Source organism: Mercenaria mercenaria, chromosome 13, assembly GCF_021730395.1.
Source record: "Mercenaria mercenaria strain notata chromosome 13, MADL_Memer_1, whole genome shotgun sequence".
Taxonomy (NCBI): Eukaryota; Metazoa; Mollusca; class Bivalvia; order Venerida; family Veneridae; genus Mercenaria; species Mercenaria mercenaria.
In genome coordinates, this window is record NC_069373.1 from 9,042,561 (window position 1) to 9,186,739 (window position 144,179).

At 34.5% G+C, this 144,179-nt stretch overlaps 2 protein-coding genes and 1 long non-coding RNA gene across 4 annotated transcripts; 2 read left to right on the forward strand and 1 right to left on the reverse strand.

Annotated features, from left to right (window-relative positions):
* The first annotated feature begins 46,740 nt into the window (after nt 1-46,740).
* Nucleotides 46,741-67,860, forward strand: LOC123529926 (calcium-activated chloride channel regulator 1-like). The gene is made up of 13 exons (XM_045310523.2): nt 46,741-47,030; nt 54,020-54,311; nt 54,977-55,159; nt 55,707-55,846; nt 56,294-56,548; nt 57,261-57,461; nt 57,907-58,063; nt 58,495-58,592; nt 59,780-60,004; nt 65,090-65,354; nt 65,576-65,722; nt 66,530-66,760; nt 67,143-67,860. Exons 1-13 carry the CDS (start codon nt 46,845-46,847, stop codon nt 67,400-67,402), a joined length of 2,640 nt encoding a protein of 879 aa, XP_045166458.1. The 5' UTR covers nt 46,741-46,844; the 3' UTR covers nt 67,403-67,860.
* A 570-nt stretch (nt 67,861-68,430) lies between these two features.
* LOC123530536 (calcium-activated chloride channel regulator 1-like) lies at nt 68,431-78,594 on the forward strand. Its single transcript, XM_053521145.1, has 13 exons — nt 68,431-68,725; nt 69,014-69,305; nt 69,918-70,100; nt 70,289-70,431; nt 71,885-72,139; nt 72,607-72,813; nt 73,290-73,446; nt 73,900-73,997; nt 74,216-74,440; nt 74,803-75,070; nt 76,311-76,457; nt 77,074-77,304; nt 77,867-78,594. Exons 1-13 carry the CDS (start codon nt 68,555-68,557, stop codon nt 78,139-78,141), a joined length of 2,652 nt encoding a protein of 883 aa, XP_053377120.1. The 5' UTR covers nt 68,431-68,554; the 3' UTR covers nt 78,142-78,594.
* A 24,502-nt stretch (nt 78,595-103,096) lies between these two features.
* On the reverse strand, nt 103,097-105,517 carry LOC128547820 (uncharacterized). Of its 2 annotated transcripts, none has more exons than XR_008366666.1 (3): nt 105,075-105,517; nt 104,867-104,977; nt 103,097-103,196 (listed from the first exon to the last, which is right to left on the reverse strand). It is a non-coding gene; the product is annotated as an uncharacterized LOC128547820 (long non-coding RNA). The 2 variants fall into 2 exon arrangements; XR_008366665.1 differs by having other exon boundaries at nt 105,251-105,514.
* Between the last annotated feature and the right edge of the window lie 38,662 nt (nt 105,518-144,179).

Sequence of the window (144,179 nt, forward strand, 5' to 3'; positions counted from 1 at the left end):
TACTCTGCAAAGGCTCGTTAATTACAATTTAAAACGTGTTCATAGCAATTTAACCCATTTTATATGGACGGATATTTCTACACAATTTATTCTGTACGCATAGTTCGTGAAGCACTAGAAAATCAAGATAATTATATAGTTGAATAAGAAAATATCGTGCGGGAAAAAAGTTCCGCCGACCGGATTCGAACTTGGTACTTTTCGGTTACTACGACAGCGCCGTTATCCTCTGGGCCACGTATCTATGCAGGCTATAGGTAAAGAAACATAATGATAATCCAGTACAATATAAGGTAAACACTGGAAAGTAAACAATATGACGTCACTGTCAGGTATCCCTGGTCGGATAGTACTTATAATGCCATGAATTCCCAGTCCAATATTACCAATTTATATTTTCGCAGTAGCAAACTGTGGCAGGTCTATATTTGCATGTAGTTCTCGTGTGGCTATCAGTGTATGCTACAGTAATAAGGCGCTTTACAGCCCGGACAAGAATTTACAAAGAAACTGTCGGACGGACGGAAAATGCGATTTTAATATGCCCACCTTCGGTTTCCTTGTATAAATGAAGAATGTCTAGCTGAATGCTGAATGTCTAGCTGGCTAAACATTCCAGCTTGACATTCTTTTTTTCTATATAAATAGCAAATGTCGAGCTGGATGTCTAGATTGCTTGACGCTCGATATAAGTTTTTTCTATATAAAAACGGATGTCAAGCTGAATGTCAAGCAAGTTATACATTCCACTTAGATCTTCGATTCCCTTATATAAAGGGTGGATGTCGAGCTGAATGTCTGGTGGGATAAGCATTCTAGCTCAACATTGGTTTTCGCTTTAATAATATGAAAACGAATGCCTCGCTGAATGCCGAGCTAGCTAAACATTACAGCTCGACATTCCATTTCCCTATATAAAACGAATTTCGACCTTAATGTCAAGCTTGCTATTCATTCCAGCCCAACATTCCATTTCCTTATATAAATGACAAATGTCGAGGTGACTGTCGAGCTAGCTAAACATTCCAGCGCGACATTCGATTTCCTTATATAAATGAAGAGTGTCTAGCTGGCTAAACATTCCAACACGACATTCTTTTTTTTCTATATAAACTAAATAAATGGCAAATGTTGAGCCGAATGTCTAGGTTGCTGGACATTCCAGCTCGACATTGGTTTTTCCTATATAAAAACTGATGTCGAGCTGAATGTCAAGCAATCTAAACATTCCACCTCGACATTCGATTCCCTTATGTAAATGGCGGATGTCGAGCTTAATGGCTAGATGGCTAAACATTCCAGCTCGACATTGGTTTTCGCTGAATGTCGAGCTGTTGATTTCCCTGTATAAAAACGAATGTCGAGCTGAATGTCTAGCTGGCTGAACATTCCAGCTCGACTATGGTTTTGCCTATGTAAAAGGGAATGTCGAGCTGAATGTCGATTGTCTAGTCAACTTCTAGTGCTTCTACGAGTACTACTACTTCTACTTAATTAATTGCTTTCAAATACTTAGCGATACTTACGCTTATATAATTCCCGATCTGACAATCTTATGCTAATTAAATGTATGACTTTCACAAGTAATTGGCACCACCACTGTTTGTACGGACAATCACCACGAATGCACTTACTGTGTGCTTGAGTATTGAAACACTTATACCCCTCAAAATGATTCTGAAATGCCTGAGACTACAATTACAAATAACCCTATTTCCGAAACAAGCATTGAAAAGACCAAAGCTACCAATAAAAGGAAAAACAAAACAAATCAGCAAGAAAATCTACAACCGAAGAAAGTGGTGGACATGGTAATGATAAAGACATTCATACAACAGCTGAACAAACATCTATACAAAATGAAAGAAAACTTTTTGGAAGTAAGTTTCGCTCCAATAACAATAGTGAGAAATTTGAAGAATCGAAGACATTTTCAGGAACAAATACTGACATGTCCAAGATTACAGAAAAACAATTGTTCAACAAAAACCAAAACAAAGCATATAGAAAAAAACTACAGTCGAATATAGACATGTACAAGATACAGAAATGGATATGACAGCAGAGCAGATATCTCCTACGTTCAATGAAAGGAAACCTTTAGGAAGCAATTTTGGCTCTAATAACGACAAAAATAGTTACAAAATCAATGAAAATATCACTTTTGCAGAAACAGATACTGAAATGTCTAAGACTAAAACTAAAAATTGTTCAAAGAAAAACAAAACAAAACATAAAGAAAATTCTAACGTTGAAGAAATAGATGAACATTGTAAAGATACAGATAGGGATAATATAGCAGAACAGACATCCACGCATTATGACTGCAACCAAAATAATAAAATACACGAAATTGATGAGAATAAAAATTTGCAGAAACATGTACTGAAATGCCTAAGACTAAAGAAAACAAGTTTTCAAAGAAGACCAAAGAAAAACACAGAGAAAAACCAACAGTCAAAGAAAGTGATGGAAAAATTACAGTCGAAAATGGACATGTCCAAGATACAGGAATGGATATGACAGCAGAGCAGATATCTCTTACGTTTAATGAAAGGAAACCTTTTGGAAGCCATTTTCGTTCTAATAACGAGAAAAATAGTTACAAAATCGATGAAAATATCACTTTCGCAGAAACAGATACTGAAATGTCTAAGACTAAAACTAAAAATCGTTCAAAGAAAAACAAAATAAAACATAAAGAAAACCCTAACGTTGAAGAAACAGATGAACATTGTAAAGATACAGATAGGGATAAGATAGAAGAACAGACATGCATTATGACAGCAACCAAAATAATAAAATACACGAAATTGATGAGAATAACAAATTTGCAGAAACATGTACTGAAATGCCTAAGAATAAAGAAATCAAGCGTTCAAAGAATACCAAAGCAAAAACACAGAGAAAAACCAACTGTCGAAGTAAGTGAGGGATATGGTAAGGATTCAGAATTGAAATGACAACAGAACAGACATATCCTTAAAAAAATGAAAAGAAACCCTTTGGTAGTAAATTTTGCTTCGATAACAAGACGAAACATAGTGAACACTTTGAAGAAGATAAATCATTTGCAGAAACATTTTTTGAAATGCCCGATACTTCTGATTACATACGTACAAATAAACCCAAACCAAAACATAAAGAAAAACGTACACTCGAAGAAAATGATGGACATATTAAAGACACAGAGATAGAAACAACAGCAAATCAGACATCTCCAGTGCAAAATGAAAGCCAACATTCTGGGAGTAAATTTCGCTCGAAAAAGAAAAGAAAAAAAAAATAAGAAATTTAACGAGGAGAACACATTTTTACAAGCACAAACTGAAATGGTTACGTTCACTGAAAGCACTCCTCCTTTTGGAAGTACATTCTTTCCCAATAGCAAAAAAGAACGTGACGAAATTGATGAAAGTAACACCTTTGAAGAAACACATACAGAAATGCCTAACACTATAAATAACAAGCCTTCAAAGAAAAACATAACAAAGCACAAAGAAAAACCTAACGTAGAAGAAAAAGATAAACATTATGAAGATACAGAAGTTGATGCGACCACAGATAAGACATCTGCTAAGCAAAATGAAAGTCAACCTTCTGTAAGTAAATTTCGCCCGAAAAAGAAGAAAAAACGAATGAGAAATTTGACGAAGAGAACTCATCTGTAGAAACAAGTACTGAAATACCCAAAACTAGAAATGATAAGCGTCCAAAAAAAATCAAAAGAAAACATAAAGAAAAATCTACAGTTGTAGAAAGAGATAATCATGGTGAAGATAAATTTCAATCGAAAAAGAAGAGAAACATCGTAAGAAATTTGATGAAGAGAATGCATTTACAAGAACACATAATGTTGATGACAGAGATTCCATGGCAGGCCATAGTGAAGAAAACTATTATCAAATGAGAAACGTTGATACGGAGAACACAGGTAACGGAATGTTCAAATTTCATCTTGACGAGAATGAGTGGAATTTGATTAAACCAAATACTTAAGAGCATATAGGGATAAGAAAACGGACCGTCAGACGGTTACAGAACAACTGGACCGACATTTTTGCACAGAATGCTACTGAGACACATCCTGGATGTGTTACTGCGTTTAAATCGCACCACTGCAAAACTCCTAAAACCCGGAGATTATCGGGCGCATACGTCACAGCAACATCATTTTGATGTTCACTATTCTGTTACAGGACATATTGAACATGACTTTGAGGAAGTGAACAGAAGGAATTTAAGTGGCCTAAGGAGAAACCAAATTGGACGGAAAATCCAAACAACAGCTTCAACGAAGACGTATTACGATCAGTTATTACAGGGTAATCAGGAACAAATGAGCCAAGGGAATTACACCTCTGTACCAAATCCTACGGTTTTAAGAAAGGTTGTTTCTGAAATTATACACAAAGAATATCTCCATCAAAATATCATTGCAGAACTTCAGATGTTGAAAGACAACTATGAAAAGGGAAATGATCCTTACATCAGAGATATTGGCATTGATCCATTTACGTTAATTTTATTTTCTGAAAGTCAGATATGAACAATTAAAACTTATCAGCTCAAAAAAAGTTGAACGTCTACACTGGGTCAGTTATATCCAACATAACAGGTAAAAACAACCGGACCTCTACTCAGTAGTTGTTAAACCAGATTCAAGCTTATCTGGAGTCTCTGTGGCAGGTATGATAACCACGCAGCATTCTATTCCAAGAATTGAACTGTTTTTAAACACTGTCAAACGAGCGGCGAGTTAAGGTGGGGCGTCAAATAAAATACAGAAAGTTGAAACTGATTACCTGTTTTGCCTTGATTCAAGCATGTCTGAAGACGTTTAATAACCTCATTATAAAATCATATCTTGTGAAATGTTCCGAAATAATTAATACTGACGAAATGGATGAAAATTTTACAGTTCATCATCTTTGTTCACCGCACATACTTCAGGATTTTATAAGACAATTGAAACGAATTAAATCAACTATGAAAAAACAAGTCAGGAAATTGTTATTGAAATCCTTTACATTGCTACAGAATGCTTCACCATTGCAAGAGGCAGTAAATATATATACAGACATATGTCAAGTATTTCTGTCAGAAAATGTCAATTCAAACATGAAACGTTCATTGGCAAGTATCAACAAGCCATCCAAATCAGAAAAAAAGAAGAAGATGAAGAAGATATATTAGACGAAAGAGAAGAACTTTTTACAGAAGATGGCAATGTTCAGCGTCAAACTACCAGAGCAGCCTCTCCCTTCACAAAAATCTTCCAGCAAATTACAAGAAGGGTTGAGTCAGAACAGGCTTCAGTGTCAAGTAATGATGCGAATGTGTTTCATTTTCCTGAAGCAGTGCATTGCCTTCTGGAAAAGTTTATGCATATGTTGCCATTGTGGACAGGTATTATTCTGAGCAAAGTAGTCCAGAATGAACAGTCGATGACCAGAGATATCAATTCTCCAGTTGAAGACTGGTTCAAGGTTGTTAAACATGATATTGGCCTTAAGTCAAGATCGAGGCCATCAAAGCTGGTAATAAATTTGAAACAGCTTGTATGTGGCAGGCTTCTGGAATCGCAGTTCCCTAATGCACGAAAGAGAAAAACGTCCAGAAAGAGAAAGACTGACGTAGAAAATATTGAAATAACGGAGGAAATATGGTCCAAACGTTCAGGAAAAAAGAAACCGAAATATATGCCAAAGGCAAAGATAAGACAACAAACGACCAGAGATAAACAACTACCAAGCGTTATGGCCTGGGGAGGAGAGCATAAAGGTATTCACTTGGATAATACATGTACAATAGATAACGGTCTAACAATCCTACATTTGTTCTACATTCAAAATCCATCGTTTGCAGAGTATCTACATGAGAGGACAGAAAACATATAGAGAACATTACTGACAGTTTTTGAATTAATGAACGCCTGTGAATTCATTGAAGCCAAGTTGGTGTGGGTAAATTACACAAGAAAAAACGTCCCGTTAGCAGCTTAGCAGCAGTTACGAATCTATATGGTGATGAAGCTGATATGTTCTTCTCTTATATAGACAGCAAATGGGTATCGGTAACCGAATCATTCTGTATACCGTCTTGTCCTAAACCATTCAAGGGGACAAGAGAGACTCACTGCGTTACCACCAAGTAAGATACATGTTTTAACATATTACCGGTATGGTAATTTTAAAACAAGATGTAACACAGATTTTCTTCAGAGTTGTGCGGGACTGTTGGTTACTATATCTGATTGTAAGGGTTACAAGGCGGTTCAGTTGATTCTGATGTTTATAATATATGTTGTGGTTTTGCATACAATTGTGTCGAATTTAAGGAAACTATATAATACCTCAGTAGATTATGTATTTTTTCCATTAGACTGTTGAAGGCAACATGTTTACTTTCAAGCTTTTCCAGGATTTCGTATTTGCGGACACCTTAGAATAACTACCGACCTTCCGACAATTAGCTGAAGGGCTTCATTACAATATAACATCATATTTCACAACCGTTTGAAGTTAAATTCCATACTTTGTCTCTTATCATTCATAGAAATGAAATATGATATTCATTAATATTAAACTTGGAACTTGCATGTCGTCGTAATCTTGCTGACTTATTGAAGTAAATATGTTGTTAGTTTCTTTAACGTTTTTATGTTTTTATTCAGTGCATCGGAAGCGTTCGGTAGTCTCCAAGAGCTTGTTGATATTTGGATGGCCAATACTGAAAGCTGCAACAGAACTAACTCTTGTAAAGACGACGAGTATGTCAATATACACAAATTATAAATGCTTGCATTAAATTTTTGTCATCATTTATTATTGCTAAGATGAGAACTGTTAATTGCTGTTTAATTATTACAGATACATCTGTAGAACAGGGTTATACCATTCATACATCTAAAGTATAAATCAAATATGTATCCTAATATGCATGTGCCTTATATATTAGTATACCTTTCTTGAATTACTTGCCAGTCAATAGTCAAGATAACGAGGTCAGATTGACCGAATGCTAATTCTTCTGGTTACTGAACGGCAAGCCATTGAATCAGAACATTATTATATTTCATCAGGCATTAGTTTTAACTTCAAAACACTTATTGACCGGTCACAAAGTACTATGTACAAACATGGGCCCGATAAACTACATAAGGAGTCATAAAAATTTACATCATATGATATACCTTTAAATTGGTGCTTTACGTTATTTTTTTATCCAGTGCATTCTCAATTTGAAAACTGTCGTAACAATGCCCTATTCATGCTTCAGAATTCGAGTATTTACCGGCACGAGACGAACTACACGCAAGATTCTGCACTACTCGCCGGTTCTGGTATTCCGTTTGTATGAGCATTGCTTGCATAATCGTTGCAACGAATCAAGTATTAGAATCCAAACAAATTCATCTAGAAAATAGGTGTTACGTACTTGCTGGCATTACCTTGCATCGTGATTTACATTACTGTGCTATGCTGTTCTATACGGGCGACTTATATTGGTACTATGGGTCGAGAGGCCGACTTGAAGATTTACCAGATGATTTTGACGATTGGTTTCCATGCCATGCCGTTTTTTGTCAGCAATAGACAGACATGGATTATTCAGAACATGAAAGATGAAATACTTGCTTTTATTTACCATGTTAAAGCTGTCGGCATGACATTGTGTTGACTTATAACCCTTTCCCAGTTGAACAGTTGCAGACTATTATGTTACATTTACTACATTTTAAGGTGCTTCTGATGCATGCAATAGAACACACACTGAATTTTGTAATTGGGTTGATAATCCCATGAATATGTGTGATTTTGTTTAGTCTCTTGGTGTTTAAAGTTTGATGAGACTACACTGTGTGTAAAGCTGAATGACTCACAGTGTATAAAATACATTGGTTTTTTTATGCAGTTCGTTATAGTTATATTAAAACCTGTAACGCATAATGGTGTAATTATTGACTGAATATAACGATGTTGATACATATATCTCCACTAGCCTTGAGGCCTGAGACATAAAAACGAGCAGAGATAAAACAAAGATTATATGTTAAACTTTTATTATTATATGCTCAAAAATAGATAAGACAGTTAGGAAAAGATGTATCAAAAATTTACTTTTTAAATTGGAAAAATAAATTCATTAAATCATTAGTTTATGAAATTTGTATTACAAACTCAGATGATTGATCTACAAACTACGAGCAAGGTCAACAATCCGGGACGCATTTCAGATGGTAGATAAATGATTTACATCCCAGATCAACAAATAATGAATGTAATTTAGAAGGTTGGTCCACCATACAGGACCCAAAGCAGCCAATTCTGAACGAATTTCTGATGTTTGAACTAAGCTTTCAACCAATGTTAACCATTCCGAACACTATGCAGATGCTTGATCTACGACCAAGGTCAAGCAATTCTAAACGCATTTCAGATAGTTATGTCTCCCACAACACAGTGGTGTGGGAAAGATATTGATTTACTCCAGTCTGTGTGTCTACCTGTCGGTCAGTCAGTCAGTCTGTCTGTCACAAATCTTGTCCACAATCTAATTCGAACATTTCTCATCCGATCTTCACCAAACTTGAACAAAATATGTTTGACCATAATACCTCAGCCAAGTTCGATAACTAGCCAAATCGGTCCAGGCATATTGGAGATATGGCCCTTTATTCACCGAAAATTGGCCTTTTTACTCTTGTCCGCACTCTAAGTCAAACATTTCTCATCCGCTCTTCACCAAACTTGAAAAAAATGTGTTAAACCATAATACCTCAGCCAAGTTCGATAACTAGCCAAATCGGTTCAGGCATTTTGGAGTTACGGCCCTTAAATTACCACAAAAATCGGCATTTTTACTCTTGTCCGCACTCTAAGTCGAACAATTCTCATCCTATCTTCACCAAACTTGAACAAAGTGTGTTAAACCATAATATCTCAGCCAGATTTGGTAACTAGCCAATTCGGTCCAAGCATTTTGGAGCTACGGCCCTAGAATTACCGAAAAATCAGCCTTTCAACACTTGTCCGCACTCTAAGTCGAACATTTCTCATCCTATCTTCACCAAACTTGAACAAAGTGTGTTTGACCTTAAGACCTCGGCCAAGTTCGATAACGAATCAAATCCATCCAGGCATTTTGGAGTTACGGCCCTTGAATTACCGAAAAATCGGCCTTTTTACTCTTGTCCACACTTTAAGTCGAACATTTCTCATCCGATCTTCACCAATCTTGAAAAAATGTGTTTGACCATAAGACCTTGGCCAACTTCGATAACGAACCAAATTGGTCTAGGCATTTTGGAGTTTGAATTACAGAAAAATAGGCCTTTTTAGTGAGTAAAAAGTAAATAGAGACTGACTTTCTGTTTAGATGATAAGGCAGTTGTGGGAGACATGCGCTTTTCTCAAAAGCAGTTCTAGTCGATCTATAATATACGACCAAGATCATCAATATGGAACGCATCTCCGATGGTTGATCTACGTGTCCCGAACCAAGTAAACCAATTTTGAACACATTTTTGATGATTGATCTACGATCTACGACCCAGGGCAACCAACTACAAACACATTACAAATGGTAGATCTACGATCTACGACCCATGTCAACCAATTCTATACACATTTCTGATGGTTGATCTATGACCTACGACCCAGACCAACCAATTTTAAACGCGTTTTTGAATTGTTGATCTACGATCTACGACCCAGGTCAACCAATTCTGAACGCATTTTTGATGGTTGATCTATGATCTACGACCCAGGTCAACAAATTCTGAACACATTTTTGATGGTTGACCTACGATCTACGACCCAGGTCAACCAACAATAAACACATTGCTAATGATTGATCTACGATCTACGACCCAGGTCAACCAATTTTAAACGCGTTTCTTATGGTTGATCTACGTTCTACGACCCAGGCCAGGCCAACAACCTATAAACACATTTCTAATGGTTGATCTACGATCTACGACCCAGATAAACAAATTATGAAAGAATTTCGGATGGTTGATCTATGATCTACGACGCAGGTCAACCATTTCTGAACGTATTTCTAATGGTTGATCTACGATCTACGACCCACCCAGGCCAACCAATTTTAAACGCGTTTTTGATGGTTGATCTACAATCTACGACCCAGACCAACCATCTATAAACACATTTGTAATGGTTGATCTACGATCTACGACCCATGTCAACCAATTTCAAACGCGTTTTTTAATGGTTGAACTACGATCTACGACCCAGGTCAACCAAATATAAACACATTTCTAACGGTTGATCTACCTTCTACGACCCAGGTCAACCAATTTTAATCGCGGTTTTGATGGTTGATCTGCCATCTACGACCAAGGTCAACCAACTATAAACACATTTCTAACTATAAACACATTTCTAATGGTTGATCTACGATCTACGACCCAGGTCAACAAACTATAAACACATTTCTAATGGTTGATCTACGATCTACGACCCAGGTCAAACAATTCTGAAATCATTTCTAATGGTTGATCTACGATCTACGAACCAGGTCAACCTACTATAAACACATTTCGAATGGTTGATCTACGATCTACGACCAAGATCAAACAATATTAAACACTTTTCTCATGGTTGATCTACGATCTACGACCAAGGTCAACCAATTCTGAACGCATTTCTGATGGTTGATATACGATCTACGACCAGGGCAACCAATTCTGAACGCGTTTTTTGATGGTTGATCTATGATCTACGACCCAGGTCAACCAACTATAAACACAGTTGTAATGCTTGATCGACGATCTACGGCCCAGGTCAACCAATTCTGAACGCATTTCCGATGTTTTATCTACGATCTACGACCCATGTCAAACAATTCTGAACGGATTTCCGATGTTTTCTCTACGATCTACGACAGAGATCAAACAATTTTAAACGCGTTTTTGATGGTTGATCTACAATCTACGACCCAGGTCAACCAATTTTGAACGCATTTCTCATGGTTGTTCTACAATCAACGACCCAGGTCAACCAATTCTGAATGCATTTCTAATGGTTAATCTACGATCTACGGCCGAGGTCAACCAATTTTAAACGCGTTTTTGATTGTTGATCTATGATCAACGACTCGGGTCCACCAACTCTGAACTCATTTCTGATGTTTGATCTACGATGTATGACCCAGGTGAAGAAAGCAGACATTTTTCATTGCCGACCTACCATTTACGAGCTACTATACCAAGGGCAGCCAATTTTAAACGCGTTTTTGATTGTTGATCTAGGATCTACGACCCAGGTTAACCAACTATAAACACATTTCTAATGGTTGATTAACGATCTACGACCCAGGTCAACCAATTCTGAACACATTACTGATGGTTTATCTACGATCTACGACCCAGGTCAGCCAACTATAAACACAATTCTAATGATTGACTTACGATCTACGACCCAGGTCAAGGAATTCTAAACGCTTTTTTTGATGGTTAATCTAATATCTACGACCCAGGTCAACGAACTATAAACACATTTGTAATGGTTGATCTACGATCTACGACCAATGTCAACCAATTCTGAACGCATTTTTGATGGTTGATCTACGAACTACGACCGAGGTCAACCAATTCTGAACGCATTTCTAATGGTTGGTCTACGATCTACGACCCAGGTCAATCAACTATTAACACATTTCTAATGGTTGATCTACGATCTACGATCCAGGTCAACCAACTATAAACACATTTCTAATGGTTGTTCTACGATCAACGACCCTGGTTAACTATTTCTGTACACATTTCTGATGGTTGATCTACGATCTACGACCAAGGTCATCCAATTCTGAACGCATTTCTGATGGCTGATCTACGATCTACGATACGGGCCAACCAATTCTGGACATATTTCTGACTGTTAATCAAAAATCTACGACCCAGGTCAACCAACTATAAAGACATATCTAATGGTTGATCTACGACCAATTTCAAACGCGTTTTTGATGGTAGATCTACCATCTACGACCAAGGCCAATGAACTATAAACACATTTCTAATGGTTGATCTACCATCTACGACCCAGGTTAACCAACCATAAACACATTTCTAATGGTGGATTTATGATCTTCGACCAAGGTCAACAAATTGTAAGCACGTTTTTGATGGTTGATCTACGATCTACGACCCAGGTCAACCAATGTCAAACGCGTTTTGAATTGTTGATCTACGATCTACGACCCAGGTAAACAAAATCTGAAAGCATTCCTGAGGGTTGATCTACGATCTACGACCCAGGTCAACCAATTTGAAGCGCGTTTCTGATGGTTGATCTACGATCTACGACCCAGGTCAACCAATTTTAAACGCATTTTGATTGTTGATCTACAATCTACGACCCAGGTAAACAAACTCTGAACGCATTTCTGATGGCTGTTCTACGATCTACGACCCAGGACAACCAACTCAGAACGCATTTTTGATGGTTGGTCTAGGATCTACGATCCAGGTCAAGCAATTCTGAACGCATTTCTGATGGTTGTTCTACGATCTACGACCCAGGACAACCAACTCAGAACGCATTTCTGATGGTTGGTCTAGGATCTACGACCCAGGTCAACGTATTTTAAACGCGTTTTTTAATGATTGATCTACGATCTACGACCAAGGTCAGCCAACTATAAACACATTTGTCATGGTTGATCTACGGTCTATGACCCAGGTCAACCAATTCTGGACGCAATCCCGATGGTTTATCTACGATTTACGACCCAGGTCAACCAATTCTGAACGCTTTACCAATGGTTGATCTACGGTCTACGACCAAGGTCAACCAATTTTAAACGCGTTTTAATGGTTGATCTACAATCTACGACCCAGGTCAACCAACTATAAACACATTTCGTATGGTTGATCTACGATCTACGACCCAGGTCAAACTATTCTCTGAACGCATTTCTTATGGTTGATCTACAACCTACGACCAAGGTCAACCAATTTTGAACATATTTCTGATGGTTGATCTACGATCTACGACCCAGGTCAACAAACTATAAACACATTTCTAATGATTGATCTACAATCTACGACCCAGATCGAACATTTCTAATGGTTGATCTACGATCTACTACCCATGTCAGGCAAGTATAAACACGTTTCTAATGATTGATGATCTACGATCTACGACCAATATCAAAGAATTTAAACGCGTTTTTGGAGGTTGATCTACGATCTCAGACCCAGGTCAACCAACTATAAACACATTTGTAATGGTTGATCTACGATCTACGACCCAGGTCAGCCAATTCTGAACGCATTTCTAATGGTTGATCTACGACCGAGGTCAACCAATTTAAATGTGTTTTTGATGGTTGATCTGCGATCTACGACCCAGGTCAACGAACTATAAACACATTTGTAGTGGTTGATCTACGATCTACGACCCAGGTCAACCAATTTTGTACATATTTCTGATGGTTGCTCTACGATCTACGACCCAGATCAACCAATTTTAAACGCCTTTCTGATGGTTGATCTACGATCTACGACCCATTTCAACCAATTCTGAATGCATTTCTGATGGTTGAGCTACGATCTGCGACCGGGGGCAACCAATTCTGAACACATTTCACGATCTGCGACCAAGGTCAACCAACTATAAACACATTTCTAATGATTGATATACGATCTACGACCCAGGTGAACCAATTTTAAACGCGTTTTTTGATGACTGATCTACGATCTACGACCCAGGTCAACCATCTATAAACACATTTCTAATGGTTCATCTACGATCTACGACCCAGATCAACCAATTCTAAACGCATTTCTAATGGTTGATCTACGATCTGCGGCCAAGTTCATCCAATTCTGAACGTATTTCTGATGGTTGATCTACGATCTACGACCCAGGTCAACCAATTCTGAACGCATTTCATATGGTTGATGTATGATCTACGACCCAGGTCAACAAAGTAGATTTTTTTTTGTTGTCGACCTACGATCTACGAACTACGTGCCAACTTCACATACCTCTAAAATTTGGGTAAAATGTTTAGGATGACCGACACCACTGGTTTAATTATTTGAAGGAAAAGCCAGGATTCTTTATAAAAGCATTTTCTGGGTTATTACAAAATTATTATAATGCCAATTGCTGTAATAATAAGTTAAATTATTATCACACCACTTAGATTATAAATAGGCAAAGTCAACACATTTGAAAATTAAATGAAGACACAAGAATAAGTCCAGTTTTATAAATCTATTAAAGCTTAACTCCATTCAAAACTACACATTCAAGCTACAAAGATCTAAGTTATGTCTACAAATAAACTTCTACATTTATATATACACCAATTCTGAAATTTTCTTCTTTTAAAAATATATGTCAGTATTATCAGAAAATTCCACAAATATTTTAAATAAAGTGCACATAAATTTCAGTAATCTTTAAGCATATAGATTGAACCAAAATTCTAATTTATTCCCCAATAAAAATAAAATCCAAAGTTCCTATGATTAGCTCTAAATTTCCAATAACTTCCAATTTAAGAGGAAGTGTTAAATCCAAAAGTGCAAACTAGAAGATCCAAGAAATAACTGATAAGCCATATTTATAGAGAAGCACCAAAAATGCTGCAATCTGATTATTCAATGATACTTTCCCAAATATGCAAAACGTTTCTCAAAAAATGCAAGAAAAATAATGAATGTCATCAAAAACCAATTACAGAAACATAAACTAGAGGAAAAACTACACCTTAGCAGTATATGTCAAATGATTTAAAAGTACTTAAATTTAGTGTCAAAAAATTGACACACAAATTCTCCCACAAATATCCAATATGGCTGCCAAAATAAGGTCTTAACATCTAAGGGCCATTTCTAAGGATTACAAGAGAACAAGGCTTTTAAAAAATCTACAAAATTCAATATAACTAAAACATAACATCCTCGACATAACAGTAAAATTTCAGACCTGATAATGTCTCTAAATGTTTTTAATAAATCATTTTCATTGGTTAGCTCCAGCCACACAAGAAATTGACTAGCAAAAAATGTAAACATTCTTAAGATTTCTCTAGCACTACCAAATGTCGTGTCCAAAAACTTTAAGTAAATGTTAAAACATATTTACAACATATTGGAGATAAAATTATTTTGGTACATTAAAAATATGCATTTAGGAGCATGTATTTGTTTACACAATATCTGTGATCCGAGTCCGAGGAAAATATGCAATATGTTTCTGCATATAACTTTATCAAAATCCGTCCGATAAACTTGAAACTTACACAATAGTTATGTAATAAGATTCTCTAAGAGTCACTGCCCTAAAAACAGTGTAAAACAGTAAAATCATAAAGATATTCACAAAAAGCAAACTATTTCTTTTGCCAAAACCCAGGTTTACCACACAATATTAAAGGCTAATATACAGTGCTTTCAAGATAAGTAAAAACGATTCTTAACAAAATTCGTTGGTTGACCAGTCGGACCCTAAATGTTACACTATAGACAAATCTTTATATAGGTACTCTCAACAAATATTACAATAACAACGCACTTTACAAAAGTAATTTCTAGTATGAAAGACTCGGATAGAAAATCACAATTTTAAAACTTTTTTTTTTCAATAATCGTAATAAAGAAATACACTAAAATGCATGTTTTGAATACGTTTTTTTTTGTGTAATCAAATAACAGTGGTTGCACATTTACCCTTGTTTTCTAAACCGTTAGCCGCAACACTGTCATTGAAGATCGAAATTCATTGTTTTAATAAGCTTTGTATCTCATACCTGCCATCAGATCGAAATTAGTCACATGACGAATTTTTATTCCAAGTTACCTAAAGAGCGAATGCTATCAAGTTTCGTGGTCCTAGGCCCAAGCGTACTCAATGTATTACCGGAAACTGTTTAAATGTTCCGGGTCACTGTGACCTTAACCTTTTACCTGCTGACTTCAAAATTAAATGGGGTCATCTGCTGGTCATGACCAACCTCCCTATCAACTTCCATGATCCTAGACCTAAGCGTTCTTAAGTAATCATATTGAAACCCTTTAACAGTTCCGGGTCACCATCCTTGACCTTTTAATTACTGATCTCGAAGCCAATATGGTCATCTCTGGTCATGATTAACCTCCCTAGCAACGTTCATGATCCTAGGCCTAAGCGTTCTTGAGTTATCATCCAAAAACCGTTTAACTGTTCCGGATCACTGTGACCTTTGACCTACTAACCTCAAAATCAAAAGGAATCATTTGCTGCTCATGAACAACCTCCCTATTAAGTTTCGTGATCCTAGGCCAAAGCATTCTCAAATCATTTACAAATGTAACTGTTCCGGGTCACTGTGTCCTTTACCTTAAGCCTACCGACCTCAAAATCAATAGGGGTCATCTGCTGGTCAAGTCCAACCTCCCTATCAACTTTCATAATCTTAGGCCAAAGTGTTCTTGAGTTATCGTCCTGAAACCGTTTAACTTCTCTGGGTCACTGTGACTTTGACCTACTGACCTCAAAATCAATAGGGTCATCTGCTCCCTGTCAACTTTCATGATCCTAGGCTCAAGTGTTCTTGAATTATCATCCGCAAACAGTTTAAATGTTCTGGATCACTGTGTTCTTGATCTTTGACCTAGTGACCTCAAGATCATTAGGGGTCATCTGCTGATCATGATCAAGTTCCCTATCATGTTTCGTGGTCCTAGGTCCAAGCGTTCTCAAGATATTGTACGGAAACTGTTGAACTGGGTCACTGTGACCTTGACCTTTGACCTACTGACCTCAAAAACAATTAGGATCACCTGCTGGTCATGACCAACCTCTCTATCAATTTTCATGATCCTAGGCCTAAGCGTTCTTGAGTAATCATCCTGAAACCTTTTAACAGTTCCGGGGCACTTTGACCTTGACCTTTGACCTACTGATCTCAAAATCAATAGGAATCATCTGCTGCTCATGGCCAACCTCCCTATCAACTTTCATGATCCTAGGCCTAAGCGTTCTTGGGTTATCATCCGGAAACCGTTTAACTATTCCGGGTCACTGTGACCTTGACCTTTGACCTATTAACCTTAAAATCAATAAGAATCATCTGCTGCTCATAACCAACCCCCTGTTAAGTTTCGTGGTCCTAAGCCCGTGTTCTCAAGATATCGTTCGGAAACGGTTTAATTGTTCCGGGTCACTGTGACCTAGACCTTTGGCCAACTAACCTCAAAATCTATAGGGGTCATTTGCTGCTCATGTCCAACCTCCCTATTAACTTTCATGATCCTAAGCCATAGCGTTCTCGAGATATTCTGAAACCCTTTAACCGTTCCGGGTCACTGAGACCTTTGACCTACTGATCTCAAAATCAATAGGGATCATCTGCTGCTCATGACCAGCCTCCCTATTAACTTTCATGATCCTAGGCCCAAGTGTTCTTGAGTTATCATCCGGAAACCGTTCAACTGTTCCGGGCCACTATGACCTTGACCTTTGACCTACTGACCTCAAAATCAATATTGTCATTTGCTAGTCATGACCAATCTCCCTATCAACTTTCATGATCCTATGCCCCAGTGTTCATGAGTTATCACCCTGAAACAGATTGGTCTACATACCAACCGACCGACCGACATTTGCAAAACAATATACCCCTCCTTCTTCGAAAGGGGCATACAAATGTGATATGGGAAAGATATGGTCCTACAATGCTACCGTTACATTAACTTGCAAAAATTGACAAAAGCATTTACGACGAGAAAGTTATAATAATAAATACAATCATCTGATTATTTACATGGGTGGATGCTAGATCTTTCTTTTTAAAATAATAATTTGTAAAAACAAATGGTGATAGTTAAAAATGTGTTCTCCAAATGTATTTATTATATGGATTTTAGATTTTATTCTTGATTATAGTCTCATCCACATACATACACATAATAAAAATCATCAAATATACATAAGCATAAAATGCACAGGGTCATTCTACGATAAGAGTTACAAGATTAGTATCACAGGTAACACTAAAATATCACATTCATAAATAACATTTATATCACAGGGTATTTCTTATGTCACTGTACATATTACATTCAGGCGGTACATGATCTCATTCTCAATGTTACTGTCATTATTGGCAATACATAATTGGCAGAATCGCCTATCAGCAGGCAAACCTTCATACCGCTCAGTTACTGGCAATACAAAATGGACAAAATCGCCTATCAACATGCAAACTTTCATACCACTCAGTTTCAGTGGGCAGTGGAGCAACTCCAGCTCTAGATTAACACATAGTTGATCTATAACATTTTGATATTATCATATTAGTATACTTTTCGACAAATAGTCCTGTTTTAAAGTACAATAAGTTCTAAACTGTAATGACGTCTTGTAGCAAAACATTATAAAAAATGTATGACTAACAAATTAGCGAAAGATAACAATTCAGACAAATGCTATCTTTTGAAAAGTTAAATTATAGTTTCCCTTATGTCGGTGATTTTTTGTATCTTTTAGAAGAAATAAATAAAACAACACACACACACACACACACACACACACACACACACACACAAAAAAAAAACGGTTATTAAACATTTTTGTACAATAAAAAATGCGTCACGGCTGTTTTTCTGTGTAACATTTTTTACACGTTTTTGTACATAAATTCTATAAGTGTTTTCACAATTTAAGCTCCAAAGTCACGCTAAATTATTGTTCAAATTTTCTTTTTATCGTGTGTATTAAAGTTAACACATGCATTATGTTCTCATACTTGTGTGTATTTCAAAATCGCATGCATATATTACAAATAGCGTCATGATTACAATGGCGCGGAAACAAAGCTCAGCTTTTTTTTTTAAATAATTTTTTATGTCGAATTATGGTTTATACAGATAGCATGACACACTTGAAATACCTATATGATTTTTTATAATATCTTTGATATTGAAAGAGCATATATATTGTTAATAATACTATCAAATACAACTTGACTGTCAAAAAATAAAGGAATCGGATTTTTAATAGAAAAAAAGAAAGAAATCGGATTTTTGATAGAAAACTCTTCATTCATATATTTTTTTCAGATCGCACAATACACCCCTACACCCTTTCAACGTAAAATTTGTATAATTCTGTTTGTCAACTAATACTAAATGACATATTTTACTAGCAAACTTAAACTAAATATCTAACTAATCAAAGTATACTAGCAGGTGTAAGGAAAGTTTTTTCCTGTCCGGAAAGTCACCCGGCGTTGCAAAGACAAGGAAACTAATAGGTTTTTTTTCCATTCTGATATATCTCAGGTTCTTCATGGCTTTAAGTCGAACAACCCGGGTAGACCGAGATTTTCAGATTTTCAGTCACGTAGAATGCTGATATGCTAAAATAATGCTGATATCGAAATCTGGTACAATTTAATGTCAGATATTTGTACTAAAACTACTTAACAATACTATAGAACAAAAGAATTGATATCTTCCCCACCCCCGAATAAGTGTGTGTGTGTGTGTGCGCGTGTGTACGTGTGTGTGTGTGTTCGGGTTTAACGTCTTTTCAACAATTTTTCAATCATATAAATGACGGTGTCTACTTGTAGCAGTGAGCAAAATGCCCAGCTTTATAGTGCTGCCTCACTGGAATGCAACGCCGTAGACACGTGGCATGATACCCCACCCAGTCACATTATACTGACACCGGGCTGACCAGTCCTAGCAGTATCCTCTTAATGCTGAGCGACAAGCAAGAAAGCTACTAGTACCATTTCTTTTTCGTCTTTGGTATGACGCGGCCGGGGATCAAACCCACGACCTCCCGCACTCGAAGTGGACGCTCTACGGTAGTTTTGTGAATGATGGGAGTATATTTTAAAAGCTAATACACAAGTTATGTATAAAAATACCCTGCAATGGTTTGAAGTTCCCATCTTTTACAAAAATTAGGTGGAAAACTCTGCTCTGTAGTGATCTATAAGTTTCACGAAGATTCATCAATGGATTACTTTGTTTTTGTTTAGGAATCTATGACTTTAAAAACTGTTACAATTTTTTTGCAATTACTGAAGAAATTCAGATGAAAAAATATGCATGCATCACCGCCCTATAGTGATCTATATTTATATTAAATTTCATTAAGATGTGTCAATGAATTACTTTGTTACGTGAAAATTTATGGATTGTAAAGTCATTAAAGAACAATTACTTAATTAAGACATCCTGACAAAATAGCTCGTGCAATACTGTCCAGGAGTGACATATATTTGTGTTAGGTTACATATAGATCCATCAAAAGGTGTATACGTAGTAAAATCCCTATTTTTTTTCACCAAATAAACGGGCAAAAACTCTGCTTTTACTGAGTAAAGGGGGATAATAATAAATGTGAGCAAAGATTATGTGCTAATTAATCATTATGTAAGGTTTGGTGATTCTAATCAAAATACTTTTTGAATCATAAGCATTTTCATTTTTAACCAAATCAAGGGGGATAATATTAAGTGAGAGCAAAGGTCACGTGCCAATTAATAATTTTGTAAAGTTTGGTGTTTCTAGCTGAAATACGTTCTAAAATTATGAGCATTTTTGCTTTTTCCAAATCAAGGGGAATAACTCTGCTTTAACCGGGTCAAGGGAAATAACACTATGTGTGAGCAAAAATCATTTGCTAGTTAATGTTAGGTTTGGTTTTTCCAGCTGAAATACTTTTTGAAATATAAGATTTTTTCTCAAACAATTCAAGGGACAAACCTCTGCTTTTATTGGGTCAGTTGGGGGTAATACTTACGATTTTAGTCTACAAACTTTTTAAATTATGAGTATTTTCAATTTCGGACGAATGCACGCGCTTACGCACGGACTGATATCCGGACGGATAACGCCAAAACAATATCACTCCGCCTTCGACGTGGGATAACAAGTTACCTTTAGGTATTTCATAACACAAGCATGTTGTTGAATATGTGTAAGCGGGATACCCCATCGAATTTAACTATAATTGCCACTTGTTGCAAGCTCAAGTATAGAAGAATAAAAAAATTGAATTAATGTCGCTCAGTAACATATACATTTGTATATTGTTGTTTGTTTATTTGCCAATAGATTTAAAATAAATTATGTATTATATTGTAAAGATGCTAACACAGATTCGTCAGATCTTGTCCAGTAATAAAACCTTTAACAAGATCGTAGGTTGTCTTCCGGTAAATATAATGTAACATTTTTACGTCTGAGTAAAATAGTATAACTGTTTGCTTTTCCTGGAACTTACTCTTTACGCCCTCTACGAACATACTAACTATCTGGCATTTTTTCTAAATAGTGAGCTCATACAGATGTAAAAGACTGGGGTGGTGATACTATTGATCATAAATGAAGTGTTAGCTAACTGGATTATTATTCTTCCGCTGGCTGTGTCAGGTGCTGAAAAACTACAGGCTAGCCAGTATGTTAGCCATGATAGCATATAAACCGCTGTTATAAGGAACATGATCAAAGTAATTCTGTTTAGCTTTTGTTTTTCTTTAAATAACCTGTGATGACTTATCTGTTCAACATCATTCATTTCGTTATTTGTAACATCTTGTATTCTCTCTATGTTTATACAGGAAGAGGGTCCAGCTTGTTCTATGTTGTCATACATATTTGCGTCTTTGATCCTTTCACTGTGTCTCACTTCACTTGTGTGTATGTGTGTTTGTGTGGTTTTATCACTTCTAGATGTTTCGCAATCGCCAATATTTTCGGTCTGAATACCCTTCAAATCTGGGATAAAAGAACGTTGTGGGGAGCTTTTATCTTTAGCATTGTTATCAATTTCACTTTCATGTTTTACACAAACTGACATATTTGGAATTGCCCGTATGTCGCAATTTATAGGAAGAGTCAAGGCAGAATTAACATTGCTTTTTGTTGTATTACTTTGTGTCGATTTTCCATGCAGCAATTTAACTGTTATTTCTGGTTCAACTGTGTTGCTTCTTTGCATGCCTGGGGATCCTCTTATGTGTGTAAAAGTCACCGACCCGTCGGTCCTGCTGGTACGAAAGAACCTGGCTACCACCCTTTCCTTATATCTGCTACGAAGGGCAGTCGTTATTTTAGTATAACTAACAACGACAACTACAAACAGTATGGCAAAAACAGTAGCTTGCAAAATATGTAAAGCAATACCTGGAAAAACTATTTGTGAGCATGTAGCCAGTTTTACGTCATAGGCAGATATACCAATTACAGGTACTGAGCAAATAAAACTGATGCTTGCTATGAAAATACATATCCGTTTTGTGTGTGACTTGCTAAACAATACACTGAAAGGTCGACAGGTTTTAAAGTATCTGTCTAAAGCAATCGCTGTCAGTAGCAATATACACGCTATGTTTGTTACTGTTATTGTGAAATGGTGTGTTCTACAAAAACCCTCTGATGCAATGTGTTTCCGTACGAAATTCAAATTTCTCAGAACATAGAAAGTTGTGTTTACACTAGAACATATCAGGTCAAATATAGCCATTGTAAGTACGAGATAATCCGTGCTGGACTTGGCTACATTTTTGAATTGCACAACCACAAGTAAAATGTTACAAGGAATACCAATTGTCGCTATGGTGACCATAAATACAATCTGAAATGTATACGTCCACTCTGGTAAGCTATTCTCTGAACCAGTTCCCAGATCATTCAAGGCCGTGTCATTGGATCCATTCAACATGTTTTCCATTGTGTTCTGTCGTCCTTTGTATTCTGAAAAGATAGAAGAAACTAGGATACAGTACACTTATGTGCAAGGCTAAGTTTCCATTTCAGTTACAGGTGGTCCGTTTTATAATTTAACTACATGGGTTAATTGCTTATCTCGGCTAAATTATAACCACATCGAAGGGCATGTAATAAAATATTATATTTGCAAAAGAAAAGTTTTCTTTTTGGTGTAGGAGCCATATTGTCAATATGTCAGGTATTACAAAACTTCATTAAAAGTTTCTGACGATGAAAATCTAGACCAGAACGACAATGCCACAATATATCTTATACCAAGCAGTTCGGCAAATTGGTATAAAACAGTTACAGAGGGTGCATGTGTATATACGAGAGATTCAGAGAAAGTTTCTCTTGAAATGTTAGGTGCATAAATTCGGATGCTTTTGTGATAATGTAAGATTCATACGTTAGAACAGGAAAGAAATCCTATCCATGCCATATTTACATGCATTAAGAAGTCTCTAAATTTCGTGACTAAAGATGCTTCCATTTTGAAAGAAAATGCACACCAAAGGTCTTGGTCTTCGTGTATCATTTTAGAACTGAACCAAATAAAAGGTTTTCCATGGCATGGAGAAAGGCTGATATATTGGCATAAAAAGTAGTCCGTCTCTCGCGTACCAAATGAACTAAAAGTTACAATCTACCTGCAAGACTGATTATGTAAAATACTAACACGTTCTGTGACTTACTTAAAAGCGTCATAACCCTTAAAATGTAAAGAAAATAACTTTCTCGAAAATTAAAAGAATGTTCTTTAAGGATACTTTTTATATATATTTTCACTCAGATTACATTACTTCATCACATCGGTCAATATGAATATTACGCCATATTCAATGGCTCCATTTTAGGCTAAATGGTAGGAATCAAAATTTGACAGGTAAAAAGCTTAATTTAAAAACAATCATAAGTAGATCTAGTGATACAGTCGACAAATAAAACATTTAACAGTAACGAAATGAAATGAAATTTCAGAGAATCATTTGCTTCTTCAAAATGGTTTCATTAGTTGTGACCTTCTGTGTCAAATACAGTCGCAGCACTCTCACAGCATGTGAAGTTGCTTTTCTCATATTGGAAGCTCTCATTTCATTTATTATTTTACTCATCTCTACCTTTAATAAAGAGGTAAATTTCATTTTTGTTTGTTATCTTACTTGAGCCAAAGGCTCACAGTCAGCTTTTGCGACCTCTCAATGTCTGTCGTCCGTCCGTCAACAATGTCTAAAAAAATCTTCTTCTTCAAAACACTTGGTAGATTTGCACAAAACTTCACAGGAATGATCCTTGGGTGGGCTCCTTTCAAAAATGTTCAAAGAAGAACTCTAGTTGCCATGTCAACGGAAAGGAAAAACTTAAAAATCTTCTTGTCCAAAACTGCAAGATGTAGAGTCTCGATATTTGGCATGTGACATCATCTATTGGTCTTTTTTTTTTAAAGATTGTTCAAATTATGCCCCTGGGATGAAAAGAGGCCCCATCCCTGGGGTCCTAAGTATTACGTAGACTTTCATAGGAAAAACTCTTTAAAAAAAATCTTGTCTGAAATCAGAAGACCTAGTCCTTTGATATTTGGTATGTAGGATTGTCTTGTGGTCCTCTACCAAGATTGCTCAAATTATTACCCTTGGGTGAAAAGAGGCCCCGCTTCGGGGTCCCAAGTTTTACATAGACTTATGTAGGGAAAAACTTTAAAAATCTTCTTGTCTGAAACTGCAAGGCCTAGGCTTTAGATAGTTGGTATTTTGCATTGCCTAATGGTCCTTTATAAAAATTATTCAAATAATGCGCTTGAAGTGAAAACAGGCCCCACCCAGGGGTCCGAATTATACAGGAAAAACATTTAAAATTTTCTTGTCTGAAAGTTCAAGGCCTAGGCATTTGATATTTGTATATAGCATTTCATAGTGGTTTTCTAACAAGATTGTTCAAATTATGCCTCTGGGGTGAAAAGAGGCCCTACCCTTGGGGTCACTTGTATATGAGTTATACAGGGGAAAATACTTCAAAATTATCTGATCAAATTTCATAGACTTTGATTAAAATTACCTGGTGACTCCAAGTAATCAGGGGTCACTTGACTATGACCTACTGACCTACTTTCTTGTTTTATAAGAAACAGCCTTGAAAATTGGATAACATACAGTGAAACACCGCTCGCTCGAGCATCGATGACTCGAGCACCCGGGCTCGCTCGAGCAATTCGTGTGGTCCCGGCCGATTTCCTACTATTTTCTATGTGAAGTTATCATGGCTGGGTCGAGCATCGATAACTCGATCGCTCGAGCATGACACCTGGTCCCTGTGTATTAATTTTCTCTTTGTTACTTATGGCAAACTCGAGCAGAGTTGTCAAAATTTTTCACACCTTCGGCGGTCAGAATGTATCGGTTAATTTAAAATTTTCGCACGCCGTGAGAATTGCATGCTCTATTCCCCGACTATCTTAAATGTATGTTTGTCGGTATATTTGACCTGATAATGAGATTAATTATTGATGAAAGATGGAAGAAAAATTTTACTGATCAAAATTGTTATTAATTATTACTTTTTTTTGCGGGATCAAGGAGATACTTATGAGGTCTTAATATTTAATGTCTTATGGGGACAAGGTATAATGACACCAATATTTAAAAAGGGCGACGTTAACATGGCAAGAAATTACCGAGGTATCACCTTGATAAATATATTAGCAAAGATATATTCTCAAATTCTGTTAAACAGGCTAAATAAATGGAGCAAGAAACAGGGGTTCCACTAGACCCGAAAACCCAAGAGTCCCAGGACCCTTGGGCCCAAATTTTGAAGGGTCCTTTTCCAAAATACAGGAGTCCTGTCCCAACACGTCAATATAATTTACTATAACATTTCATGTTATTTTAATTAGGTTTATCTTCCTTTTTTTCTTTTTAATAACAGAACAGTGCTATAACACTCTAGAAAAATGTATCCAAAATGTACTATCCGAATACTGTTACACTTTCAGAATGTCATCGGAAAGTAGTTTTTGCTCAGTTTATTTGGCAAACTAAGCTAAATCAGCGATAGTTCCTCAAATAATGATGCTACTTATCATAAAAAACTGCATTGAAAGTCAGTTTTTTTTAGGAATTTTGGAAATATGCATTTGACATCGGGTGTAATTAGACCCGTGAACGGACATTCTAAACTTATTTTTGCTTTCGAAATTCATCAAAATTTGTGAAGTTTCTTGTTGAATTTACGATATGATCACTAAACAATGATCTAATTTAAAGTTGGCATGAAAAAATCTTGCAGGGCACTTTTCACATGCTCGGTAATTAGCTGCTTACGATAATTTAATAATTGGCGCCTTTTTTGACAGTACACAGGATTCGCTTTATCAATTAATTTCAACACTTCGTTGATTTCTTGTTACCTATGTGCACTCGCCGTGACGTAACTTGCTGATAAAAAATCAGCGAGGCATGTCTACAGGAGAAAGGGCGGGATTTCGCCGAGATCAAAGGCAGGAGAGCATGACCACGAGTGTTTATTTTGAATACACGTGTCTATCGTGGAAATAGTTTTACTGAAGGAAATTAATGATAAGAGAAAGGATTATCAAAGGAAAATGCCCCCGGGTCCCGAAGGACGCACAGGCAAGTATTCTGCCGGGTCCTTTGAGCGTCTTTTGAAAATCTCCCGGGTCCGGACCCGGGGTCCCGGGTCAAATGGAACCCCTGAAGAAATATGACAAACTGTCAAAGAATCAGTTCGGTTTTCAAAAAGGAAAATCCATTACTGACTGCATATTTATTCTCCAAGCAATTATAGCCAGAGCACTTAGTGTAAAACAAAAGGTTTATTGTATATTTCTTGACTGTCAACAATGTTTTGATAAAATCGACAGACAGCATCTATGGCAAAAATTATTAAATGAAAATGTCAGTGGAAAGTTTGTACAAGAATTACGCGCGATGTATTCTACAGTTAAGTCGTGTGTGCGATTTAAGTCGGATACTTCTAACTTCTTCAACTCAGATGTCGGTTTAAAACAGGGAGACCCGAGCTCGCCATTACTTTTCATGTTTTTCGTGAATGATATAATACAAAATATTAATACAAATATTGATGATCTTATATGTATTGATGACTTGAAATTATTCTTAATACTTTATGCCGACGATATGGTCTTATTTGCATTGTCACCGGAATCTTTGCAGTCAATGCTTAAGGATGTTGAAAATTACTGCAACGTTTGGGGTTTGAAAATTAATGTAGAAAAAACTAAAGCTATGATTTTCGAACTAGGTCGTCCCACAACAGCTGATTTTTACATATACGGAGCTAAGTTAGAGAACGTTAATTCATTTAAATACTTAGGCGTTAATCTGTTCAAAAATGGAAACTGGGCTCGAACCCAAAAAACTGATCGCTCAGCATGCCTCATTTTCATTACATAATTTGCTCTCAATATTTCAACAAATTGAACTTCCAATATCTGAACGAATTCATTTATTTGATACGTTAGTAGGGTTCATCTTAAATTTTTGCTCAGAAATTTGGGGGTCACATCATGCAACTGATATAGAATTGATACACCTAAAATTTCTAAGACGTTTGCTAGGCGTAAAGAAATCAACTAATACCTCCGCCCTATATGGAGAATTCGGCCGAGTACCGTTGTACGTATTCCGAAAAATTATTATTTTGAAATACTGGAGTAAACTGATATCTGTTGAAAATTCATCGCTGATTTTCAAAGTGTATACGATGCTGAAAAACGACGCGGATAACAACATATCATATAAAAACAAAAACTGGGCCACTTATGTGAAAAACATACTAGAAGAACACCATGAACACGGCTTCGGTTATATATGGCAGACCCAGAATATAAATAGAAGTACATTTTTATCCATTAAACAACGAATTTTTTTCTTGATAACTATTATCAATTATGGTATGCTGAAGTAAATAACTCGCCGCGTCTCCAGGCTTATTGCAGTTTTAAGCATAAGTTTGAACGCGAACCGTTATATTGATTGTATACAAGACAGGAAGTATTTACTGTCACTTTCTAAATTCCGTGTATCTGCGCATAATTTGTTTATAGAAACTGGAAGATATAATAACACACCCAGGGCTCAAAGAATCTGTAAATCTTGTAATATGAATCAAATTGAATCAGAGTTCCATTTCCTATTAGTTTGTCCGGAATATAGAGATTTAAGAAAGAAGTTCTTCAAACCATATTTTTGTCATTGGCCTACCTTGTCAAAATTTGATTTACTGTTATGTTCTACCTCTAAAACGGTTCTTAATAACCTCTCAAAATATATTTACTTTGCAAACAAATCTAGAATAGCCATTTAAATAGATATTTAGACCATTTTTGTCATGTGTTCGTATCACCTCGCTTTTTCACTGTTGCAGATGTTAATCACTTTACCTTCCAGAAAATGTATTTTTGCAACTGTTAACTAAAAAACTATCTCACTCTTCAGAAAATGTATTTTTCATGTTTTCTCTCTTTGAGTAGTATTTGTATTGCTATTAACATTGTATAATGTTTTATGCGAATAAAATCTTTGGTATTGGTATTGGTACTGGTATTTTAATCAACAATTGTTTGCATGCAAATAAAGGAAATAAGATAGCCTTTTCATAAAATTGAGACAATAATTATGAGATTTTAATTTGGAGAATTCGATTACAGTATTAAAACAACCCCCCAAAAAACATGAAAATAAAATGTTTTAGCTGTTTCTTCACATGTGCCATTTACGATCTATCATAAATAACGTTTGCAATATGTTTTTGTGAAAATGTCACGAGTGTGTTATTATTACGCATCACCGTTTCCTCTGCAAATGGTCTCGATGACAATTGGTAAAACAAACTTCAATTTTCTTCGTATGTTGGTCAATGTTTGGGTCGCTCGAAACCATGGATAACTCGAACATTTTGCTCATCCCCTTGCGACCTCGAGCGCTTGAAGTTAAAGATCTTAACACTGACTTTCAGTGACCATGGATGTGACCTACTGATCTACTTTCTAAATATTTTAGCATCGGTTTGACATTTGAAACATGTAGCTCATACTACTCAGGTGAGCGGTCGACACTCTTGTCCTTTAACTGTCTTCTGTTTTAATAGTCATTCACCGAACGCTAACAGGAAGCACTAAACTTTATTACAGAGAGCATTGAACGTCAACTGGAAATTAGCTGCGTAACAGTAAAAAAGCGATGGTAAACAGGAAGTCGATGTTGTTTAGTATGACGCACAATTATTTTGGTACCCAAGCAGCGTAACCTACTGTCCTATTTTTGGCTTGGAGCTACGGCTCCAAGCCTATGTATTGTTTTCGGTTTTTTTTTGGTACCCAAATATGTGTTAGTATGATACGAAAAGCCGGGAAGCTGCCGAAAACCGAGATCAATATGTGACGAGTTCAGTAATTGGTTGCAGCAACAAGTGACCCGTGACGTAAGCTGCGTAATGCGGAAATATTGGAAGTTTTCCGATTGCAGTTGCTCTTTTGTTTGTCTATTATTAAAATGGGGGTGTGCAGCAATATGAATAGAACTATAAAACGTAAGTCTGTACGATAAACTGACAACTTCCCAATTTTGACGTTTACATTAGGCCTCACCAAATTAAAAAGTTGTTCATCGGATTTGCCGCTCGTATATTTTCAGAAACACAAAAAAATATTTTTTTTTTGTTTTTGGCTTGCGCTCGCCCCATTGAAAAAAATCAATCCAAAATTTTTTGGTGCGCTACTTTTTACGGACATAAAAGTGTATAAATGCTTATAATTCCAGTCCTAGATTGTTCTCAAATGGATTTTAATCAAAATAAATACATACTACGCACACATCGTCTGTAATAAATCATAACACTTATATTTAGTTGCATTAAAGTTGTTTCCCCTTTATGCAGTACGCCATTTTCTTCAAATGTTTACCAAATTACATGCTAAAAAATCGGTTTATTTCATTTAAAACTGGATGAAGAAAAGCTTACTACTTTATTTGATAACATCAATCTACATTATTTTGTTAAGGGTAAATACTTATTGATGCATGTCACTTATCTGTTTTCTGTTTTTCCTGTCCAAATGATCAACATTTGGCAAATGATTTGCATACGAAAGTTGGTGTGGTAAGGAATTTACATTATGAGTTGTTTTCAGAACCGTTTCGATTTTCAAATTTTCCAATCATTTAGTTGACTAATGTTAATGCTAATGCACGTTAATCTCCATTTCAGACTTTAATTGAGACTTTGTTTCAACAAATTTAATATGTTATGAAAGTTTAAAGTTAGAAAAAGAGCTGTAGGCTACAAGAAGACATCATGCTCGACTTTTCTGAATTAGAGCTTTGCCAGTAAAAGGGGCATGATAGTCAGAAGCTTTGAAAGTACAAAGCTATTGGTCATTATATAAAACTTAATATTTGATGTATCAAAAACTTTGTAAAGTCAGCTAAGAATGCTACATATTCATCTATAGCAGTAAATATTCAGGTCACATATGTATGCGATAAGTATGGTGTAAGGTTATATATGCATTGTTGTTTATTACATATTTTCTAACAGAATTTTCAAAAGCATGCATAATTTGATTACAGTGTACTGTATGACACTGTTAATACATTTTTTTCAGATTTTCTCAATCCCTGGGGACTTACTTTTTAATTTAAAAGGACTATGCATTCTATTTTAAGGTTTTTATTAGTCAGCCGAGAGCCAAATGAAGATAAATATATTTCTTCGCTCTTCGCTCTTCGCTCGCTCCTGATTTTCTCAAAAACCTAAACAAATATTTAAATTATTTTTTCGCTCGCCGCCTCAATTTTTTCAGAAAAAAATCCGATGAACAACTTATCAATTTGGTGTGGCCTTATTCATGATTGAGTTTACATTTATCCATTGTAGTAACTGTTAAAAAGATTTAACGGGCAGTTGTGAAATTTGTTAGAGAACACCCCCGCCGCCCCGCCCCCCCCCCTCCCGAAAGGATGTAACCTGCCAAAAGGTGTCTCAAAAGATATTCTGCCAACAATTTTTGACAGGACTATTATGGTTGGTTCGATTATTGTTGTAGGGGTGTTATTAAAACAAGTTAAGGAAGTAGCTCTGCAAGGTATATTAAACCAATTTTTTTCACAATACCACCGTATTTTGTACATCAGTGTTTATATTTCTGTGTTCGTATTGTAATTACTGGTGAATGCCCAATATCTAGAACGCTTTGGGCTAAAGTCTAAAAATTTTATATGGAGGTTGGACACCAGTAGTTCAAAACCCAAAACGCCATGAATTGTTCAATACCCTTGCCTCTAAAGTTAAGACTGGCGTTCCCATGGGAACAGCAGTAGAAAATCGCAATCATGTTTTGCATAGAATCTTATGTAATGACCCTACCCCTACTTGCCCTGTTATGTAGACTATGCCAAAACCAGCCAAGCTTCTCCTTTTTAAAAGGAAACCTTATTAGACTTTATATTTCACAGGAAAAATACAACGCCTGGATGAAAAGGCCTGAATTTCCATCCTTGTTATACAAAACTGCATTAAAGGATGCAAAATGAAGAAAACCAATTTAATTGTAGCCCTAAGCCAATAAGGCATGAAATGGTCTTAAATTTTAAAAATGTAATTCTTTATTGAAAATTATGGGAACAGAGGCATTCCATACGCTAAAACTACTTTTACTTAAAAAATATACAAGGATAACTTTGTAAATCGAAATCTAAATTTGAATACGTTTTATAGTGTTGGTAATTCTTTGCTTGTTTTATAAAATTGTAGTTTTCACGTTTTAAATAATAACAAGCAAATTCGATGAATTGGTATCCCCCGTCGAAAGGGTTTGTGGTGAGGAATGGCAAAAAATATATCCGGCAAAAAGTTAAGGATGTTACTAAGAAGCAAATAATTTCATTAGTCAAAATCAATTTAACAGAAAACAAATCTTTAATTAAAGACTACATAATAATTGTATGATACTTTGATCCTGACTAAAGAATTCATTTTGAATGGGTTATGCTTACTGTAATAAGCTTAGCTTTTAAAATTAAATGCAGTTAATTGAAATGTGAGTTTGAAGTTTAACTGGAACGAAATATTGTCTTTGAGTGGTTTGGCACCAAGTGTTGCTGTTTAACATGTACATTTGAACTTAAAAGAACAGATGTCCTTAAGAGAACACAATCAAGTTAGATATCTTGAACATGGCTGGGGGCAAGGTTGGGGCAGTTACAACTTAACATGTTGTGAACATTAAAAAAAGAAAAAAGGAATGGAAATACATATATATGTATATATATAAAATATGTGTTTATATTTGTTAAGGGGGACGGGGAGGGGGGGGGGGGTGGTGAACAGGTGAGGAAACAAAAATTCACATGTTGATTATAAATATTGATGCAAAAAAAAATGAAAAAAACAACAAACCCACACACAAAAAATGGGGGAAGGAAGGTGGGGGAGGGGGAGGGGATGCATGATCGGTGGTGGGCATGACTGGGTGGAGGAGCGAGGTGGGGGAATGGTACAACTTGCATGTTGATAAACATTCATGGTATGTTTGAAAAATATCTAAAATAAGGAATGATTTTTTTTTTGGGGGGGGGGGGGGGGGGGGGGCGGGGGTGACCAAGGCAAGGAGGTGACCAGGTGTGGGTGCACAACTTCACATGTTTATAATAAATGTTCATGGAAAAGAATGAAAGAAATTTAATGAAACCCTACATAATGGTATTTTTGTTATGTACAATTATGTGGATTTTTATACAGTTAAAGGGCAATAACTCTGAAGTTACAAAAGAAATATGAACGAAATTGTGTGTGCACAACCATATTATAGTGATCTAAATTCTGTTTAAGTTTCATAGTTCAAGGTCAATTATATCAAAAGTTATGATGCAGAAATTGCCATATTTATAGTACCCTATATAGTTAACACTAGAAACTTCGAAGGGCCATACCTCTGATGTTACTTGGGCAATCTGACTGAAACTTGACGGGCCCCATAACCTCATAGTGGTGGACATGCGTGAAGTTTGTTTGAAAAAAATCTAAAATAAGAAATGATTTTTTTTGGGGGGGGGGGGGGGGGGGGGGGGGGGATGTGACCAAGGTAAGGGGGTGACCAGGTGTGGGTACACAATTTCACATGTTTACAATAAATCTTCATGGAAAAGAATGAAAGACATTTAATGAAATTCTACCAAATGGTAAGTTTGTTATGTACAAATATGTGGATTTTTATACAATTAAAGGGCAATAACTCTGAAGTTACAAAAGAAATATAAACGAAATTGTGTTTGCACAACCACATTTTGGTGACCTAAATTCTGTTTAAGTTTCATAGTTCTAGGACAAATATATCAAAAGTTATGATGCAGAAATTGCCATATTTAGAGTACCTTATATAGTTAAAACTAGAAACTTCTAAGGCCCATAACTCTGGTGATACTTGGGCAATCTGACTGAAACTTGACGGGCCGCATAAACTCATAGTGGTGAACACGTATATGAAGTTTTATAAAAATATTCTCAACCACTTCCTAGATATGGCTCCGGACGGACGGACGGAAAGACGGACGGAAGGACGCACGGACGGACGGACGGACAACGCCAAAACTATATCCCTCCGACTTTCGTCGGGGGATAACAATGCAAAAGGAGAATTCAGAAAATATGGAGTCAAGCGCGCTTCCGTCGAAACCAGCGCAATTATTATGAGTTAAAATTGTTTTAACTCTGCACACTTTAATACACTGGATTTGATTTATTTTTATCCTAAGCATAGAGGCTCCAGATAGGAATGAAGTTCGATCATACATACAAAATGCGCTCTTCTCTGAATATACCAGTCAAGCAAATGCTGAAAGAATTAATAAAAAAGTCATGGTATTTCTTTCCCATCAAAAGTCACTGTTTAAATGTGGGTAAGGTTATACAGTTTAAATGTGGGTAAGAGTATTTCATAAGGGAGAATCTAGAGTCCAGGATCTGTCTGATGTAGGGCGTCATAAAACGTCAGTATCCTCTCATAACATTGCTGTTGTAGCTACCACTGTCAGCATAAGAATTGAGTTATGGTAATAAGGTACAGTTACCTGTCCTTCGTTACCCAACTAAATATCTGAGAGAAAAGAGGTCCTTCATTTCTTGATGGATTTGATTGAAAAAAGATATCCTGAGCGTCTGTTTAAATGCAATACACTATTTATTCTGACAAGTAGTTGGTCAACAGGTCACGTAAAGGGAGATTTTGTACTTCTCTCAGACAGAGTTCTTAATACATGTAGAAGGTATTTGCTTTTGTCTTTAGAACATTGTGTAAGAGCCTTGCATTGATATATTTATATGTAACTCTGTAGGAAAATGTTTGTACTTTTTGGTCATATACAGTTTCCAAAAAAGCTGTCAGAGGGCATTTTATCGGCAAATTCTGACAACACTTGAATTAATCAAAGGTAATCAAGGTGGGAACCGCATCTTTTCACCAAATAGCAAAAAGACTAAAGGATGAAATGTTGTAAAAAACTTCTAAATATCTATAAAACTACAGACGAAAGGAGGTTAAATGAACTTCTCACAGTGGATGAGACATGGCTCTATTACTAAATGCCTATGCAGAAGACAGACCACCAAGACAAACATCATTAAGGGCAAGATGAAACAGACAGAATACAATTTTCAAAAACAGCTCATTCCAGTGGAATTTAAGAACTTTTCTAACTTTACCAAGTACAGTTGGAAAAACACCATCCCGAAACAAATCAGATTCTGATATATCATTTTGCCTATGTGTCTTCTAATTACAGATAAATGTTAGAAAACCAATCTGAATTACGATACTAAAATTTAGCAAAATCTTTAGGCAGTTATGATAACGGTAGTGCTGCTGAACAAGTTTATTTTTAATCTGTTGGTTACGTTTATCGAAATCCTCATCATGGCTACACCGGCCCACCATTAAGAGTTGGTTAGACCTTTTAAGGCAAAACTTAATGGAAGTTTGGTGGTTAAGATATTTGCAATATAAAATGAGCCGCGCTATGAGAAAACCAACATAGTGGCTTTGCGACTAGCATGGATCCAGACCAGCCTGCGCATTCGCACAGTCTGGTCAGGATCCGTGCTATTCGCTAATGGTTTCTCTAATGCAATAGGGTTTGAAAGCGAACAGCATGGATCCTGACCAGACTGCGCAGATGGTCTGGATCCATGCCGGTCGCAAAGCCACTATGTTGAATTTCTCATGGCGCGGCTCAAATGTATTTTCATATTTTTGTACGTTGTTGAAATACACTTGAATATTATGTTCTACAATCTGTATTTATAAAAATGAGATAAATAAACAAGATGAAAAAAAGGGGGTCTCCGGATGGTTAAAGTCGCTGACTTCAAATCACTTGCCTCTCACCGATGTTGGTTCGTGCCTCACTCGGGGCGTTGAATTATTCATGTGTAGAAGCCATCCAGCTGGCTTACGGAAGGTCGGTGATTCTTTCCATGCGCCCGTCCGTGATGAAATAATGCACGGAGGTACACCTGGAATCTTCGTCCACCATCAAAAGCTGGAATGTCGTCTAATGATATATAATTGTGTTGGTGCGACGTTAAACCCAACAAAAAAGGAAGATATAATTGAAAAATCAGGTGATTATTATCAGAATCTGGTAATTCTTATTTTTACTTTACAGGTCTATATCAGACTGAAATTTGATATCTTACTTTGATGATGCTTGGTCTTGCCAACCTGCTCGGCGAAGTACATGTTAGACTACTAGTATTACATAAGTTTTTGTTTACTCATCAATGTCTTTTTACAAGCCAGATAAACAAAAGGTATTCCATGGCCTTTTGGTCTATTTGACTATGTATCACCTGATTTCTCTTTCTCGTACATTAAATCTTAAACTATTCGTTTCTTTTGACTGCAGTAATAGGAAGGCTTAAAATGTGTCTGTTTTGTTTACGATAAAAGTATATTATATTTTAAAATATTGAAAGTTGATATCAAAGCAGCATAAAGGTCATTTAGATTACAAAAAACACATGAGGCTTTCCGCTAGTCATCTTGGTGTATTGACAAGGAGACTGGAAACCCCACTAAACATCAGGCAAGATTAGGATTTTTGATAATTTGATATTGATTCCCGGCGTAGCATACTTTTGATTGGCTGAAGTTAATATACTGTTTCACAAAAAGTTTTGTTACATTTCAACATACAGAAGGTACTGTCTCTAATGCGTTTATCGGAGAAACACACAATATAACCTTAGACCGGTCGTATTTATACATGTAATATTGGAGTTTTACCTAAATTATCACAAATGTTTGGAATCCAATTTGTGTAACTATTAAAGCGACTAACCCACACATCGTGGTGTGAGAATTTATAAAATCAAACGTTTACCTATAATATATTCACCTTTACGTTGCATACTTATTGTTCTTACTATGTATTTTTCATCGAATTCTGTCCAAAATCGTTGTTTTCCTAATAAATCAAAAAATGAAAATATAGGTTTATTATATCTGATACGGGTTTTCCAGTTTATAAAAAAAGGAAGTCCTCCGGCTTCAGGTGACAGTGAAAACCTGATAATAAAGCGCACAAGTATAGGTATCGCGTAGTGTTTTGGCGTTTTGAAAATGTAACCAAATAAAACACTAGTATGAACAGAAGTCAGTACTACACTTGTACTAGTACTACTACTATTGTCCGTAAGTATTGACCGTGCAGTAAATGAATATTCCGTATCTTTGCGTAAATTATTTCTCGGTGTCCGAAGCTTAATAGCGATATAACTATTACATAAATATTATATATTTCTTTATAACCAGTGTCGCATGAGAACGTGGCTGCGCGGACAAAACGTTTACCTGCCAATCTCGGGGTTGTTGGTTTGAGTCCTACATCTTACCATCTTTTCTTTCAAAGTTTATCTGCAAATTTACCAAGTAGAAAAATTGACACACTTAGGCGTAAAAAAAAATTTGTCTGTTTCCGGTATCCCGACCTATCCTAAATTTTTGGCCCGACCCTAAATGGCCTTGGAGAATATTTTTTTCAATTTTTTTAAACAAAACATGATCAGTGATGTTAGAAATCAACATACTGATGTTCTAAAGGCATAACCCCCTTATCTGTATACATTTTGTCATTTTTGTCACAAAAATAATTTCCGAAAAAAAATCCCACTTAATAAAAAAATCCGACCTACCTACCCTATTTTTTTAGCATATTACCGGAAACAAAGAATTTTTTCAGGCCTTATCTGGTTAAACTTTATGGTCCATTTCTTGAAAGAAATTCACTTGTAGTCTAGTTAACCGTTGTGGAACAAAATGAATAAAAAATATTTAAAAGTTTCTCAGATAAAAAGACAGTACTTGTCACCAGCGTTTCACGAAAATCAATACTACAAGACATAACAGTAAGAATTTGTGAAATATGTAACAAAAATATTGTAAGAATAAAAGCAATATCGATAACATAAAATTACACTGACATTTTTAAAGAAAGTGGCGGTCTGTGACGTTTTTGAACTCGTGGTAACGTGCATGCAACCAAGGCACCTTACCACAACGCCATCGTGTCATTGGTTATTTATATAGGCTATTTAAGTAATATAGATATTTTGCGTAAACTAACGAAAATCCCCGAAAATATTGGCGAAGATTAACGAGTGCCAGGTCAATATTGCAGACAATACGTTTACGATGTAATCAGTGATTTCTCGTTGGCCGAGCGGTTACGATATTCGAAGTACAATTTTTCGTTGGGAGTTCGATTCCTAGACCCGTTAAAATTTTGTTTTTAAAACTATTCATTTTTTTCTTCAAAACGATTCAACAAAAAACAAAACGAGTTAGTTAATCTACACGTAATTATGTTTATCCGCCTTTAATATGGTCCTATTATGTTTTTCAAGCTTTCCTGTTATATTTTTAACCTGTACGGGTTAGTTTTATAAATTCTATAACAATCTTACACTTCACTTTAATAAAAACATTGCCCGGTCGTAATTTCAGTACCGACTAAATTAAAGATACTACCGACTTTATACAGGGTAGAAAAAAACAAACTTACACAAAGTAAGTAATGCAAATAAAAAAAGAAGATATTGGTCGAATGCAAATATTACAAGGAAGATTTATGCAGGATTATTATCGCCTGCCTACCAAAAACAGTACTTAGATATCGGTAGACAATATGAAACCTCAGAAAAGTAAAAATTACTTTTTTTTTTTTTTTGCAGAGCAAATTATGCAAATTTGGTCACAAAACACCAAACGACATTACCAAAACTGTTTTACAAAAGTTACCATAGCCCAGTCGCTGTCATCAAAAGAAAAGACTTTTAACACTTTCACACTCTGAAATTCATTTTCATTTTAGGTAAGTTCTCGGCGCAATATATTTGTTTAATTCTGTTACTCCTTGTACGCGGGAAAATGGATTTCAAGATGTCTCTTTTCATACACTAATTTTCATAAAAATTGTGTGCAGTATAAGAGATGCTCATTGAATTATAAAACACACTTCGGACAAGTGCAAAGGCACAAACTGCAACTTCATCCATTGTCAATATCATTAAAAGCTGTCTTTTTTCCCTTTTTTGAAAATAATGTTTTGAGTGGAATATGCTGGAAAATGGTGAATTGTAAACATTTTTGTCTGCCACAGTGGTAGAGCGGTATTTCTTTATTTTTGCTTATTATTTTTCTCTCATATTTTACGGCTTTATGTGGAAACTAGGATTTTGTTTCTAATTTTAATCATGCATACATGTAAGGTGCATTTAATAACAAGAAACGTTAACAAAATTACGCACGTTTTTCTTGAAAATCAGTTTAATAACCACTGATTATTTCATTAGGTAATCATAATCAATCATGAAAAAATCATTGTAAAAAGTATTTTGTTAAAACGTATTTATGTGTTTAATACATGCTTTCATCACTTTTTTCACGTGCTCAATTCTGGGCCAGAAAAGCTAGACCTCTGCACGAGAATTCTTTTGTTCAAAGAGGTCTTTCAGAAAAATATAGACCTCTGTCTAACAAAAGAAGAGGTATGTAAAGCGTTGTAACGGTTTATAAAAATGCGTGAGAAAAACTGCGAAAACTCGAATGCTCCTGTAAATCTGGAAACTAGAAACTTATCAACAATCAAATGTCGTGTAGATATATGAAATGGTGGCGGCATTTTGCCTTTCGGTGATAAATTATTTTAAAAATCACAATTCACAATGTGTGGGTTAGTCGCTTTAATGTGTAGTGTAGTTGACGGTCGTCGTGAGCTCGGCTATTTCCGTAAATTTTGTAATATACGTGCGCTTAATCAAATAAATAGTAATATATGTAAAGGTCTGGTATGACTTCTAATCATAAAATGTTGACTATTTGCTGGTATATCTACTAACTGAAAAGGGTCAGAAATGCAGTACTGATTTAAAATTGTACAGGAATATTCGAACTCTTTTGTACAATTCTACAATTAAATATATTAAATCCCACCAGCGCCGTATATCTTTTTTTTTTACAAATATTTCTTGTTAATGTTAGGTTGCGTTCTATGCTTCCGTTGATTATGAAGATTTTGTTACTGTCTCATTACAGTTTGAAGTTTAATACAATAGTAAAGTGTTTAAAAATCACAAGTAAGAGTTCATGTTGTTGATGTTTAAATTACCCAAATTTATTACATTTTTATCTTGATGATCATAACGAACGTGTGGTTTTTGGTTGAAAAAGAAAAAAAAAAACTACGGGCTCCTTAGCGCAAATTCGGTTTTTGAGATTTTTAAAGAATATATTTAAATAAGTTTTATTTTTTCATGTCGACTTCATTTAATCTGCCTTAAATGCGACCAAAAGTTTAATGTAGCTTAGGGTAATTTGTTGTTTTTATTTCAAGTACATATTATATTAGTAGTCACTATAAAATAAGAAATAAAACAGCCTACCTTTGTGTAATGAATGACTTTGCAATTCATCAAGAGAGACATGAACAATCCACGCAGCAAAATGAAACAGCAGTAGCAGCCAATACACCATACAGCTTTTATATCTAGCAAACCAGGCCGAATTACGTACGCGTGGACTTGGAAGCTATAAATATCTATATTAAATTTAAACAAGAAATATATATTTACTGCAAATATAAAGCATTGGTTATTCAGGTTATTTCGTCCGAAAAGGAACTAGCAATAATCGACAACGCTATCTGCAATATCTGGTCTTTGAATGGCTTAAACTGTGTTCATAATAATAATATACATGTAACATAAAAATGTGTCCTCCCCACATTGCTGCCTCCCTTAGTGGTGCTGAAAGATGACAAAACAAATGCTGTTTTTGCAAATCCCTGTTTTGCATAGAGACAATGATATATCATTTGTGGGTGCAGTTGATCCTGGTGATTTTTAACATTCATTATGTAACAAAATAAAAAGGCAAAAACGCAAATTAAAGAATCAAAGCTCTGCTGAAACCGTTTAGATCCATCAGCACACTTTTATATTGTGTACTAATATTTGCATCAAGTATAATATCTTTAGAGGGTGTACTTTTTTGATTATACGCAACATAAATCTAATCCAAGTCAACGGCTGGGGAATCCACTTCGTCGACCCAATAAATTGTCTTTGTTCATAACTGAAATTGCTTTGCCTTAAAAATCCATGCGCCCATACCTTACCATATAAAACCATGAATCTAGATCTAACAAAGAAATTGTGACAAATGGAAGTACAAAGAAAAGCAGATGGGAATACTGTCTCAGAAGACGAAAGCCATGTATGACAAAAATCTCTTACTCTCAGATACGTTATTCTGAACATCAGTGAATAATATATAGGAAAGTGATCGGTTTCCAGGGAGCACTGTGTTGCGGTCAATCTCAATAACTTTGTAGATTAAGTAGAAGACGTTGCGAAAGACATTGTATAATCTAAAGTCGAAAAAGAAATGAAAAATTGATTCTTTTTGTTTTCATATCTACATACGGAAGAGGGTTAAATATTTTTTTTCTCATAAAATTGTGTTGGTTGAGAAAAACATTTAGTGCGAAGCCACAGGTGAAGAATGTCAAGGTTTTTGCTATTAACGTAATAATACATTGGTGTTTTCGGTTTACATTTGTTTATTTGACTTCTGCTGGTAGTTGGTTTCAGTCATGCATGACTGAAGGTAAAATGGAGTTGTAATATAAAGTAGGTTTAGCATGCATACTTTGTTTGTCTTCCGAGTTGATTAGTGAGTATCATGAGTTGCAAGCTTCAGGAATCAAAGATGAGAGATAGGCTGGTGTTTGATGTGTCTGCATTTTATAAATTAAAACGAATTTGAATGTATACCTTCTGTCCAACAGTGGTTCCCAATTGATTTTCTATTCGTAGATTGTCCGCTGAAATGAGCTTCGATGATCCAGCGGTAATACGTAATAATATTGTCTGTTCTATGATGTAGTCGATATGTTTGTGCCATGTACACCCACTAGATAGAAAACCACCGAGGCGTTTATGCTCAAGTACCCCTGAACATTTTTAGAGATGAAAGTTGCAGACGGTTTCGTTTTCTGGTTATAAGAGATTCAGATTTCGATAAATTGGATGACACTAGTGATGGGCAAACCGGTAAGATTTGCCAACCGATTAATCAGCATAATCGGACAAGCCAACCGATTCGATTAATCGGATATAATCGGGTAATCGGTTACTCTAGTTATTTATCTATAAGTTCACCTCACAGTGTATGTTTTATGTCATTACTTAAGAAATGAACCACACAGACATTAAATATCCTATTTCTATCGTATCCCTTCATAAACACGAGTAAGTTAACTGCATAAAAGTAAAATATTTGTGAAGATAGTAAACTTCAAATCAGGTACTCTTAATTTCGCCAGGAAGTTATCCAGTGATATTGTGTTATTTAATTTAGTTTATTTGGAGCAAAAAAAAAGTATTAACGATTTATTAATTCTTAACAACTGAAATGATTTCAATTCCACAAAAGCAAAAAATGAAAATACCTTTGCTAATATGCTTTCGTAAGTCTTACGGCATGCAATGCATACTACTGCCATACTTACGTCAAGAGTTTAGGTTGATGGTTTTCCCGGCTTAATTTTGTAAAAGTCACATATCTTCCAAAATCTGGGTGATCACAGATGCATCAATTACTTTCGAGACTTTGGAGGAAGCCATTTTTACGTAGAATAGTTTCCCTTGGCGTAACAGCCCCAAAGAACCGCAAATACCAGAAAGAAAAAGGTCAGAAACAACTAAATTATCCCTTAAGGGTGCAAAGTAATTAATCGGTCAGGGAAAAGTGAAGTCGGCGGTCGCGCTCATGAATGCAACGCCGACGATTATTCGATTGTCGCCGATTGTCGGCCCATCACTAGATGACACTAAGCATTTATGAGATTGTCTGGATATCTGACCGGAGAAGGTGTGGCTGAATCAGGTTGTTCTACTGTTGCATAAAGGTTAGTGTCATTTTCAAAGAGTTTTATACGGTAACACCTGATTTAATATGAGCCCATGGTGACTGGGTGCCCGAAGTATAGTATGAGAGATAACTTGGAAGCCAAGAGAGCAAAGATCCAGGAAGAAGAAGACGACACAAACTTCAAGCCCATCGCCAACAGCTTTTCAAACACACCAACACGCAAGAACCAAATGACAGAAATCACCAAAATACTTAACCCTAAACACATTTCAGTTTGATAAAGTTACTTCGATTTTGCATTGGAAGAATTCTTATCTGTCTTTCGTTCTGGATTTCGCGGATTTTGTCATTTAACATACAGCCCTTCAGCGCAGTTTTAACCTCACAATAAGCGTCATTACCGTAAATCGCCGTTACCGACAGAACACGAAGGTGCGTGTTACCTGTTTTAGGACAATTAAAATAGTCTGGACGTATTCGCATTTTACTAGATAACCGGCAAAACGAATCTTATCTAAAATCTTATCTAGCAAAACAATCATGTTACTGTAGGGTTAACGCACGTTTTTTTGGTGCAACTACATCTGCAGAATCCCAAGGGATTGGTTGGTGCACGAGCCCGTAGGGCGAGTGCACCAACATAGCCCGAGGGATTCTGCAGATGTTGTTTCACGAAACAAACGTGTGTTATCGCTATTATTGCATAAAACACAACTAAAGTGCGGGAAATATCGAAAAAAAAAAAAAAAAAAAAAAAACAAAACAAAAAAAAAACTATTCAGCTGACATTTGCCGATCGAAGTCGGCTGTTTCGGGTTGTTATGGACACATGTTTTATTTATGCATTTCCAGGGCCTACAGAAACAGTGCATACTTTATACATGTCGAACGGACATTCTTGATGTGTTAATTTCTTTAATATTAAATATATGTAAAATAAGTATGATTCCCCCTTTTTCCGATATATCAGTAGGAACTTTAGCTTTTGAGCCTCGGAATTATGAGAAAAGGGCATACACGGCATCCTGTTTTTACACAATTTGCAGGTGAGGCGCTGACAGAACACAATTCTGCTTGGTTTGAATTAATAGTCTGTCCCTTACGCTTTTTAAATGTAAACATTATCGTTTAATAGAAATTGGTATCGATACCTATGTTCTTTATATCGTTAAAAATGAAATCTCTATGCCTATAACGTAGAAAATTTTGCTTTGCAACCCACCCTATCACGATCAAAGTTTTATAAACACAAACATTTGAATTTTTCCAACATCGATATAATCGACTTAGATTGGATTTATAAACTCAAACATGGTTGGTGAGATCTACAAATAAATTGAAAAAATATATTATAAATACTTTCTGTTCATCAAATGTTCATTAACTATGGAAAAATCCTTCAAACTTAACGCTTCGTCATTTTTATGCTTTACATTACACACCATCACTACATCAGTAGACTGCATATAGATGTGTAAAGTAGACACAAACATTTTTTAAAAGTTTTAGTGTAAGATTTAAAGTTAGCATGTCAACTTTCTCGACTCAAATTAATTTGGAAAACGAAACGGTATTTTTTGTAAATGTTGTTTGCCTATCATTTTCCGGGATTAAATCGCGGCGTGTAAACTTACTTTGAGTCAAATACGCGTAATAATACAATAATACGGAACGTCAATGCAGTCGCGTATCAAGAGAGGTAGCACTTATTACAAGTTAAAAGTAAAATTAGGTTGAAAAATGATATTTTTTAATTAAAATGCAGATGAAAAGATTTCATAAATCTCGGACCTTTCGACTTCGGCCAAAATTGATTTGGGATCCATAATTTGCTTACGTTGGACCCGCAACAGCATATTAAAAACGTTCACCAACAGCTCGTGCTCACGAGAATCTCCTTGTTTGTACACGTTTTCTCCCTGTTTGTGCATGCCCGAAATCGGCAAAAAAATGGTTTTATGCAAGAATAGTTATCTAAAAACGAATGTCTAGAAGATTCCGAATGTCCAAGAGCTTTCCGTGTTAGACAGTTGTGTGAAAACACGAATCTTTACTAGATATCCAGTTAACGTTTGAAGGAAAACAGCTTACCTGATGGCATTTCTTGGCACTAATGTGACTATCTATTATTCGTTTTAAGACATTTGTCTAACTGGTTAAATGTCGTAAACATAAAGTAGATAACCATCAAATTTTCGCGATATTTATCTTGCTAACCCGAATCTTTTTACGAACCATAACAAGTTATCACTGCACAGAAATATGCCAGCATAATCGGAATATTCTGTACATATTTACTTTCTAAATAGCTAGCAATAATAATTTTAACTTTATATAGTTAAAGCTGGAAAATCATGACGACCTTTTGTATTCCAATATCTTACAAACGAATTATGTTTTGCATAATATTTGAACATATTTTTGATGAAATTTTAGTCTACAATTTGCTCGCAGGAGAATTTCAAATCAACTCACTATTCTAAACGTGTAAAAATTTCATAGATGTATTATAAGTACACAAACCCAGCACAACCGTCCGGTGTTCTGAAACTAATCAGGTTTTGCGTCATGAAATCTTTTTATCTCATATTTTCTAGTCCTTTAGGATCAAAATCTGTTCCAAACCAAGTCCGCTATTATTTTGCTTGGAATTCTTTGCTTCCAAAGGATCTTCTTACATATTTTCTTATATTTAAGAAATGCTCTGTAAATCTAAAAACTTTCTATTCTGGAAACCAACAAAAAACTCAGACCCAATTTCATTTAATGAAACAAAGGAATAAATGTCAGGATTAGGCAATTCTCAGTTTAGTCACAAGTCGAGGATTACAGACCACAGAGACCACAGACAGGAGTCAAATGACTGACTTTACGCACATTATCTTTGGAAAACATCAGCATGTGATTAGGCTTCTGGACTGAACGGAAAGATGGACGCGCGTGGATTTGTCAGTCGAGCCAAGAATCTAAAAGCCATTATTATGGCAGGTACTTTTTATCAGATAGAGAAAATCCAGAACGTTCATTTGCAGTTTTGGTAAAAGAGAGAGCAAAATGGTAAAGGCTTTCTTTTAAGAATGACTGGTGTACCTTCCCAGTCCTTTCCTTTTGACCAAATACATGCATTTAAAGTTTTCTTGTATCAAGTATTTTTCCAGTGTGTATGGGGACATTTAAAATTCATTAAATTATTGAACTATTTCTTTTATTAACTGTGGATGAAAGTTAAAAAAAAATTATGTTCAATACTACCACAATAACGCATCGTATTCAAAGCTTTATCCAACTTGCGATTTCAAAGGATGCAACTTCATCAAATTCAATACGTTAACTCGTGCAAAGGCGTCTATATGGTAGAAATAGCTTCCCATTATATAAACCTAAAATTCCACGGATTCTCTGTATGTATCAGATATGATAACATCGCTAAGTGAAACCTTTCAGATGGATTTTAGGACAAAACATGTATTTACTGCATTGTATGTTTAAACTAAAGTATAACAAAGGAAAAAGGTTAAATTGAAATAGTGCCATTCAATGTGTATGCGTAGCAGAGTTTCACTTAAGCCCCTGCTAGGTTGTACATATTTATTTGCCTCTCATAAGCCGAGTCTATTAAATTATTGTACTTGATAGTGTTCCATGCTTCAAATGAAATCTTCATAAAATTTCCTTTAGAAATTAAACATTTTTATCTTACCATAATCGCAATTTCTTGCTGAAAACACATGATAGATTTACATTTACGATGTTTTTTTGTATCATATGAAATTTATACTAATTGTATGGCTTGTTGGTTATTAGTAAAAACTATTACTAGAGGCCCAGAGAACCGAAGACCAATAATTTTTACTATCGGCCTGCAAGTATTCACTAAGTGTTTTATTACATGACACTAGAAACTAATTTTCAGTCATATTTCAATATTTTGGCTTAGTAATTAAAACCAATTAAAATGTGTGGAATAAAGACCGTTTATAAAACACAAAATGGATCGGTGATTTATATAAAGAGTCATATAATAAATGTCATTATTTACTGCAATAATTGCACTTAAAAAAAACATTTAATCATCAATCTGTAATGTAGATAAAAGACAGTTGAAAGGATGCTGATATGAATGAAGTCCAAAAAACAGTCATAACTGTTTATTGATTAAAACTTTGTGTTTGTGTCTCCCTATATATTCTTCTACGTAATAAGGTTTGACTTATCAGTCAGTAATTTGAAAGAAGATAAATATTTTTTATGTAAGTACCGTAATACTTTGACCACTGTTACAATACGGGCAATGCTGTATATATAGTTGAATATGAATTATCTGTGTTTACTACATAAGGTTCACGCGAGTACCTGGCAACGTTGTCACGCGCGAGTATGTTGCATTATGGCGACCTTGGCACTTGAACCCCGATAATCAGCCACTGTATGTCCACCATGTCCCCGGATGTAGCTACGATGATATTAATATAACAGCAACATAAACATTTCATAAATTTATGTAAACATTGCGCCATAACTGTCGTAATGCGGCAAAGAAAACAGTGTAAAGTTTATTAACCCTAGATATTGTGCTTTTTTTCCTTTGCGTGGATTGTTTTATTTAGAAAATACTGCGTATACATTAAAATGATTACGTTTTTCTATAAAATACTTTTGTGTATAGTATTTATTCACGTACTAGGATATGTGAGACCGTCGGTTGGCTTGAGTCGCCCGTCAACGATGCTGTTAGACAACAATGAGTACAAGAACGTTGTTATAGCAATACATGACAGCGTGCCGGAAGACAAGTCGCTAATTAATGCCCTCAAGGTTTGTTAATTATACACGAATCATTGACTCATCCCCTTCCATTTTATACACCATCTATATGAATGAAGACGTTGTATTGTAAATATATGCTTTAATATTTAAGGACTGTTTTCTTAACGGACCCTTAGCTGAATTAAGATAACTGTTTAACCTATGAAAGCTTCCTCATTTGAAAAATTCAAATACCCAGAAGATCATCAATGGATGTAATGTGAAACCTATACAAGTTTGAAAATTATCAAAGTTATTCATCAAGCAGCTTAGTTTATTTTTCTGCACGTGATTTTGATATTACTGATAAAAGGTAAAAAGGAAAATAAGGACGAATGTAAGGAAACATTTGGCAATGTAAATTGTCTTTGAATATTTAAATTATTTGTAAGTATCAATGGTGTGTGGCAGATATAGTTTCGTTAATCTACAAATTTTGTAAGATTTAATGTAAAGAAAAAATCTACGCCTGTTAACAAATTTATTCTACATGCCATGGCATTAACGACTATGTTTTCTACAGAGAAATCTAATGGTACATCTGAAAATTATAATAACGTATTCTCGCAGTCTTGCATTACTTTTTACTGTAAAAACTTGTAGAACGCATTCGTATGGAGTTTACATTAACACGTTGATGTTTTGCTTAAGATCAGGGTCTAGTTGTTCAAAACTTTAACAGACTGTTAAACTAATCGCCTGTTAAATTTTGATTCAAAATACTAGTCTTGGTGGGAAACACTAGTACGATGTTTTAATTTTCTGTAAAGACGATTTAGTGTTCATAATCCTTAAGTCATACATTTGTTTTTCTAACTTTTCGAAAATGTTGAAATATTATTTTAAAAGTTAACCGCTGTTAGCTTAATCAACTGTTAAAGTTTCGAACAACTGGGCCCTGGTATCATTTACAGTCTAAACAAAATCATACCTATAAGTCCTTTCTACTTTTGCGAGAAACTAAAGGAAATATGAAAGTGTTCTAGAATAACTAAGGTGACACAAGAAAAATAGTAATCACACCGTATTGCCGGCGCCAGTGATGACAGATCACTGCCTGGATGACAGACCCCAAATATTGCAGACAATTAATACATAGGTTAGTTATATGGTTGTGAAAATGGTATAATTAAAGCAAGAGCATTTTCTTATTCAAGAACCCGTTGTACATTGACTGGAGATGTCATTAGGTAGTTTTGGACTCGATTTTGCAATTATTGAAATAGTTATGACGAGTGAAATATCACAGTTTTGACCCAGAAGGTGAACATTTTTGTTTTCGGTCCAAAATATCCTTTGAGTGGATGAATTGGAGTGATTTTAGATTATACACGAACACATTCGTCCCTCAGGTGCATGTACACCAAATATAAACACTACACGCCTATTCTGGAAAAAAGATACAGGCTTCCAAATTAGTCCGGGCAAAGATAAAATGCTGCCTTGATTGGCAGAAACGTTTTTTAAGGCTGTCCTATATGACAGAAACGCTCAGAGAACAGGCTAACAATTTGACAGAAATATAATATCGCTCTTCCATTGATTTCTCTGTTTCTTACATTCTTTTTATATGGATTTGAAGAGTCAGACTATCATTTTATACATTTTCTCTGGATATAAAGTATATTACTGCATGATTTACATGGAAAATGTGTTTCTTTAATAATTTGTTCATACAACAAAATATTTAAGGTATTTGATGTAAATTCTAATTCATAGACTTTAAAGACGTTTCTGTTTGGAAGGATCTCTTTTAAATTCCCAAGTTGTTGATCCAAATATGGAAAGCTCTATATCTGAACATACGTATTTTTATTATTGTGAGTCTGCCTGCGACATGCATGAAGATGCTATAGACCACTTTGTAGATTGCCATAATACATTCAAACTTAAATGTAGGAAATTGGGACTGAAAGAGGAAATAGGGCAACACTGATATCGTAAAAAGGCATGCAAAATTGTTCCTGTGAACGATGAGGTGTTTGGTACTGCTAATGATCAAATAGGCATTATACCGTGATGACCGGGCAAACAACAAGAACAACAAACAAAAATATGACACACCATTGAAAGAAGGACATGTAACCGAAAATGCTTATAAATTAGACACAGATGAATGCACAATCTAAAGTAATGACCTCCCTACATTGTTACTGGATATGAATATTGGACCCATTACCTTCTCTGTTTCTAGATACAGTTGGATGATTTTCAAATTCAAAAATTTCAGAAATGCGTTATGTAACACCTGAAACGAAACAATTCTGTGAGGTTCGTTATCGTTTGCTCAAAGGCAAGTTTCTTGTTTTATGTTTGGACCTCGCAATGCAGGTCAAGTTGTTGCAAAGAAAAGGAGCATGTTTAGCATCTGCTTCTAAATAAGTTTTCTGTTCCGATATTGAAAACTTTGTGGAAATATAAGTTAGATCCAATAATACCAAGTGTAAGCGTCAATCAGTTGAAACTATATAAAAGTCTATGTTGTCAAAGTTCATTAACATTGGAGTTTATGGAAAGACAATAACTAGATGAAGGGCAACATGGGGTAAGTTAATGTGAGAAATAGACCTCCCTTTCGTCCTGATTCCTCATTCAGTTTCAAAAAATCCCTATATTTAAGTTGAAGTGTATTATTGCAATCTATAAGGGTGTCTAAATCATAATTATGACTCGTAAAAATAGCACTAATAATTCTCCATAGTTATCTGTAATAAAATGATATAGAGCTTTCAATATTTGGTGTAGAATATACAAACATGACTCGGGAGTTGAAAACTATTAGAATCTACTTATAAACAGGAACTCCTGAGCTTTAAAGTTTATGAATTAGAATTTACAACATATATATCTTAACAATTTAATTGTATGAACAACTTGATTGTCAAAGAAACACATCTGTGATAAAAATCATGCAGTAATGCACTTTCTATCCAGAGAATATGTAACAAATGATAGCCTGACTCTTCAAATCCATATAAAAAGAATGTAAAAACAGAGAAATCCATGAAAGATCGATTTTGTATATCTGTCAAATTGTTAGCCTGTTCTCTGAGCGTTTCTGTCATATTAGGCAGCCTTTAAAAAACGTTTCTGCCAATCAAGGCAGCAATTTGTCTTAAACCGGATTAGTTTAGAAGCATGTATCTTTTTTCCAGAAAAGACGTGTATATTTTTTATTTGGTGTTCATGCTCATACAATCTTCTATGAATGAAACTGACTTCAAATTCGATGGTATTAAAGAAAATTCAATTCCAGATACACCACCATGGACCCTTCATACCCCTACAGTTCTTTTCGATTTGAAAACTGCCTTTAGAAAGTCTGAAACAAGCCCTGAAATATTCAAGTCCAAATATCATGAAATCAAATCAACTTACAATGACTATTTTGCAATTTACACAGACGGTTCAAAAGATGAATCAAAGGTTGGCTGTGCTGCTGTCAGCCTCCTTCATCAATCAAAATTACGTTTGCCAAATAATGCAACAATATTTTCAGCCGAGGTCAAAGCTATTGATTTAGCTCTAAATTTTATATCATGGGGTAAGTTAATGTGAGAAAAAAATTTATTATCTTTTCCGACTCGCTTTCTGTTTTACAGTCAATTCATAACCGAAATATGGAAAGTCCATTCATTCAAAATATTCTTCTCAGGCTTCATGAACTATCTTTGAAAAAGTTTATCATATTTTGTTGGATTCCTAGTCATGTTGGTATTTATGGAAACGAGGATGCTGATATTGCAGCAAAGAAATCCCTTTTATTATCACAATCTAATTTGAAATTACCACATACCGATTTTAAGCCCAATATAAACAAATACATTTTATCTAAATGGCAGTCGTCATGGAACCGTGCTTCATTCAATAAACTTCATGATATCAAACCTACTCTAGGGGAATGGCACCAAGGGAACAGATCTGTTCGCAGGGAGGAAGTTGTTCTTTCTCGCTGTCGAATAGGTCATACCCGTTTGACTCACTCATACCTTTTGAATAAAGAAGATCAACCCGAATGTGTACCATGTCAAACACCGCTAACTATTAAACACATTTTAATCGACTGTGTGGACTTTGCTACACAACGCAGTACATATTATGATGTTCCATCTTTGAGAGAATTATTTGACAACGTTTCAGTTGGAAATATGTTATCGTTTTTAAAGCAGATAGGAATATATCAAAAGATTTAACACTTCTTATTTTTATTTACGTCTTGCAATATTATTATGTTTGCAGCTGATATTTTAACACACACGTACATACATTTTTACATTACTGTTTTTAGATATGCTTTACATTTTTACATGGATGCTTTTAGATATGTTTTACATTATTCATAGTGTTCTTTACATTTTTACATGGATGTTTCTAGGTATGCTTTACATTTTTACATCAATGTTTAGGCTTTACAGTTGGCGTTTGCAATATGACTTCTTCTCGGCGATATATGACCATTTTGTGTCGATTCGCCGTAAAACTCAACTCACTCACTCACTCACTCATGCTCCTGAGGTACGTGTATAATCTAAAATTACTCCAGACTCATAATCTCAAAAGATATTTTGAAGCGAAAATAAAAAAAAATCACCTTCTTGATCAAAACTGTGATATTTAACTCGTCATAATTATTTCAATAATCGGAAAATCGAGTCTAAACCTTCCTAATGATATCTCCAGGTAATGTAAAACAGGTTCATGCATAGGAAAATGCCCTTGCTTTAATATTACTATTATCACAAGCAAATAACTAACTTACGTATTAACGATCTGCAATATTTGTTGTCTGTCATCCAGGCAGTGATCATGTCATCACTGGCGCCAGTATTACGGTGTGGTAATAGAAACGAGACCATGTTTTAACGAGTATTGTCCCTTGATTATTAAGCCAAATAGCTTAAATTTGATTGTTTCCCTTTATACCATCTTAAGACTGATGATTCACTTACTCCGACTGTTCTTTATTTCATATAAAATCCACTTACTTTATAACGGTTTTTCGACATTTTCTAGCATATCAGATTTTCAGAGACTTATATTCCTATAAAGAACTATATCGCTACTTAAGAAAAAGAAAAGGGGTCTTAACTTTTATATAAGAAAACTACAATTCGTTAAATACAACCCGCTAAGTTTACTCCTTTTCGTCTCTTTCAGTTTCTTTTTTCGATACATTAAATTCTTACGCCGCCATTTTTACTTAGCATGCGATATTAAGGCCAGACACTGCTATAGTTTCTTTCCATAGACTTCCATTATAAGACATGACTCTGTCACATACCCCAAAATTTAGAGATGTCAATTGAAATGTGCTTCTTTTAATAGTAATAGTAATTTTATATAGGCTTCATCTATCCAATTTTTTACAATTTCACTTCAAATACAACCATCCCCTCTGTTGAATGGCATATAGAAGCCAAATGCCCACTGACACCTACTATTCTTAAGTGACAATTGAAAAGTCAAGCATTCAGTCAGACACTTGTAAAATATTCCACATTTTACAGAAAACATTGTATTGCCTGATTTTGACACAGATTTTATGATTGTAAACATAACCATTTTATCCAATCAGCTTACATCTCATTAACTCTTACGTTTCCTTCACTTTCTTTAACCAATACAAAGCCGCGTTTCAGTAACAACATCTGACCGAAAGGAACATGCCGATTTCGAAAGACTGCAAAGTGATACGTACTGAAACGCGGTAGAGTAAAAGTAAACACGTTGCTATTGAGAAAAGGCAATAGGAAAGGAAAAAGGATTAGCACTAGGATTAGCAGTAAATTTTGAATGATAATCGGGTATTTGCAACGGTTTCAAAATTAAGAGTCGGGAAGCATGTTATTCCCTTTACTCAGTGTAATTTTTAAATATGTATTTAACTTTTGAATATATGTTTTGAGGGCAAAAATATATGTGTATTTCGAGTCTCCTAAAAAAAAAATTTTTTTTTCGATTTAAAAAATTCGCTGCCGAAAATCGAAATGCACATTTTTAAATACTATGGATCCGTGGCCTATAATCTAAATTTGGATTTTGAAAGGTTATATAAATTATCAAAATTTCTAACTTTTATCCATAATTTAGATTTTAACTTAAAAGTTGTTACTGTTTATTAGACAAGAACACAGGTAGCAGTATCATTGATTGGTCACCCCCTCCCCACTCCCAACCCCCTAGGACCCCTGATACAACCCCTAAAAATCTGACGTTCTCAGGCGTTCCTTAATATCCCCATCATACAAGACACCTGATACAACCCTGAAAAAAAATCCCAACTATCAAAACAGTACTTATTAGAAGGTATCAAGTCTGCTATATATCCATTTGCCAAACAATGTGGAACATAGGATATCGTCGATGCATTCTGACCTATCATTCACTTAAATAAAAAGGTATGCAATTCCGCAGTTTACCTAATTCAGATTCAACGAATGACTATATTCTAGCAAAATATTTCTCTTTCATGGTATTTTGAGTTGTTGGAAGCCATCTTGAAACAGAAACGCTCGTCCAATCAGATCGCATGTTACAATGTAGGTACTGCCAACTCCAAGATGGCTTCCAACAACTCAAAATACCATGAAAGAGAAAAATTGTGCTAGAATATAGTCATTTGTTGGATCAGACGCCTGAGAACGTCAGAATGTTTAGGGGTTGTATCAGGGGTCCTAGGGGGTTTGGAGTTGGGAGAGAGGAAGGGCGTAAAATCGGGGAGGGAAGCAACACGACCAATTTGTATGACACTGATATAAAACGGTATGCACAAAAAGGAAGTTGAAAAAAATGGCGTCACCTTGGTTCGATAAGGGAACTGGGTGTACAAATGAGTTTTGGTACACAACCTATTTTAACTTGTTGTGGCGAGACAGTGTAAATAAGATATTTCTCTTTGAGATAAATTCTAACAAGTAAAAATTACCCAAAAATATAAAGTGCTCCGATAAGTGTTATATTCACATATGTGTTGTTTAAATGCTTTTTTGTCATTCTAGGATACTATGACGAAAGCATCAAAATATCTCTATACAGCTACAAGACAGCGAGCCTTTTTCAAGGAGATTAAAATTCTGCTTCCCTCATCTTGGTCAAATGACGCTTCGTACACCGTTCCTAAAACAGAAAATTTAGCGTTTGCCGACGTCATTATTACAGATCCAATTAGAGGCAAGAGAAGTTTACCACTAGCAAGATCGTATGAAGGTTGCGGTAAACAAGGAGTCCATGTGTTGTTGACCAAAGAATTTCTAACAAAACCCCGTGTAGAGCCTTACTTTGGTGATCCAGGTAGAGTGACTTTAATGTATTTATTTACACATTCACAGTATAGGTATGCACACATTGTAAATGTTGGGTTACAGAATAATCTAAACCTTCATTTTCGACAATGATCATATATTCATATTTACGAAGATACTATCACCCGTGTGTACACTTCCGTTCATATGCATGAGCACGTGAGTATTTTGTCTAATGTACATAACCTTTGAATTACTTTGGCCCAGTCAGACCAACTATCATTGTAACTAATGCATCGAACTACCACTATTAAGCGGAAACGACGTGTTTTAACTATAGTTTAACTATTTTAACCTTAGATATTATGAATATATTTCAGCCAAGCTAACCTGTGTTTAACTATTAACCGATTGAAAGCACAATTAAGCTAGGTGCCGGCAATTTGCATAAAGAGTCGTATAATAAATGTATAATATTCCATCCTAACAATATTTATGAATATTTGCGTTTTCTGATCAGAAAGATTAAAGATAGTTAAAATATGTTGAATAAAACAACATAAATATATCATAAGACTTACATCTATATTTTGAGAAGTGATTTTTTTTATTATTTCATGGATTTTTAATGATAAATTTTAACTGTGTCTTTAGATATTTCGTTTTAATCATTCACAGTGACATCAAGTCTTTCTTTCTCTTTTATTTATTTAGCAAAGTATTTTATCCACGCGTTTGCTCAGTTTCGTTGGGGCGTTTTCCAAGAGTACGCAGAGGAAGGTGAGCACGAGTTTTACATATCTCCGACAACAGGCCGTCCGGAGCCGATCAAGTGTACCATTATGCTGAGAGGCCTTGTACAGAAAAACGATTCAGCTCATACTATCTGTTATTTACGTAAGTTTGTTTCTGAATTATCAATTTCACTTGATATTGTATTTTTAACTTATATTAAGATAGACTTGTTCCGGAGTATGAAAATCTTAGAAACGTTGAGTTGCAGAGGCTGATATCTAACACTATCGTGATTTTTGTAAAGAGAACACACGTGATTACCCTCTCCACAATCCACAAAATAGCTGTGTAAATGTTATTCAGACGCAGACGCTAGTGGTCAGTTCCTCCTCTGCCGCCCCTGTAAGCTGTCAGCCTTTTAAAAGAAATATCTTATTACAATTCCAGCATGTTCTAAAATTTTCCCGCTTCCTTTTTATTGCGGTGATAATAACTCTTAAATTTTCAAAATAGGTTGCAGTGTTTTATGATCGAAACCTTTGATCAATTTGTTTTAAAAGGTCTAAAGATATAGGCTGCCAGCTGACAGTGAGGAGGAGTGGAGGCTGCTGATCCGAAAGTGTCGGTGTATTTAAAAACAAAAACGCACAGGTTTCAAGGTAGACTAAGCTTGCTAAGTTAAGCGCGGATGTTAACTGTCTATTTTCAGCGTCCCAAGCACAAAGCGCGCACGTGGTTGCAGCAGTTGATAATAAGACAGGTCTTTACGAGAATGACTGCCAATGGAGACCTTATCCAACCAGACAGAGAACTAAGGCATCGTTAATGGACCACCAGTATATTGTAAACGTAATCATTTTGATGGTTGAAATAAATAATGTAGTACTTTAAACCGATTTGCATTTGGGAACATGGGAATCTTACAATATACTTAAAAGATGTTTTGATATAAACAAATATGACATCATAATAAGTATTAATATGAAAACGGGTGATTTTGGAATATATTCAGAAATTGTAGTAGTGAAAATCTTTCTTATTATTAGTGCTTTATATTGAGACTCAGATTATTTGTTAGTTTGTAAAAATCATGTGAATTTATTTTCATTCGAAATTTTGTTGTTACTTATAAAAATATAAAAAGAACAGTTTTCAGCTTAATATCTGATGTATAGAGTTAAAATTCATTGATGCATAATCATGTTATTAACAGACAGCTGTATTTACTATACATCTGCTTAACGTACTGATTAAATTATCTTTCCTGTGATATATACCGTTTTCAATTAATTCCAGTTAGAAACATTTTGTGACGACAATCACACAAATTACATGACAGAGCACAACTACGAAGCACCTAGTAAGCACAACAGACTATGTGGACACAGAAGCACTTGGGATATCATTACAAGAACAGATGATTTTGGGAATGGCAGAAATCCTCCACGTGGTCTTCTTGATGCTCAACTTGAACCAACTTTTATACTGATGAGAGCAACGTCTAGGAAACGAAGGGCAGCAATTCTTGTAGATCCAGCTTTAACAAAAAAGGTCTGTAGAATACTGTTTGAGACACGGTTGTCTGATTTCTATACTAATGACGGATGACGGAAACGAACAAACTCTTATGCGTATAGCATAAGGTTGTAAGTTATTCTGTATAAAATTAAAACCGTACTTGCAATGACTTTTCTCTCTAGAGAAAACATCTTTTGTTGAAGAATAGCTGTCTGTGGCAAACTGAAAGGTAAAATGAATATAAACAAAGCCTGATACCGCAAGATGAGTTACAAACGTACTGCATACATTTTACCGTCGATGTAACATTTAAAGTCAAAACAGAAAAAAACTAAATGTAATCAAATTTTGCTGATATGGTGATGATAAACAGTATTACGTTCTTGTCAGTATCATAAAAAGATGAGTATAGAATTGACCTCCGTCCAATCATTCTAGCATTATCTGGGACGGTTTTAGAACCAAGCAGTTTAAATTCACTTTATAAATAAACACTTAAAGATTGACCTAAACTCTATTTTAATAAATGACTATTCTACATGACATTAAACTATAACTGTAGCTCTACAAATACAAATAGTTTATATATTTAGTCAAATTAAATCGTTTTTATGAGGATGTTAGTATCTAAATCTTTTACTGAAAGATGCGCATTTGATATTATTATTAGTATAAGGACTGAATGGAGTGACGGATATATAGATCTTGCAATGTATTTGAATGTATGCTTCAAACTTTATTTTAGGCCGCTATTCAACAAGCACTTGGTCATTTAAAACATGAAGCACACACACACGATATAGAACTGCTGGTATTGAGGTTTGAAAACGAAAATATTTCTCACCACGCATTACACTCTGTTGAGAGTATCAGATCGTTTTTTAGACACCCATCTCACGGAGGAGATTCACATAAACTAAAACATCATATTGAGAAGACTAAACAGGTAGTATATTTTTTGTATGTATAGATATATGAAAATACAGCACGGCTTTACCATGCTTAATAATCGTTTCCTAAATTTGTGAAAATATACAATATAGAAATAGTTGGTCTATTGTTTATTCATTTCTAAATACTGATCTTCATATGAGCCGCACCATGAGAAAACCAACATATTGCATTTGCGACCAGCATGGATCCAGACCAGTATTCGCATCTGCGCAGTCTGGTCAGGATCCATGCTGTTAGCTGATGGTTTCTCTAATTCCAATATGCTTTGAAAGTGAACAGCATGGATCCTGACTAGACTGCGCGGATGCGAAGGCTGGTCTGGATCCATGCTGGTCGCAAATGCAATATGTTGGTTTTCTCATGGTGCGACTCATTTATCCTTCTTTAACCGTCATTGAAAAAAAACTTCATCACATGCGTTTTATTTATATTTGCAGACGTTAAAAGAAGAAGGAAAACTCAACGATACACATCTTATTATCATGACACATCAGAAACTACATCATGTGAAGAAGATACTGGCTGATTCAAAACAGAATGGATTAAAACTTTCAGCAATATCCATTGATACATCTAATGGAGTCAGCAATCAAGGTGATATATTAAACAAACGACTTGGTTTCGTAATATTTCGATGACATTTACTAGATTGTGGACCCAGAAATAATAAATTGTCAATGTCATATAATGACTATGAAGCTTCTTCAAATTTGAACATAAATAAACATAAATAGATATTGCTGATGTTTTAATCATACATGTACTTGTTTTTCAACTGCACACAATTTATTAGTACGATGATAACATTATATTGATATTTGTTTTGTAATCATTACATACGTGATTGTTCGTTTTCGTTATTTAAAAATCCTCGAAAATTCTTTGATCGAATATCACTTTTTTGGAAAAAAAGCAACAGATGCTTAAAAGATACATTTATGCCAAACAAACTGTCCTGCTGTCCAGTACTGTCAATGAATGTTTTTCATGTTATAGGATACGTTCATAACCTTGTTTCATTTCAGAGGCATTAGGTTTGCATAGTGCAGGAAAAGCTGCTGGGCATACACTTTTAGACAGGCTAAGAAAAGTCATTCTAGAAGAAACGCCTAACACTGTTATTGTAAGTTTTGGAAAAAGCGTTTAATCAATTTAGTAAAAATAAAACATTGCTAAAACTAACGTTGATACACACTCAAAACAGTTTCTAACCGACCACCAGGATTTTCAAACACATGTATAAGGAACAGACAAATTAATCCACTATTCCAGAATTCACACGTATTTTAATTTTTCGTCAGATTTATACAGAAAATTTCACTGAAAATATACACATAGCTAAATGTGAACGCTTGCTAAATAATATCACAATTACAATACTAAGTGTCGTAGTTCCTTTACGCTCTTCCGAAACAAAATCGGCCAGAAACATCGCTTACATTAACTGGACACAATTGATTCTGCCAGATCGGGTTAAGATACTACACACTTGTGAAGGTAGCTAATCAAGGTAACCGTCTGTCCATGCTCTATTTCGACTCTTCCAAAAGTCTCAAATGTGCCAACATCGGGAAATACAAGGCCTTATAGCAACCACGTATAAGCTTTCCACTTGCAGACTGCCATCAAAATACGCTTAAAATGTATTTTGTAGTGTTCAAAGGAAACTTGAGTTTGTGTTGCATCGCTGAGACGTGTGCGTGATTTTCGGTAACTAGAGGGGATTTAACTTATTATATAGTGTTTGTTTTATGAAATTATCCATTAACACCAGTCCATGAAGGAAAAATTTAAATATCGAGTATAATGAGTAAAATAGCAGTGAAACAAGCAATAAATATCATTATTATATAATTGTATGATATTATATAATATTATATAATATTGTTATATGATATTATATGAACCTTTTTGAAAGTATGTAAGGCTATCTGATATTTGAATAATGACCAGCATTGTTTTGTATAATTGATGCTAAAATCATAATATGCTTTATTTCCTATATACGTTTCATGCCCAGCCGAGACCATAATAACTGTAATAATTATAAAACAGTCTGAGGAGACAAAATCACTAGTTAATGTAACGGTAGAAAATAAAATTTGGAATAGCAAACGAAATTGTTTATTGGTAGGTCGTTTGATATAGAATAATCGTAAGAGGCCACTTGTTTTACCTGCCTGTATATGATGCGAGACTTGGATTTAGATAATCTATTGTTACTCCAAAGTATTAGACATAGCATGTGTTTATGATATTTGATTTGTCTATAGTGTACACATATTTTTATATAGTTATTTTTATATCCAGATAACTACGGATGAACTGAATTTAAAAGGACAGAAACCAGTATCAAGTAATGTTGACATCGATCAGACATTAGTCAATCGTATAACGTTCGTTTTCCATTATGAAAACGACCAGCCGTTTATCGACCTAAGGTCACCATCAGGTGTCATTTATGGTGAAGAAGACGACACATGTACAGTGGACAATGATGTTAGAGTGATAATATTCCATTTTGAGTTTACAGAGGTAAATATGTTCTTCTTATATATATATATATATAGTATTTTATACTCTCAGATATCAAGTTACATGGCCTGTCCGTAAGTTGGACCGTCCGTCTGACCGACGTCCATAGTGTCCGCTCCAAGTATTCCAAGCAAAATGATAGCAGACTCGGTCGGACTAAGTCAGGTCATATAAGGTAATGATATAAGGTAACGATCCCTAGTTAATTATATAAATAGCTGCTTTAAAATGTAAATTAAGGTAAAGCTGTTCTGCTTAATCCTGGTGGAAATAGAGCTTAGCAAGACATAAAACTATCTTTTAAAACATACTATTGCAAACCTTCTTAAAACTCGATCATAAAATAATATCGAACAAATGCTCCTTTACTTTATCTTCAAAAGATGAAGTTTATGTAGAATGTCTAATATATCGCGAAGAATTATTTTACAAGATACACCCAATATAAGAAAAGAAGGTTAAAAAGACAACAATATTTAACCTGTAACACCAAAAATGTTTACTATCCAGTAGAACTTACCTTAGTGTGGCATGGTGCTTATGATAAAATATTCCTTCATATAAGCAAGAGCTATGTAAGTCATTGCAAATTATTTTACTGGACTTTTTACTTACGACCAGCTAAATCCTAAATTATTCCTTTTCATTTTGTGACCAAACGTTTGAATACAAATAAATATGAATAATGAAATTAAAGTGGCATTATGCGCATCTTACTGCACAAAGTGTATTTTTGGAAGCAATTTTCGGTCGCTGTGCATTTGAATGTGTTAATTAACGATAATGTCGCATAAGTAAAGAAACCGGACTAATAAAATAACAGTTATTTTCTTCAATCTTCTACGCAGTGATCTCCCTTATCTATAAGTAGAGATTTCTGAAGTTGAAGGGAAGCAACTCCTGCGTGCTGTTTGACCTCTCTTAAAAAGACTGCCCCAATCAAAATAAGAAAAATTATATTTGGAAAGTTATTATTTCGTATTGGTATCAGGAAGAGTTTGGTATACTGGGTTAAAAGCTATAATTTCCTCCACCCTTTTTACACACACATCTATATTAGCTGGATTTTTACTTGAAAAATGCCCATAATTCCACTTTAAAGTTATCTTTAAATATTTACATTGTACCAATGTATTTAACAATTGTTATAGATACAATAACCTGATGTGTGCAATTTATATTAAGCTGACACTGGGATTGTAAACTTTGTTTAGATCAGACTGCAGTCTGCCAATATCTTGGGAAAATGTGACTTCTGATGGCATTTTTTGTTAATGCTCGGATATTAGTATTAAAGTGTTCCTTAGAATCGAACATGAAATTTAGATGGGGCTGTCGCCTTCTAGTGTTCCTCATTACAGTACAATGGGGTCAAAGGTCAAATAAGTGCATTTACAAATAAACTATGCCGCTGTGCACTCGTTTTATTTTCATATACCATCTAAATTGGTTTAAATATTGTGTCTCAATGCCCTTTACTATTTTGTAAATAAAACTGATGATAATATATAAAATATGTATCTAATATATATAATATTATATATAATTTTATATAGAATAATACATATCTGGGGAAAGTGGCATATGATGGCAAAGTATGTTTTACTTGATATGTTTGCAAATCTTTAAATGTTAATGAACTAGTGAAATATTTTTGAAAATGTTGTATCATATGGTTATTTCAATGTAATTTCAAGGTCACAGACATTTTAAGGTCAAAACTAAACTTTTAAAAATGACTTCTAAGTTATTAACAGTAGCAAAATGGTGCGTATATTAACAATATATGAAATCCATCTCCAGCCCCTAAAGAGATAATTTCAAATCTGGCGATGATTCATTATATGATATATATTTATGTTAATTTGTCCACGTGACGATGGTTAAATAGGGCATTTAGAAGAATAACTGAAATATTGGTTAGAGTATAGGTTTACACAGTACTTGTACGGTAATAAACTAATCAGAACAGATCTGTAGGATTTCAACTAGTTAATCTATACACTATTCCCTTGATTTATTGTGATATAGTTCTTTTATACTAAAAGTCAGGCTTTTATCATCATATTTTAGGTATTTCCAATTAAGTAGCACATTTCAAGAACTAGATTTTCTATCACCGAAGCTCTTAATGCGATATTTGCATCATTTTTAATCTAACAATTCACGACGCTATTTTTGGTTCGATCTTTTTTTTATCTTCAGCTTTGCTTCTACACTCTCACTTCCTATTCAGAACAAAGTTGAAAAACGAATCAGATCGTTACAATTTTCAGATCTGACATATGGTTTCAGACAGGATGTCCTTGATAACATTGTGAAAACAAAGCTTGTGTCTCGACATTGAAACATTAGTCATTCAAATGTTTTACGAATAAAAATGAAAAATTAAAGATATAAAAACATCAGAATGTTGCTTTAGAATTGTTTATAATAGTAACATTCAGGCTCGTTCAGTGATACATTGAAGTTATACCTTCCGATATTTTCATGATTACTGACATATGATGGTTCAGCTAATAAAAATGATGAAATATGGTGGTTCGATAGTTGCCAAGAGGTATAAAAAGCGTAAAAATAGCTTCCTTTAGGATATGAAGAGCATGAAGTAGAGATTTGAAATTCAAAATGATGGATTTATAATAAACAAATAATGCCGATTGATAAATTATGTCAGGCAAACCCGTCTAAAGCTTGTGAAGTGTTATGGAGTTTATTCATTTTTTATAAAAGGGTAGAAGTTATTTCTATATAAAGGAAGTACATTCCAACATTCCGCACTGAATTTAATTGACAATATATTTTTACACGTTTAAGGCTACAATAACATTAGCGCACAATTATTTATATTATAACATCAGTAGATTCCTTCATGATACATTGGTAAGTTTGCTCCACATGGTTCTATCACCAACCAATCACTTGGAAATCTAAAGGTGTTGTAAGAGGAAAACAGACATTCTTTACCCCTATATTCACGGTCATAAAGATCATACTGATAACATTCGATATACTATCACTGACAATTATCTAGCCTTTTTGAAGTTATGACAACTAAAAAACCAACATTAACAAATATTTACAAAATTGTAGATACTGAAACACTTGAAAAGCTCTTACAAGTTCTTAATAATATAATAGCCTAATGTCAGTGTGCAAGGAATAATTTCTTAGCTGATTCAAAAATATGAAAAGTACCATTTTTCATGCTATGCACATGCGTAAACCAATGGAATAGAGTTTTGAGAATTTTCACATTTCATTTTATCTCACAAACAGACTTAATCACACCGAGTTTGCTATTTTTACGTTCTGGAGTGCTATGCCTCCGAAGGAATCTTTAGATCTGTCAACATTTAGTACAGTCAAACTGTTTTCGCTAGAGTTTGATAGGACAAGCGACATGTGTTCGAGATATCAGTAGTACAAGCTAACGTGAAGTATACATTATATAGACCTTACATCGAGTTCGAGCGAGCAAAAGTAGTAATTGGATAATCAGAATTTGAGCAAACGAAGTTTGACTATACTAGTCTTTATAAAATACAGTCAAACCTGTCTATAAAGACCACCCTTGGGAGAAACAAAAGGTGGTCTTAATTGACAGGTGGTCTTTGTTCACAGGTAAAATATAGTGTAAATGTTAAAATAGGAAAATAAAACCAGTAGTCTTTAGAGCCAGGTAGTCTCTGTTCAGAGGTGGTCTTTAGCACAGGTTTGACTGTACGCGCCATAGAATTTTTCTATCTGTACTGTTCATACAGACAACCATACAGGTAACCAACCAGCCATTATGGAAACTGTTAGCCAGAAAACGGAAATTTTAGAAGCATGAGAAAAATAACTTCAGTAAATGAACAAAATAATAGAGCGTACGAAAATTTAAGCTCATTCTATAGAAACACCTTTAGTCGTTTTGAATTCTGCCAGTTTCAAAGGCAATAAGTTTGTTTGAAATAATTTATTTTACTTCTGAGAGTCATAATTATCACCAAAAATTACAAGTTTATATCAAGATGTAGCAAAAATTGCAGATATCTGAAGTTTATAACAAAAATGCACTTACTGACCTTTGACCTTGTGCTGTGACCTTACTATGACCCTTAGAAGGCGACAGCCTCCCTGAAATGTTTCCAATTTTTTTAAAGTTAACAATGAACATGGCTGTCGGGCATTAACAAAAAATGCCATCAAAGCCAATTTCTAGGCCTCTTTTTGGGATATATAGGCAGACTAAGTGAATTCGAGTTTGTTTTCAGGGTGCAGAGAATGTTGCTATTTAGCCACTCACTAGAGTAATTAAGTCGTATGCAGAGACTTGTAAAAGTTTATTTCTGAAAACATTAAAGTATCCAGATGTATATATGTCCACGAAAATATTTCTTAGGAAGACGATATGCTTTCTATTTGGTGAACGCTAAATGCATACTGTGCTGTCATTGAAACTTATATTAGTTTGTGTTTTATTTTGTGGCTAAATGATTCAATTTTAATTCTTTCAGCGGTGTATTTTTTTGAAAGAAGAGAAATACTCTGAACAAATAGTGACTTTTTCATAAAATGAGTCCAATTTCGATAAGTTTTGTGTTCATGGTTTAAATGTTTAACAACATCCAAATACAAACTTTATGATTCTACTGAAGCGAAGACTTTCCTGAAAATGTTGACCAATGTCTTTATCATATCGTCCTGGACATTAAATCTGTTCTGCTGCATCGTGTTTTTCTCTTAATTTCGTATCATTTATATAGTTAAAGATTACAAGTGGGCAATATCCATTTAACAAAGATTTTTTCATACTGATTTTTAATAAAACCAATAGCTTTGTTTACTTTCTACTGTGTTGAGAGATGTCAGATGCCTAACACTTAGAACACCACGAATTTCGTGTTATCAATATACCGAGAAAAGTTCTTGATAATTTTCTTTGCTAGTTTGCCATATATACAGTTGAACGAAACAAAACTTTAAACCGTCCAAAACCGAAGCAAGATGAAAACCAATGATTATATCAATTAAAGATGACAATGTTAGAAACAGAAAGAAAACTTATACAGCTAAATAACAATATTACCTTTATTACAGGTAGGCACATGGACATACAAAGTAAGACAGTCGTCGGAAAGTTTTCAGAATGTTAGTTTAACCGTTATATCTGAAGAAAACAACATGAAATCAGACCCAGTTGTGTTACGGCAATCAGTGAAACGTGCCGACGACAGAAACGTATTGCTACTTAATCTTGATGTAACTCAAGGATCTCATCCATTGTTAGACTTGAGAGTTAACGCTAAAATAGAGTCACCAACAGAGGAAGAATCGTATGTACAGTTGTTGGATAATGGTGCAGGTATACTCAAGTAAGATAATTAATTTTGTAAATAGGAAGTTATTGCAACGTTTTCATAGGAACTTTATACATTTCAAGGTAAACTGATTTTTAGAAATCTTTACATATTTATGCATAAATACGCATTGTCTTGACACAAAAATATTACACGTAATTTTGTGAAACGAAAATGAGTATTCAAGACAGGTAAAGACTGGTTCAAGTTTGACTATTTATTTCAGGAGCCGATATTTCAAAGAACGATGGTATCTATTCGCGTATGTACCTTGCTCCAAGATTAAATGGATCTTATCACGTGACTTTTATAGTTTCTGGTAAATCTGGAGAGGTTCAACGGAAAGAGGAAACATTTCATGTACTAAATGATGGTAGGTATATTGCAGTGTTTTCTAACATAATGTTTTTAATATATTTTAAAAGCAAATGTATCTGTTTTTATGATTAAAGTGATAAAGTTATTGAACCCACTAAAGCATAGAACTGAGGTTTTAAATCATTTTCGGCGGAACAGTTGATTAACCGTGTACAGTAAACCCGCCGTGTATAATTTTATTGACATGCGCATTATTGGTTTGCTAATGTCTTTATGTTTCACTTTCTCTATGTACTTTGTTTAAATGTTTACTATGGGTCTCTGTTCTTGTTGTTTGAATTTAATGCGCGGAGTAAATACAGACTTTATTTTCACGATGTGTTCTTACGGCACCACGACGATTTGTCAAATTAATATCACCTATGAATTGTTAATCAGTTCCATGCATGTAAGGTATCTATATTCCATGTATTTTATTTCATAGAGACATTTGGCCTCGTACCTGATCTAATGAAATTAACCGTTTAATAAAAGTTTTAAATTACTGGAAAGTTTCTTTTATTTTATTTAATGAATCTTACCGTGTTTACCAGACGCTTGAACCAATCTTTCCTAGCTATGTCAACCATACATAAAATACACGGCTTAAACTTTTGACATCACTTTCCTGTAATCAAATGATGTCGCAGAAAAGTTTAAAAGGAAAATGCCGTTGGAAAATTTATTATTACACATGTGGTTCGAAAAGAAAACAAATCTGCTTTTAAATTGCATAAAACATAGGGCACCGTTACTTCATACAGTTACAGAGCACATGTAACGAAAGATGTGAATATTGCAGCGTAATCAATTGAACTTACAGAAAATGCCCATGTGAAGAAAGAAGTCACTATTCATTTAGTGGATGGTAATATCCAGCGGCAAATATCGGGTGGAACAGTATATCTCGATCGTGCGTGGTCAAACATTACATACAATGATGCCATACCACCATCATGCGTTACTGACCTAGTAGCTGTGAAATATATTTCATACAGGAACACAATTGTACTGAAATGGACAGCCCCTGGTGATGACCTCGATCACGGAAAACGTAAGTGTTGTAAAAACAGTTATATTTCTTCTGAATCGTTTTCCCTCAAATATACGCGTTAGATCGAATTTTTACCGCTTAAAGCAGTCGACCAAGAGAGGTAATCTCAGTATATGGTTTAAACTTTGGCTCATGATGATTTTGGTGAAAATTCTTTCAGTTGATGCCCCTGGCTGTTATATCTTGGGTTAACAAAATTAAGTCTTGAGTGACAATAATACTTGCGTATAATGATATTTGTTGTTTGTAATACGTGTGCTCTATTTCGTACATTGTTATGCTCGTTCTATTTCGTACATTGTAATGCTCGTCTTTGGAACACACTTTCATCATTGGTTGTCTTTTTGTCTTAATGTAATCACTACCTTTTGATAAATTACAGCGTCTGGTTATCAAGTATTCATAGGTTATGATGTTAGGAACGTTCGAATGTTCTTAAACTTCATTTCTACTGGAAGATACTATGGAAATGGTCATGTTGCTCGCGAAACGATTGCCGCAAAGTCCAGTGCTACTGAAAATGAGATTGTTTTGTGGAATGTGAAAGTTGTTGCAAAGACATATGTTTTCGCAGTTCGTGCATTTGACGTTAATGGTAATCTCGGTGATATTTCAAATGTGGCCACTACGGGTATATTTTAGAGACACATGTGACTATTAAGATGTTAAACTAATTATATGATACAGTTAAACATTGAACAAGTAGTTAAATCTTTTAATGATGATGAATATAAATGCTGCTGTTTGAAAGTCTCAGATGTATATATTTCTCAGGTTAGCGGCTTTGTTTTGATCTTTTTTTCTACCATTATTAATGATATCATTGCTCAGGAACCTTATTTCAGGAAAGGTAGATAAAAATCTACAGACGTCCAAAAATGTATATCAGCCATGTCTTTATTTTTTTCTATAAAAGAAAACTGAGTCTTCTTATTTTTTGTTTTTGTCTTATAGCTGATGCCAGTGTAAATAATACACAGTTTGCTTTTATATTGAATGAACAGTGATATTTAGATAAATTGTTTTTAAAACGTAATTTTCTTTTCTTTTTTAAAATTCAACAGTGTAAACATGCAGTAAATACATTTGAAACACGTACTATCGAAAATACACAATTCAAAACAAGAAATACAACGTATAACTATACCCAAAGTGAGATTTGACTCTTTTTCTGCTTTGGATTACAGTCTTCATTGCTTCGGCGACTTACTTGTTTTATCACATGTTTTACGTCGAAAGAGTGAAATAAAGTATAATTACATAATTTTAGTATTAAACTCGTAGAAGACAGAGTCTCGGTTGAGTCCCACATTTTATTATTTTATTCAACTCGTTTAGTAAATTTAATACGAAAAGAAATTCGTGTAATATCCACTATTTGTCATACAATAATAAATTTATGTAAAAAAATAACTTTTTAATACTGAAAATTTAATAATCAAGGTAAATTGGTCTGCTGATTAGTTGTCTACACGGCTATAACAGTGTAAACAGTATATAGCTTGCACTATTTCAGTAGTTGATTGTTAAGTTCAACCAGGTATAACTTGAGTCGACATAACAGGACAACACAGGCGCGTGTAACTCCGATCTTGGTGATTATGGGACGTGAACCAGATAACCCGCAGTCTATCTACCATTCCTTTTTTTTAGATTGCAACGATAAGAAGGTTTTGATCGGACATAATAAGCACGAAATAAACAAAAAAAATTACATTAGATAATGTATCAAAACGTTTGAGTTTATCTTATGGAGCTACATTATTTGAAAGTTAAAATAGTATATTAGCTTCCATGAATTCGATTTTCTGTTTTGTGTGTTTCTATGCGATCGCGCATGTACATCTAGTATCTGGGCTCAGTCGGCCCTCCACGATTGTATTTGAAAATAATGGCTTCACGAACGTCGTCATTGCAATTCACGAGAGCGTTGGTGAGGACAAGGCGCTGCTTGATACTCTTAAGGTAAGCTTATTCGTTTCATCTTTTTAATGTATGACAAGTATAAGCAGGAAAATAAAACGTGAAATGTTTGAAATCATTTTTCGTGCATATCCTAGTAATTGTGATAGTTGCCATTTATGTATCTTACTTTATTGAATATTTCATTTGTATACACGTAGTCGGTCTATTAATTTTCTTTGTTTTACATGATAAATACGCGAGATATATAATGATCCAACAAGAAATAGTTAGTAGAAATAGAAAAAAAAATACTATTTACGTCTGAGTTAACTTTAAATTCTTTTATAGAACGAAATGACAAAGGCATCCAAAATTCTGCATGTTGCCACAGAACAAAGAGCATATTTCAAAGAAATAAAAATTTTACTGCCATCTACCTGGTCAAACGACGCTTCTTACCAAACACCAACGACTGAAAATTTAGCGTTTGCTGACGTCATCGTCACAGATCCCATCAAAGGCAAGAGGAGTTTACCGCAAACAAGGTCATATGATGGGTGTGGTAAACAGGGCATTCATGTTTTGTTGACAAAGGAATTTTTGACTGTACCACGAAAAGATCCATATTTTGGTAATCCAGGTTAGTAAATGGTCTCAGCGAACATCAATTCTTATGAAACAATATTTGGATCAACATAGAAATGGAACAGAATAATAGATTTTAATTATCTTATGTTATTCGTTGAGATACTGTGTTTCATCAATGAGATATAATCCATGTCAGTCAGTGCATACAACTCGCTGCAAGTGACATAACTTTGCCGATCTACTTGGGCATTGTGTATCAATTTCTAATGTTTCGCGTAAAATAAAGTGAAACAATGTCCGTATTTTCACTCGTGCAACGTGCAAAGATGTCTCAGTTCTGGGTATGATATATTCAATATTTACTGGAAACAAACAAATATCATTTACTAATATATATCTGGTTATGGGCTATTTCAAATTTACAGGTAGAAATTGAATGATTTGGTAAGTGTTATCAAAACATGGTTATTAAATAAGAGACACTGCAGCATTATTACATTATGTATCGAAAGAATTTAGCTTTAATAGAACTAACCTTTCCCGCCATATTACTATATTTGCTTTGAAACTCTCTTAGATGTTTTCTTTAGATGTAATTTACATTTGTTTCTTGTTTCAAGTTCACGCCATGTACTTAAGTATCTATTCTTTCTTGATATTTAAGCAAAGTTTTTCATTCATGCATTTGCACAATTCCGATGGGGAGTATTTCAAGAGTACGCAGAGGAAGGTGAAAATGTATTTTACATGTCTCCGTCTACTGGACAACCAGAAGCTATAAGATGCACATTCGGGATTCGTGGACTTATACAGAAAACTGATGCAGCACACACAATCTGCTATTCGCGTAAGTAAACCTTGAAACTTCATAGCTAAAAACAAAAGAAACGTTTAAACACTAAATTGACCAGTTTACTTTATAATCAAGGCATATTTATTTTCAAAACTTTTATAAGATTCTGGGTCACAAGATGTTTTAAAATAAAATGTTTCTGTATAAGTAGTATATATATGTTGACACATTGTTTATTCAAGACCTGCTTGCTGATAGAAATCCACAAATCCATGCATCAATTGATGAGAAGACAGGTCTGTATGAATCCGACTGTCAGTGGAGACCTTACCCCAATCATCAGAGAACAAAAGCGTCTATAATGGACCATCAGTTTATAGCAGAGGTAATACTAGTCAAAATTCATATTTAGTCAGTGCTATTTTTTAAACTCTCGCCAGGTGCCAAAAATTGCTTTCAGGAGTTGAACAGGTAGGAAAAAAACCTGCAATTTCAATGTTGAAAAAAATCTTCCCGCTGGCATATCAAAGTTGATAAAATGTTTACCGTTACAGTCATTTCCAGAAGGCAGAAAAACTTCCTCCCGACAGCCCCCATTGTGCGACAGAGCGACAGAAATGACTGTGAAATACAATATCAGATTAAATATCATTATATCATTACTGATAACTTACTGTTTATTTTAGACTTAAACACCAAAATCACCAAGGCGTTCAAAGTGATAAAATATTAATAACTTTAGTTGTTTACATGTTATTGATAATACATTCTCTCAAGGACCGTCCACATATGCCAAAAAATCTACCAAAGAATATTTTCGCATAAACCAAACAATGTTTATTGCAATACAAAAAATAAATATTTAAAGAGAGAAAACATGAAAAATACGTTTTCTGGGGAGAATTTATTTGAAACCCCAGGTACCCCTCCTTGCATTATTTCGTTACGGGCGGGCACCTGGATAGAACCTTCCGTAACTTCACATGAAGAATTCAATGCTCCGAGTGAGGCTCGAACCAACACCGATGAGGGGCAAGTGATTTGAAGTCAGCGGCTTCAAAGTCAGCGTCTTTAACCGATCGGCCACGGAGGCCGACGTAGCTGTCTTTTAGCTTAACAGCGACAAAGAAATGTAATTAAAATGTATTCTGTTAAAAGTGAATATTGAAGAGGAAAGTAGTTGCACATGTTCACGCTACTTTTAATAACAATAATTACAGTAAAAGAGCTTAATTATGACCACTCCATTAATTTTATTCAGTGTATTTTGACTATTATGGCATTTGTAGCTAGGAAATTTTGTGTTTCTAATAAGAAACCCACTTCCAGTCCTTTCTAATCTTTACCAGACGGCTCTGTTAACTTTTCTAAAAATAAGGTTTCAGAACAAACCGTTCTATATTGACGCAGTTTCTCAGCAAAAAAGTCAAAGTTACAAGTAGTTTTAAGCAAAACTAAAATTGAATCTTCAGAACCACAGACAAGATATTACTCCAAATACATTATGAAAAATATGTGCTTATTTGATGACGGTACACATTTCAACGACTGATAAAACTTAAATACATCCTGATACTGATGCTTTAAAAGGTTAACTTTCCACATGCTGTGAACTGTGAACTTTCACATGATTTACAATATATATTTTATCTTAAGGTACTCCCATGATTAGTCCTGAAATACTATCAGCTATTTTCTAATTTCATGTTATGTATATGACATTCGTGTCCAGCATATTAGCATTAAAATTAACTACGAACATATTTAGAGTAAATATGTTTAAAGTTATATGGCATAAGGGTTACAATATGTTATAAGTTTCATTTAATTTTTTGCAGCTTGAAACATTCTGTAAGGACGACCCATCAGACTATAGTACCCTCCACAACTACGAAGCACCAAGCAAACACAACAGGCTTTGCGGACACAAGAGTACATGGGCAGTTATCACGGAAACTGATGATTTTAGGGCTGGAATTAATCCTGCAAAAACTCTGTCAGACGCTCAACTTACACCAACTTTTATCGTGATGAGAGCAACATCTAGAAAACGTCGTGCCGTTGTACTAACAGATCCGTCATTTGTTAATGAGGTATTTTAACAGTAACATATTTATGACGTACGTAGGCCTATACAGAAGGTAATGTAAAGTGACTAACATGAATCCATATATCCATTCATCCGTCGTAAAATTCCGTTTTACAACGACAATTACATTTTTCACACGTCTCTTCAATTGTGTGGTCATTCTTGTCTGTTAGAGTGACTAAGCTGTTACAGCTACAAGTAACAATAATATATGTCCACTTGGTGTATTGCTGTTGCTTTTGTTTTGTCATATTTCCGTCACAGAGGGCTTGTATGTTAATGTTTGTCTTTTTAAGCAATTGATCTTGGGAGATCTTGATCGCAAGGCAGAAGAATATTTACTAGTATGGGATTGTGAAAAATACAAACTCGTTTACAGATAGTACTGCAATGGTTCCGACAACCACTTAAGTAATTGTGAGTAATAACGTCATTGTCGAATACAATTCTAACATTTTTCCTTCCTGATAGATTCCTCAGTCTAGGAAAATTCAACAAGTATTAAGGCAGTTACAGCACGAGCTATCTACGACTGATACAGAACTACATTTTGAAACTGGAGTGGGGAAACAGTTGCAACAAACTCCGCATAGCATAGGCAATGGTGCTATGTTAGGCGAAAGGAACTTGTCTCAATACAACGACGTATTTGGGAACCGTATAAGTGAAGTCTTAGAGGTACTATTATTGTCTTTATAACCTTTCGTATTACCAGTTATTTGCTATAACTAAAGACTCTGCCTTCAATTGGAATTATTTCATTTCGGGGACTAATTGATGTTGTTTGCACACACATACAGGTGCGTGCAATTAGTTTTGCATTTGTTGTTTAAGAAAACATTTCGCATCTTCAAAATAGCTAATATATATATAAATATAAATATATATAATTTATATTTTGTATTTTATCAATTTATCATCGTTTGTGAGTTCAATATCAAAGCGTTGATAATAAATAGATAGTATGTATCACAATAATATATATATATAAAGGGGATATGTCTTTATTTTAAATAAACATATTGGTACTTTACATTTGTCATTTAAGACAGTTATTATCTTTCATTTGAAAAGCAATTTTGTGTTTTAAATATTTTCGCCTAAATACACCAGGGTCTAGTTTTATTCATAAAATTTTCACTCTACTCTTCTAGAAATACAGAACTGTAGACGATAACGATATTCATCTAGTAGTTATAACGGAAAATGTTACTGGAAACTTTGCGCATGATTTGACTGACAGAAAACAGAATCGATTGAAAGTGTCATTTCTGTCAAACAGTGTTACAAATATTATAAATGATCACCATGGTAAATATCTAAGCAGTTTATCAGTTAGATTTAAAACAATCTGTAATTAAGGAAAATACATAATTCCAAATTATGTTCATTTACAATTGATAAGTAGGAAAACATAAAGCGTAAATGAATTGTTATATTCCAATGATATAATCTTCTTATTTGTAAACCATTTAATACATAAAGGTTGCGTACGAACTACATTTTCTAAAACATTTAGGCACACTGTTTTAGCCCCGTTGACAGTATGCAAATTGTACAGTGACTACGCTTGAAATCAGCAAACAAGAATAGATAAAGCAACACATAAAGAACATACAAACGAGTGAAGTAATGTGGCATGGTTACAACAGACATCTTGTTTCACCCGAAAATAAAGTATTTTAAAGAAACATATTTTAGTGCTTTTTTATCATTACACTATCATATAGATATATGGTCCCAATACCGTCCTTTTCATTACAGAAGCATTTGCAGTACACAACATGGGTGAAGTTCATGGTCATACGTTATTAGACAGACTGAGACATGTGCTGTGGATTGACCCTACAAACACTGTCATTGTAAGACACCAAATACATATAAATAGTGTCGTTTTGATTAAAATGATCAAGGAATATTGCTGTATTACACAAAACGAGGTCAAGAAGAAAATATAAATCAACTGTGTTGTCTGCAGTTTCATATATTTACTTTTCGCATATTAAGTAATTCAGAACAATAGGTATATTGATAGAAAGAGAATATCATAATCAATGAAATACTGCTTTTCACTTCAAAGGTAGCACAAGAGGAATGGGAATTATCAGACTCTGAGCCAGTGACAGGTCGTGTAGACATAGATCGAACTCTTGGAAACCGCGTTTCATTTATCTTTCACTTTGAAAACGATCTTCCTGACATTGCCATTACGTCACCATTAGATGTCGTCTACGGTACAGGTTCATCTGTCTATTCTGCTGATAATGATTCTAAAGTGATACAGTTTAATTTTAATTTTTCAGAGGTAAGGTTTCTTCCTAGTGTTGTATATGTTTCGATTGCATAAGCTAGTGTGCTTCGAATACAAAATTGCAGTAGATTAACTCTGATATAAGTAAACTATTCTGTTATGAAGCATAACAATTTTACTTTAATTCATAATCTATTTTGCATTATTCAGTTTAGTTCTGAACAAATTACGTTGAAATTCTGCAAAAAAAATGGATTTAAGAAGTTCGCCAAAAAAAATATTATCCGATGATTGCTTTAAAAAAATCATTTCTCTTTCTGTGATCTACACAGATCACATTGATGCCTATGGTATAAAATGTTGCATAATGTCATATTGCACATCAAAATATTGTTACATTAATTATACCTTGCCAGGCTGGAACATGGAAGTATACAATGTCACAATCATCAATGACGTCAGAGAAAATACGTGTTACTATAATATCTGAGGAAAATGTTTTAAACGAAGACCCTGTGGTTTTACGAAAGTCCGTTAAATTTGCAGACGACACAAACAGTTCGTTGCTTCTACACGTGGATGCTACACAAGGGTTGTATCCCTTGTTAGGCTTCAATGTTACTGCTAAAATAGAGACGCCAAAGGGAAATATTGAGTCTTTGACACTTCTTGATAATGGTGCAGGTAAGTAAATTCATTCCAGATATATACAAATGTATGGGCCGAACTTACATTTGTAAAATTGAAATAATAAGGAATTGTCAAGGATACTTACCTTCTTCAGGCTGTTTCAGTATATTTAATTTGTAACTAGTAGCAGTATGGCGTTCATTCACGTTCGGCTCGCTCAGTAGAGAGAGCACATATCTTCGGTTCGGAAGGTCGTGAGTTCGATCCCCATAAGAGGCTTATGTTCTCCACGGCGATTTGTCTGAAGAAATTCGGACTCTACCTCCGATTCGTTTGAAGAAGTTGGATATTACTGATACAGAATCAACTTATTGACCGCCGCTTAACCCATAACAAACAAAACCTTAACTGATTCAGTAGATCTCTTTACTAAGTATATAGGTCAAAGGACGTTTTTAGTATCGTTTGAAGTTGAAACTAAACCTGTTGCGCTTTTTATACTTCACTTTTCATCAAGAACCTCTATTTCCTCGCTTGTCTTGTATTGGAACGTATTAATGACACAAAAGTGAATATCACTCGTTTAGACTTAAAATACAATAAAAATGTCAAATGGTGCTATGTTAAAACCCATCTTTTCCAACGGAAGAAATATTTCGAAGGTAGAAACTAGGCAAATAAACATTATATTAGACTATAAATCACATTATTGTACAGTTCTAGTATCCAATTATAGAAATGTTATGATAATTATCTCAGACAACAGTGTATTCATATTAACCTCGATTTACTTTAAATTAAAAAAAAAACTTCCTCAAGGGATCTTTGCTATGCACAAAAGAAACGATGAATGTTAACGGACGTTAAACTATGTATGACAATTGGAAAATAAAGTTCTAACATTTGAACGATTTGTTTTGTTGATGTTTTCAATACTCTTCCGGAAAGAGTCTGTCTTTAGCGAATTTTACATCATTCTTTCAATTTTACTTTTCTTCCAATGGGTGTCCTCCGAATTATGCACAGGCGCTGCCCACATCTCTTCAAGTACGACAAAAAGTTAGAGGAATATTGTATTGCGTCTGAATAAGAGAAAATCCAGAAAAAAAGATTTTCATTTTCATTCATTAGATATCAATGGTTTCAAAATTTACAATTAGCAAGTCATATGAAGAAGCTGTATTCGATAAACACCAAATAATTAGCACTATATAAATATTTAAGTTTTCTGTCTAAACCTATAGCATTAACTGATGACAATAGGATAGTGTCTTATGTGTCATTTTCATTTTAGGGGCAGACATATCAAAGGATGACGGCATATACTCGCGTATATATATAGCTCCTAAACTCAGTGGTTCGTATCACGTGACATTTATAGTAACAGCTATATCTGGAACTGCTGTAAGAAGGGAAGAAACAGTTATGGTAGGAAATAATGGTAGGGTACTTACGTCACATTGTAATTTTCAGTAATGACGAATTGTGCGTCTTTCAATGCATCAAGAATATTCTTGCGACGAAAGTAGGCCAAACCTGATAAAACACTGTAAAGGATGTGTCTAGCCGTAATTTACGACATGTTTTCAGTGGTTTATTGAATTGTATTAGTTCAATATATTTGATAAATAACCAAATTACAATGTTCCCTGATAAGGAACTGCTCTTAAAGCGTAGAAGTATATGATTCACATATAACTGAATTTTTTTTACCAGGCTAAGGTGTATATAAATAGTTACAAGAACATACGATATACAATTATCTTAATAGAATTTAAAAGAAATCTGGAAAACTAACTTCTTTCAAACACAATGACGTCATACGTTATGTTTGGCTTTCGCAATGTGCGCGACGTTGCACCGGTAAACTTAGTAAAACTTTGTTTAAACTGTTGGAAAGACATGAAAAAGAGAGAATCGTTACACGTGAAAGGTGATTGTTTTACATGTTATTATCGAAATATTTTCATTTTAATACACACAATTAGTATTGTATATAGCTTCAATCGTTCAAAAATTGGTTATTTATATATCTTGCTAAATTTTGTATCATACAGAGCATAATCCTTTGAAGAAAGATGTTAAAAAAGTGTCGTTAGATGGAAACATACAACGGCAAATTTCGGGAGGCACAGTATTTCTGGACCACTCAAAAGAGTGTGACGTCATTCATGACTTCATCGCACCATCAAGAATTACAGATCTTGAGGCGTTTACGTATATTTTATACCGAAATACGATTGTGCTAAAATGGACAGCTCCAGGCGACGACCATGATCACGGAAGAGGTAAGAAATATAATATATTATTATATACTTCCAAATAGATTGTCCATATGCCTTGAAAGAAATCAGTTAGCAGATTTATGTATTTTAAAATGTGATATACAGATGGAAAATTGACAAAAAAAAAACTACTTGCAGATATTGTAGAAACGACATATCTGAAGAAGGGTAACTACGCTATTTTCCGTAACTTGTTGAGACTACATGTTAAAGATACTAACTGCAAGTTGCTTTAAGATGTAATATTCCTCCTGTCTGCGTTAATGTTATGGATAATGTAAGAAATTTATAGTCTTAGGGTGAGAGTCTTACTGGACGCTTTTTCGCATGTCTTCGTGACTTCTTTTTACATATAGTCATAGAGCGAGTATCGTAGCAAGATTTAATGATAATAATAAAAAAAAGAAGAAAAAACATCGCCTCTCTTATTTTTTTAATTGTTTGTAAATAGTAGTATAAATAAATATTGGATGTCTGTCTTGAAAACACACCTAAATCGACAACAATAGATACAATACTGATACTTTTGTAAAACAAACCAATCTATTATTTTTTAACTATACAGCGGCTTTCTATGAGCTATTCGTCGGATGTGGAATAAAGGATGTGCGGCGTTTCTTACAATACCTTTCTTCAGGGATGTATGAAAGTCGGGGCGATATTGCTCGCGAGACATTTGCAGCGGACGCTAACGGGACAGAGAGTGAAATGTTACTCTGGAAAATGAAAGATCCAACAAAGACTTGTATTTTTGCTTTACGAGCATTTGATGAGTTTGGAAATGGAGGGCAGTTTTCCAACATTGCAACAGCTGGCTCTACATCTCTCTGGAGAAAATGAAGAAGTATCTTTGTACCGGTTTAGGAGAAGGAGATTTGTTTTGTTAAATAATTTGTATGATTATTAAATTATCAGCATAGATATTTGCTTAAAACAATTTTATTACGTAGATTCAAATAAAGCGAAACTCTGAGCACTTATACCCAGTACACACACATTTTTTTTGTGGTTTGTTAATATATTCGGTGATATGAAACAGACTTGCTGATAGAAATGCCCCCATCGCTGTGGCACTGATGTAACATAATTCCAAAAGAAATGGTGGTATACATTAAATATGGAGCATTGATTTTGTTAGATGGACCAATTAGTTGTAAAAGAATTATCAGATAGTGGGTTAAGAATCCTATACGTAACTTACTATTTATTTTTTAATTCACGTCAAATGTATGAAAATGTGAATTGTTACGATTTTATGGAAAATGCATGGAAAATATATATTTGCTTTTCATAGATTGGTTTTGTTTGCTTGCTTACCTAAAAGGTGCTTATCATTACTATAAGTAGCATTTTTTTCTTCGAACAAACTAATTCATCAAATGTCAATCATTTTATTGTATATTTAGCAATTTTTGGTCCATGTACATGCAACAGTATAACAGATCACAAAAGATAGCAATGTAATTATACAAAAGACAATAAATATACCAGCAGATGCATCATCCACGCCAGAATATATGTTATATCTGTGACAGAGGGAGACACTGAAAAATCATCATGTAAAATTATCAACCGTTACAACATAACAGGTACGTTTTATAACATGTAAAGATATGGAAGGCCACTGTGCCATACTAATTGCTAAATGCCAAATGTTAAATATTTAATGCTAAATGCCATTTACTTAATCCTAAATACTAATTATTTGATTACAAATGCAAATTACTTAATGCTAAATACTACATACGAAATACCTTATACTATATCCTTAATGCTAAATGTCAGATGCGAAATTTCAAATAGCTAATGCTTATTGCTAAACGGCAACCTCATTGAATTTATGATCTCTTAACTTTATAACTGTGACATTTAAATACTTGAAGACGGATAATATTCCTTGAGTCTGACTAGAAACTATGACATGTTCTTACCCCATAACAGCATTTTATGGAAATCGTTTACTCTTAAAATGTTATAAAACGTTTTGATAGAGATAAAGTTTAATAACAAAGGCCAATAGCTATTAAAGGGATGCATTCATACACATATATTCAGCATCTTTTTAATAAGCACTTAGGAATAAACATTTGGCATTTATTGTTCCGTATTTTTCAGTTAACAATTAGCATTTTTCGTTTGACAATAACCGTTTGACAGTCAATAGTTTACAATCAGCAAATAACACTGTGCATTAACTGTTTGTCATTTAGCATTAGGTAATTAGTTTGCGCAACGGCCTTCCATAAACGGGGCTACTAGATTGCCTTCTAAAGCAAGTTTCTTTTCCTCAAACATTTTAATTACATAAGCTGATTATAATCTTAAATCAGTAACATTTTCAGTTTCAACATCTTCAGTAAATTTAATATAGTGAGGATGATATAAATAATGAACGCCATAAAGTTTAGGAGAATATCACCAAAACACAGAAATATTTTATAAACGAATAACATCGTTACCAATATTTTACTTAACCATTACATGTTCTGCCGTACTGTCCCGTACTGAAAATATTCTGAAAAAGTTGCCCCCCTTTGAAAATGAATGCCATTTGTAAAGAAATAAAAATAAACAATTGCTGAAAACTGTGTAACCAAGAAAACCTAACCAGTATTCCTGGATTCTGTACCAGTACAAACCTGTTCTCCGCAAGTAACTGCCAACTTCCCCACATGAATCAGAGGTGGAGGACTAATGATTTCAGACACAATATCGTTTATCAAATAGTCACGGAGAACATACGCCCCGCCCGAGGATCGAACTCGCGACCCCGAGATCCGTAGACCAACGCTCTTACCTACTGAGCTAAGTGGGCGGGCTGACTTGAAATAATATCATGTTCTACCGGCACTAAGAACATTGGAATGAAACTGTTTACTCTTAAAATGTTTAGAAATATCTTTTTAATAGAGATAAGGTTACATAACAAAGGCCAATGACTACTTAAAATGTGCATTCATACACTGATATACATGTATCCAGTTCCTTTTTTGCACTTAGCAGTAAGCATTTGGCATTTATTATTTTGCATTTGTCAATTAACAATTAGCATTTATCGTCATTATTTGACTTTCAGCAATCGACAAATAGCATTAAGGATTAACTATTTGTCATTTAGCTATTAGCATAGCACACCGGCCTTCCATAAAATAGCAATAAGAAAATGTCGTTTAGCAAATGAGCACAAATCATTCGGCAAATAGCATTTAGTAAATGAGTATTCGACAAATGGCAAAAAGCTGACCAACTGAGCAATCGGCAACTTGCATGTATGAACTCGCAATCAGCAAATAGTTACTAGCAAAAAGCAACTGGCAAAGGACATATCTAAGCTTGTATTCAACAATTGGCTAGTTTAACTTTTTTAATACTTTAAACAATGATATTAAAAATATTGTGATCTAGGAGTAGTTTATCTAACTGGCGATTTTAACTCAAGAACAGGAGAAAAGGCAGACTATATTGAAGATATACATTTGGACCGTTATGTTAACGTGTCGTATGATGATGAAAACGTGTCATATATTCCAGTCCGGCAAACTTTCGATAATCGTGTGAATAGTTATGGCAGGAAATTGTTATCTGACACTTTGTAAAGAAAACGACATTCATATTGCTAATGGCAGGCTTGAGAAGGGTCAATATACATACCATTTTATTGTGGGCAGCGAAGCGTGACCACAGATTTACCATACCACAAGTTTACGGCCAAAACGCTTATCCGAAACCAAAGAACAAGTAGTTCCATGTCCTCCATAAATTTTACGTAAATCAAGTCAGTTTAACTTTCAGAAAGTTTCTGAGATTCAACTTTATCAAAAAATGCATGGCTTAAGTACAAATTTGTTGTAATCTATATTTTATAACAAAAACAACGCGTATGAAAATGAGCATGCTTGCTTCGATCACATGACCAAAGCAATTCTTCAGCACGTGATCAAAATAAACTATAAATAACCTACAAAAATATTATAATACTTTAACACCATCTGCGTAGATCTATAATCGGTATTAAAACCAAGTTGCGTTTTTTTGTAAACGTTTTAAACAAAACTCAGTTTCTGCTAGAAAAGTTAATCGAAATTTTATTATTATAAGAACACCAAAGAGCTTGTTTTGGTCACATGATCAGAAAACATCTAACTAGCACGGCGTGGGTTCTGTTTTCGGATAAAATTGCACCACTTTGTAGCATGGAAATGGGTTTGTGGAAAGATATATTGCATGAAATCAACAGCAGAGGTGCTATCCTATCTGTTTTTCATAGAGAAATATACGATCCTTTCATAATATTTACGTAATTAATTTTTATTTGCACGACTTAGGAAAATGATTGCAGCCGTAACGGAGGGGGCGAAATATTCGTACCTGTTTCCCGAAAATACGATAGTATGCACTTCAATTTGATTCAATATTACATTCCAGCTGGTGCTTGTGATTGACATATCATTAAAGAGTATAATTAATTCGAAAGAAACATTATTTTTAACAAATTCGCCTTAATCGCCGGTAGGTTTGCGGTGTTTTCGTCCCCAAATATTCACGTTCTGGCGTACGATTTCTTCATGGATAATTATACAATAGCGGGATTCGGAAGACTGCATTGAAATTATTTGAGATCATTCAAACTAAGTAAGAAAAAATTCAGTTTCCAATATTTGAATTTGAACAATAAAATTCGAAAAGAAACAAACAGATCCTTTAGAAGCAAAGAATGCAACCAAGAAGAATAATAGCAAACTCGGTTTCACTGAGTCTGTTCATGACTGAGGTAATGAAATGTGCAACATCTTACGCCCCCAAGCACCGGCTTAAACAGAACACATATGTTGAATGGACTCCATGATCCCAAAGGACCATAAAATATAGCAACACTAAAACATGCACATTGTCATGATTAAGATGCTTATTATATTAATCTACAGCTAAAAAATGACTGAATGCAACCCGAAGATCATGATGTATGCTGATATTGGAGATAGTAGTAGTTGTTTTAAAATTGAATGAAACATTTAAATTCATTGTAAATATTCTTTTATGGTTGCTTTTAGTTTAAGAATTATTCTGAAGTGTCTTATATCTATGCAATTTATGTTTAATATATTCATAGCCTGCTTTTACCAAGATGAGATCTCGTTTGAAAAAAAAAATAAAATGAGAAAATCACCTTTCAATGTCACAGGGGCCTGAACGTAGAAACTGGTTTCTGATCAATAACTTGAGGACCACTTGACCCAGACTGTTGAAACTTAATAGGATGATTTGACATGTAGAGTAGATGACCCCTATTGATTTTTGAATCACTTGATCAAAAGTTAAGGTCACAGGAACCAGAACTTTGAAAACAGTTTCCAACCAATAACTTTAGAATCATTTGACCCAGAACCTTCAATCATGATGATAGGAATTTAAAGTCGATGATCCTTCGATCTGGGGTCACTTGACTTAAGAGAAAGGTCACAGAGGCATGAAGATGGAAGAAACTCATTCTGGATCAATAACTTGAGAATCACTTTACTCAAAATGTTGAAACTTCATAGGATAATTGGACATGCAGAGTAGATGACCCCTGTTGATTTTGGACTCACTTGATCAAAGATCAAGGTCACAGGGGCCTGAACATGGAACACGGTTTACTTGAAAACCATTTGACCCAGAATTTTGTAATTTCATAGGGTGATTGGACATGCCAAGTAGATGATCTCTGTTTCAGCCAAACATTAGTGTCGATGTCTTTCGCTCCTATCCTCTATTGACTTCTTGCCTATTACGACTATGCACTGAGGGCCTAGGGAGACATGGGCATCATCTTATTTGAAATTTAATTGCCCTTATCCGAAGGAGGAGGGTATATTGTAAATAATAATGTCTGATGATGGATGTTGGTCGGTCTGTAGACAAATCAGTTTCCGGATGATACCTGGAGAATGCTTGGGCCTAGGATCATGAGATCAGGAGATTTGTCATGATCAGCAAATGACCCCTATTGGTTTTGAGTTCAATAGGTCAAAGGTCAATATCACATTGACAATAGAACTTTTTTCCAGAAAACTAGATTAAACTTTGGTCTAGGATCACATTTAATACGGAGGCCATTTAAGATTTGTAAATGACCCCTGATTATTGATTTAGGATCAATACGTTAAATGTCCAGTAGACAGTGATCAAATAATTTCTCTTCTTTGTCAGTTAATTCATGCAAGTATTTTACAAGCTCTTGTCATAACTAGAATCTTCAAACATCATAATTATGATTATAAATTAGTCCATGACCTTTGCTCACATTTGCTGTTTTTTTTTCACCTTGTTCCAGTGAAAGCAGGGTGTTTCCCCATTGATTTGTTAAACAATTGCTAATAATTCAAAAAAATATTTTGAGCAAAATTAACCAAACCTCACAAAATTTTCAATAAACATATGAGCTTTGCTCATATATAATTTTATCCCCTTTGACAGAGTAAAAGCAGAGTTTTACGCCTTGGTTTGGTAAAAGAAAGGTTGAAAATGCTTATAAATCAAAAGTAGTTTAACTAGAATCACCAAACTTATGCTAACTGTTCATGTCCATTACCAGAAGCTGTCAACCGCTGCCCACACCAGTCCTTCCAGTGCTTTGATTTATAGAAACAGACCAGTTGCTAGTACTGCAAATTATGTGATATCAGATTTTAAAAACTTTAATCCATGTCTTTGATGTACGTTGATGGTTTAACAGAATTTTCGGACCATTGTCCAATAATATTTGCTATGCAATATAATGAAGTTACTGGGCGTGAACATAATGTTCAAATAATAGAGACGATTAAGTGGAATTCGTCAGATTTAACTTTTTTGCGACGAATTAGATCTTAATAAGCATGTTTTGGCAGTATTTGTTTGAGTATGAATACTGGTGAAAGTGATATAGATACCTATATCGACAACATGTCAAAGGTTATTCATGATATTTTTTTCCATACATTTTGGCAAAGTATACTCCACAGATCAAAATAAAAATAATAAAAAGAGAGTTTGGTTTAACGATGAATGCCGTATTGCTAAGAATATGTTCATACGGAGTAAACGTGATTTTATATTAAATCCTACTGAATGTAATAAGCTTACATTTTTGCGTAGTCGAGCAGATTTTGCCAAAACTAAACGGAAAGCTAAGCAGGCCTACTATTATTCAGAAAAATGTAAAATGTTTGATATTGGTTTATAAGCACACTCCCAGAAAATTATGGAAATATATCAAAACATTAATAAGAAAAAATTTGTTCGTAAACAGTGATATAGACGTCAATGAATTTAGGCAACATTTTGCTAATATGTCAAGCTTTCATAATTATCAATATGATAACGAATTTCATTCACAGTCACGTGAAGAAAACGTCCATATTGATCAATTAGATGCTTCATTTACTGTAGAAGAAATTTATAAAACTATTTCTTTCTTGAATAGATATAAGAGCTTCATGTATTAATGAAATGTCTAAATTAGAATATTTTTTAAAATATAAACTTTTTGTTATGAGCCTTATCTAGACATTGTTACAAATGATAGTTTGCGTAAGCAACTTACATGTTTTAGTTCACACCATCTTGAAATTGAACTAGGTAGATACAGTGGTATTAATCGAGAAAACAGCATTTGCAAATGTTGTAATCAAATGTTGAATCTGAGTACACTTCTTGTTATGTTGCCCACATTATTTTTATTTTATTTACCGTTATGGTATTGCGCCAGGTTTAGGTTGCATATTTCTGAGCGCCTGAGTTTTGATTGTTTTCAAGTGTTTCTGTTTTATGTAGAATATTGAAATTTGGAAGTTGTGAGCAGAAAATAGCTGGAATTGTGTTTCTGTGTTTACTTCTTGGATTCATTGTGTACTTTTTGAGAAATTTGAATTTTAAAAGCAAAAGTTGTATATATTGTGACATTTTGTACATGTGCATTTTACCTACAGCAATGATGAGTGAACACGTATCAATACGGATTAAATATGAAAGATCAACTTTATACAATATTGGAAAATCAGTGACTGCCAAGAGTAGTCGACTTAATCCTATTGTCATAGAACAAACCAAGCAATTACGCATTCAAAAATACAAAAGCGGAAGAAGAGGTGGTCAAAATCGGGTGAGAAGGACATGGGATAATAATCAAGCAGTGAATGAAAATAATTATAATTTGCAAACTTTACTACAAGAAATTCCCGCTGTGATTCAAACAAGAAGTTTCTCAAATAGGAATAATAATAAATATAATATGAATAATATTACAAAGATAAAATGTGAATCTCTAAATATAACAAAGGTCAGAAAACACTAAAAGTATGTTCTCTTAACCCAAGATCTGTTAAAAACAAAATCATACCTCATTTTGATTTTATCCTTTCGAACGATTTCGACGTTGTTGCCATTACAGAGACATGGCTTGACAATACCGTGGAAAAAACATGCAGTAGTGAGCTTGTTCCTGACGGGTATCGCATGAAGCAAGTCCCTCGTCCTGGGAAAATGCGCGGAGGTGGAGTCGCTATCATTTATAAGTCCAGTATAGAATTTAAAATGCTGACATCTTCTGGTGATGGACACTTCTCAACATTTGAGCACATTGATTGTAACATTTCTACAAATAAGAACTCCTTGTGACTTTCAGTCGTATATAGACCACCACTATCATAAAAGAACGGTTTCAGTACTAATGAATTCCTTCAGGACGAATGGCCTCTGTTTCTTTCAAAATACACAACCATTGACAAACCAATAGTTATTGTTGGCGACTTAAACTTTCATCTAGACATACCTACGAATCGTGACACTTCCAAGTTCAACAGCTGTCTAGAAACATTTGGTATGAAACAACATGTTCGAGAACCAACACATGTTGCAGGACATACTTTGGATGTTCTTATCACAAAAAACACTGAAAATATTGTATCAAATATAGAAGTTACTGACCCAGGACTATCTGATTCTGATGGGAAGAAGATATAACGTGACCATTTCGCTGTGATATTTCATATTCAAGCAGAAAAGCCTGCTCCAATAAGGAAAACTGTGACCTTCCGAAAGTTGAGATCCATCGACATTTAATCATTTAAAAACGAAATAAAATCTTTGGAGATCCTTGACATGAACACGTTAATTTCTGATGTTGACGAGCACGTGGAATCATTAAACAACAGTTTGATATCACTCGTTGACCAGCACGCCCCTTGGCTTACTAAAACAATGGTGCTTAGATCGACTTGTCCATGGTATAATGAAGACCTACACGAAGCCAAACACTTGAACGCAAATGGAGAAAAACAAATATGACAGTAGATCATGGGATATACAGAAATCACTGTGCTTCAGTCGTCAATAAATTGCTAAAACAAACACGTGTTAACTTCTATTCTGAAAAGATAGAGTCCTGCGGACGCGATCAGAAAACTTTATTCAAAGTGACAAAGAATCTTCTTGGTAGATATAAGGTGACCGTGCTGCCAAAATCTTCCTCTTTCAAAGAACTAGCGCAAAATTTCAACGATTTCTTCATCGATAAAATTGATTGAATAAGAAATAAAATTAGGTTAGAAACAGAATTACAAACCGGTGCGGTTACCACCGAGGAAATTTCGAACACGCAAATAGATAAACTTGTTGATTTTACTCTAGTCTCACAGAATGAAGTGAAAAAAGCTATTTCAAAATCTGCAAGTTAATCGAGTGAGCTAGATCCACTTTCGACATGGCTTTTGAAAGAATGCTTAGAAGAACTGCTATCATCTTTCACTAAAATAATCAATTATTCTTTGGTGAAAGAACATGTACCGAAATCCTTCAAAAGTTCGTTGATCAGACCACTCATCAAAAAGTCAGATCTAGATGCAAATGTTCTGAAGAACTATAGACCTGTCTCTAATTTACCGTACGTGTCTAAAATACTTGAAAAGGTAGTCGATGCTCGGTTGGAAAGCCACTTGTCTTTGAACAGTCTCCATACAGAAAATTTCATTCCACTGAGACTGCATTACTGAAGGTTCAAAGTAACATTCTCAACTCCCTTGACCAAGATGATGTAACAATGTGAGTGATGCTTGGCTTATCAGCTGCCTTCGATACCATCGACCACAAGACACTATTGCACCGCCTCCATTACCATTTTGGTATCGCTGGGAAACCACTCGAATGGATAACTTCATGTCTGAGCGACAGCTACCAATCTGTGACCATAAATTGTAAATTATCAAAACCAGTGCAAATGACATACAGTGTCCCACAGTGATCCGTTCTCGGACCGAAATTTTTTGTGTTGTATTGTGTGTCCATATCATTCTGTGATATGTAGTTTGTACAGCGCTTTTGAACGTCGTTTATTTTATGGTTGAAAAGAGCGCTATCAAAATCTGGTAAATAATAATAATGATGATAATAATAATAATAATAATAATTATTATTATTATTCTGAAATTCACCGAAAGTATCTTGGGCCAGTATCATGACCAAATCTGAATAAATTTATACATGTGATGTCAACAAATGCGTTAGTTGTACAAATGGTCAAATCATGTGAAAGCTGCTTTTGTAAAAAGATCTCTTACCCTGGATAGCATGATTGTTTCTCAAAGCTTGCATGTAAGTGTTTCATTTTGTTACTTTATTGTCATTGTAGATGGCCAAAGGCAATATTTTTTTACCGATTTGCCTGACAAACTGAACTGAACTGAACTGATATTCCCCAACCCATATTCCATAACAATGGGGTCGAAAAAGCAGCTTTTAAATTTATTCTTATTTCTTCTATTTTTAACATAGTTGCACATAAAATAGGGGCTCAAAACATTTTTCCTAAAATGTATTTCATATAAAATAAGACATAAGTATATTTCAGTGTTGAAAGAGGTTTTTGCATTTCGGCAAATGGAAGACAACTTGGTACAACTTACATTTCTTCAACTTTATAATTTTTCAATAGTCCACTTTTGTGAGCGGGAAAGACTCCAGAATATATCCATTTAAGGTGTTTGTCATACCCCTCTACGGAAAGACACGGTAATTAAATTACAGCATCCCAAAAAGATACCTCAAGCCTAGTGATTACTCATGTGAAATCGATCACTTTTTGGAGTTGTGCTGCAAATAGTACGTTTTAATACTGAACAATCACACTTTTAGTGTTATGTCTGTATCTTTCATTCCTTATGTTGATGAAACCTCATAAAAAGCGCGCTGTAGACATTTTATCTATTCCATTTCATTATTATGTGTCAATTATTCTAATTTTTTTTGGTTCCCTGTTTTATTTGAAACTATGTTAAAAAATTGAAGAATCAAGAATCAATTTAGATGCTACTTTTTTGACCCCAAGGTTACGGATTACGGGTTGGCTAATTGCTGTTAAGTATTCGGTGAATACAAGCTCAGACCTATCATTTGCCAATTGCTCATTGCTAATAACTATTTGCTGATTGCGAGTTCATACATGCAAGTTGCTGATTGCTAAGTTGCTCAGGTTTTTGCTTTTGCCATTTGTCGAATACTCATCTACTAAATGCTATTTGCCGAAAGATTTGTGCTCATTTGTCAAATGCTCATTTGCTAAATGGCATTTTCTTATTGCTATTTTATTTCTAATAGCTAAATCACAAGTAGTAAATCGTTAATGTTATTTACCAAAAGCTGAATGTCAAATATTGACTTTCAAACGGTAAATGCTAATTGTTTATTGACAAATGCGAAATAATGAATGCCAAATGCTTATTGCTGAGTGCAGAAAACCCTGAATATATCAGTGTATGAATGCAACCTTTAAGTAGCCACTGGCCTTTGTTACATAACTTTGTTTCTATTAAAAAGATATTTCTAAACATTTTAAGAGTAAACAGTTTCATTCGAATGTTCTTAGTGCCGGTAGAACATATTATTATTTCAAGCCAGACTTCTAGAATATTATGTGTCTTAGATAATTCAAAGTTACAAAAAATAGGACGGGTATAATTATCAGAACGCCGATTGATTAAAAAATTAACTGTAATGTATTAAGCAAAACATGGCTATTTACCAGTCTTAATACTCTCTATATGAAGTTTCAGAAACTGCTCCATATAACTTAAGAAAGGATAATAATTATGTTACAGTTGCAAGAAGAACAGAAATATGTTCCACGGCATTTATATTATCTGCTATTTCTGCTTGGAACAATCTAGAAATTAATATTCGAGAATTGTCCTCTTTAAACGCTTTTAAAACAAGTCTCAAAGACAAATCTAAACCTCGACTGGTTCTTTTGTTTTACTTATCTAGTGTAAGGACATTGTCTGTTTATCACGCCAAATATTAGAAATAGATGTAATAGTTTAAATGGTGATCTTTCTAAAAATCATTTGAGAGATTCAGCTCAGTGTGAATGTGGCTATGGCATAAAAGATGCTGAGCATTTCTTTTTTAAATGCAACCGTTTTCGAGATTAAAGACATCAATTATTTATAGACACACGTCCCTATCATCCCATAAGTACTAACGCATTACTACTTGGTAATGAAAATTTAACAATTGAGTAAAATTTACTGATATTCAACAAAGTCCAAAAGTTTATAATCATACAGAAAGGTTTAAATAATACATAGTATTAACAACAGATCAAACAGAATCTTACTAATATCTGACTAAATTTATTTACCATTGTTCAAAATTATATGAACATTTAACATCTCTTGTCAGTTGCAGACATACAGATACATCCATGCCATCACATCGGACGTTTTTTTTTTGTGTGTGTTTTTTTTACATCATGAAACATTATTTTTTCATTACTGTACTTTCTTTTATAAACACTTGTATATTAGTTAGAGCGAAAAGAGCGAAAATACAAAAAAATCGTTCAGATACTTCTACAAGCAAATCACTTTTGCATGTTTATTGTTTGAAACCATACGCTAAATTTTTGTTTGATCGAGACCCAAGCGTCAAAGTCAGCATGGCGTCTGAAATTCAAAATGGCCGCCAATTTTCTATGTTTTGATTAAAATAATTATTTACGTAATATTTTATAAACATAACAGAACAGAAAATACGTTTATTTTTTTCTAGGAATTGTACCGAAGTTCCTTTTCCAACCACACAAATAATAACATACATCAAGATCAGATAACAATTGCATGATTACATACATCACAACAAACAAATAAATAAATAAATTTGGAGATGGACAAAATAACACTAGCAATGTATCTGCATGATTATATCACATTATTTTTATAGTTACTTCTTATTTCATTTGCTTTTAATATATAAGATGCCAATTTTGTTATTGTTTTTTTTTCATTTTCAGTGTTCAACGGTTCTATAAATTTGTACATACTGGGTCTTCTCCAACAATGTTTTGGAATGAGTCCTTTTCTTACATGATTATATTTTGGGCATTTCAACACAAAATGATACTCGTCCTAGATATCTCCATTTTCAGCATCACAAATTAAGCACAGTCTATCTTCCCTGTTGAGTCTGTTACGGCCATAACGGCCATTAGGCTATGTGAAGACACACGCAATTTGGACAAAGCATCTCTTTTGCCTTTTTATAACTGGTTTAAATATCCAGCATAACTAAAATCTGTTTTAATATATTTATATAATGACAATGTTCCATTTGTATTAATGTTTTTAACCAGTCTTGTATAAAACAATCAATTAGTCTTTGCTTAAAAATAGTGGTACTAAAATTCTTATCCACTGCAAATGGATTCTCATAAACGTATCCGAAACCATTCGAGCACAATAAATGTTGAATATTACTTGCCCAGTTAGCTTTACCGTTGTTACAATCAACAAGCGAACAATTATATAATACCTTCAATATGCAATTATCGGTATTAACAATTTTGATCCAGTACTTTATAGCACGAACATATCTATTGATATACAAAGGATATCTACCTAGCTCTCCATAAATACTAGCGTTGCTGGTGCTTAACTTCACATTATAAATTCTCTTACAAAACTTTAAGTGTATTCGTTCTAGCTCTTTAGACTTTATCATTCCCCACACTTTACACGAATAGTTGTGTAATAAAAAGTTCACCGCCTTAAGACCTTTTCCTGCAAGCATAGTTTGATTCATATTGAAGGAACCAGACGAGTTAACCACAACACCAAGATAATTGAAATTTGTCACAGTTTCAAGAGGTTGGCATCATACATCCAACGCTCATTTACCCGTATTCTTTCATCTTTTTGAAATACCATTACTTTAGTCTTTTCGATATTAACTTCAATACCCCGACAGCTACAATTGCCATATCGTCTGCATACATCAGTAGCACGAGCGTGATCTCTTGTAAGGTTATTCCGTCTGGATTGGCTTGCAAATTTCTAAATCCTCTATTAATAAAGCATAGAAAAGTGGCGAGGTTATGTCCCCTGGTTTTAAGCCAATGCATATTGATAAAATCCGAATATTTGTCACAATGTTTAATTTTACTTCTCACCTCTGTATACATAGCCCTCAACATTCGTAGCATATTCCCCGATATTCCAAGTTTATATAACTTATACACAATGCATTTCTGTTAATTGAGTCAAAATTTTTCTTCATATCAACCATTGCAACATACAGTCTTTTACCATTATTCAACATATTTTGTGTTTAGACTAAAAATCGCATCTACCGTTGACAACCCTGACTCGAAACCGAACTGTGCATCTGTATTAATGTGAAAGTTTTTGCACCAATCACTTAGTCGATTATTCATCACTGATGTAAACAGTTTTGCTATACAACTAATCAACGTAATTCCACGATAGTTACTAGGTTCCCGCTCATCGCCTTTTTTATACAAGTGTACTATCAAGCCTTCCATCCATTTGTTTGGAAATTCGCCGCCCTCGAAAGTTTTATTAGATAAGTCCGTTATATGTCCGAGTAATATGTCACCTGCTTCTATGAAATATTCATTTATAAGATTATCCATGGAACCCGCTTTTCCCTTTTTTAGTGACTTAATTGCTTTCTCTATTTCCGCAGGACTAATTCTAGCATCTAACTGTTCATAGATAACATCGTTTGGATCTAAATTCCTATCAAAAAAACTCGTCTGCATTCTCATTATTTGAAATACCTATTTCTCCGGACAATGCTTTAAAATGTTTGAAAAAGTCTCCAATATCAGTATTTTCTCCATTTGTACTATTTTTCGAAACTTTCAAAACTCTTGCAGTTTCTTTGTTCTTAAATTCTCTATTTCAGTCATTTTTCGTTTTTTAAATATCATTTTCTTCCTTTTTATAAATGTTTTATATGCACACTTTTCCGAATGTAACAACTGTCTGTTTACGGGCGTTTTCACGGCATTAAAAGCACGCAAAGCGTCAATAAATTCCATCTTCTTCTCATAACATTCATTGTCAAACCATTCAGACATTTTAACCGGGAACACTTTACTATTAAAGGCTACTTTGTCTTTGTTTTTAACTGTTTTTGAAAAAAGTGGTGACGCAGCGTGATTCATTAGCCTTACAAAATCGTCAGCACATGTATTAATTGATTCGCTGTTATTTAAAACATGGTTAAACTCGGATAATTTTGATATAATTAACCCTCTAAATTCATCCTTTTTAGCACTGTCCCATCTGATATAAGTGTGTTCACCTTTAGGCAAATCTGTCTGCTCCCTTAACCTTTCGCACGATAAAGTGAATGATAATGGTGTTTGGTCCGAGAATTCATTGAAATCATTGACTGTAAAATCTTTATGAGATGAAAGTCTTCTTGTTTATATAACAGATAATCTATTACGCTACTATCGTGCTCACAACAAAAAATGTGTGTATCACTTGGTTCTAATATACCTTTTACATATCCGTATTCCCGTGCTTTTGCAAAGATTAAGTAATTGTAATCCGTGCGAAATACTGATTGAGTCCATTGACACACGTTTGAACGGGACGTCTGGCACATATATATTGATGGTTATTAAGAAAAAGGGATATTCGTATCAAAATATATAGAGTCTGGTTTGAGTCCTTCCCTACAGTTTAAATCTCCAGTAACTATAGTAATGCCTAACTGCTGAAAATCACATATATCAGATTGTAATATTTCAAACAGGTTACAATTAACACAATTATACGCGGGGGAGATCTCACCCCATAAGTATACACTGCATAGATACAAGTCATTTTCAAAGGGAAAATATGCTTTGTCTAGCTTAAGCCACACAATAGTATCAAAATGATTATAGAAAAACCCTCTTGTAAGTTTTGTTTATAATATATAACTATACCACCAGAGCTTCTTCTGGCTTATTTTGGAATTTTCTATATAAATTGTGACTTACATAACCGTTTAACTCCACATTGCCATTTTGATTGGTCCATGACTCTAGGAGAAAAACAATGTCGTAATCCGATATAAGTTTTGCAAAGTCTTCATTTTGAATTTTATCATTTGTTAAACCGTGACAGTTCCAAGTACACACTTTGATATCACCCTCCTGTACGAGCTATTGCACCTGGTCATATTTTCCATTTGTGTATACCTGACCATTCACTATTAACTTGTTAAATCTAATGTATGCCTCTTGTCGATCCGCCCTCGCTTTCATCATAATTGGTACGAGTTTTCTACGTTGAGCGGCCACTTACGCCGGAAACTGATCATGCATGTAGTAACACGAATTCTTCTCAATATTGCCTCTAAGTGCCTTAACTGCCTTCTTACTTTCAGTTTCTTTGAACACTGCCAAGATATTTCTTGGCTTGCCCTCGATTTTTCTACCGACACGATGTACGCGATTTATCGATATTGAATTAAAATCCGTCTCCGGCATCTTAAGTGTGTCCTTGAAAAAGCAGTTCACAATTCAAGGGTTTGGGTCTGCGTTTCGGTTTCATCTTCGTGTATTCCACCGATAATTAGATTGTTCATCATTGATTTCGATTCTAAGTCTGTCGTCGTATCCTTAAGCCTATCACTTTGTTCCTTCAGATTACGTACACCATCCCTGGTTCTGTCTATTTCAAACTCGTTGTTTTCCACACGGGTTTCCATTGACTAGGTTTTATCTGTTTGCCGAGTGACACGCGAGTCTATGTCGCACCATTACTTTGTCATTTTGTCATCAACATTCCTCACCTTTTCTTCTAAGCCCTCTAATTTATGAATGTAAGAAGTAGGCATAATGGGTTTTGATATTGAAATATTTATATCTAATTTTTCAAAAACGTATTAGGATTTTGAAAGCCTTATTTCAAATGGACCAACACAATTCAAGATGGCCGACATAATTTGGCCAAACATTTAAATGTTCAAAATATCTAAAATATTTTGCCCATGTTTCAAATTTTGTTGAAAATCTTTTTGTATAAAGTCCGTAAACGTGAAATGTAGTGGCCTTATATCAATTTATTTCATGATTTTCAGTGGTTTACTGAAATATAATGGTAGATTATATCCTGGTAAACTCACAGTGAAATTTATCAAAATATAATTTTCTCTGTGACGGACTACTTTCTTCTCCCACTTGGACATCTCTCTATGTACATGTATATACATGAGGTGACAGGTTGGTTGTAATAGCTTCCCTTTGTTTACATGTTTGTAACAACAAAAACAACACCTGTCAAATCTAACGTCTGCTTTAGTCTACAATAAAGATGTCTGTAGAAGAACTGGATCCAGAGGTCTTGAATGACATTTTCACAAATTTCTTTGACCAGGAGGAATATGGAGACTTTTAGGTTGCAGACAGGTACTTTAGAACAGTAGATCCTGACTAGTTTCTTAAAGAAAGTGAAAATAAAAATACACAAAAGAAGACAAAGTGACATGAAGTTATTCTTCTCTTTTTTTGATCTCGAAAAATGAAATGTGAAAACCAGAATTCATTCCCCTAGATTAGCTTAATTCATTACTCTGTGAATCTATCTTGGGTGTTACCAAGAAAGACGTCAGGGAATACGAGCCTACAACTTTGCGGGGCTTTATAAGCTCTGTTGACAGATATCTATAAGCAAGTGAAAGCAATTTTACCATATTCAAGGACAGAGAATTCTCCAAAACAAGAACTGTCCTTTCAAGAAAACAGCAGCAGCTGAAAGGCCAGGGACTGGGCAATAAACCAAGCGCTGCAAAAAATCTGACAGGGTCTGTCAGTGACCAGAGGCATGAAGAAAGGACACTAGGTGACTATACTCCAAGATCTTTGTTACACTCCATGTGGTTTGTATGCACAAACCATTTTGGAATGCGGGCAGGAAAGAATGCTGTGATCTCTGCTGGGGAGATATTCAACTTAGAATGGACGAAACTTCTGGTGAGGAGTATCTTATATCGATATATGATCAAGAGAGACAAACCAAAACAAGATCTGGCTCAAATCCTCGGAACGTTAGGTACGTTTCAGATGCATTTTAGTAATTTAATTCATATATAGTACAATGTACTATAATTGTTGTGTTTTTTTCGGTGTCACTGAATGAGCACTAAATGGGTATTTTCACAATTTGTTTCACAAATTGTAATATTTCATTCTCCCACTGATATTTCTTTTCTGATTATTTCTTGCACAAAACATTTTAAATATTTGGTATTTTTGATACAACCTTAAAATATCTTTAAAATTGCACAAGATTTCCTTGTTTTATTATATGTGAAATCTGATGTTACACGAGTGTCTTTTCATATTGAATTTATTAAAGAAGTTGAATAATGTAATAAACTTCGAGGCTCTGCGGAGCATTTTATCAAATTTATTCATCGAGTTTAAAGGCACTGATTTGGCTAAATATATTGTTTTCTTTCAAATTGAAGTTTGGTCATATTATGAACATTAGAATATGAGATTTTGTTTCTAAAATAACATAAAAAATCCTATTCAAGAAAAAATGATGACCACATTGTCAATCGAACCCCAGACAACCAGGTCCCTAGGTCTAAGGTCAAGGTCTAAGTTAGAGGCCAAAGGTCGGATACAAAAATGACTTTTCTGGAGCATGTCTTCTTCATGCACATGTAGATTTTGATGTATCTTGGCACATATGTTCAACGCCATTAGGCAACCATAACTTTAGAATTACTTCCTTTTGTTGTTTCTATAAATAGCTGATAGTGTAACTTTTTTATTACTGGCCGTGGGGAAAAATTGAGATCACTTTTCTGTGGTATAACATGCATGTTACATCCAATTTTAAGGCGTATTCTGACCTATCTCTACCTGGTTAGGAGATTTGTGTGGACGTATATTATATATCGGTCAAAATAAAATCTATATGCAAATACACGTGCTAGTGTAAATCATTTCTGACACCGCAAAGTAGTACAATAAATGTTACTTTTTAGACAGCTGGCAGGCTCGAGTTTTTGCCCGTGGGCTTGAAGAATGTATTTCTAGTATTTAAAATCTGCCTAAATTCAAGATATTTCTAAGTAATTTGAAATAATAAGACAAGTTTAGCGAAAAGGTAACGTAACTTAAGTAAAGTATGCTACATATTGATTTTTTCTTCAATGATGTGTTTACGAAGTATTGTCATTTAATGCAGTTCACATAATCACAAATTCATTCGTATTATGATTAAAATGATATAAAAGTAATGTACATGTTGACTGAATTTATAGAGTGCCAGTTTACCCAACCCACCTTGCTTTTATTCCATAATAATGCCAAAATATTATCTGTATTACAAGTAAAACCAATAAAGCATAAATCAAATTAGACAATAAAATAGTTTTGGCAATACTTAGTTGCTAAATCGTCTGGAAAAAGTAGATTCAATGTGTTGACAAAAACAATTACAAATTTCCACCCATTTTACCATTATAAATGCGCATATTTTACATAAAAATTGATATTTTCGGCAAAAAGCCTTATTTGGGTATGTAACCGAACATGTTTGCAATATTAATCGATCAAAAACAAGAAAAAACCTTACTTTCCATATTCTATCACACCTTTTATAAAATATGTGCAATTGTCAAAAGCTTGGTAGCCATGCAGCGGCCATCTTGAATTTTGGCCGCCATATTGATTTTGAGGTTTGGGTCTCGATCAAATATTAAAAGCAATGTATCAAACTATAATCATGCAAAGTGGTTTGCTTGTGGAACTATCTTAACGATTCGGCCAATTTTGAGCTCTAAGCCCCCTAAATATATCTGCCATCTGTAGTTTATTATTGCTCGAGTTTATATGTATGTTTTATTTTTTAAATTAGTAAATATACAACCCATCCCTTATCAAGTCAGTCAGTGCAGTGTATTTCAAAGCCGACTAGTCTAAAATTTCATACCGTTCAATAAATTTGTATTCAACGCATTGTATTTTGAAACCATTTAATATAAAACTTCATGCCGCATATTGAAACATTAAACAATGCATTGGAAAGCTGGTTGCGATTCACCGTAATATGAAATCGCCCGACAAAAAAATCATATCATGAAGATCAATGCGAAGCCGTTTAAACCAATACGAGAGTGTAATAATGAAAACCGCTTTGTGTTATTCATGTCATGCAGTCTAATGTCAAAGCGTTAACGCAATATGAGTTCGTAAAGTGTATAATGAAACGATCCATTAAAATTTGGCGCGGTCTAATGCATCTTGAAATCATTCTGTATATTTTGGGGCGCATAAAAATATGATGGCATGCAGCTCAATGTGAAGCCGTTTAATGAAACAAAAAATATATCTGCATTGTAAAATGAAACGATTCATTACAACTTGACGTCTTTTAATGCATCATGAAACTTTTTTTGTAATCGGAGCGACGTATAAAAACTAGATGCCATGCAGCCTAAGAAGCCGTTCGACACTTAGTACATGCATTTGTTCTTCTCTATTATAAATATAGTGAAACAGGTTCGGCATATCTTCCGTTCGGGGTATATTACCTCGGTCGGGGATGTCTTACGGGGGTGTCTTACCCTGTTCGGGGTAATTCAAGAACAGCTGAAAAGCATATACCAGCTTACATACAAAAACTTAACCAAAAACTGCTAAATTGAAAAAAGGGCATATTTTTTTTTGAAAAAGGAAAACAGAGCGAGCTATGGAACCTCTGCAAGGTAAGTCAGATCATTACAATGAACAAGTGTGTTAAGTTTCAATCCATTCCCACTAGTGTGTATCAGCTTACGATCAAACACTAAAGCAAAACCGCTGAGACGAAAAGGAGCAAAATTTTGCATTTTATTTTAATAAAATGCAAAATTGCAAAATATGAAACCTGTGCAATATAAGTCAGTGTATCACGGTGAATAGTGTGTGAAGTGTTCCTATTCCGACAAGTGGTTATTGAGATACCAGCTTACATAAAAAACTGAATCAATCCGGGACGCCGACACTAACGCCGACACCGGTTGAGTCCAATAACCCTTATCTATGAACAGTTGAGCTAAAAACACGTTCTTCCTCTTATTGCCAATAGCATCACATCTTATTCTTTATTCATTTATCTACTTTTATTTGTTATTTCTAAGAAAATACTTTTTAGGACAAAAGTTATTGTGGGGGCCCAAACAATATGCTAGCCCCATCCCACCCACCCTGCTCCTACGCCTATGAACATGTCCAAACTTGTGTCGTGTAGGTAATGGAATTCGATTTACTTTACTGTTTACTAACACTTTCATATAACATCATTGTGATTTTTAGAAAATGACACTGAATAATAATTAGGATACAATAACAGTACAAATAATTAGACGTGGCTCCTTTTAGGCAGGTAGGGTTACACTTAATATATTACAGGCAAGCGTCCAAATTTGCACCTGAATTGTGACAAATAAAATATTGTGCAAGTTGAATTTCTCTTAAAAGCTAAAAAATACCAGACATGAAAATTATAAAGCATGACAAGAAAGCATTATGTTCAAGTAAAGATGTCGCCATCCCGAATCATTAAACTCAATTTTCTCTCTTCTGTTATAATTAGTGAAGAAATAATTACTTATGCGTTATAAATATACCTTTGTATAAATTATGTATTTTACATGGAAATTCACGTAAACATAACTACTTGCATAACATGTTAAAAATATACACGTGTCTTGAAAATTTGTACACATAGAGTCATTTTACCTATGCTCGACCAGCCAAGTGCTCGACCACTATTTATAAATGTATACATGTTTATTGAAATAAACCTTTGAACTCACGATTGTTGTTCATTTATTTCCTTCCCAGCATCCTTGTATGACATCATACACATTTGATCTAGATCTTTAAGGGGCTTGTTTGTTTACAGACGACAGCTTCTTTGCATCTGTCAAAATACTTACCGTGAATCTCCTCTAGAAAATGATGCGTCTTTCCCTAATTCTTTAAGAAGAGTACTGGAACAACGTATTTTATAGTCTTTTAACCTTTATTGATAATTTGACATAAGCTTATATCTGTAAACTATCGACTTGAAAGTAAAATTTAAGATGTAAACAAATACGCCCACATCTCGACAGATGAAAACAAAAATGGCGCCTTCATTAGTTGCGTCATGTAGACGCTTGAGATAAAGAGATTCACCGCGCCATAAGACAAGTTCGATAACATGATTATGGACATTTGACATTTTGAAGTTTTTAGGTTTGTTTGATTGTTAAAACAGTTCGATTTCTTGTTAAATTTCTTGATGGATACTGCAGACACACCATTTACCAATGTTCCTTTTGCCCGCTTTTCAGGTAGGTGTTTCTATCTCTTGTTTGAAGGTCTGAAACTTATTAGTTTTCAAATCTGAAAACAAAAGTAGAAAATATGAAGTTTTGACTATAAAATATTTGTTTGTTTAATTTTATGATTACCTCTGAAAAAAGAAATCGGTCTGGTCGAGCATAGGAAAATGTCACTTTAAAATTTAGTGTTTTATACCCTATAGTTTGAACCGCGCCATATTTTATCCTGATCAATGTCAGTCAAACGATTGATTGGAAATTAACCAGTAAAAGTAGGTCAATTCAGAAACTAAACGTTTTCCACAACCTTGTCAGTTTTCAATTTGTTTTGAGAAACATACTTGTAAATCTGTTCGAGCATAGGTAAAACGAGTTTAATTACTTATATCAGATTGTAATATTCCATGTGTTTAAACGAAATATCAATAGATGCAGGAGACCGCCGACAATAAAAGATGTGTACTTGTGCAATGTCTACGGCTTCAGTCGAAGAATTGTGTAACTAGAAGAGTTGTGTCCTTGCTATATGATGTTCGAGTCCTTTGAGTAATGGACAAAAAAGTAGTATATGGTATTTAAATGCTTTTCATTTTACAATGGTGTTTTTTATTTCATATCATTTCAAGATCTGACAAGCTGCAAAAGTCTGTGCACACATAGACAAACATCTAATGACTTTTAAGTGTGACCTTTACCTCTGGCCTAGGGGTCTGGATGCTGTCTGTGACATGTCTTCTTATTATGGAAAATATTTGTGCCATGTTATTTCAAAATCTGACACTGCACAGAAAGCGGGACAGGATTTTTCGTACACACAGATTTACGCCCAGAAGTAACACTATATGCCCGGTTCTCCTTTCCATCCCCACTTTTTTATGGAGAAGGCAGTCATAAAAATATAGCTTGTTCAAGAAAGTTTATAATCATTATTTGCTATTTCAGACCAAATTTTAAAAAAGGACAAATGAAGCATATCGCTTTTCATCAAAATGTCAGTATCTGTAGTAAAGTGCTAATATCTACATTTTTAATTAAGTTATTTTTTATCTATTTATCGCACGAGAATTTTATTTTTTAACAATCAACTTCGGAATAATTTCACTATATTGTTGATTCTTTATATCTTATAAAGTTGTCAGAATAGTAAAAAATTCTTTTGCTCTTATATTACCCTGATATATGTTTGTTTGTTTTATGTGGTTCAACGTCGCACTGACACAATTATATATCATATGGCAACATTCCAGCTTTGATGGTGGAGGAAGACCACAGGTGCCACTCCGTGCATTATGCTTATTATTATTTCATCACAGGTGGGCACCTACCTTCCGTAAGCAAACAGGATGGCTTCCATGTTTGAATAATTCAACGCCTCGTGTGCAGCCGTTGTGCTCGCTCGGTTCAAAAATCCCCTACTGTCTATAAACACCAGGCAGACCTATGCCTCGAACAATAACTATTACTTTTCAACGCTCCGTGTCCCAATATGCATTAGACGGCGCCAAGTTGCAGCGATTCATTCAGTTTTACACTGCAAGTATAAATGCGGTTTCAACGGCGTCTAGTTTGAATGAAACGTCTCATTTTATCTTGCAAGAACTCCTGTTGCGTCGAACGTATTCAATTTTGGCTGCATGGCATCATGTATTTATATACCGCTTCGCATTACACAAAGCGATTACAGTATGCATTCGACGGCGTCAAGTTGTGATACACATTTCATTTTTACTTGCACGAACTCATGTTGCATCGAACGTCTTCACATTAGGATGCATTGCACCTTAACGTTTAAGTTTTTTTACGTATACTTTCATGTTTAAATGGATGTAATGAAGTTTTGTACAAATGCACACAAATAAGCAGGAAAAAAAAAGAACAATTGGGCACCGCCAGTCAAAATTAAGCTTGACACGGAAACTTACTCATAATAAAAGGGGAGGGAATGCCAAAGCAATGGAGTGCAAATGCAAGGGGAAATAACTGGGAGGGGAGTGGGCGAAAGGGAGTGTGAGGAAAAAGACGAAAGAAACATTAACATCAAACAACGCAACACACGCAACACAAAAAACAGCCAGACAGAAAACAAGTTGAAAATAGGGGCACCGCCTTGGAATGGTCAGTAACTAGTATAAAGGTAATATTGGGGGTTAAAACGCTTCTAGGGCATGCCAGTGTCGCCCTTACCCTATTTTCAACAAGTCATAACCACACAATGTAAATAAGATCATTTCTCGCTGAGAAAAGGTCTGACATTAGTGAAAAATACCAGATCATATTAAGTAAAACATATTTTTTTGTAAATCTAAGGTACGATTACTGTGTAACACCAATGTACTCAACAATTTGTCTGACGTAAGAGCACTAAGATCCTAACTTTCAAGGACACGACTAAGAAAGCTGCAAGACAAAATTACACTCCCTCCGTCCGTTTTATATAGGATTTAGGAGAAAGGCATCAAGGAGTGTCATAGCACTATCAAATAGGAAAGCATAGCAATTAACTGCAGAGGGGTCAATTACCAAGCATGCACTGTGCTTCACAATTTTCGCATCGTATCCTCTTTTGATAAACATTTCATCACATTTTACAATTATCTGATTAAAATAAGGACTATGTTTAATTTTCCGAATTTTATAAACTATATCTCCGTAGTATTCCGGATGTGTAAGACCGAGTTTTAAAAGTGTTTTTAGGTTAGTGTTATACTTCTTTAATAGTTCGGAAGATCTGTAGTAAAATTTAATGAAAGCTTTCCATAACTTTTGATAACGATTTCTATCATAAAAGTTTGAGCAAGTTCTTGCAAAACGAATATATCGTGAAATATGGACACCGTATGGGTGGGCAAGTTGAACAATTTCAGAATTAAAATCGTCTCTTTTATCTTATATTTTCATTTCTAGATTATAATTCACAATTGTTAATATTTAAGTCCAAAAATGACTCTTCTAAATCTGAAGTATTAGCCTTCTTTAGCTGCAAATGGGTAAATGGTTTCATAGTCAAACAGTGTTACCGCTGGACCTCTGCGTCCGCTCTTTTATAGTATTAGTTTCTATACAGCTTTATATTCACATCCGAATTGTACTACACATTTGTACTGGTTCAACATTTGCCTATATACTAAGATCTCTGTTATCATGTCTCACAAATCAATAATGACATTTAGGAGGCAGTAAACAGTTTTCTGAGCTCCTCAGCCTAGAGTCGCCTACCTAACTTTCAAAACCTCACACAAAAGTCTGTAACCACACACCTGAAATAAAGATATTGCAACATTAACATCACTGTATGTCTATCGTTACAAACCATCTACAATACAATTCTAATATCTAGTTTTCTGTTTACAAGACCTGAATTTTGTGCTCTCCCGGTCGCGGAAACTGATGACGAAAAAAGCTAAATTTGCCAATTTTTAAATCGCTGCAGAAAATTTCCTGAAAATTATAGCCCCAACTGCTACGCTGTTCCATACTCCAGTAACACTGTAAAATCTGAAAATAAGCTCAAATATATGTGCCATCCGTACCGTTTCTTCACTGTTCCAGTTTTCCTGAGGTCCCTGCTGAAATGACAACCCCACTTTAAGCTAGCTCAGAGGAAGCATGTATACGCTCCTGCAAGTCATTACGTCATACTATCAAGATCAAGGCTACTCAACTGATTTTTTTTAAATAATTGAAACTCAATTCTAGCCGCTGAAACTTCAATTCTAGCAATTATTATAATTTAGAAGTTCAAATATGCACTTCATTCCGTAAATTGCCTCTTATTTGTAAATTTCACCCCGGCCAATTCGACACTAACGGCTCAAAACTGTTTACTGCCTCCTTAAGGGAGACAAAAGTGATCCCAATAGTATGACATTTGCTGTTTATTTTGTAATTTAATCAATTCAGACCAAAAGAAACCCAATTTCATACATATCCAACATATGCTGTTGAAAATTTTGACAACTGAAATACATCATGTATGCAGAAATTCTACCAGGAACGCGTACCGAAATTAACTAGTAACATTACAGCTTCATTTAGGGCCCATTGCATACAAAAATGAGGTCTCAACCATGTTTTTAGTATCTAGATATGTTCAGCTGCCAAGCTGGCTGAACATTATAGCAATTTTAACTCACTGGTACTGTGCTGGACCTGCTCCAGGAAGCTACAAGCACATGCATGAGCACCATATGTCACCGTCGTAACGTTTCACAAAATACCACTACATGCTAATTTGTCTATTCCTAGACACTAAATGGTGTCTATTTGAAGATAATTATCTGCACTGTGATATTTAGCTATGATGTACATGACTTTCAACCCATCGAACTGACTGCATCAGACCACGAGTCCATGTTAAGACCTCAATTTGATAATGATCACTTTTCGCGAGTGATGAAATATGAGAAAAACGTTATTTTTGAGACAAACCTTTCAAAACCTATCTATTTTAGGGGAAAAGATGTCTATTCTCTAAACTTTTGTGTGCTGTGACTGGCATCTATGTTATATGCAATATGTACATAACTTCTAAACTGAAACGAACAACGAAACACTGATTCAGAGGACATACTGCCGAAAGTACCCCCGAGGTCTGTTCCACAGTCCGAGCCGCTATTTTGCTGTTAAAAACCTTACTGAATTAATAGAAATCAATGAATTTGCATTTAAATGCCTTATTTGACGACTTTAATGTCACAGTAAGCATATGTCTTAGTAAAATGGTGTCAGAACAGATATATCTTTCATTATATCGGCTCGGAAAACACTGTAAAACTGACTTCATGTCAGAATCGCGGTTATCTCCCCTTAGTTATTGCTCTTAAAAACTCTCATTTTGCTTCAAAATTAATTTTAAAACTCATATTCATTCACAAATCATACTGAAAAACCTCTAAGACATCAAATAAATACACATGGAAGAACTTACAAATTTTCAAGATTTGCTCTTAAGGAGGCAGTAAACAGTTTTCTGAGCTCCTCAGCCTAGAGTCGCCTACCTAACTTTCAAAACCTCACACAAAAGTCTGTAACCACACACCTGAAATAAAGATATTGCAACATTAACATCACTGTATGTCTATCGTTACAAACCATCTACAATACAATTCTAATATCTAGTTTTCTGTTTACAAGACCTGAATTTTGTGCTCTCCCGGTCGCGGAAACTGATGACGAAAAAAGCTAAATTTGCCAATTTTTAAATCGCTGCAGAAAATTTCCTGAAAATTATAGCCCCAACTGCTACGCTGTTCCATACTCCAGTAACACTGTAAAATCTGAAAATAAGCTCAAATATATGTGCCATCCGTACCGTTTCTTCACTGTTCCAGTTTTCCTGAGGTCCCTGCTAAAATGACAACCCCACTTTAAGCTAGCTCAGAGGAAGCATGTATACGCTCCTGCAAGTCATTACGTCATACTATCAAGATCAAGGCTACTCAACTGATTTTTTTTAAATAAGTGAAACTCAATTCTAGCCGCTGAAACTTCAATTCTAGCAATTATTATAATTTAGAAGTTCAAATATGCACTTCATTCCGTAAATTGCCTCTTATTTGTAAATTTCACCCCGGCCAATTCGACACTAACGGCTCAAAACTGTTTACTGCCTCCTTAAAATCGTTTTTACTTAATGGGACCAGAAAATCTATATTTTCTCTCTCTGAAATCTAACTTATATATAATATATATATTATCCAAAATGTACTGTTGTTGAACAATACGGATAATATAGCGGGAAATACATGGTTTAATTCAGTAAAAACACAAGTTAAAAATCTCAACCGGTTTCACCATTAATATGGATCTTCAGGAGATCTTAATGGTGAAACCGGTTGAGATTTTTAACTTGTATTTTACTGAATTAAACCATGTAATATCAGAAAAGGCATTTCCTTCAATCCCCCCATTCTCTCTCTCTCTCTCTCTCTCTCTCTCTCTCTCTCTCTCTCTATATATATATAATATAATGTTTAATATAAAAACAATTGAGAAGAGCCAAATGCAAATGTCCCTGAAATATTATTCAGCGAATGCCTCAAACGATCATATCGGACGCCATCATGAATTTTAGTACTTTATCCTATGATGCCACAATGTCATCAGATGGATTTAAAAACCAGGGACTCTAACATATTTTGGTATATAATTTCATACACCACTAACTCATAGTTTAAAGGGAATTCTTACAGTATTGTCAACTACTGACACCTAGACGGAAGTGTTCTATGGTGTCTATATATCACATCTTCATATTAGAAGATTTTAAAAGTAGAAATCGTCATATGATTACAACGATTATAGAAAAAATGGCAAAGCTATTGATATTTCACCAAAAACCATTTCATTTCTGAACTAAAAGAAATACAACAAAAAATTGAGGAAAGATGCCGTAAACGTTCTTTACATACTCAAATTATTATGTGAATATAATTTGAATTACGAAAACTTTAAACCGAGAACTTTTTTAACTAGATAGTTTGAAAACAGTGGAATACTTGATTTAAAGGAGTTATATAGTAAACATCCTTTAGTGATCAACCTAACTACAATTGACGTGAAGGAAATGTTTCTTATTTGGAGTGAATGCTGGTAGGAAGTCCCCATCTGGAATTTACAGAACAACGTATTTGCGTATTTGCCGTCGAGCCCACGTCAGGTATCATATTTACATCTCAAGCAAATCGTCTAGGCCAATACTGCTGGAAACAAGACCAATCTAAGAACATCACACAGCGCGGTATCAACGTTTAAGGTCTGGCTCCGCTTTAGTCCAACTTTAGTTGTAGTCCAGCCTGCTTAACAGTGCACCATTGACACTGACTCACTAATTACAACGTTTTTCTTTCATATTTGATGGCGCGATGACTGCTCGAGTTAAGACTCTATCATATTCATTTACAGAATCTTTCAAATAGTGAACGGCGTGAGTTGATTTTTGACTTGCACCTTGCTTTTCCTTTCATCCCAGGAATGGTCAAGCGCTTGGTGCTCTGACTTCGGTACATATTTTCAATTTATCTGAAAGTTGTATATACTAAAATCACTTTTGAAAGCGGACGATATTTTAGTGGCTGTTATATAAATCATGCGTTCTGCAACGTGATATTTACATTATACGATCACGCCAAAAATGCTCATGACGAAGAAAGGCAGACGGTTACACAAAGGACTGTCTTATCAGACTGGTCACGTACATTTTACCTTTCCAAATTACACTAAATGAGCGGCTAATGACTATCATTTTGTGGTATTTGTTCTATTCAAGAAAGATTTAATGTCAGTTCTTCCCACATGCTGAGAGCAGGAAATTTGTCTGCATAACAATAGAATAGTCAAAGCTCATAAAGATATTTTAGAAACTTTTGATTGTTCAAATCAACAAACATAGGGGATTATTTCGAAGGCTGTATAGCATCAGAAGAATTATTTCACAAATGTAATATTTTATAAATGTACCATTTCTAAGTCCACATACAGTTCCTCAAACACATATTCTAGACCACACTTAAGCAAATGTGCCGAAGAAAAAATCTTCACAAGAAAATAATTGTATTCTGTTTATCATATTATATTCATAATCATTTACATTCCTTTCATAATTTGCTAACATTGGACCGAAATGTAGATTGAAAGATTTATTCTCATAAAGTGAATTTTGATATGTTGTTGATTTTTTAGTACAGAAAGAGTTTTACCCAATGACATTCAGACAATATTCACTGCATCAAATCATCTCGTTATGGTGAAGAACTCAATGTTCTTTTCTTTTCCAAATGTTCATCAACACAATGATAACAGAAATGTTTTCCAATTTTTTGAACTTTTATTTTATTTCCGAAAACTTTACTTGCTCTTTAAGATTATCATACACAGATATACACACACGTATAACTAAGCTATTTTACGACTTTTAACCAACTCTATTCTCCTATGTTTCTACCGCCAAAAAAATAAAAGAAAACTTGAAAAGCCAGGACGATTACATGATGCACGCAGAATATCAAATAGCTCGAGAATCATAGCATACGTGTCAGCCAGGTGACTTGTTATGTAAGTAATTTCCGTCAATAATAAATACATAGCATATACAGTCACATGGACAAATTTGGAGCAAAAACAAGCATAAAAAGAACGTATTACATAACTCGTCCATTTATCTAGCGAAATATTACAACAAAAGACCTGCTATAAACACTGTAAAGTAAGCGGACCATTAGTGATACACGTACTTTCTTGAGTATTCACGACACTTGTAATAATGAAAAGAAACATTGTTATAATTTTTGTAGGAAATACTTTATATTGATTTTGTGAATGATATATATTTATTTTATAAAGACATATATTGATTTTGTGAATGATATATATTTATTTTCCTCGTTAAATGTTACTTTAGATAATTGTTTTCTCATATATTTGTGGGAGTGAAATAAAGCCATTACATTAATTTGAGTCTTGAAGCTTGCCTGTTCTTTCAGATTCAAAATCATAGTGAGAGAACACATATGAGCCGTGCCATGGGAAAACCAACATAGTGGGTATGCGACCAGCATGGATCCAGACCAGCCTGCGCATCCGCGCAGTCTGGTCAGGATCCATGCTGTTCGCTAATAGTTTCTCCAATTCCAATAGGCTTTAAAAGCGAACAGCATGGAGCCTGACCAGACTGCGCGGATGCGCAGGCTGGTCTGGATCCATGCTGGTCGCATACCCACTATGTTGGTTTTCTCATGGCACGGCTCATATAATTTAAGTTTTATCCTACCATTGAATGCTTTTATAGAAGAAAACAAAACTGTCTTTTTCCGACAGCTTGTTGACGGTATATAACTGTACGGTAGACATTTTAACTGGATCTAGAGTTTTGCATATTCTTAATATGTGATGATCATTTAAACAGTTATTATGCAGCCACTATGCGCACTGCCATGGCAGTCATTGAAAATTATTCTTTTTCTATTTTAGTTCAGTACGGAACGGGACAGTGACTGCCTTTCAAGGTACCGGTTGGAATTTTGGTATTTTAACCTTGACCTTGACCGTCCTTTGAATAAAATATTTTGGACACTCCTTTGCAAGCATAGACGCAACCAAGCAAAATGACAGAATCAATTTGGTTGAATCTATTCACAAGAGGCATTGGAATTTGCAATATCTCTCACTCCCCTTAGCACTGACTACTTGTCGGATTTAAGCCAGATTTAAAGACACCTTTTGCGCAAAACAAGAAAGTCGATACTGAAAATTTTCGGCATTGTTTTATAAGAGGACAACTGTGCACTCACGAGGTACTGATCAGAGAGTGACAGTAATGCAGAACGGCTAATATTTTGTTACTAGATAAAATCTGTAAGAAGGTCCTTTGTAAGCATAGAACGCAACCAAGCGAAATAACAGCAGACGACTAGGTTTTACCAAGTCTGTTTATAAACATAAACCATAAAATTAAACATCAATGTTTACAGATTATGTGTTTTATTTATTTTATTTTGTTGGATTTAACGTCGTACCTAACCAATTATAGGTCATATGGCAACTTTCCAGTTTTAATGGTAAAGGAAGATCCCTGGGGCCCCTCTGTGCAGTATTTCATCATGAGCGGGCACCTACCTTCCGTAAGCGGATGGTTTCCTCGCATGAAGAATTCAACGCCCCGAGCGAGGCTCGAACCCACATCGATGAAGTTAGCAACCTTAACCACTAGATACAAGATACAAGATACAAGAAACAGATTTGAAATTAACAATTAACATTAGCTTAAAGCTATTTCCCGACTCGGCCAAGAAGGCACGCTCCCCCCCTCCCACCTCCCCCTATAGAGTATGAGTGTATATATATATATATATATATATATACATATATATATATATATATATAGTCGGGTAAGACGTAAATCTGAATTGGAGAATAACAAAATATCTTTATAAATCTCACGCTTATTTATGTAGTAGATATAGGATTTCAGGATCTGCAAGCTCAGTACTCGTATCAAAATAGGCAGCTGCGTGAGTGATGTTGCTAAGCAATTTGTTGATTCAAATGATGAAGTCGATAAAATTATCTGTTGTATTTTGTAAACGTTGTAATTACGATTCTGCCATGCTGTTGGTTCACGTGTCATACATAGCAAATGCAATTAATGATAGAAATAGCAAGAAAACAACGTACGTATCACAATTTTCTACCGGATTTTAGAACAAAGCAATAATTGCGAGAAACACGGAAATGTAGAAATGCTGCGTTTGCTATCATTACGCGCGTTTGTCTGCTGGTATCTAATAATGATTTTTTTATATTATCCTAAATGGTGATCTGACACCTGGATGGTGATATGACACCCTATGTTATATTCCCATAGGGTGCCATAAATTTCCTGACTCACAATGGGGGCTCTGGCATGGCATGATGATCTGGCACCGTATTGGAAGTGATCCTGCACCGGTGCCAGATCATTCCTGGCTCACAATGAGGGCTATGGCGTGGCATGATGATCTGGCACCGTATTGGAAGTGATCCTGCACCGGTGCCAGATCATTCCTGGCTCACAATGAGGGCTATGGCGTGGCATGATGATCTGGCACCGTATTGGAAGTGATCCTGCACCGGTGCCAGATCATCAGCCTTTACTACTGATGAGGATCAGTTTTTAGAGCTTTATACAGATGCATAGGGTAACAAAAGCCTAGGTTGTGGCTGTTATCTCAAAAGAATTTTGACTTTGCATTAATAAAATGGCCATGTCATTGGGGGAAATTAGTGTTAAATATTTCATGTATCTAGAACTCATTCCGATGCTATTGGTATTTTATACATGTGGAGTATTTTTGAAAAATAAGAAAAGAATAAACAAGTTATGACACTCATACGACATTAAATGCCACTCATTTTTGAGAACAATATTAAGGTCAAAGCATAGCATGTATTCGCGAAAAAGAATGTGATTTGTGACGCTATTAGTTTGTTTCATTGGCAAAGGCTTCACACAGTGTTCATAATCGGCGCGCAGTTCAGCGATAAGTTATTATTTTGAACATTTTTGTAAACAAGTAGAATTCCGCTTCCGGTTATAAATTGTAAACATGGAAAAATCTAGTAGGTAGAAAAATCAAAAGTTTATGGACCTTTAGATGATTTAAAGAGGAGATATAGAGGTGGAACAACAACAACTCGAACATACCAATATATCGGTAAACATAACGAATGGACAATAGAATGATTTCGATTGTCAGTTGAATAAATAGAAAACTGTTAAAACAAGTGGGGTTGTATTTGCTGAAAAGTAATTGGTATACAGAGATTACGCAAATCGTCACGCATGATTGATTATTGAACTGATTAATGGATAAAACTAGTTTCCGGCGGATAACTGGACAACAAGCAAAATACGTGATTAGCGATTAGCGCACGGTACGTTTAACTGAATTGCAATTTGTTGAATATTATCAAATTTAAAGGGATGAACTCAGAAAATAAACGAAAACATTCTTCTACAACGGGAAGTGAATTAGAAGACAGTATTGTCTTCCAAGACCCAGAAAGTAAATCTAAATCAAAGAAACAAACAAAGAAAAAAGCAAAAATGCCAAAAGATCAAAAACATACCGGAAAATAATAAAAGTACAGACAATCAAAATACATGTTCACTCTCCAAAGAGCCATCGCAAATAATAGACAGTAAAATAATGGCAAACTTAGAAGAAATAAACACTAAATTAAGTTCTGTTTTAACAAAAAATGACAGAAGTTTTATAAAAAAAACATTATACATGATACCATTGAGGAAATGAAAGATAAAATATTAGGATCTGTTGTCAACAAAATTGAAATCTTGGAGGCCGAAACCCACGAAAAGGGCATTAACATTGACCGCTTACAGAAAGAAGTAGAAAATCAAAAGAAAAAAAAATGAAACACTTAAACAACAAAATGAAAAACTTCAGGTTACTGAACAGACTTGGTTTTTTTTCAGCAGACGTTTATGTACACAGCAAGGAACGCGCGCACGTTCGCCCACCGGGTTTCGTCTTTGTATGTAAATAGAATACTTAGATATAAAACACTGTGTTATAAATGAGTTTTCAAGGAACTAGTTTACTTGTAGTTTGGAAAACACATTCTAACCATTTGAGATTCATTATAAAGTAAACATATATTACAAACATCATGAAGGCAAATTATTTACTAGTAGAACGAAGTTTTAAGAGAGGTAACAAGTAAAAGTATTGAAAAATCTTGACTGTATTTTCTCCCTTAACTGTCCATAAAGTTATCCCTCACATTTCAATATGTATACATGTGCGTTTATAACTTTAGAAGGGAGGGGCTATTAAATGGACTTAACTCGTTTGGTTGCTTATTACACTTTTGAAGAAGACAACGTGTATTCTTTTCTCAGTTTCGTTTTTCGAAGGAAAAGAGTTGCATAGATTTTCTCCATAATTATATACTAGCATCAATCTCAGTTTGAAAGGCAATGAACATTTTTTAAAAGAATTATTTTTATCTGTGTAAGATATAAGTAAATGTACACTAAACAACGAATATTCACTATGTATCATTTGCTATCTACTGTATGTATTCTTATTGTTATGTTAAGATACATTTAGTACATACGATTGTTAGTTCTTTTAAAACAATCTTAGGAACAAGAGTCATTAATTTGTAATGCCGAACTATTTTTTTGTAAACACTTTCCTTCAATTCTGTTGTTATTGTAGCAGTTTTTATCGTAATACGACACTCGGCGCTGTCAATTTTGAAAGTGTAAGTTTATAGTATACCTACAAATGATTTACCGTAGGGCAAAAGGGTCTTAAAGGCTATCTATACATATATAGTCCACCTCATAATTGTTGAAACTGTTGTTTTCTCTTATATTAAAATGGAACGTTTTGAGGTATTTCGGGTATATAAACACTAATTGGCCAATTGTAATTCGTTTCAGTTTTTTTTTCATTATAACATACAGAAAAACTACATTAATGCAATATGTATAAAATTATGTTTATTGCTCGTTGTAGATTATATATACATACTAATATTGTCCAGTCGTCATTCGTTTCATTTTTTTATGTTGTTGTTTTGAAATACAGGAAAATTACATTAATGCAAAGCAGCAAATTTGAAAATTATATTCATTGTTAGTTGCAGTACACATATCCACCTATTATCCTGTTTATAGTTTCTGAAGGTCTTTAAACTTTTTAAAGATACACATGGATATGCTCCAAATGTTTTTCTCTTTCGGAAATTCTTCTATTAATTCTTTCTTTTCTTCCTTTTCTGATGTCTCATGGAAATCATATTCTCTGCTTAAAAGTCAGGCAACATTGAATATTGACGAAACTGAACTAACGCTCAGCAGATCTCTCATTTTTTCTTGTAAGCATGGTATTTTAACTAAATATGACTACTAAAATATGTTCTTTGAATACTCAGGGACTCGGGGACATCAAAAAGCGAATTCATGTCTTAAAATGGTTAAAAGATAGTGAATTTAATATTTGTCTTCTTCAGGAATTGCACTGTAAGAAATCGGAAAGTGAAAAATGGAAATGTATATGGGGTTCAAATGTTTTCTTAACGGCAACAGTACTAACAGTAAAGGAGTCGGTATATTTTTAAGTGATGCTTATGAAATAATAAAACATGAAGAGATAGTGGAGGGCCGCCTGCAATGTTTAACGTTAACAATAAACGAAACGGTACTAGTTATAATTAATGTATATGGACCAAATATGGAAGATGTAGAATTTTTCAATACTCTAGAACGACTTATAGCGGATAATGATGACAGGACACTGATAATTGGGGGTGATTTTAATGTTATTCTGGATACTGATATGGATAAGAAAAATGGCAAAAAGACACAAATATGCGCTGCAGAATTAAAATAAAAAACATTGTTGAAAACTTTGAATTAGTAGATATATGGCGTGTTTTACATCCACAAACAAAATAATTTACATGGCACTCTAATCACAAACCTCCTATTTTTGTCGGTTAGATTATTTTCATATTTCATCAAATATTTCTAACAGAGTTAAAAATACAAAGATAACGACCGGTATCAGGTCAGATCATTCATTAGTCTCTGTTGATATTGACTTGACCTCTCAGACTCGACTCGTGGCCCAAGTTATTTTAAACTGAACAATTCAATCTTATTCGACGAACAATATCAAACGGATATAAAGAAAGCAATAAATGAAACTGTGGAAATAAATCATGAAGCTAATGCCAATACACGTTGGTAGTTAATAAAAGGTTCTATCAGAAATGTAACAATAAACGTACACGGAAATGAAATAAGAAACGAAAAAGAAATATTTTTTTATGAAAAACTGTATAAAAAAAGACACGCTGTCAAATATTGAACTCTACAACTTTCCAGAAAATAACAAAAAACTTAACGAGGTTCAAAAACTGTCGTGTGAAGTTTTCTTAACAGAAAGCGAATGTGCAAATGTACTTTTAAACATGCAAAACAACAAGAGCCCAGGATCATACGTACAGAAATCCAAGATGGTTGACAACTGTCAAAATTTCAACTGACATAAACTTTTATGAAGTTTTACAAAGTCAACAATGGACATTACATGAAAACATCGATTCAATTTAATACAGCAGGTGATTGTTGATTGAACTGTTGAATAACTCAGCCTGACATTGCGTACTTTTATAGAGAATCCCTGTGAAAGCTAGAATTACAGTTTCACTAACTGACACCACGCATGACATAAGTAGAGTTCTAACATTTTGAAATGTAATTTAGCAAACAACAATTTAACAGTGCGACTGGTTAACAGTAAATGTCTGGAAATGTTACAGAACAATGAACTGTGATTAAAAAGTAGCTGACAGATAGCCTGACAACTTTAACATCAAAAATAAAAACCACTGATAGGCCGTAAAACAATGCAAAACAATTGCATAAAAACAAGGTCGTGAGGCATCCTGCCTCACAATATGTTACGGAATAACATGAGAAAATGCTGTCTTACTACTTTTTATGATGAAAATCGAAACCGATTGTAATGTTTTACTCAAGGTAAACTGTCACGATTATAAAAATCCATATTTTAAGGTCATAATTCACTTATTCCGCCATAGCGCTATTGATTTCGACGAAATATTTTAGAAAGAAAAACTCATCTTTGGTATTAACAAACTTCAATTTGAGAGAAAGATTATTTTTAGCCAAATCTGGAGGTCAGTGCCTTTAAATACATATTTAAAAACACGCTGAGTAATGGGAATTAGCTTTTAAACAAATACCAGATTATCATTCAAAATCACCAATTTAAAGAAATAACAATATTATGTATATCAGATAATAAACATGTACGTCGATCTAATTCCGTCTTTGTCAAATTAGATTAAAATTGTTATTTTAAATTACATGTTTGAATAAAAATATTTAAATTTTAAAAATTATTTTTTAATTAATTAACTTTTCATTTATGATTCACAGATCAAAAGATATCTAAAAGTTACGCTGCGTAATGGGAATATGCTTCCCGGCTCTCAATTTAGAAACAAAAACCCAATTATTATTCAAAACCACCAATTTGAATAATATACTGCAAATAGCCTCGAGCAAGGTATAAATTCCGCTTGTGTAAAACGTTTCACAATGTCATCACAATACCCCTTATTTACATAATCAGTGTAAAGTCAAAATGATCAAGATAAGAGAGATTAATAAAAATCGTTACTGGCGTTAAGATGGTATAAAGGGAAACAATCAAATTTAACCAGTCTGGCTTAATAACCAAGGGACAATACTCTTCAAAACACGGTCTCATTTCTGGACATGTCGGTACTTGACGGAAATCGGCTCGACGAAAATAAAAATAAACACAAGTCTGTATGAAACTACCAGAATTTTTAGATAGTAGGTAGCCAACCTATTGTTGCACAGTTGAACAGGACTTCTAAAACCATCATGTAAACACGACCGGACATTAACTTTATGCACTAAAAATCTCTGATTTTGAGAAATAATGAGACTTTAAAGGTTTGAACATCTTATTCAGTAATCGGATTTATCACGTCGTGGGAGTGAAATAAAGCCATTAAATCATTTGGGAATACATTAGTGTAATAAAGCTTCGGTCAAATTTACTTGGTCTATAATAGGTAAAGATAGACGAAATTATGATGTCACAGCAAGAAAAACGTACAAGTGATAAAAAGAATATTACATTTGTGACTTTCCATATTGATTTATTAAACGAGTTGAATAAAATTGATAATAAAAAACACACTTGCATTAATTACAAAAGATTCTAAGTGAAATTAGATAATTATGTTTAAATTGTTGTGTAGCAAGAGTTATTATGTTATAATTTTTTGTTATATGCAACTTCCAGAACGTCTTATTTACCATAACAGCTACATGTACGGATATTAATCAAACAGAACTTTTGAAAACGCAATCAAAATTAATTAATAGCATTACTTTCGAAAAAAAAGACGTATTAAAAGTAATCCTTTAGAATTTAGCAAATTATTTGTCATACATTTATACATGTATGGAGAAAGAACATTTATGATAACATCAACAAAATATCTGTAACAAGTAATGAGCCATATTTCATCGTCAATCAGAAAACAATTAATGTCCGTCAAAATAATAATTCTCAAAAACAGTAACAAAATAACACCATGTGCCTCTCTGCATAGATTAAAAATTTCATTAGAAACCTAATAAAAAAGATAAACTGAAAAGAGCACCACGAACATTTTGAACAGATGTTTTCGTATAAGTCTCTACAGTACAATAGACGTTATTGAAAAGAGCGGATAGAAACAAAATTATTATATAGGCCTATTTGTACCAAGACTACCAGTAATTGGTAGACAGTAGAACCAGAAGTCTTAATTGAATTACGAAAGTAAAACAGTAACTGAAAATGCAACTAAAGAAGATTAAAGCGTGCTAACGTAAGTGTAGTACTTATATGATATGCAGAGGTATCGTGTCATTTCTTAGTTCATGACTCAAGTTCTATTATTCTGATTGGCACACAACGGAACTTTTAAGCATCGAAGTCTTTTTTCTAATTTTACGTTATTTTGTACAAGTGTGTTTCAGTAAAACTGTAAATGTTTTAAAGCGTAAGACTCCGTGATGTTTTTCTCCTAAATTCTACAACAAAACGGTCTGATAAAGTGAATTCTGTCATGCAACTTGCTTAGTCGTACTTTTAAAAGTTTTCACACTGTCTTGTCTAACTCGTTAAAAATAGGGTAAGTGCGAGGTTTGCATACCATGAACGCGTTTAAACCGCAAGGTTACTGGCCGTTCCAAGGCGGTGCCCCTATTCTCAGCTTGCATGTTGTCCAGTTCGAATTATGTTATGTATATTGTCATTTTTGTTGGATGTGTTACTTTCCTTATTCAGTTGCCCTAACTTTTACGTCTCTCTCACTCTCTTTTCTTTTACTATGAGTGAGGTTAGGTATCCACTGTATTCTGGCTGGAGCTCCCAACTGTTGTTTTGCCATCGGCCGTTCCCGGACCGGTAGCAGGGGTCTGGGGAGACTTCGTTTCTGGAGCAGGGCTTTCCCTGTTGAATATTCATCCATTTTTTCCACTTTCCCCTACACTCAACCCCTTTCTCTACCCCATCCCCATTTTTGCAACTTGTATATAATTAAAATGACCTTGTTTCTGGGGTTTTGATGTAACTCGTCCGCTATATCTTTCGACTACAGTTTCTATTTGTTTAGCGTCTACATTGCGGTGCATGGCTCTAGCTGTGTTTGTTGTGATCATTGCTTCCGAGAACTATTTGTTGTAACCGTCCTTCATTTAGATGGGTAACTCCAAGTAACATCTCATAGAATATTATTTGTTAGAGCGTGTAGTCATGCTGAAAATTTCAATGAACATAATCAATATATTGCCAGTAAATTAATTCAAGAGAGTTATTATTTTCATAAACCGAGAAACTGTTGTCAATGTTTCTTCAATTGGTTCTGAAATTATATAGTATAACGGCACTTATGCAACAAGGTATATCAAACCTTGACATTTATCAGGGAATACTGATACGGGTATAAGTATTATCGCAATTATTACCTGTAGATATTGATGTAATCCGGTCTATTATTCTGCTTGGTAACCTTCTATGCATACGAAATATCTTTTTATAGGCTTTTGTATGCATTGCATTCAACAGGTTCAAATATTGTAAGATATCATCATTGAAGCTTGCCTATTCTTTCAGATTCAAAGTCATAGTGAGAGAACACATATGATTTTACTTTTATCCTACCATTGAATGCTTTTATAGAAGAAAACAAAACTTTTTCCGTCTTTTTCCGACGGTCTGCTTTTATCCGACACCTACTTGACGGTACATTACTGTACAGTAGACATTTTTAACTGGATCTAGAGTTCAGAGATGTGACGATCGTTCAAACATTTATTATGCAGCCACTATGCCAACTGCCATGGCAATATTTTCTATTTTACCTCAGTACGGAAAGAGACAGTGACTGCCTTTTAAGGTACCGGTTGGAAATATGGTCTTTTAACCTTGACCTTGACCGCCAGGGGTCATTCATCCTGTGAATAAAATCTTTTAGACACTACTTTGCAAGCACTGACGCAACCAAGCAAAATGACACAGAATCAGTTTAATTGAGTCTGTTCACAAGAGGCATTGGATTTGCAACATCCCACACTCCCCTTAGCACTGGAAACTGGTCGAATTTATGCCAGATTTAAAGACACCTTTTGCGCAAAACAAACAGTATGCATCGATGGCAAAATCTCTGAACCAGTCCTTATGAAATTCAGTGTTCCTCAAGTATATGTTCTAGGCCCAAAATTCTACACGATGTACACAAAGCCAGTCGGGTCCATCTGTAGAAACCACGGTCTAAACCACCATTTTTATGCAGATGACTCCCAACTCTATCTATCATTTAAACCAGCTGACCAAGCATCAAAGGCAGCCACAATCACACGAGTTGAACAATGCCTAAAAGAAATCATCTCATGGATGAATTCAAACATGTTAAAATTGAATGCAGACAAAACTGAAGTAATTCTTTTTTTCGAGCCAAAAACAATCAAAATATGTTGAAAATCTAGAACTGAAAATTGACGAATCGAGCATAAGAGCATCAAAAACTGTTTGAAACCTTGGTGCTACGCTTGATTCGAACATGCACATGGACCATCATGTTAATTCTGTGACTCGAACATGCTACGGCCGAATACGACACATTGGTCATATTCGACCATATTTGACAACTGAAGCCACCAAAACCCTTATAGACTCGCTTGTGACCTCACGATTAGATTACTGCAATGCTCTTTTGTACGGCGTGCCAAAATCAACACCGAGCAAACTGCAAAATGTCCAAAACACAGCTGCACGTCTTATTACGAAAACAACCCGTTTTGAACATTTAACACCGATCCTTAAAGATCTTCATTGGCTTCAAATACAAGATAGAATCAAAAACAAAATTCTCCTTCAAACATTCAAGGCCTTGCATGGACAGTCGCCGGTGTATGTGAGAGACTTACTGGAGGTGTACGTGCCAACTAGAAATCTGAGGTCAGCAAGAGCAGCAACAACCCTTGTGTCACAAAAAGTCGACTGGTTACCTACGGGGATAGAAGTTTCAGAGTTGCCGCCGCAAAACTATGGAACTCTCTCCCTGACAATCTCAGAAAAGATTCATCACTTAATTCATTCAAAAGAGCTCTCAAAACATACCTTTTCAAAATTTTCTACAACACATAGATACCAACTGTGACTGTTTCTACCCATAATCAATATGCCATTGTTATTTTTGTGATACAGAACTACGGCAAGTCATTCGTCGCTGACGAAGATCTCTTAACTGTACAATTCATCATGTAATTAATAAATTGACAATTAATCTTTTATTTCATCATGTCATATTTTAAGGGTTATGACGTTCTATGTGTGTGTTTTTTGCAAGACTTGAGTTTCACTTGAAGTGTGTGGTATTTCTATCTAATACAGTATATGATGGCACCATTAACCGGGGGTTGAACCTCTATATGCAGCCCGTCTGGGCGTACTAGGTGCTTAAAGCACTGGTATTGGCAATAGGGGTAAAACGACCTCAAGGGGAGGGGTGCTGTCATGGCTGTTTGTTACAATAAGGCTGTAATTATTATCATTGTCATTATTGATATTGTTGTAATAACTATTATTTTTATTATTATGTACAACGCCATTGAATATATCATTTATAAAAAAGGCGTTTAATCAAATTGTTCAGATTCAGTTTTATGATTGCATATGTCATGTTTTGTTATTTTCCTACATATCTGCGATATGTCACATGTTTAATTGTAAAACGCCCTTGAACGTATACTCCATATGAAAAGGGCGCTCAACAAATCTGGTATAATAATGATAATAATAAAGTCGATACTGAAAATTTTCGGCCTTGCTTATAAGAGGATAACTGTGCACTCACGATGTACTGATCAGAGAGTGACAGTGGTGCAGAATTGCTAATATTTTGTTACTAAATAAAATCTGTAAGAAGGTTTGACCAAGTCTGTTTATAAACATAAACTATGAAAATAATAAATGTAATAATATATGAATAATGAATAATGAATGTTTACAGAGTATGTGTGTTATTTTCTTTTTTGTTGGGGTTAACGTCGTACCAACCCAATTATAGGTCATATGGCGCCTTTCCAGCTTTAATGGTGAAGGAAGACCCCAGGTGCCCCTCCGTGCAGTATTTCATCACAAGCGGGCATCTACCTTCCGTAAGCCAGCTGGATGGCTTCCTCACATGAAGAATTCAACGCCCCGAGTGAGGCTCGAACCCACATCGATGAGGGGCAAGTAATTTGAAGTCAGCGACCTTAACCACTCTGCCACAAAGGCTGATTGAAGCCAAACTGAATTTAGTTCAATCAAAGAATACCAATTCTCTTCTCAGCGTAAATCCATCAAATGTTAAATGTCCAAATAGGTTAATATTTTGTTACCAAAAAAACATAGGAAAGTTTTTCAATAAAATCTTTTTCAGGTTCTGCCCTGTTCTCGGAGCGCTACCTATTCAAAGCCTCATGGAATTATCCAGAACTTCCATGTATTTCCGAACATAAAAATGAAGGTTCTGCAAATCCCAAAATAATCAAACAGAAAAAGTGAAAATCCACAGATCGTACAACAGCCTGTTAATGGAAGGTAGTGGAAATGCAAGCTGAAGAAGTTTTAAATAACTTTAACACCTTGTTTATCAGTATTTATGATAGAACCTTCTGGAAAACCATACACAACACGACATCAACGAAAGTGTTGCAAACCCGGCTTGATTGAGCCTATTCATGGACGGTAGTGGAAATGCCAATCCCAGAATAATCAAATAGAAAAAGTGAAAATCCACAGATCGTACAACAGCCTGTTAATGGAAGGTAGTGGAAATGCTTTAACGTTTTAGATTACGTAACACCTTGTTTATCAGTATTTATGATAGAACCTTCTGGAAAACCATAGAATATAAATATCTTATTGAAATACATGTTATCTCAAAACCAAGACAGGCTATACAGTAAACAATATGTCATGAGTATAGAAAAATAGCAAACTGAAGCATAAGGGGGAATGACATGTACATAACAATTAGTTTTAATTAGTTAGCCTTTGAATTATGTATTATTCTAATGATCAGTAACAACAAATGTAACCATTATGCAGCAGATACTCGTAGAATACTCTTTTTAATTTCTAGTACCTGCTCAGGGGACTTAATCGTGGAAATCTGGTTTTTTAGTTTTATAGCAGTTACTGTCCTTATCAATATTGTAGACATCATAATTCTTGATGAAAAAGATCACATCGAGGGCTCAACGCGAAGCTAGTCAACGTGTATATAGAAATAGAAGCAGATAGACTAGTTTCGCGTTGAGCCCTCGACATATTAATATAAAGTATACCACTGAAAGTACTAAAGAAACATAATAATAGCATTTGATTTGTATCAAGTCCATGATCAATATGGTCTTCATCATCTAATAACATTTATGCGATATTTACTAAACCTTGTTAAAAGAGATAGAGTGCCTACGGTCCTTCTTCACCATGGAAAGCTGTAAGGTCGATGAAAAATCGCCATATGGCCTATAAAAATTTACATTTCAGATATAATCTTCCTGAATTATGAATCATCTTTGATATAAATAAGGTTTTAAATATTCTAATATTCGAGGAAGCTACACGTGTTAGTTATGACTCGACCAGGGATCGAACCCACGACCTCCCGCACTCGAAGCGGGCGCTCTACCACTAGACTACCGAGGATGTATTTTGCTTTGTTTATAGTGAACATTCTATCTACACGCAGCCTCGAATTATGTTGCAATTTACTGTAACAGCTCAAAATATTCACAACTTAGGGTGAGTTAATATACCATTCATCTGGACATGTTTCTTAGTGCATCAATATATTCTGAACCGTTAAATACATTTATGTGCATCTGTTCACAACGAAACACTGACACTGAGGACTATGTATGGGAAAATATAAGAGTGAACTAAATGTTGACTGAAAAAGGGCAATATTTATTTTGCTGAACAATACCTTAACAAATATATATTTTCACATATCTGGGCGAAAAATTCCGCCGAATAATACCTTAACAAATACATATTTTCACATATCTGGGCGAAAAATACCGCCCTTAATAAATAGATATGTTCTCTTATCTGGACGAAGTTATGGCCCAATACCATAACAGAAATATATATTCACATATTAGGGCGGATAAAACCGCCGAAAGCATATCAAGAAAAGTAGATGAATTTACATAAGAGAAATCTTTCAGAGTAAGAAAACTTTCACTTGAAAGAGGAGGTGGAATGGGAGGAGGTGTTAAGATAAAACCAGAAATTAGCCAAAATAAAATTGAAAGAAAGAAGCGTGTTTTTCACTCTTGAATGTTTACGAAGAAGGAAGATGCCGTTTCCCGATTGGTTCAACGGTATGACGTGATAAAAGGAATTCCCTGCTTGGCTTTTACCGTAGTACATAAATTAACATAATTCAGAATGGGACCAATTCGCCCAAATGTACAACAATGACATAAACAATTTTATCTACCTATGAAATTCATTTATGTGCATCTGTTCACAACGAAGCACTGACCCTGAGGACCATGTGTGGGAAAATATAAGGATGAACTAAGTGTTGACTGAAAAAGGGCAATATCTATTTTGCTGAACATAACCTTAATAAATATATATTTTCACATATCTGGGCGAAAAATACCGCCACGAAGGACCAGGGAACTAGTGACCTGGGATGCCGCCCAGAGAATTTTATTATACTGACGTTTCGCCGAAAGGCTTCATCCGGGTAATACATAAATAGCGTAACTGACGTAATGTCAGCGTGTAAATTAGCACCAACGCGCTTAACAACGTTACACACATAAGCGGCAAAATTAAGTTAATAAAAATACAGCAAAAGCTAGGTATATTTGTAAAATCAGGCTGTCGGATCACTAAGACACGAAATGTTTCTATAATATATATAATAATAATATTTTTTCCATCCTTTGTTTAAAATTCTAGGACAAACACACCTTGCGAGCCCAACATAAATAAAGATTCGACTAGCTGTTATCATAGCGAACCAAGAATCAAGTAAGGAATAAGAAATTAACATACATAAGAATTCTACTAGCTGTTATTATGGCGAACCAAAAGTCAAGCAAGGAACAAGAAATTAACACACATAAGCATTTTACTAGCTGTTATTTTGATGGACCAAGAGTCAAGTAAGGGAAAAGAAATATATATAGACCAGAATTCTACTAGCTGTTATCACGGCAAACCAAGAATCAAGTAAGGTACACGAAATTAACATAGCTCGGAATCTACTAGCTATAAATGCGGCGGACCAAGAGTTAGAGAGCAAGAAATTAACATAGATAGGGATTCTACTAGCTGTTATTGTGGCGGACCAAGAGTTAGGTAAGGATCAAGAAATTAACATAGCTCAGAATTCTACTAGCTGTTAATATAGTGGACAAAGAGTTAAGTATGGAACAAGAAATTAACATGGATGAAAATTCCATAAGCTGTTATTTTGGTGAATCATGGGTCAGGTATGGAACAAGAAATTTACATAGATTATAATCCTTCTAGCTGTCATTGTGGCAGACCAAGAGTCAAATAAAGAACAAGAAATTAACATAGATCAGGATCTTCGAGCTGCTATTTTGGTGAACCAAGAGTCAAGTATATAACAAGAAATTAACATAGATCAGGATTCTACTGGCTTTTATTGTGGCGAACTGAAAGGAAAGTAAGGAACAAGAAATTAACATAGATCAGGATTCTGGATTCTACTAGCTGTTATTATGGCGAATCAAGTGTTAAGTAGAAAAAGATCAGAATTCTACAAGTTATTATGGCAAGACCACAGTCAAGTAAGGAACAAGGAATTAACATAGATCAGGATTCTACTAGCTGTTATTATGGTGAACCAAGAGTCAAGTAAAGAACAAGACATTGATATATATCAGGATTCTGTAGCTTTTATTCCTGCGAACGAAGAAAGAAGTCAGGAACAAGAAACTGTAAGATTAATGATCTAGTTCTACTGTCCATCTATATAATATTTTTGATTAATTAGCTTAAACTTATGCCGATACGTCAAACATTTATGAACTTTATTCACTGTAAATGTTGCATTCATTAGGTAATATCTAGATTGCATCACAGCATGCACTAAACTGAGGCACAGGCGCTTACCTGCACTGCGTTTTATGTTCTTTTTAATGAGATTACATATAAAACCGATCGTAATTAAGACTTATTGCTTATTCTTTAAGATTTCCTGCTTTGATCTAGATCTGATCCGGACTCAGTTTGGTAAAATTGCTGTCTTTAAAGATGTTTATCTGAATTTATGTCTGTTATCACTCATGAACGGCGTATCTCTAATATTTATTTTACCAAACATTTGTTGCGTTATCGTGTAAGAGTACAATCTGGTTACAACGTTATTTCAAATGTAGGGCATTTGTACCAAAACAGAAGTTATTCATGCTTACACAAGAAAAATTGTTCTTATTTATTTATTTCCCTTTTGAATTTAGACGAACTTATTCGCTATTTTAGTTGCTAACTGCAAATTCTCACACACAATTGTTCGATTTATTTTGTTTAGAATTTTGTACTGTAACACACTAAGACCAATCCCAATGACCCCTGCTTTCTTAACTTATATCTCCCTATGTAATTTTAAGTAAAAGATTTGGTTTCGGGTTGTAATTTTTACACTACAATGCTTAAAATGAACACACACATACACGCACGCACGCACGCACATAATTGTTCGATTAATCAAGTACATGTAAAACACCAACTACATTTACACTGGTACGGAAGTATAAAATTGGTACAAGTTGGTTAAACCATTAAAAGAGATGAAATAATATGAAAAAAAAAAAAAAAAAAAAAAAAAAAAATATATATATATATATATATATATATATATGATGTCGTTTACAAATATAATGAAATGATTATAAGTGTCTTTAGTTGTACGAATGTAACAATGTAACATGTTTATTACTTATGAGGCATTGGTAGAATAACAGATTACTATCTGCCAGAGCTAATACGTTCAGTCTCAACCAAAAATTACATTTTCCCTTGGTTTAGATTTAGTAAAAATAATTCTGTAATTTTTTTGAATAATTCCTATTGGGCCTTGAAATAGAATATTGTTTTCACCATTGAGCAATTCATTTAACCTTTGTGTGATTTTTAGATAACGATAAACAATGACATTCATCTATAATTTGCTTTTAAACAAAAATCTATTTACTAATTTAGTTAAAGATTGAAGCACATACATGTCAAATCTTTACATATTAAACCAGATTTTTGGAATTGCTGCCAGTGAAATGTCAGTTTGTGAGCTTTGCCTTTGTGTGTCCACTTATAAATATCATACAAATATCTCGGTGCAAATATCTGCAGATAACGTCCGACTGAATATAAACCAGTACTAGAAACATCTTTGATCGTAACTCTTCCGCCATAAAATGTTTTGTACCATCGATAGAAATATTCCTTTTTTAGAAACATAAGAAGAATCGCTGTCTAGTCTTTTGTTGGAATGTCCACAGTCAGAGGTCAAGTTTCTATCGTAATGATAACAACAATTTAAACGCTGCCAGCCATATGGCATGCCACGTGGAAATATAAGTATTGTTCGTACAAGTATGACTTGGCATTCATTAATCTTCGCATGTATGATTTGTCGTGGTGCTTTCGTTATTTTACGCTATATTTGTATTCTGAAAATATCTACATAAACTTGCATAGCCTATTTAGTTTACTAATGGCACGGTGGCGTAGTGGTAAGCTCACGTTTTTTGTAGTATTTATATTATGTTTTAATCTTTATCGTGTACTGAAGCCAGTTGCTGATGCTCGGGGCGTGCGTATGTATTTCAAACTATCTAGTAATCATTCCAATGCGTTTTCATTTCAATAGTGCGAATACGCTGATCATTACCGGATTTTTGTGGGCAGCGAAGCGTGAACACAGATTTACCATACCACAAATTTACGGTCAAAATGCTTATCCGAAACCGAAGAACAAGTAGTTCCATGCCCTCTATAAATTTAACGTAATTCTAACTTTCAGAAAACTTCTGAGTTTCAACTTTATCAAAAAATGCACTACTTAAGCACAAATTTGTCGTAATCTTTATTTTATAACAAAAACAACGCGTATGAAAATGACCATGTTTGCTTTGATCACATGACCAAAACAATTCTTCATCACTTGACCAAAATAAACTATAAATAACCTACAAAAATAATACAGTACTTCAGCACAATCCGCGTAGATCTATAATCGGTATTAAAACCGAAAGTTGCGTCTTTTGAGAACGTTTTAAATTAAAACTCAGTTCCTGCTAGAAAAGTTAATCGAAATTTTATCGTTATAACAACACCAAAGAGCAATCTGATCACCTCGGCTTTTATGCTACGCAATAGACGGAGACGGAGAATACGGAAATGCCCGATGTTGCACGATTGCACCATAAAGCTTGTTTGGTCACATGATCAGAAAACATCTAACTAGCACGGCGTGCGTTCTATTTTCGGATAAAATTGCACCCAAGTATCCGTTGAACTTTGTAGCATAGAAATGGGTTTATATGTATTTATTATCGGCGGGTATACACCTTTAAAGGTGTTTTTCATAGTTCAGCGATTTTCTTTTTGATTGGTGTATACTGTGTAAACAGGTTTGGCGGGTATTTTGCACGGAATTATGATTTGACAATCATTCGAGTGTCGCACATTACAGCCGTCGAGTTGCTAAATTTTTAGTGGAGATTTTTGTGTTTGAAAATTATGTCTTTAGATCAGTCAGAGACCATATCGGATTTAAAACAATACTTTGACGAGAAATTTGAAACTTTTCGTTATGAATTCGGTCGTCAGTCCTCCGTTGATTCTGTTGCTGAAGTTAAAGCACCATTCGTAAAAAGTAAAAGTAACCAAAAACAGCTGGACTTTAACTGTGAATTGTTAACGCTAGTCAAGAGGCTCCACGCCTCTAGCGCTCAGTATAAGGACGACGAGATTGATAGCTTGTGTGCTCAGCTTTCTGACAAGATTACTTACAGAAATAAGCTCATTAAACTTGCTGACAAGAAAAGTTGGCTTGTCGTTGATTTATACGAGGAGGACGAGCTTGCGGACAATGCCGACGACAGCAAACGTATCAAGGAGGCAGAATAATCAGCTATGCTCATTCTCAAAGATAAAGAGGACAGGTAGAAAGCAGCCAACAAACGTTTTTCGTCTCCCCGGTACACACCATATACAGTGCCGGTGGCTCCTACCGTTCCTGCCGTTGCTACTGCTCCTAACATGTACAACGTTAGACAGCCTTTTGGCAATTTTCGTCCCTACGCCGGGTTTCCAACTAACACGTTCTGGCGTCCAAGAGGTCCGAGGTCATCCGACCAATGTTTTGCGTGCGGGAAATTCGGCCACTTCCGGTCCCAGTGTCCACACGACGTCTACAACCGAAGACTCCAACCTGACGAAAAATCCATCCCCACAGATGTTTCCAGGAAACAGTGATCAGAATCAATCTTCCGACGTTTCAAGTTTCAAAGTTGAGTATACCTTGAACTTGTTTGATTTTCATTCATATAACGAGCATAAAGAATATTTTGAATTCCAAGAAAGCCAGTGCTTATCAAATGCATCTGAATCTGTAAAGGGCAGACTTAAGAAAAATTTACATTTTTGGAAAGATATTAACGCAAGTGTTTATATTATTGATATAATTAAAAATGGATATAGGATTCCTTTTATACATACGCCCGATCCAATCATTCTTAGAAATAACAAATCTGCAACAGACAATATGCTTTTTGTTTTTGACGCTGTTTCAAAATTATTAGAATCAGGAAGAGTTTTAGAGGTACCCTTTATGCCGTTAGTTGTTAACCCTCTCACTGTTTCAACCAATCATTCTGGCAAGAAAAGGCTTATCCTCGATTTGAGACATGTGAATAAGTGTGTCTGGAAAGAAAAAATGCGTTTTGAAGATGTAAAATTAGCCTTAGATTATATTAGATATTCAAAAAAGGCAGTTTTATGTTTAAATTTGATCTCACTTCCGGTTATCATCATATTGATATCGCTCCAGAGCACCAGACTTTCCTGGTTTTTTCAGTTAAACAAAACAATACTGTAAAAAAACTACGTTTTCACTGTATTGCCTTTTGGTCTGTGCTCAGCCGGATTCATATTTACAAAAGTTCTGAGGGAATTAGTAAAGTACTTAAGAACTAACGGTATCAAAATTATCGTTTACTTAGACGACGGTTGGTCGATTAATTCTTCATACTATGAAACGTACGCAGATTCTGAGATAGTTCAATGTTGCTTGAAAAAGTCTGGTTTTCTCGCCAATGATTCAAAGTCGTTTGGGTCCTGTTCAGATTATTACCTGGTTAGGTCATGTTTTTGATCTCAAGGTCGGTGCATTAAAATCACGCGAGAGAATTCAGAGTACAAATGTCTATTTCTGAATTGCTGATTAATTTAAGCAAAACTACCTCGAAATGGCACAAAATTGCAGGGATGCTCTATCCTCCATGCGTTTTGTTTTAGTCAGCTTTCACGTTTAATGACCAATATATTCACGCAAACATTTTTAACAGTAGACACTGGGATGAAATCTGTCCATCCAGACAGTTCACCAGAACATTCAGAATTGTCATTCTGGTTAAATAATTGATCATTACAATACAAGAGATCTTTTCCCTGTACCCAAGAATTTATCCCAGTGTTTTCAGACGCTAGCGACAACGTATGTGCTGCTTTTTCGCCAAGATTCCCGACTGTGTGGTTCCATAACAGTGTTTCCGAAGGAAACATCTTAGGAAGAGTTAAAGTGTATGAAGGGGTTGCAAAGCTTGCAATTTGTAATAGTTATACGTATGTGTGAAGTGTGTTACCATGATATATTCAGGCTAGGGGTACATCGAGGGTATTTTTCTCTGCACATATCGTCGAGGCCGTAGGCCGAGTACAGATATTGAAGAGAAAAATAAGAGATGTACCCTAGCTTGATTATCCTGGTAACAACACTGGCAAACATATTATACTGTTTATCGCATAGTTTTTCATTAAAAATTTTAAAATCATTTTCATTTAAATTTGTTTAAAATATTTTTTTACTATTTGATCCCTTCTTCACGCTCGCTGACTGAAACACTAAACTTCTGTTTTAGAAAATGTGTTCCAGATAAAAGTAACCCACAAATTTCTTCATTGGTTTTAATCTTTGCATTCATTGGCCAGACATATTGTAAAATTGTTGTTTGTTTTTAAAAAATCAAAGAAAAAGAAACATTTGAGAATCTCAGAATTTCATATATTTCATGTATTCTGAATTTGGCAATTAATATCAAGTTTTTGAAATATTCTAGTTTATTTATTCTTTTACTTTATAAATGTAGGTTTGTGACAATTTTTTCTCTGTGAACTGTAAATTGGAGCTAAAACATTCTTTCTTTGAAAGGAAAAATTTAACTCCCTTGATAGGACCTCAATAGAGAAATAGTGTTCCGATATATATCGGAACAGTTTTTACTGTGCTGATATATATCGGAACACTTTTCTTATGAAACTCCATAGAGATTTCCGTTGTTGATATATAAATCGCAACAGTTTTGTAAGATATCAGCACAGTTTTGTAGTAATAATGTGTGTTACTATGTATAACATGCTGCAAAGATCAAAGGAAAATTGCCGCACTATGCGATAATTCTAGTGAACAAACACGTTCAGTGGTTTACTGACAGTTAAAATTGCGAGTTAATAGTTCAGGCTGGGAGTTCAAAACCAGATTTGCATGTTTTGGCACTATCTGTATTTCAATTCTGCAAAGAGAAAAATATTTCCTTGTCTGTGCATTGGATTCCGCGTGCAGAAAATGAAATCGCTGACTATTTCTCAAAGATTGCAGACGTAGATGACTGGGGTATTTCTCAAAAAATTTTCCAGTTCATCAGCGACTTATGGGGTCCTTTCACAGTAGACAGATTTGCTAACAAGGAAAATAAGCTCCTACCTAGGTATAACTCATTGTTTTGGGATTCAGCATGTCAAGCTGTTAATGCATTTTCTCAAGACTGGTCAGGAGAAAATAATTGGCTAGTGCCCCCAGTTCATCTTGCTTGTAGGGCCATTTTACATTTAATACAATGCCGAGCTTACGGCTGTCTGATCGTTCCCAGGTGGCAGCCAGCTTCTTTCTGGCCTTTTGTGTTTGAAGATGCATCTTTTTCCTGGAAACCGTACGTCAAAGACGTCCTAGAATTCTACGATTCAAGCATTTTTGTTCAATTTAGAAAAAAACCACTTGGGTCTAGAAAATTTCAAGGCACTATTCTTGCCAAAAAATTAGACGCAAGGTTTTAAATCTGCTATATGTAATAATCTTTCGCTATTTATAGATGCGGTTTTCTATTTTTAGCATTAACCCCGTGATTCACACATTTATATTATCCGTTATTTATATTTATAGATTCGGATTTTCCACTTTTCTTTATTTGATATAGCCAGGGATTTTGATTTATAGCGGCTAATCAAACAATTTAGTGGTTAATTAAGAGTTTCTGCGGGATCTCAAGTCTACATGTATAATTATATGTAATAGGACAAGAAATATGGTGAGAGTTACAGAAACGAATTTTCATAGTTGTTATTTTTTCTTTCTTTCTTTTTTTTTGTATAATCGTTGACGCTTTTCATAAGACAAGTATATTTTTTAGAAACAGAAGAGAATGGTTGACGGCTGAGAGAAATAGAATATAATTTTACAATTGGGTTGTATTATAAAAAAAAAAGAGTAGATCTAAAGATTATTGTAAGAAATCGGCGGAGAATTGTTTTTCCCATGTGTGGCGCTCAGCCCAGGGAACAGAATCATTAATATAATTTAAAGTTGATTTCATTAAGTTTGAAAAGTTTATCCCAAGAGAGGCGCTCAGCCCGGGGGATTGTAATTTTATGGCTTTGCAGAATGTGTATTCAGCGATTTTTATGTTATAAAAACAACGCACGAAATGTCAGCGGTTATATACTCATTCTACGAAGTAAATCAATTCGTTTCTTTAATTTTTTTTTTTGCAGATATTTTCAAATACGGGGTTTGGAAAGAGTTCCATCAGTTGCTTCAGGACAATCAAAGTCTCGTTCCTTTGGCAAAAGATTTATGTTCTCTCGTTTTAGAAAGTAAATCTGAAAACACTAGAAAATGTTACATATCTCAGTTTAATAAATGGATTTCTTGGACTAGACAGATGAACATAGATAAGATATATCCGGCTTTTGATTTTCATGTCGCATTGTATATCGTTTCTTTGATCCAAAACGGAAGCTCATCTTCCATCATTGATCAAGCATTTTTTGCTTTGAAGTGGATACATGATCTTTCGGAGTCCAAAAATTCATGCAATAGTAAAACCGTTATTTCTTTAATCGAAACTGCGCGGAAACTTTGTGGTTCTTCAGTTCAAAAGAAAAAACCTTTCACAACAGAAATTATTCAAAGTTGCTTCAGTCTCTATCCACCCCAGGATACCGATTTGTATCATTTAAGATCGTTAGTGCACGTAGTAATAGGATTTGCCGGATTTTTTAGAATTTCTGAACTGAGAAATTTGAAGATTTCCGATATTTCATTTCAAGATGAACATGTCGAAATAAACATTAAAAAGAGCAAAACAGATCAAACAAACAAAGGCGAAAAAGTTTTAATCGCCAAAACGAACAATATTACATGTCCGTACAGTGCTTTAAAGTTATATTTTAAAAAAGGAAATATGTCTGTTAACGAAGATAAATTCATTTTTGGCCAGTTAACTTTTTGTAAAAGCAAAAACAGTTACAAGTTTCGAGGTTCTAAAGGTCTGTCCTATACAAGATGCAGAGAGTTGATCAGAGAATTATTGACAGATGTAGGCTTAAATGCAGATGATTATGGGACTCATAGTCTAAGGCGCGGTGGCGCCACAGTCAGCGCTATGAACAGCGTTTCGGATAGGTTATTTAAAAAACATGGGCGATGGAAGAGCGATAGTGCGAAGGATGGATATGTAACTGAAAATATAAAAGAGAAATTAAGTGTTTCATCGAACTTGGGATTATGAGCGACTATCCGAATATTATTCATCTTAGCAGACGTTGCACAAGTCATATACTGGTTGTTATATTGCATTTATTCAATTTTACAAAGTTGTATCTACGAACTTTCTCAGAAATACGGCTTACGACAGATGGAAGTAATTATATATATACACTTAAATATAATTTATGTTTGCATTGCTTCTCAATAGAAAAAATTATGTGTAAAATGTAGCTCACACGACTTCAGACTTATCTTTATTAAAAATGTGTTTTGCATGTACATCAAAGACGCCTTATAGTAATGCAATCAGATTGTAAATCTATCTTCGAAACTATTATCACATAAACAATATAATTGTAAAGTAGATTTCAAGGTTCCCGTTCTTTATATTTTCGACGGCTCCCGGGCAACCTCAGGCCTAAATATATACAGTTGTTTATTGTTTATATATAAAAGGTGTATGCTTAGAGGTTATAAATAATTTATGCTCGTTTGAGCGAAGCGAATTAGAGCATAAATGTATTTATTATCAGCGGGTATACACCTTTAAAGGTGTTTTTCATAGTTCAGCGATTTTCTTTTTGATTGGTGTATACTGTGTTTGGCGGGTATTTTGCACGGAATTATGATTTGACAATCATTCGAGTGTCGCACATTACAGCCGTCGAGTTGCTAAATTTCCGAAAATATAATAAAATTATATTTTCGTTTTTCCTAAACATCCGTAAATATTATTCCTTTTTATTTATATTGGTTTAAACGTGCTCATAGTTTCGAAGATTACATTTGATTCATGATTCAGTCACGTCCGTTACCATTTCATATTCTACACATTATCCATTTTATGCATAAACGTCATGTACTTATGTATTATATTTTCAGAAAATTCCTTAGAAGAACATACAAGCGAATTCGGAATACTTATTATAAAATTACCAGGATTATGAACTTTCTATATCGAAGGCATGCTGGATTAGTTATTCTTAATTTGTGCATTATTTTACAGAGTATTTAATCTTATCGTTCTTTACATGCTAATTCTACTGTTTGCTTTCCAATTTTGAGAACGTATTGAACACTATTTCATAACTAAATTTGGATTCAAAATTAGGGAATCGTCGGACAGGCGCACTTACTCGCTGTAGTTCCAAAGCACTGGAGTAAGGAATCCTCTTAAAGGATATGGCATTTTTCTGATGTCGCACGTCCCCCTCCGAAGACGGAGTAGGGTTGCGTGCCCCGCTTTCTGCAGTCCGACTTTGGTTTCTAAAACATATTTCGGTTCAGATAATAACGATAGTTTAAGGATGAAATCAAAAAATTGATAAATAATTAGATTCATTTAGAGTTTGGCTGCATTTAAGATTAAAAAGATTTGATTCAAGTGTTTTTTTGGTATATGAATATTCATATTAACGCAATGATATTATTGTATGTTCAGAATCTGAGATTGTTAGGGCTGGGTTAACAAATAAAGACGGCTCCCGGGCGACCTCAGGCCTAAATATATACAGTTGTTTGTTGTTTATATATAAAAGGTGTATGCTTAGAGGTTATAAATAATTTATGCTCGTTTGAACGAAGCGAATTAGAGCATAAGGAAAGATATATTGCATGAAATCAACAGAGAGGTGTTATCTTATTATTTATTTTTCATAGAGAAAGATACGATCCATTCATAATATTTACTTAAATAATTTTTATTTGCACGACTTAGGAAAATAATTGCAGCCGTAACGGAGGGAGCAAAAAATTCGTACTTGTTTCCCGAAAATACGAACGTATGCACTTCAGTTTGATTTAATATTACATTCCAGCTGGTGTTTGTGATTGACATATCAATAAAGGGTATAATTAATTCGAAAGAAACATTATTTTTAACAAATTCGCCTTTTAATCGCCGGTAGATTTGCGGTGTTTTCATCCCCAAATATTCACGTTATGGCGTATGATTTCTTCTCGGATAATTATACAATAGCGGGATTCGGAAGACTGCAATGAAATCATTCGAGATCATTCAAACTAAGTTAGAAAATATTCAGTTTTCAATATTTGAATTTGAACAATAAAATTCGTAAAAAGATCCTTTGGAAGCATAGAATGCAGCCAAGAAGTATAATAGCAGACTCGGTTTGATTTTGAATCTGTTCATGAGAGGTAATGAAATGTGCCCCCTAGCGCCAGCTTAAGCAGAACTCTATTACACATATGTTGAATGGACTCCATAATCCCAAAGGACAAGAAGATATAACAACACTAAAACATGCATATTGGCATGATTATGAGGCATATTATATTAATCTACAGCTGAAAATTGACTGAATGCGACCTGCAGATCATGATGTGTGCTGATATTGGAGATAGCTGTAGTTGTTTTGGTTGTTTTAAAATTGAATGAAACATTTAATTTCATTGTAAATATTCTTTTATGGTTGCTTTTAGTTTAAGAACTATTCTGAAGTGTCTTTTATCTATGCAATTTATGTATAATATATTCATAGCCTACTTTTACCAAGATGAGATCTCATTTGAAAAAAAAAAAAAAATAAAAATATCACCTGCCAATATCACAGAGGTCTGAACATGGAAACCCGTTTCTGGTCAATAACTTTAGGACCACTTGACCCAGAATGTTGAAACTTCATAGGATGATTGGACATGTAGAGTAAATGACCCCTATTGATTTTTGAATCACTTGATCAAAAGCTAAGGTCACACGAAAACAGTTTCTAACCAATAACTTTAGAATCATTTGACACCGAACCTTCAATCACGATGATAGGAATTACAAAGTCGATGACCCTTAATGTTCTGGTATCACTTGACTCTTTCTGGATCAATAACTTGAGAATCACTGGACCCAGAAGGTTGAAACTTCATAGAATGATTGGACATGAAGAGTAGATGACCACTGTAGATTATGTACTCACTCAATCAAAGATCAAGGTCACAGGGGTCTGAACATGGAACACGGTTTACTTGAGAACCATTTGACCCAGAATTTTGTAACTTCATACGGTGATTGGACATGCCAAGTAGATGATCTCTATTGCAGCCAAACATTAGTGTCTCTTTGTCTTTCGCATCTATCCTCTATTGACTTCTTGCCTATTACGCATATGCATTGCGGGACTATGGAGACATGGGCATCTTCTAATTTGAAATTTAATTGCCTTCATTCGAAGGAGGAAGGGTATATTGTAAATATTAATGTTTGATTATGGAGGTTGGTCGGTCTATAGACAAATCAGTTTCCTGATGATAAATGGAGAACGCTTGGTCCTAGGATCATGAGATCGGAAGATTTGTCATGACCAGCAAATGACCCCTATTGGTTTTGAGTTCAGTAGGTCAAAGATCAATATCACATTGACAATAGAACTTTTTTGCCAGAAAACTAGACTATGCTTTGGTCTAAGATTACATTTGATACGGAAGTCACTTAAGACTGGTAAATGACCCATGATTATTGATTTAAGATCAATACGTTAAATGTCCAGTAGGCAGTGACCAAATAATTTCTGTTCCTTGTCAGTTAATTCATGCAAGTGTTCTCCAAGCTCTTGTTATAACTAGAATCTCCAAATAACACATAATTATCAATTTGTCCATGACCTTTGCTCACATTTACCGTTATTCCCCTTGTTCCAGTAAAAACAGGGTGTTTCCCTTTTTTTGTTAAAAAGATGCTTATAATTCAAAGCAGGTTTTGAGCAAAATTAACCAAACCTCACAAAATTTTCAATAAGCACACGAGCTTTGCTCATATATTATTTTATCCTCTTTGACAGAGTAAAAGCAGAGTTTTACCCCGTGATTTTGGCAAAAGAAAGGTTGAAAATGCTTATTACTCAAAAGTAGTTTAACTAGAATCATCAAACTTAAGCTAACTGTTCATGCCCATTACCAAAAGCTGTCAACCGCTGCCCACATCAGTCCTCTCAGTGCTTTGATTACTTTATAGACACGTAAACAATTAGTTGGCGGATTTAACAATATGTTTCTTGGACCATTATTACATACATAATACCATCATTATATCGTTTGATCTTTGTCATGATTGTCTTTTAATGTTGTTTATGAAGTATTTATAAACCAAACGCAATTGTTATTGATCGCCAGTCTCTCACGGATTTCTTTAAGCTTTCTTCAAATATACTGATGCGAAAACAGCTTTATTTAAATCCGTTCAAAGAGTTAAGACAGATTATCAGTATTTAATTATAACACATCTTAATTTTAATGTTGATATATTGTTTTTGATTTGTCGTCAGTTTGTGTGTCCGTCCGTCCGCATTAAGTTGTCCTATCTTCATCTCTAAATCGCCTGGACGAATTTTAATGAAAATTCACATGAGTTATTGATATATTTTCTAGTTGTGCTTATATACAGCACACCTTGCTCGAAATATATTTTGCGGAGTTATTGTCCCCTTAATGCTATCTCCTGTAGCAATGAAACGTCATACGAATGATCACTAGGGGTTTGTTGTGATCATGTTACAAGTTTTTTTTTTCGGTTGACTGAGTTATTTTCTCTGTCTAAACGCTTTTTCGGATGTTATAAATATTGTGTGCACGCCGACTTGATAGTTAAAATGAAACTAATTCTAAAAGGCTGATTGGTTCAACATCAACTGAAGTGATAATGTAAAACAAAGACAGGAGTATGTGAAGAGGTCAAGAGAGCAGAAACAGTTAAAATGATCAAAACATTGCTTTGTAGGTTTATACTGTCTAGTTGTCGCATCCACATTGAAGGATGATGTCAATATTGGTGGGCAGGGTTTTCAACATTTTTTTTTGAGTGAGTAAAGAAGGACGAGAATTTATGCTAATTAAAGGTGACTTGTTCATGTGGTTTTTATGTTATTTGGGAAATTGATAACTGTTGCTGAAAATATGTTTTATAAAACACTACCAGACATGAATTTAGTCGTCTGTGTTCAAGGGAGCGGCAACGTAGTCTTTCTTGAATGACTGTGAAGTGCATGACGTTGTCCCATTTGTAATTTGTGTGTGTTGACCTTTGTATTTGGATGACAGACGGTAGATGCATATTCCTGCTGAGAACGGACAATGGTTTTATATGCAAGGTTTTTAACTTGTTTGTTGCTTGAAGACTACCGGTTTGATATCTACCATATTTTCTACTATTTCTGTATTGAACCTGGTCAGAACGATAAGACACATAACAACATAGTTTTTATCCCGTGTTAACAGGTTCCAAACTTGGCCTTCATCAAACAAAAGCATATTTTGATTAGGTTTCATTAAAATCAGTTATGTAGTCTCTATGTTAACAATGTTTTTTCTACGATTTGACCTCGCCTGCTAACCTTATTCCAAATGACCAAGTTCCTCATTTGAGCTAGAATTTATAGAGTATATTCTGACTAAGTTTCATGTAGAAAATGTTGGATATTGTGTACGAAGCTTTACACGTAAATGAAATAAAAAATGTAGCTTCTCGCATGTAAACTATCATTTGACCTAGGGACATAGTATTTGACCACAGATGACCCAAATCCAATTTTTTCATATATCTTATTAAGGCACACATTCTGCCTAGATTTCATGTAATTGAAGAAGAAAATGTAGCCTCTAGTGTATAAAATGTTTAATGACCGGATTTTTAACCCTATATGACCTTTTTGAAATTAAACTAAATCTGAAAAAAAAAAACACACACACAATATTTTGACAATATTTCCTGAGTGAAAAAGTTGTTTTATATTATAAGCAAAGCATATTGGTCCAGTTTTTAGACCCCAGATGATTAAGTTTCAAATTTGACCTTGATTTCATAAAGAAAACATTCTGACAAGGTTCATGTAAATCAGGTAGAAAATGTGACCTTTGGTAAGTTAAAAAGGCTTTTATATTATTTTAATAGCTACCTATCTTTGATTCTATATTACATATTTCCAGACTTAACCTAAATTTCACATAGAGAAACTTTCTCACAAGTTTTGATGTATGTCAATAAGGGATACTGTAACAGATGAGTCATTTTCAAACAACTTGTCTGAAATTTCATTAAAATACATTCTGACCATTTTTCATCTCAGAAATGGCCATGGCTTTCTTTTACATATATTTACAATGTAGCCTACTGGCCTCATTTTTGACCAAAAATGGTCCAGTATTAATTTCTACTGACATTTTATTGAAGAAAAGTCATTATGAATTTGCCAAAATTGTGATCGCTAGAGTGCCAGCCAATTGATGATGATGACGACCGACGGTGGACGAACAGACGGACACAGGGCTATTATATGTGAGCTAAAACAATGAAAAAAATGAAAACGTGACCTAATGTTTAAGTGCTCAAAATTGTATTTAAAACAACTTTGATAATTTTTGTCAGTAATCTACTATCCATCTTCACATCGGTTTACGCATGCACATCTCTAATATACGCCTTATAAGTATCATACGGTGTTACTTTAAACCAATCAAAATGTAATTATCGCAAATGGCACAAGAAATCGCATCATGATTGTTCAGTGCAGAGCATGAAATGCTGTATAATTCTTACTATAAAAGTCACAATACAGGAATGAAAGTCAAGATATCTAAACTTGAAAGCGATGGAAACCAACAGTTCGGTTAACGTTAATGTAACAGATATCAACGAGTATAGAAATGCCCGTAATATCCCAGACTGGACTAATATAGTTGGGGTCATTCTTATGCTAACTGTTACCTTGGTAGGGATTCTTGGAAACGGAATAATATTACTTGTGCAATGGAAAATTCGAGATAAATCTAGTACTGACTATTTAGTTTCCACAATGGCAGCTTTTGAACTTTACTGTTCAGGATTTAACAGTACTTCAGTTGTTTTAAGCAGTTTTGGAACAATATGGAAACTGATCATATCTGTACCTTTATGTTGCTTTAAAACATATTCAAACTATCTGACTAGTATTTCAACAACGTTCCTCCTAACAGCTACAGCTCTTGACCGGTATATCCAAACATGTAGACCATTGAATACGTTTTATACAAAAACAAAAGCTAAAAGGATTTGCGTTGCCATAGTAATTACAAGCATCATTCTTGCAGTACCAAGTATTGGAATTGAAACAACAGATAAATACAATTTTAAATGTGAAAGGCGAAGTGATACTTTATTGCTATCAAGCATTTTAGACCTATTGTTTACAACAGCTTTTGTTATTATGTTTGTTATTGTAGTCATTTGTTATGCTAAGGTGACGATTCTTTTACACAGACGGCACCGGCAGAAAGCTCTTTCACGTTTAACTACCGCAAGTTTGACCACAAACAGCAGACTGACCTTTGAGCCGTCATCGTCACGCTCAAGAATCCACCAGGACGTTCGTTTTCAAAACAATAAAGTTTTTCCAATAAAAACACAAGAAAATGTTATGGATGTACATTCAGATTCGACAGAAGGATGTGAAAACAGTATACTTCAGAAACAAATTGCTACTCAAATAGATAACCGGATAACAACAAATACCAACAACGTCCAGCTGGCGAATCAACAAAAAGCGGAACGAAAAGTATTGCATCGAACAACTCTAATAATGTTCTTGATAACTATAATATATATTGTTACTTGGTTTGTTCATTCCTTAGCATTTTGGCTTTTGTCACCTTACACGCTGGACGGTCGCACTGCTCTGTATTTGACAACCAACCTGTACATGATCAACTGTATGAGCAATCCAGTATTCTATATTGCCATGAGCTCCAAATTCAGACAGAACGCAAAACAATGGTTATGTAGACGTTAAAAAATGATATTAAGACTAAAATGGTACTTCTCGAAACTCAGTTAAATGAATTAAAATTTTGTTTGGTTTTAGAATTTATAAGCGAGAATTGTAGATATGGTCAAATGCTAAATCTTAACAACTGAAAAAAACTTAAAATTAATTATTGCTCTCCTTTCAAAAGATGTTAATATTCAACCGATTTAAAGTGGTCATGAGTTGTCCTAAGCATGTTTCCACTTATTGTATTAATTTCATGAACAACCTTTGCAGACAGATGTTTTGAGAAATACTTTTATATAAACTTTGAAGTTCTATCTAGCAACATTAAACACTCTGTATCGACCAATTATTTCGCTATTTTATATCATGTTTGTATTCGTCTTCGACAGAAATTTTTTATCATTCCCTAATTTTTTTGCCTGAACTCTGCTATTCAATTCTACTCCTGTCGGAATTTTATGTAAGATTTACCTGTTAAAATATTTTTATGTTCAGCATATGTATGCAAATATTGTAAATGTTTGGTAACCCGTTCCAAACTAGTCAATAAACTGATAAATTTTTAGATATTTCTTAAATTTTTATTTCGGGGGGTTATATTACACTTCATATAATTATAGATATATACACTGTTTATTTATACATTTCTTTTCATGTTTTGTAGCGATTTATTGAAATGTAAATATGGATTACATATAAAACATCTACTGTTACAAACAGTGACATTTTCTTTCATCTTGTTAAAATGTAGATGAAATCTAAAAATCCCAAAGATTTTTATGGATTTTCCTTGTGATGTTTCCCATTGGTATGGCGTCATGAATTTGCTCGTAACGTGGCCCACTTCGGGGCTTAGTGATGTTCTCTGATGCACCTCAATAAATCATAAAACAAAAATCTAACTTGTTTGTTTTACATGTAAGATCAAAATTATTTCACTCATTAATACAAGATTTTACATTTTCACTCGTATTAACTACGCATCCCATAAAAGATATTTCGATGTTACTCTCAACACATGACCTCTATACCAGTAAAATAATTTCTTATGCTTGGAAACTACTTGGATTTTCCATCATTTTGTAGCGGAGGAAGGCCAACATAAAATATCCGGCCGGGCTTGGTTCGTTACAAATGCAGTTAACACTCATTTTTAATCTTCACATTTTTGTGGGATATTATATCATGTGGCGGATGGGAAAGAGATTCAACGAATTGTATTTTGCGAAGATGTTGCTTTCTTGAAAAATGCAGACGTCAGTGATAAACTAGAGAAGCATGCAGGCACTTTGAACAATGTGTCAGTTTTAAATCTATCCGTTATCAACGAAATAACCGAAATACAGAATCGAGGTGTTTTGAAACACAAAAGCCGCTTCGGGAAGTGCTGCGCGCACCTGTTGATGACGTACATTAGCATCCTGAATATTGACCTAGGCTACTTAAGAGTATTTGAGAATCCTGTAGGCTTCTGTTCTAGTTTTGCGAAGATCCATGGAGCGGTTATATGAATATCTGTAAGATAAAATGTTGAGGACGGATGTATCCATCTAACGATGAGCACATAAACATGACGAGAAAGTTGGTTACTTATTCCTTATTCCTTTTTCGAATAAGGAATAAGTAACTAGGTATTTTTGTTACTGATTCCGTATTCAAATGCGAATAAGTAACAGACACATTAACACCAGATAAAGTCTCATGTCCTACTAAACGTGTTCTGAACACATGTCATATCTATTTTACCGAAAAATCATATAAGTTGAATAAGGAATAAGTAACTGGTTTCATTTTGTTAATTATTCCTTATTCAAACGCGAATAAGTAACAGACAAACTAACATCAGATAGATTCTCATCTCGTTAACCATTTCTTCAAAATGATTTAATTACTCGCTATAAGACCTACAAAACATGTTCCGAACACATGTCATATCTTTTTCGCCGAGAAATGATATAAATCAAATAAGGAATAAGTAACTAGTTTCATTTTGATACTTATTCCTTATTCAAATGCGAATAAGTAACAGACAAATTAACACCAGATAAAGTCGCAAATGGACCAAACTTATGTTCAGTATGATTTAGTTAGCTATAATAAGTCGTATAAACCTGATTCTGAACATATCAGTATTATATTGAACCCGTACGTTATTTATTACTTATTCGGGCACGATCATGTAAAAAACAACAACAAAGAAGAATGAAGTCCCAAAATTATGTTCAGCAGGATGCAGTAATCTATAATAAGACATATAAAACCAATTCTGAACATGTCTGAAATGTATTGAACCCGCACGTTACTTATTACTTATTCGGTTGCGAATAAGTAACAGATGAAATACCAGCAGATGAAGTCGCAAATCGAACACACTTATGTTCAGCATGATTAAGTAAGCTATAACAAGTCATATAAATCTGGTTTTGAACATGTCTGAAATATATTGAACCCGTACGTTACTTATTACTTATTTTGGCACGAATAAGTAAAAGATGTACTAGCACCAAATGTAGTGCCAAATCTTATGTTCAACATGATTTAGTAGCCTTTAACAAGTCCTATAAAACCGATTTTGAAGATGTCTGAATTATATTAAACCCGCACGTTACTTGTCACCTATTCGGCCGCCAATAAGTAACAGATGAAATATCACCAAATGAAATCGCAAATCGAACACATTTGTTTTCAGTATGAATAAGTAAGCTATATAAGTCATATAAATCTTGTTCTGATCATGTCTGTATTATATTGAACCCGTACGTTACTTATTACTTATTTGGGCTCGAGTAAGTAAAAGATGTACTAGCACCAGATGCAGTGCCAAATCTTATTTTCACGTTTTGTATGTTAAAAAGTGTGTTACTAAAACATATTGAAAAAATGGTGGACGAGAGGAGACTTTATCTGGTGTTAATTTGTCTGATACTTATTCGCGTTTGAATAAGGAATAAGTAACAAAATGAAACCAGTTTGAAGATGTCTGAATTATATTGAACCTGCACGTTACTTGTCACTTATTCGGCCGTGACTTAGTAGATGAAATACCACAAAATGAAATCGCAAATCGAACACACTTATGTTCAGTATAAATAAGTAAGTTATAACAAGTCATATAAATCTGGTTCTAAACACGACTGCATTATATTGAACCCGTACGTTACTTATTACTTATTTAGGCACGAATAAGTAAAACAGGTACTAGCACCAGATGCAGTACTAAATCTTATGTTCAGCATGATTTAGTAGCCTTTAACAAGTCCTATAAAACCGATTTTGAACATGTCTAAATTATATTGAACCCGCACGTTACTTGTTACTTTTTCGGCCGAGAATAAGTAACAGATGAAATTCCACCAGATGAAGTCGCAAATCGAACACACTTATGTTCAGTATGATTAAGTAAGGTGTAATAAGACATATAAATTTGGTTCTGAACATGTCTGAATTATATTGAACCCGTACGTTACTTATTACTTATTTTGGCACGAATAAGTAAACCATGTACTACCACCAGAGGCAGTGCCAAATCTTATGTTCAGCATAATTCAGTAGCCTTTAACAAGTCCTTTAAAACCGATTTTGAAGATGTCTGAATTATATTGAACCCGCACATTACTTAATACTTATTTGGGCACGAATAAGTAAACTATGTACTTGCACCAGATACAGTGCCAAATCTTATTTTCACGTTTTGTAGGTTAAAAAGTGTGTTACTAAAACATATTGAAAAAATGGTGGACGAGAGGAGACTTTATCTGGTGTTAATTTGTCTGT

Excerpts from the sequence above, each read along its gene's own strand:
- LOC123529926 (XM_045310523.2), top strand. The coding sequence starts at position 46,845 with ATGATTACGTTTTTCTATAAAATACTTTTGTGTATAGTATTTATTCAC. Across the intron at positions 55,160-55,706 it reads TCATACTATCTGTTATTTAC|CGTCCCAAGCACAAAGCGCG; the intron begins GTAAGTTTGTTT and ends GTCTATTTTCAG. Across the intron at positions 66,761-67,142 it reads TGACCTCGATCACGGAAAAC|CGTCTGGTTATCAAGTATTC; the intron begins GTAAGTGTTGTA and ends GATAAATTACAG.
- LOC123530536 (XM_053521145.1), top strand. The coding sequence starts at position 68,555 with ATGAATTCGATTTTCTGTTTTGTGTGTTTCTATGCGATCGCGCATGTA. Across the intron at positions 70,101-70,288 it reads ACACACAATCTGCTATTCGC|ACCTGCTTGCTGATAGAAAT; the intron begins GTAAGTAAACCT and ends TGTTTATTCAAG. Across the intron at positions 73,998-74,215 it reads ACCCTACAAACACTGTCATT|GTAGCACAAGAGGAATGGGA; the intron begins GTAAGACACCAA and ends TTCACTTCAAAG.